The 121896-nt window shown below is 43.1% G+C and overlaps 1 protein-coding gene, 1 non-coding gene and 1 pseudogene across 4 annotated transcripts; 1 reads left to right on the top strand and 2 right to left on the bottom strand.

Annotated features, from left to right (window-relative positions):
- The first annotated feature begins 5385 nt into the window (after positions 1 to 5385).
- LOC118675521 lies at positions 5386 to 6027 on the top strand (annotated as a pseudogene).
- Positions 6028 to 9873: 3846 nt separating this feature from the next.
- LOC118677787 lies at positions 9874 to 9980 on the bottom strand. Its single transcript, XR_004974513.1, has one exon. It is a non-coding gene; the product is annotated as a U6 spliceosomal RNA (small nuclear RNA).
- An 8684-nt stretch (positions 9981 to 18664) lies between these two features.
- Positions 18665 to 76731, bottom strand: AK4 (adenylate kinase 4). Of its 3 annotated transcripts, none has more exons than XM_036349407.1 (6): positions 76638 to 76731; positions 75802 to 76074; positions 45926 to 46045; positions 23754 to 23926; positions 21180 to 21298; positions 18665 to 20108 (listed from the first exon to the last, which is right to left on the bottom strand). In XM_036349407.1, the coding sequence occupies exons 2-6, from the start codon at positions 75944 to 75946 to the stop codon at positions 19994 to 19996; spliced, it is 672 nt and encodes a 223-aa protein (XP_036205300.1). In that variant the 5' UTR covers positions 75947 to 76074; positions 76638 to 76731; the 3' UTR covers positions 18665 to 19993. The 3 variants fall into 3 exon arrangements, with proteins under 3 accessions (XP_036205300.1, XP_036205299.1, XP_036205298.1); XM_036349406.1 differs by lacking the exon at positions 76638 to 76731 and adding an exon at positions 76550 to 76567; XM_036349405.1 differs by lacking the exon at positions 76638 to 76731 and adding an exon at positions 76267 to 76385.
- Positions 76732 to 121896: the final 45165 nt, after the last annotated feature.

Below are 121896 nucleotides of genomic sequence, written 5' to 3'. Positions count from 1 at the left end.
ATGGAGTGTGAAGGGAAGATGAAAAGAAGAGGTAGAAAGTCCAGTATGGCATTTGTGTGCCTACTGCATGCATTATAATGTTATTATAATGTGCCTTGTTATAGTACTAATTCAGACCTTCAAAAATGTTGATTCATTTTTAAATTGACCTGAAAATATTAAAAAAAATGTTTAGTGAGAAAGGCAGTATGGCATAGCTATTAAAAGCACAAACCCTGGTGCCACACTGTTCCTGACTAAAGTCTACTGGCACGGGGACATTAGAGAGTTGCAATAACATCTCTGTGCCGAATTTCTCATCTGTAAATCAGAATAATAAGCGCCCACTTCCTACGACTGTTGTGAAAACTTAATGAGTTGTGTGTAAACACTGAGAACAGCACCTGGCAATGAATAAGTGTGAGCTGGGGTTTTTATAATACCTGATGCTATGCACTGTGCTAAGAACGTTACAGACATGACCTAATTTTTAAATGTTATTTCTTGATTTTAGAGAGAAAGATAAAGGGAGGGAGGTAGAGAGGGAGAGAGAGAGATGGATTTGTTGTTCCACTTATGCAGTCATTGGTTGATTCTCATATGTGCCCTGATCGAGGATCAAACCTGAAACCTTGGTGTATTGGGACAACACTCTAACCAACTGAGATATCAGGGCTCAGACATGACTTATTTATTGACAACAACCTATGAGCATCAACTAAGTACCTACTGTGTGTCAGGCACTATTGTAGACTCTTTTGATCCATGAGGAATGAATCAGATACGGATTCCTGTTCTATGGAGCCACATTCCTCTAGGGCGCAGGGGGTGCAGACAGTGAACAATAGGTAAAGTAAGTAGGCTGTGAAGTTTGACAGAAGATATAAGTGCTATGAATAAAAGAAAAAGTAGAGCAGGGCGAGGGAATGGTAACAAAATCCTGGATTGAGCCTAGTTTCCTTGCCATTTTAATGTCCTTATACGAAGGTACCTAATTAGCTGAGCTTCCCTTTCCTCATCTGTAAATTGGGTATAATAATATTTGCCTTCTTGTTCACAACAAGATGCTTCCATGTCACTGAAGCATCCAAGGCTGGTGGGGAGGCCCTGGGGCCGGTTGAAGTTATAAATAGGGTGGTCATGTTTGACCTGGTGGAGAGGAAAAATTTGAGCAAAGTCTTGTAGGAAGAGAAATAAACCAGCAAGTCAGCTCTGCAGGGAAGAGGGTTTCAGGCAGAAGGACCCCTTGCATTAAAGGCCCACCTTGGTAGCTCGGGAGCAAGCCTGGTAGGGTTAAGGAACAGCTGGGGGACAGGAGGGGGTAGAATAGAGGGAGCGAGGAGGTCTGCTGCAGAAGAGGTTGGGTGTTGCCATGGCGAGGGATTGAGGAGAGCTTGGTAGGCTACTGCTGGGCTGTTCCCTCTGAGGGAAATGGGAGCCAATGGTAAATGATGGCAGCCATTACTGATCCATTTACTAATGGATAAACAGGGGCTGAGAGAGGCTAAGTAACTACACAAAGTTATACAGAGTAAATGAACAATTGGGATTATTATCCTACAGATTCTTATCCTTTTTATGGGGCAGAGAGGGATGATGCAAACAGGGGTGGGGAAAGTCAGCCTTGAGGTATTGAATCCATGCTCTCAAAGTCCAGACACGATGATTTATCATTCACTGGCCTCCAGAGGACAGATGGAAGATATAGGAGACGGCCATTGCTCTTGCTTGGCCAATGGACTTTGATCTTGTGCTCCTACAAAATCTTACACATAGCTCTGTCATAGCTCTTTTCATATTGTATCGAAAATATGTGCTTAAACATCTGTCTTTCCTTCACAGACTAAGGCTCCCCATTTTTGCATCTGACACTTGGCTTAAATCACAGGATTCCCTGCAGTCAGCAGCAGATTTGGCGAAGAGGGGGTTCTCAAGAAATATATATGTGCTCTGTCTTCAATTTAATCAGAACAAAGAGACTTTATTGCAGGGAAGTGGTGATCATGAGTTAGTCCGGAGAATAACAACAGTAGAAAGTCAGTCACTAACGCTCTGAGCTAGAAGGGCAAAAGGAGGAGTTACAACAATCCAGGGGTTGGGGTCACCAGACAGAAGCTGTAACCAAAGTGATACCCGGGAGAAGAAACGGTCTCTGCCTCAAAATGTTTTCTGACCCGGAACTTCATGTGCAGCCTAACACGGTCCAGGCATCCCCCTCGAAGGAACCTTTTCAGAATCTGCCTCCCCTGTCTTCCCTGTAATATCTAGAGCTTAGGAACAGTGGAGAAGACTGATTAAAGGCTCAGACTTGCTCACTTCTGGGCAAGTTACTGGCCTTCTGTGACTTAGTTTTCTCCCCTGTAAAACTGGGAAATTAATATCTGTCTCAGAGGGAGAGTTTAAAGATGAAAAGTGAGATTACATTTATAAAATTACACACACACACTTTTTTTTCCCATAAATGGTATGTATCATAGGCTGCATATTGTGCATATTTTTCATTAACAACAAATCTGGAAATACTTCCAAAGCTGAGTACAGTGACATGATATGATGCCTCCATTAATCTAAACACAATACTACATTTCTATTATAGGAGCTAAGATTATATTAGTTGCCATTTTTTTTGTTGTTGTTTTGGAGGGGGGTGATGGAGGATTTTTTAACATTAGGTTGGACTAGTATAGTGTCATCTACAATCTCAGAGTGTTTTTCATAATACTTGTTATAAGCCATGTTCCTCCTATGCTATACTTCTGAAACTGAATTTTTTAAACCTAAATGTAAGACTTGGCATTCATTTCCATTAAGTTACATTTTGTTGTTTTGACCTAGACTCAAGGTCTTTTGAAATTTTGAGTCTTTTATCAAGACAGTGATCCCTCCCAGCCGTGAACATAGTCACTATGATTTTATTTCCATGTCATTGAAGCATCCAAGGCTAAGAACAGAGGTCTGTATATCATGAAACAAATGTGACCTTGCTCCAGATACATAGATCTGCTTTGCTTGCACTGTCTTGTCAGGAAAGTTGTTCTGGGACTACATGTTCTACTGGGTCCTGACCCTTTGCTTTCCCCCCTCCTTCACCTCCCTGTTTAGACCAAAATCAAAAGATGGTCAAGAATGGTGAAGGAGAGAATATATGAGTTTACTTTACTACTCCTCATAGCTTTGGTGACAAAAACAAAATTCAACACAGGAGGTGTTTGAAACAATGGAGATAAAATATGGTTTTTTTCTTTGGCAGGGGGAGAGAGAGGGCATGCACTGAAGATTCCAATTAGAAATTAAATATAGATCAGAAACTCATTTGATGAATTCATTACTTATTAATTATATCCCCAGTCAGGAGAAGGTGAAAGACAGGAGATACCCACTCTCCTTGTAAATAATCAACAAGCAGTCTGGCCGGTGTGACTCAGTGGTTGAGCATCAACCTATGAACCAGGAGGTCTCGGTTTGATTTCCGGTCAGGGCACATGTCCAGGTTGTGGGCTGGATCCCCAGTGGGGGGGGGCATGCAGGAGGCCGCCAATGGATGACTCTCTCTCATCACTGATGTTTCTATCCCTCTCTCTTCCTCTCTCTCTAAAAATCAATAAAAACATGTGTATATATTTTAACAAAACATATCAATAAGCACAGAGTGGAAAGAGGAATACCTCTTGTGCATGCCGCTTTTTCAGAGCCTCTGGTTTGGAGTATGTGGAATCATCAGTGGGGTTCACAGATGTCAAGTTCTGTCTCCCTCCAGGCATATGGCAAGTTTCAGCTCCCCACTTTTCATGGCCTTCCCAAGAAGCAGTCACTATTAACTGTTTGATGTATACCTTTCCAGATCTTTCTTCTACATCAGTACAAATATGGGTAAAAAATATCACAAGAAAATATTTTGAAATATTAGGCAAATTCCTCCCTTGCTACAATTCTCTAGTTCACCCAGCTTGTCTCTTTTGTGCTCATTGCCACAGTGAGAGAAGGAAAATAAAAGACAAATATAGAGGGTTGTGAGAGTCTTCTCACTTTTGGTTTTCAAAAGTCTAAAACCTTTGGAATGAGAATGAATCCTGGTATATACAAAGCCTTTGAAGAAACATAATAAATAAGAAAAGTAGAGCATTTTCAGACAGAGGGATTGCCCACTTGTCATTTTCCCTACCCTTGGACACTACCATGGGAGATGGGGAGCAGAGAGACTGAGATAAAGTGGTGAGGACACAGGTTTGGGAAGGTCCTGGAGTGAGGGGCTCAGAGGCCTGTCTCTGAACTAGCATCCTGGGAAGTTGCCCGTAGACAGTCTCTCAGACATTCCAGTGTGTTGGTGGGAAGCAGGAGCAGCAAAATGAGTCCTGGGATTGAAGAAGAAGCAGGGAAAACCTCTGGGTTAACGGGAAGGGAAGACCCAGAATCAGACATGATAATATGAAAATAATAATACTTCACAAATGTATCCACAGATTAAACACAATCCCTATCAAAATCCCACCTATCTTTTTTGCACAAATTGACAAGGAGACACTGATCCTAAAATTCTTCTAGGAATGTAAGGGGCCCAGAAGAGCCAAAACATTCTTATTTTTCATCGTCATGCAAGGATATTTTTTCCATTGTTTTTTGTTTGTTTGTTTGTTTTTAGAGAGAGTGGAGGAGAGGCAGGAGGAGAGGAGAGAGAGAGATTTTGATGTGAGAGAAACACATCAATTGGTTGCCTCCTGCACATGCCCCATGGGCCAGGGATCAAGCCTACAACCAAGGTATAGGTCCTTGACCGGGAATCAAAACCCTGACCCTTCCATCAATTGAGCAACAGGCCAGAGAAAGCCAAAACATTATTGAAAGAGAAGAATAAGGTTGAAGAACCCACATTTTCTATTTCAAAATGTATAGCAAAGCTACTGGCATAAGGCTGGACATATAGATCAATGAGGTAGACTTGAGACTCCAGAAATAAAACCATATATCTATGGTTAGTTGATTTTCAACAAATCAAGACAATTCCAACACATGGTGCTGAGAAGACTATATTGCCACATGCAAAAGAATTGTTAGACCCCCTGCCAAGCTATCTCACATCATATATAAAAATTAACTCAAAATAGACCAAAGCCTTAAATGTGAGAACTATAACCTTCTTAGAAGAAAATATACAGACAAATCTGTGCGACTATGACTTATGTAATTGTTTCTTAAATATGACACAAAAAACACAATAAATAAAAAAATAGGTAAATTGGACTTCATCACAATTAAAACTTTTGTGCTTCCAAGAACACTATCAAAAAAACATGAAAAACAACCCACATAATGGGAGAAAATATTGAAAATCTTATATCTGATAAGAGTATATATATAAAGAACGCTTCTCTGTTTTGTGGCACCTCAGAGGCAGTTGGCTGCTTCAGGATGAAGCTGAACCTCTCTTTCCTAGCCACTTGCTGCCAGAAACTCATTGAAGTGGTCAATGAATACAAACTTAGTATCTTTTATGAGAAGCGTAGGGCCATAGAAGTTGCTGCTGATGCTCTGGGAGAAGAATGGAGGCTTGTGTGGTTCAAATTAGTGGTGGGAACGACAAATGAGGTTCCCTCATGAAGCAGGGTGTCTTGACCCATGGCCATGTCCATCTGCTACTGAGTAAGGGGCAATCCTATTATAGACCAAGGAGGGCTGGAGAAAGAAAGCACAAATCTGTTTGAGGTTTGCATTGTGCATGCCAATCTCTGTTCTCAGCTTGGTCATAGTAAAAAAAAAAAAAAAAAAAAGAGAGAGAGAGAGGGGATATTCCTGGTCTCACTGATACTACTATGCCTTTTTGCCTGGGGCCAAAGAGCTTGCAGAATTTGCAAACTTTTCAATCTCTCTAAAGAAGATGAGGTCTGCCAATATGTTTTGAGAAAGGCCCTAAACAAAGAAGGTAAGAAACCTAGGATGAAAGCACACAAGATTCAGCGTCTTGTGACTCCATGTGTTGTGCAACACAAAACCCAGCATATTGTGCTGAAGAAACAAGGTACTAAGAAAGGAAGATATACAAATAGCCAATAATGAAATATTAAAATATGTTCAATATCATTAGGGAAATGTAAATCAAAATGAGATGCCACTTCACACAGAGAAAGATGGCTAGAATCAAAAGGACACAAAAGCAAGTATTGTCAAGGATGTGAAGAAATTGAAACCCACATTCATTGCTTGTAGGTATGGAAAATGGTGCAGTCACTTTTGGAAACAGTTTGGATGTTCCTAAAAAAGTTAAACAGTTGCCATATGATCTAGTCATTTGACTTTTATATAGATATCCCAACGAATTAAAAACATATGTCCACATAAAAGTGTGTACACAAATATTCATAGCAGCATTATTCATGATAGCCAAAAAGTGGAAATAACCCATGTCCATTGATGAATGGACAAAATGTGGTACATCCATACAACAGAATATTATTTGGCCATAAAAAGGAAGAAAGTACTGATCCATGCTAAAACATGGATACACCTAAAAATATGGTGCTAAGTGAAAAAGCCAGTCACAAAAGGCCACTTGTATGATTTGATTTATAAAAGAAATTTCTATACTGAAAAAGTCCAGAATAGACAAACCTATAGGCATAAAGTAAATTAGTTGTTGTCAGGGGCTGGGGAGAGGGAGGAAATAAGAGATCTGTAAATAGCCAATACTTGTTTAAATTTAAAAAAATTTCCCCAATGTAGTATTTAGAAATTTTTCCCATCTACAGGAAAGCTACAGGAATACTGCCTCTGGTGCCCTTCTCCCAGAGTCAGCAACTATAAACATTTTTTTAAATTAAATCTTTATTGTTCAGATTATTACAGTATGTTTCCCCCATAGCTCTCCTCGACCCAGTTCCCACCCCATCCTCTGCCCTTACCCCTCCCACTGTCCTCATCCATAGGTGTACGATTTTTGTCCAGTCTCTTCCTGCACCCCCACACCCCTTTCCCCCCAAGAATTGTTAGTCTACTCCCTTTCCATGCCCCTGGTTCTATTATATTCACCAGTTTACTCTGTTCATCAGATTTTTTATTTACTTGATTTTTAGATTCACTTGTTAATAGATATGTATTTGCTGTTCATAAATTTTATCTTCACCTTTTTCTTCTTTCTCTTCTTAAAGAATACCTTTCAGCATTTCATATAATGCTGGTTTGGTGGTGAGGAACTCCTTTAGCTTTTCCTTATCTGTGAAGCTCTTTATCTCACCTTCAATTCTGAATGATAGCTTTTCTGGATAAAGTAATCTTGGTTGTAGGTTCTTGCTATTCATCACTTTGAATATTTCTTGCCACTCTCTTCTGGCCTGCATAGTTTCTGTTGAGAAATCAGCTGACAGTTGTATGGGTACTCCTTGTAGGTAACTGACTTTTTTTCTCTTGCTGCTTTTAAGATTCTCTCTTTGTCTTTTGCTCTTGGCATTTTAATTATGATGTGTCTTGGTGTGGTCCTCTTTGGGTTCCTTTTGTTTGGGGTTCTCTGAGCTTCCTGGACTTGTAAGTCTATTTCTTTCACCAGGTGGGGGAAGTTTTCTGTCATTATTTCTTCAAATAGGTTTTCAATATCTTGCCCTCTCTCTTCTTCTGGTACCCCAGATGGATGTTGGATGTTGGTTCAGTTGAAGTTGTCTCAGAGGCTCCTTACACTATCTTCATATTTTTGGATTCTTTTTTCTTTTTGCTTTTCCAGTTGGGTATTTTTTGTTTCTTCATATTTCAAATCTTTGACTTGATTCTTGGGATCCTTTTGTCTGCTGTTGGATCTCTGTATATTATTCTTTATTTCAGTCAGTGTATGCTTAATTTCTAGTTGGTCTTTTTTCATATCCTCCAGGGTCTCACTAAATTTATCGGCGGTTTCCAGAAAATTCTTGAAAAACCTTATAACCATGGTTTTGAGCTCTATATCCAGTCGTTTGCTTTCCTCCATTTCTGTCATTTGTGACCTGTTTCTTTGTCTCTGCATTTTTTATGCTTCCCTGTGTTGGTAGAGTGGCTTTCTGTGCTAGGTGTCCTGTAGGGCCCAGTGGCTCAGCCTCCCCAATTACCTGAGGTGGACACTCTTGGTGCACCCCTTTGTAGGCTTTGTGCACAGTCTTGTTGTAGTCTTGTTGTCCTTAAGCCTTGGTTGTTGTAGGATCACTGGGAGGAATTGACCTCCAGGCCAATTGGCAGTGAGAATCAGCTGTGTCTGCAGTGGGAGAACTTCTGTGCTGAAGACACCCTTCTGGGGCAAGACTTGCTTCAGTGGGGCTTTGGTGCTCACTGAGTCTGCCCCCTGAGTGTGTCCCTTATGGATCTGAGGAGTTGTAATCTGGATGGTCTCACTCTGACCACTGGGTACACTGGCTCTTGGATCTAAGGAGGTGCTAATTTAGCCTTTTCCTGAGGCTACCCAGCAGGAGCTACGAAGAGATCTGCAGATTCCCCTTCCTTTTTTGGGGTTTGGAGGTGCCCAGATGAGGCCCAGCTGTGAAGCAATGCAAGCTGCTGTGGGGCCTTGGGCCTTCTCTTGGAAGTTCTGGTTCTGTCTGGCCCAGCTGCAGTTTGTTAGGTAATTTTAGATTGCAAAGGGCCAGGGCATTCATATGCAAAAGCCTCTGCCACAGCCTGGGTGGGACGGGATCTCAGGGAATCAACAGAGCGGAGCAAGCAGCTATGGCAGATCCTCAGCCCTGCCCTAAGAGGCCCTGTGCCTCAGTGTCCCATGGTAATCGCTGCAAGCACCTCTGAGGGAAAACCGCCCTCAAGTTCTGAGTTCTGCCTGCTGCCAGACAGTCCAGTTTCTCTCTCTATGAGTCCTAGGTCCCGAGAGACTTCCCGGAACTGGAGTTCAGAGCAGTCGGGAGCTTGTGGCTCCCTCCCAATTCAAAAAGACAGCTGCATTCTCAGGTGCACTCGAGCCTCTGTACCTCTGCACTTTACTTCCGCAGCTCCCTTGAGTCTCAGTGTGCTTTTCTCTTTCCTTCTAGTTGTAGAATTTCCACTCAGCCAGCCTTCCTGTCGTTCTGGATGATGTCCGTTTTGTCTTTTCGTTGTATTTTTGAGATTGTTGTGGGAGGTAGCAATTTCCAGTGTTTACCTATGCCGCCATCTTGGTTTCTCTCTATAAACATTTTTTTTTTTGCCACATTTGTTTGATAATTGAAGGTCAGCTTGGCTGGATATAAAATTCTTGATTCAGAATTTCCTTCCATGATGAAAACGTTGCTTCACTTTTTGATTCATATATCGAATTCCTTGGTGTTTTTGGCAGCAGGTTTACAGGAATTTTCTTGGACATAGTAGAATGTCCTAAAGTTGACTTTACTGAGTCAATTTCATAATTCCACTGTGTATTCTTCCAATATGTAGATTCAGAATTTATTTATTTTTTGTACGTTTTTAGTGGATTATAGCTTTTAATCTTGGTTTTGATGTATTATTTTGTTTTTCTTCTTTAGAGAATTCAGTTATAAGTGTGTTAGATCTTCTTTGCCTTCTATAGCTATTATTTTCTTTCTGAGCTTTTTGATTTTTCCAATTTTGTTTTAGTCTCTTGGAAATTTTCATTTCACTTTTCCATGTTTATATTGTATATTTTTAAAAACTTTTACCTTTTTGTGCATCTTTTAATTTAGTCCTAATTTTGAGATCATTGTCTTTTCCTTCACTTTCTTTTCTTTTCTTTTCTTTTCTTTTTATTATTGCTTAAAGTATTACAAAGAGTATTACATATGTCTCCTTTTTATCCCCCCACCCTTGACAATCCCCTGGCCTCCCCTACCCCCTAGTGTCTTATGTCCATTGGTTATGCTTATATGCATGCATACAAGTCCTTTGGTTGATCTCTTACCCACCCCCCTCATGCCCTCCCACCTTCCCACCCTCCCCAGCCTTAAAAATATGGAACGCTTCACGAATTTGCGTGTCATCCTTGCGCAGGGGCCATGCTAATCTTCTCTGTATCGTTCCAATTTTAGTATATGTGCTGCCAAAGCGATCACCACTTTCTTTTCTATGTTCAATCAATTCTTATTTCATGTATTTTTGTCTTGTGCCCACTTCTCTTCTGAATTTGTGAATTTATGATTTGTGGTGCTTTTTCATATCTGTTATTGCTTGTCTAACAACATTTGTTTGTGCTGGAGTGTTGTGCTATAGTATCTTCCGCTTTAAGACTGGGTCTTGAGTGTTTTCATTAGCTGAAGAATTTTGATTCTCAATTGATTTCCTTTTTAGAGTAACTCTATGTGGAGTTTACTTCCTTTTTCTGTTTATTTCCAAGACTTGGATTTTCCTGGACCAGGTGTTTCTACTGATGTGGTTCAAGAATTTGGGTGTCTTACTATTTTCTTAGTTCAAGACTGCTCTCTTCAGTTGGTACAGTGAAATGCAATTTTTTTTGATGAATAGCATCTTTGATGGGTGAGAAGGGTTAGGGAGAGTTTGGTATGTCTTAGATTTCATGAAAGTAATTTCTGCAGGAACCTTAATTTCCACCAACTTCTTTATTTTTTCCTCTTCATCACCAAGTCTCCAAAAAAGATGTCGCTCCTACCTAGTTCCCTTGCTCACTTACAAAAGCTATGTGCTCTCAATACTTACACATTTAAACTCATGTATTTTCAAGCCCCCCTTTTCCAATTCCCCATTAACCAGTGCTCTGATCCAGCATAACTGTTCTCAGTATTTCTCTATTTAGTGTGGACTCTCTGGGACACCATTGCACTTTCCTTTTGCCAAAACATTCCTTCTTAACTCTCTACTTCCACATGGGTGTGATAGCTGGTGCTACTGATTTCAGCTGTTCACTACCCCACTCAAATGAAATGGGAGTGTGCAGCATTCTATTTCCTGGTTATATGGTAGATAAAATTGTGTTGTGTGTTGAGTTCATTGTGATTTTATTTGTTGCCCTTGACATGTATGGTTTTTGGAAGATGTGTAGAAAAATTCAGTTTATGGTAGGCATCTGTCATTATCTTCCAAGAGCTCTCACTCTCTAGCCTCAATTGATAAATGCTGATACATAAATTGTTAGATAAGATTTTCATATGAGCACTAGATAATTGGGCTGTTTTATTGGCTGCATATGAAAAAAAACACAGCGAAGATTTTTATACGGATAAAATATAGAAGATGATTCATTCAGGTCTCCAAGCAATTTTAGCCTGCAGCCCATTCTCCCTGACCTTATTGCACTGATAGAATTCCTCATTGTGGTAGGTGCATATGATCAATGTGTCCAGGGTAGAATATCCTGATGGTCAATATGTCCAGAGTAGTCTGAGATGGTCAGTGTACCCAGGATGATTGATGCATGTGACATAGTCAGTGGATCTAGAGTGTTCCCTTCTATGTGAAGACCATGATTGTGAGGAGAGTGAGTGGCTGGTTTCCTCCCTGACGTATCCAAATATGGGCAATTCATTTTTCTTCCCCTGATTCTTCCTTGTCAGGAAATATTACCTTTTTCCAGATGCATGGCCCTAGACTGGGGAAGTGCAAGTTGTCAACTCCTGATGGAATATGAGATCTAGTCTTTCATGAAGGCCTACTAGGCTTGTTAAAGAAACTGACCTAGGATCCTGGCTAGGAGGAAAGCTGGCCACAGGGGAGTCTCAGTACTGCTCATGTCCTAGTCACCTCCAAGTGGCAGGACTCTCCACCCCCATTCCTGTAAGTTCTGCCCAAGGTCAAAGGTGCCTTGATTTCAGGGCCCTTAATTGTGGTCCCTCTAAGTCAGTGATGGCGAACCTATGACACGCGTGTCAGAGGTGACATGCGAACTCATTTTTTTGGTTGATTTTTCTTTGTTAAATAGCATTTCAATATATAAAATAAATATCAAAAATTTGTCTTTGTTTTACTATGGTTGCAAATATCAAAAAATTTCTATATGTGGCATGGCACCAGAGTTAAGTTAGGGTTTTTCAAAATACTGACACGCCAAGCTCAAAAGGCCATCACTGCTCTAAGTCTTTGGGTAGGGAGAGTCAGAATGAGGCAGAACAGCTGACTAATCATAAGTAAGCATTGGAGTTGAAGTCTTCATTCTACCACTTACTGGGTAAACTAATAACTTAATTTCACTGAGCCTGAGGTTCATCATCTGTAGCTGTTGTGCAATGCTGGCCTATTGCCTGGCACTAAGGTAAACCCTCAATAAATTTTAACTGTTATCTTCTATTACACATGCACATGTGCATATATGCACACATAATTCTATTTGTACATTCATATACATATATACAGGGGGTGGCAAAAGTAGATTTTTAGTTATATATACACACAAAAGTTTATTCTTATTTATTAGTTATTGTATTTTCTATACAAATAACTGTAAACCTATGTTTGCCCATCCCTGTATACACACATATGTATATAAAACACTCACACATACACATATAGTTTACATAAGTTTCTCCAGGTACAGGTATGGTTTTTATTTAGTATTGGATGTTTATGTACTAACTGGCTGAAATAAATATGGAAAAACCCCACTCAGTTGAACTCTGGAGTAAAAAACACAGGTGATTTCTTTGAATAGGTGGTATTCTCTGATAAAGCAGAGAATATAACTATGCATTTTGTCATTGTTGTTGTCAAAGCTAAAAAATCATCCCCTTCAGACTCTTTGCCCTTACAACGCCGACCTCTTTACTTCATAGTTACCTACCTAGCCACGGAACCCCTCATCCCTACCTCCTATGTCTCTAATGCAGAAGCCCCAAAATGGATATGCTGTTTGGCCAGTGCCATTTTATCGAAATTTAAATTGCAAACATTTAAACAGAAGATTTCACCGAGAAAACATATCTAGTTTCTGTTCACAAATTGAATGATTGGGCAACATTCCTGAGGTGCTAACAATCATCCAGAGCTGAGCAGTGACTCCCAGGTTAGACATAGTTCTTCATAGCCCTTGCCCCTCCCTACTGCCTCACACTTGCCTCCATTTCAGTCATTTAGGTTCTTGACTTCTCCCCTGGAGGCATTTGACTCTTTTTCATTCCTGTTCCAACCATTCCCTTTTGTTGAACTTCCACATCCTAGTCCAGACTCTAGTACAATTACAATGTTATCGTGTGAACCTGATGAATCACTTTCTGGCATAGACTGGGCTGGACTGGGAGCAGTTAAGACCGGGTCCACACAACTTCCCAATACAACTCAATCTTATCTTCAACTCCCAGGCCTGCCTCACCCAACACACATACCTTTCCCTCCTCTTGGGTTCCCTTTCCTGCATCACTAAGCTCAATGAGCTCTTCTTTGGTCTCTACCTGGTCAGCCAAGAGCGACTCCCTCTGTGTCCTCTCAGGCATAAGTCAGTGAATAACTCCAACGGTTATGTGTAGAGTTATGTAATCATATGTCCATCCCCTCCAGGAGACTGAGGAAGTAAGGGGTAAAAACTGGGTCTTACTCATCTTTGCATCCCTAGAGCTTAATAGTGCTTGATGAAGAATCAAAGCTATAACTGGATGACATACACTAGGCCCATTTCGATCAGTCAGCTTGGGCTACAGTATGCTGTGCTACCAAATCTCAGTGGCTTATAAAAACAAAGGTTGATTTTTGCATTGTGGACTGGCTGCATCCCAGACTCCATGCCTTCACTTTAGGATCCAGGTTGAAAGAAAAGTCCCATAAGACTGCCAGGATCATTGCAGAATAAGATTGGCGTCCACATTCTGGCTCCTGAAACTTCTAGGCTTCTGCTCCGAAGTGACACACTTCACTTCTTCTCACATTCCATTGGCTAAAGCAAATCATATGCACCAGCAAGAAGCCAATGGGGCAAAGATGCAAAATCCTCTTAAAATACAAATGGCTTGCCCTAGTTTGGCTAAGTGGATAGAGCATCAGCCCTCCGACTGAAGGGTCCTGGGTTTGATTCCAATCAAGGACACTTACTTCGGTTGCGGGCTCAATCCCTGGCCCTGGTTGGGGAGCATGGGGAAGGCAACCAATCGATGTGTCTCTCTCACATGGATGTTTCTTTCTCTCTCTCTTGGTCTCTCTCCCTCCCTTTCACTCCCTCTAAAAAGCAATGAAAAGCTATCCTCGGGAGAGGATTAACAACAACAAAGAGATGAATGGCTTGAACTTTAATTCAATTCACCACTTGCCATCATATCCAGTTCACCTTTCCAGGGGCGTGGAAACCTGTAGAACACGTTTCTCAGGCTTCTGTCAGCTGGCTTCTGCTAAGGGGAAGCCCGCACGCACCCACCCACCCATGGGAGAAAGGGGAGTGTGAGGTTGGGAGAAGCCAGAGCCTTTGCTCCCTCCCTATTGCAGGGGGCTCCTCCAGTGGAGGCTCGATTTCCTCCCTGGTGCCAACCCCGCCAGATGGGCCTGCTGAGGTTTCTTCTTCTGCTGAGTAGCCCCAAACACTGTGACCTGAAAGTCACATACTTTGATCCATCTCCTAATCTATAGGATGGGATCTGTGTAGGATGTGATGATGTGACCTGCTCACATCATCCAGTTGTTTCACAAATAAAATTTTCATGTCCATGAACATGTGAAAAATAAAGTGCTGGACAAACAAGGTACTGGAGGGTACACAAAATGAGGCAACATGGCGCAGCAGGAAAGAAAATGAGACTGGGGATCCTAACTCTCGGGTTCAGGATCTTGCCCTGCCTTATCCAGGCAACACCATGTTCTCTGTTTTCCCAATCTGTGATCTGGAGATAAAACTGTGGATAGTGGAGTGCTTGCAGCGGCACGAATGAGAATATCTGTGAAGATGCAGATGGTCAAGTGTAAAAAGCTATCCAAATGTTAAATGAATTCACTAGTTATAAGCAGAAAACTTTATTTCTATCAAATCAAAAAGTTTGAATAAGCTTCAAGCAAGATAGTAAAACTAATAATACAATGAACAGTTAAAACACTTACAGATTAGGTTTTTATAGTCTGCATTAAGCATATATACTCAAATCAAGAAGGCCGAGGGCTCTCCCTGAAGGAAAGCACTGACTCATCGTAAACACATGACTTCTGGGAAAGCGAGCTGAGGGTTCACAGGGCAGTAAACCAGAGACAAGTTGTCCTTGGGTTGGAGAACTGATTTGAGCGTGAGAGGGATCACAGTGAAATGCCATTGGAACTCAATTTCCCCCAGAGATCTGTTCATCTCAAAAACAAGAGTATATAAAAATCAGTAGTACAAATTCTCCTAAAACCAGAAAGGCCCTCTGACCCCTGACGCCTTGGCGCTGACATAAAGACTGAGTTTTTGTTTTTCTTCCCTTTTCTATAAATTAAATACAATTCAGTTTGTTTTTACTGAGTACATTTCTGACTGTATAGCCAAAGCTTTAAAATAAAGAAAAAGTTTTGATGAAATGGAGTTAGACACACACTAACCCCAGGGAGAATCATCTGGGTGCACTGATGCTCGAAGAGTTTTTAAGCAGGAAATCTTTTCTTTCAAAGATACAGAACTTCTTGGGATAGCCTAATTATCACTAAGGAAGGAAGGAATATCCATGCCATACAAGAGCTTTCTCCTTTTTGGAAATGTTTTACCATCTCTCTCTCTTTGTCATTCTGTCTCACACACACAGTAATTAGATAATGGCATTTATTTTGGCAAGAACTGTGCAATTTGCTAAAAGAAAGATAAGATATGGCACTTATAAACAACTGTAATTATAATACATCTCAACAGGTGCAGGAAGCAGATATTTCTTCACGGCTGAAATATGGCCTCATGGGTCCCCGACATCTGGGTCTTGCACACTTCTCCCCTGGAAACCAGACTGGGCCCGTTATGTACGGAAAAGGGGTGATAACTTAGGACCAGACCACATTCTTCTTTTGAGACACCAATCAGACACAAGGGAGTTACTCAAAATGGAGGGGAAGAGAGAAGCAATTCATACAGTGAACATGATCTGCCTTATGAATGGCCTCTCCGGCAAAATTAACTGCAGCAAGAAAATGTAACTGCTGTCTGTTCAGGGAAAGGTGATAAGCAAAATTCATCCGGTAGATACGGATGCCTCCCAGGATCCTGTAACACAGGCAGAGTACAGATGAGACATATGCCCTCTGTGTATACCAGGGGTGGGCAAACTTTTTGACTCGAGGGCCACAATGGGTTCTTAAACTGGACCGGAGGGCCGGAACAAAAGCATGGATGGAGTGTTTGTGTGAACTAATATAAATTCAAAGTAAACATCATTACATAAAAGGGTACGGTCTTTTTTTTCAATAGTTTTTATTCATTTCAAACGGGCCGGATCTGGCCCGCGGGCCGTAGTTTGCCCACGGCTGGTGTATACAGTGTGCAACTACCACTGGGACCCAGGGAGGGCCCATTTCCTGTCTCAGAACCAGAGCGCCAAAAGCAAAGGTGCCAGGCGGGAGCAAATATGTTGCTTTACCTACTAATGAGGATGGAGAGCTCAAACTAAAGAAAGGTACCAAAAAGGCCATTTTTCATTTCCTGATTAATCCCTATAGGTCCATGAAAACAGTTCACGTAAACCGGATTATTTCAGTTCCTAAATACAAGGAGGCAAGGTAATTGAAATATCTATCATTTAGGGTAATTGTTAAGGATTTAATTAGACAATGCATGTAAAGCGCTTAGCATGAAATAGCAATAACCAGCAACTGCTCAGAATGCCTATACCATAACACTTGGAAATTTGTGATGTTTATGATTTGAGCAAATACCCCCAGCATGCCGGTAAATTGTTTAGACAAACTGCTCAAGTCAAATACTGAACGTAGGTTCCAGTAAGTTAAATTTTGTAAAAGCCCTATGTATGGATTTGCACAGGTATCTTTCTAACATTATTGTCTCAACATTTTGAGTGGCAGAAAAAAACCACAGCAGTACCTCTCTCACCCATTGCTCCTTTCCTTTCCCTTCCCAATGGGGGTTGGGGGTCAGGTAGGGAAGGGGGGAAGAGGGGGGCACATCTGAGCGTGGCTTCTGGAGGGGGACGGGGAATGGCCTGGGGAAGGTGAGGAAGACAGGAAGCTAGTCTCCCGAGTTGGCCAGAACTGTGTATGATAAGCAGCGCCACCACATCAGATGGCAGGCTAAGGTGTGGATTTGGCATTCAGAATCCTGGTGATATAATATAAAGAGATGGTGTCAAGTCAGGGTTACCCTGTGTAGGTGCACATCACCATTGGTTCACCTACCAGCACTTTAGGAAGGACCAGTTTATCACAGGGCCTTGTCTGGGGTTGCAGCAAGCACTTTGTTCTAATCTCAGGAAAGAAGTGAGGCTCCCAGGAGCCCTGACCTACCTGTGAGCACCATGGGTGAGGGTGGCTAAAGGGTAATGGTCCCTTTAAGGGCTTAAAACCATGGACACGAAAGGGTTGGTGAGGGACATGAGATTCCCTTCTCCATAGATTAGCCAGGACTCAGGCCAGCCTATAGTGCATGAACAGCCTTTTATTTTGTCTATAAATGAGAATAGTTTCGGAGGAGTATCAAGGCTCAGACTTTCCTCTAGCAGCTTCCTTTGCGTAAGCAAAGGGAAAACTAAGAACAGTACCGTGTAAAGCGGAATGTCACGTAGGGGGACCATTTTTTATGTGAGGCCACTCTTAAATACAAGACAAAAACAAGCAAGCTCACTCAGGAAACAGGTGGTTGACATCCAGGAGCACACTCCGCTGCAGTCAGGAAAGCCTGAGCGTGAGTCCTGGCTACAGTTATTGGCAGCAGGGGCCTGGGCACATGTCTGACCTTGCCTTCCCTTATAAATGTAGGAGCGTGCCTATCTTACAGGATGCTTGAAAGACGAAGTACAGGGTGGGTCACAGTTGTGAGGGCATAAAAGTTTGTTCCTGTATTATTTATTATTGTATTATTTTCCATGAACAGCTGTAAACCTATTTTTGCCCCACCTTGTATTTATAAAGGCCCTGAAACTGCACATGTCAGTCGGTAGGCCTTTGATAAATGGTACCTCTTTTATGCTTGCATTAAAGTTAACGGGTATTAAACACAGCAATGTTTAAGTCCTGAACAATCGGGCCGCCTGTCAGGATGATGGAGAGAAAGTGAATTCAGAGCTGGTTAGAACCACCGCATATGAGGACAGGGGGGAATCTCAGACTATCCAAACGATTTCTGCGTAACAGCAAAGGAGCTGTGTGTGTGGCAGTAGAATGAAAACCAAGAAAAGCTGTCCCTTGGATTTTACTTTTCCCAAAATATTTTCCAAAACAATTTTTAAAAAATTTTTTACAAAATCATTGAAGGAATGTGTTGAAGAAAACCAGAAATAATATATATTTAGACCACTGAGCATGAAATAAGCATCATCTTCCAAAGACCATGGAAAAGGTGTGTGACTTTTTTTGGTCTCACCTAGCAAAGGGCCACCCCGGTTGGTGGGCAGTCTCAGAAACAGCCAACACTGTGAGACACAGTGTCACAGGCTGTGGTTGTTATTTTGCTGGAAGGGAGATGGGAGTGAAGGATGGAGGAATATGGAATCAGTGAGCAGGTCGTTTCCTATCCCTTCCCCAAAGAGGCCAAAGGCAATAAGTCCACTGAAGTCCCTCCCAGGAATAGTAAAGGACCCTCACTGGGAGTAATCACAATGCATGAAGAGGGATATTTTTTAAGGCAACAGGAATAAACTTCATCATTCTTCCCAGAGGAGAGCAAGAATTATACAAGGTGGCCACCAAGTCTGGAAACCAAGCAAAGCGTTAACAAGTGATTTATTGATATTACATTACAGTGAGTGACAAAATAGTGTTATCCGTCTTTTTAGACTTTATGGCCACCCTATAGAATCTTTGGAATAAAAAAAAAAAAATTAAAATTTTGTTTTCTCGTCATTGTAAAGCTGTCATCCTGAGTCTAGGCACAGCTAGTGCAACATGTTTCCGCAACCCCACAGGCTCCATTCCCTTCGCCAACACTTTACTCACAGGAGAAAAACACTGTCGGCATCAAAATTTAGCAGCATTTTCAAAATACATTTTTTTTTATCTTGAATAAAAAGTAAACAATTCTTTTAGTCCAGTAACTCCCTATGGTCTTAATTACATCTAGTACATAAGATATGACCTTTTAACATTTATGTAGGTGAATATTTCTTACTTTGGGGATTTACAACGACGATTTTTTTTTCCAACAACAACAAAAAAAAAAGGAACAGTATCCACCCATGAGAGTCAGATCAGCAGTGTAAAGTAGACCCTCAAAGAGCTCAGTTCTGGTGCATCGAGTGATCTGACATGATCCCCTAGCTCTCAGCTCTTACAGAGGAATCTCAGCGGGCTCAAAGCAGTAAGTATCTGTAGGGAGAAAGGGAGGGGAGGCAACAGATGTTTAAAAAACAACAACAACAAAAACACCATCTAATAAAAATAGCAGAAGCCAAATCCTTTCATTCCAGGATGTCTGAAGGGCAGAGCTTCTATGGAGCATGGATGCAAGGGAGATGCCTCTCCTAACAAAAAAGAAAAAATAAGTTGTGGGTACAGTCACTCAAAGTCAGAGAAGCGACCACTGCGAGCAACTGGCTTCAACCTCCTTGTCTCCAGGGGAGGACATACCAGAGACCGTGGACAAAGCCCAGGCTACAGCCCTGGGCATCCTCAGGCCACTGGTGCTGTGGTTCAACAGCCTTTAGGGGGTGGGGAGAACCAAGAGACAACCACCACCATATGCAAAAAGGCTGCCACTATGGCAACATGAAGGTCAAAAATCAGCTAGAGCTTGGGTTATGCGGCGTTTGAAATCCAGCCTGTCCTCGTTTTCTGGCGGAGGGCTTGACGGGCATGTGCAGAGGCATCTTCAAACATGTGCGGGTGACCCTTCTTTCCGGAGGGCAGAGAACAGCCTCTTCATTGCCTCCTTTACTCATTAGTTTTCATATCAGTTCATCATTGAAACTAGAAAAGATACTGCAAGCTATCTCAGCTGGCTTCTACTGGGGACCATACTACACATACAATTGAAACATCTGGAGGGAGAAGCACATCTTTCTGGTTCTTCCCCGGGCCGGGCTCAGCATGCTTCTCTGGACTGAATCGGCGTGATCTTGTTCGAGAAAACCGCGTAAACGCAGGGCCAGATTTTGTCAGTGTCCGTCCCAGAAAACTGGTGGAGCACTCCTCGGGACCTGAAACACAAAGCCCAGCACACACAGGCATTGCAGGTAAAATGCAAGCACAATCTCAGAGTCTCCATCACACGCTGCAAAGCGTCCAAAGGGCCCCTTCAATGTTATCAGCACCCACCTCTGTGGTTTCTAAATAAGGCCATAGCTTTCGCAATTCTGGCAAGCTTGCCACCATGCCACCTTTTCTTCTCCCCTTTAAAACATATCGAAGAGCATGACTCTTTGGGGGACAATCCCAAGTCTGCCTCATGACACATTTCTGAAAAGGGAACCACGGACAAGATTTTGTACTCTAAAACCCAAATTACGACCATGATCGTGAAATATGGAATGAGTCACAGTAATCTGATCAGGAACCTCAGACCTAAACGACAGCTAAATTCTTTGGAGGCTACAAGATCAGAAATGGATCATAGCAGGAGCTGTACCCTGCTGTCCTGAATGCAGGTCCGCACACAGGTGTCACTGTTGCTAATGTAAAAAGACACCCCAGAGCCAGATGTCTGCTTCTCTTGAAAAACAGGAATCATTGGTCACATGGAGCCTGGGGGGACCCCTGTGGTGATAACTGACTGGAGCTGCATAGAAGCCATACAGTTCAACTGCCACTCAACTGCCCCTGCACCCCCCACTCCCACCTCCCCCACCCCTCTGTTGACATTCATTTCCAGGACCTGCCATTTGAATTTGCAATCCACAACTTATAGTTTTAGCTTTTCTTTGTAAAACTCCTTCCAGACACATCTAGGCCAAAAGTCCCATCTAACCTTGTATCCAAATAAGATATATATGTGTGGCATTTTCATTTTTCTTTTTTAAGTGGCTGAAATAATGCTTTACATTTTGACACTAAGTCTAGATGCAATTTCCAACTGGACAGGGATGATCAGGTGTCAGAGCTGGGCGTTGTCTCCCACCAACAACTCCAGCATTTCATCCTGGGAATGTGCTAGGCTTTTAGGGCTTATCTAGCTGAAAGAAACATCCCCCACCTCTACCCAAGGCCCTTCCCATGAGACTCCACACCTCTCTAATGGGCCAACTGCCACAAAAACACTGAAGCGCACTCACTTGTAGAGTTTAACCACCGGCTTGGCCACCTCCTTGTACTGTCTTAGCCTGACGTTGACTGCTTCCGGCTTATCATCCTCCTGCTGGACCAGCCGTTCACCTGTGACGTCATCAACCCCCTACAAATGCCAGAGAAACCAGTTAATATGGGCATCGGTCAGGCCATTCCATAGTAAAACACTTTCCTGTGACAACCATGTCTTCACCTTTGATTCCCACCACATAATGGGTTAGGCCTGGGCACAGTGGTAACAGGGAAGGCACTTGAAAAGAAACGGCACTCTTAACAGCATGTAAGCCCTACTTCATGAGAGCTGACATTAAATCTTTATTAACTTCTCAGAGCTTTCCAAGCAGGTTCCTGTGCTGTTGATAAATGATACCTTCAATTCAGTTTATATTTCCACGCAGCCTCCCTCTGCCAACAAGCAACCTTTCAACAAAATGGAGATGCTCTCTAAAGCCTGAGTTCTTAATATAGAAAATGAAATGTTTCAAGGAGCCAACTGGTTTACTTAGGGGAAGCACTAACTGAGAAGATCATTTCAGTCCTGCCTCCGCTAACTTTCAAATTCTATCATGTAGCTTTTCTAAGAGTAATCTACTCGTGTTATTTTACTAAATCAAATAATGATTTATCTAAAGGTAAGTTAGCCCTGGCCGATTTGGCTCAGTGGTTAAGCCATCGGCCCGTGGACCAGAGGGCCATGGGTTGGATTCCCAGTCAAGAGTACCTGCCTAGGTTGCAGGCTCAATCCCAGCCCCCGTTGGGGTGTATGTGGGGAATGGCAGATCGATGTGCCTCTATCATCATCGATGTTTATCTCCCCTTCCATTCTGTCTAGAAATCAATGCAAAAAATATCCTTGGGAGAGGATTAAAAAAAGAATTTTAATAAAGGTAAATTAAAATAGGCATGAATCATACACTCATGATAATCAGGAACAAACATTCTGAGAACTGAAAAATGGCAATTAAAAAAAAATCACCTGATTTTTAAATGTATTTTAACCTCCTCAGATACCCTATATAGAAATAGCAAATTGGACAGATCAGAATTTTGCCTCCCAAGTCCATGGCCATTCTGCACCCGGGGAGATAGTCAAAAGAAATAAATCTGTCAGAAGGCAGGCTAGAGCAGAACCAAAGTGCTCAGGCAACTCAACTGGATAATCAGAAACTGGCTATAAATTTAAAACTCGCTACAACTCCATTAAATTCCATTACAGCTCAGGGTCCTGGGTACATAATTTACACTGATGACTTACTGGTGAGTCACATGTGTATTCCATCGCTGCTACCCTGACATAATAGGAGCGAGCAATAGGGAAGGGAGAGGCTATACATCACCTATATCCCACTCTCTTTTTTCATACGTTTGGCTGCAAAGCTCAGAAGTCATTTCCAGCACTTGAGAGCCCCAGCAAATACAGCTGCTTCTGGAAAGAGCAGGAGGATGCTAGGGCAACAGCACTGGCCTTCTGGGGGAGCTCTCGGACCCCAGGGCTGGTCAAGCTGGCCCAGACAAGCACTTTTACTGCTGTCTTTGGAAGCAGCATTATAACTGCCGGTATTCTTGTTGGGAAACCCAGTCTTTGGAAAGTGTTAAATCATCTCAAATTTTATGAGAATCTTTGCAAAAGCAGATCTAGGCAGAGCCAAAATGTGAAGCATCTGTGCTAGACTTCAGTGCATATTCAGAATGTTCTCCCCACCCATTTTTTCCCCTGCTAGCAGCTTCTTGGGATGGAAAAGAGAAAGAGATCTAATAAAGAAATTCCAGAACTACTTACATTTAAAAAGGAGATGAGGCCCTAGCCAGTTTGGTTCAGTGGATAGAGCATCGGCCTGGAGACTAAAGAGTTCCAGGTTCGCTGAAACCGGTTTGGCTCAGTGGATAGAGCGTCGGCCTGCGGACTGAAGGGTCCCAGGTTCGATTCCGGTCAGGGGCATGTAACTGGGTTGCGGGCACATCCCCAGTAGGAGATGTGCAGGAGGCAGCTGATCGATGTTTCTCCCTCATCGATGTTTCTAACTCTCTATCTCTCTCCCTTCCTCTCTGTAAGAAATCAATAAAATATATTTTTAAAAAAAAAGAGTTCCAGGTTCAATTCCAGCCAAGGGCACATGCCCAGGTTGTGGGCTCGATCCCCCCCAGTAGGGGATGTGCAGGAGGCAGCCAATCAATGATTCTCTCTCATCATTGATGTTTCTATCTCCCTTCCTTCCTTTCTGAAATCAATTAAAAATTTTTTTTTTTTTTAAAGAATAGTGTTAAAAAAAATATTGAAACTAGTGGTCAGCCCAAATCAGCCAGACTCATTGGAACTTCACTGAACCTCTAGCTAGGAAGGCATCCTTACGGTTCTAATTTTCCAAAATCCCATCCAGCAATCAATGTTATAAACTTTAATTTACATTCCTTAACTACTAGTAAATGAGCCTTTTAAATATTGGTTGGCTATATATATTTGCTCATTTTTCAACAGTCCCTTCCTATCTCTTACCCACTTCTCAACTAAAATGTCTTGGTTCTTTCTTGTTAGTTTGTGAGTGCACTTTGTATATTCTTACATGTACAAGAGGTGGATTGAAGTCCAGGTTATACACCCTCCCGCTAGGAGGGTGAATCCAGCGTCGGCTGAGACGATCTCTGAGTGTTTCAAATGGAATGTTCAGAGTGATCACGAGGTCCAGGTCACAGATTCTGTCTAGGGCTTCAGCCTGAACTAATGTCATGGGAAAACCTAAACGCCAAACAAAACACAACAAATGCAAGACATTTCTCAATTCCAATTAGTCGCTGAAATATAACCTACTCCCAAAATTAATGAGAAGAAAACAGGCTACTTTCCAATGTGGTTCCAGCTTTTGGAGTGCTTGAGGACTAAGGAGTCACATGATAAAAGTAGAAAGTTCACTAAACTGAAAGTCACTAGACAAGTCCCAGCTCCAGTCCCGGCTCTGCTCCTAACTACCTGTGTGACCTTGGACAAGTTACATCACCCCCATTTCCTCTTCTGTTAAAGAAGTGAAGGGTCAAAGCAATATTTGTGCCCTCTTAGCTCTAAAAGTTTGAGTATAGTATTCCTAAGTTACCATAAAAGTGTGTGTGTGTGTGTGTGTGTGTGTGTGTGTGTGTGTGTGTGTGTGTGAGAGAGAGAGAGAGAGAGAGAGAGAGAGAGAGAGAGAGAGAGAGAGAGAGAGAGAGAGATTAAAGTAGGCTCTTTCACCCAGGCTTCATTGGGGCCTGTACCTTAACAAGGTGGCCAAAAGTCCATTCTCAAAAAGAACTGGTGGTCTTAAAACTATCTGGATACGGCAAAATTTATGAACCCAGCCTGGTTTTCCACAGGTGGGAAAACAAACAGCAAAATTGAATTTGGGCTCAAGCACATCTCTTCCCTTTTTTCTTAAAGGCAACCTCGGAGTTAGGTAACTGCAAATTATGTTCTCTCCCCGTCCCCTACCCCTGCCCCTGCCCCCAGGAATTAACCTGCATTAAATGTTACTCCAAGTTTGGCTGGGGTGGGACTACACAGTGGTATATTTCTTCCCAAAAAGAATCATTTCAGGCTGTTTGCTCCGTTAAAAACCTTTCTGTATCTGATATCAGTTGTGTTTTTTGTTGTTGTTGTTGTTGTTGTTGTTTTAATGTCCTTTAAATTTTAGGAAAGGCAGGAGGATGGAAAGCTGAATGGGAATTATAACAGGAAGTGCAATATCCAGAAGATAAACTTTTTAAATCACTTCAGGTAAGGACACCAGCCTATCTCCACCTTTCCATCAGTGGAAATAACAAGATGACAATGTAAAGAAAGGTCTTTATGGCCCTGAAACACCCACTGTTCAAAGAACTCCTTTTCCTACTGCAGGAAGTCAGTTGTTCAATCATGAATGTCTTACGTTCTGTGTTGAAATTCTAAAGTGGTATGAATGTCAAGATTTTCAGAGTGCTTTATTAGCTAATGTGATCAAATCCACCCAGCTTCAGGTACCAACCACTGCTGCAAACTCCAGTACTCCCCTCAAAGCCTTCCTTATCGGCTGTCCATGAGGCCAGGCTCCTCTCTCCAAATCCCTCCCAGGCTGCTCATCAATCATCTTTCCCATAAAGAAACAGGCCCTTCTTGCCTCCTCTCCACCTAGCAGGACTACAGGCTAAGCCATGGGTGAAATTCCTGCTTTTCTTCGGCTCTACATGTTTCCCAGTTGCAATCTAGCTCACCTGTCCCCACAATTTCACTTTCAGGCTGCCCATGATACCAGTTGCCTTATCTACCCTTCCCTCATTTATTCTTCATTTGCCCATTATCAAATGACATTAAGCCCAAAGATGCCTTGGGCCACATCAAGGCATCACTTTTGGTATCACTCTCTGCAGGCCTCATTAGCTCTTTTTCTATCGTTGAAGGTGCCAAGGGTACCTCTGCCGTATCAAGGATACCTAGGCCTTTGCACTTGCTGTTCTATGCCCCAAATGTTCTTCCAGCAGATCTGACTCCTCAACATATGGGACATATGTGCATCTCTCTCAGGGAGGCTTCTTGAACTAGTAAATTTAAAGTAGCCCCATTCTTGCTCTGGCTGGTTTGGCTTAGTGGATAGAACCTCGGCCTAAGGACTGAAGGGTCCCGGGTTCGATTCCAGTCAAGGGTATATGCCTAGGTTGTGGGCTCAATCCCCAGTGGGAGGCGTGTGGGAGGCAGCCAATCAATGATTCTCTCTCATCATTGATGTTTCTATCTCCTTCTTCTCCCTTCCTCTCTGACATCAATAAAAACACATTTTAAAACATAGCCCCATTCTCCTCCCATTTTCTATCTCATTGCTCTTTTTATTTTCTATTATTTATTACTATAAATAATTTTTTAGTATTATTTTCTATCCCTACATCACTTCCTGAGAAAAGGGACTTTTGATCATTGCTATGCCCTCCTCAAAATAATCAACACAGATGGGCAAATTAGTATATGGCCATATTTCCAAAGTTTGTGCCCTGTTAAACTGCTTATATTTATAGGGTTGCAGTTACATATTGGGTTTACAGAGCTCAAAAGAGTCATATAATTTCATGGAATTAAATTAGGATTTTACAATGAGTTGGACTGGTCAAATGCGTATGGTCACTGAATGGAAAATTGGAAGACAGCTAACATTCAAATATTGGCAAATCTGAGTCACAATAAGTACAGAAACAAGAAAAAAAAACAGTCAGGAATTTCATAGCAATTCTAAGGTCAGTTCAAGTTATTAGGACTTGAATTTTTTCTTCTTCTCCTTTTTTCTAGCAGTTTGTTTTTATTATATTTGACCAAAGGGTTGTTTTACAATGGATTGGGGGAAAATAAAACTGAACTTTCACTACAGATAGCTTGTTCCAGATTTCCCTTGGAACTTCCTTTCTAATTTCTCCAAGGAGGGAAACTATCCAATGGCACTAGCATATAACTTTTGATGGTGTTTATTACAGAAGGGATATAAATTAAGTTGCATCTCTTCCCCCAAAAAAGACACAACAACAGAGTGAACCAAGCGTGCAGTACGTTCCAACACCATTCTTATGACAAGGAAAGATAGAATAAGTTCACACAGAGGTGGGGAAAGGCTTATCTTGCAGGTAACATCTCAGTTCACTGGTTTTCATGTGCCTGACCCAAGGTATACACGTGTTCCCTCTACGCAAAACGGCTGTTCCAGCCTTGCAGATAGCATCAGAAGAAACTGCTTTCATGTCCTCATAGCTATCCTCTTCTGACCCAGCTTGCATTCAGGCTGGTTTCTACACAGAAATTCAACAGCGACCTTGTGTGTCTCATCTTGTAGCACCCAGTCACACTGCCTCTGGCTAAGTATCCCCCTCATATGAAGGCACCCACACATTGGGAAATTGTGCTGGAAAGTGTGTTCATGGTGGCTTTCCTTTGCCATGAAAAGATGGGTGATTCCTTTCTGCTCTTCTACACTTTTTTTTTTCTAATTGTGAATATAGTGTTTTCAGAATGGGGGGAAAAATAGTATCTTTCTTTCTTTCTTTCTTTCTTTCTTTCTTTCTTTCTTTATTTATTTATTTTTAAAAACGGTTTCTTTAAATAAAGAATTGTTGACTATGCCTGGCTGGCATGGCTCAGTGGTTGAGTGTTGACTTATGAACCAGGAAGTCACGGTTCAATTTCCAGTCAGGGCACATGCCCGGGTTGCAGGCTTGACCCCAGTGTGGGGTTCTTTAGAGTGGGGAGTGTAGGAGGCAGCCGATCAATGATTCTCTCTCATCATTGATGTTTCTATCTCTCCCTTCCTCTCTGAAATTAATGAAAATGTTTTTTTAAATTTTTTCTTAAAATAAGAATAGCTAACTTTTAGATTTTTAAAAATCTCAACATAATTTCTATTAGATCCAGTTATAACTAGCTGGCATTGAGGGAAGTGAAAGGTCAAATCGTATTTGCCCAAATCAAGTACACCATTGGCCTTAGGTAGCAATGCCTGGCACACAGTGGGTCAACATTTGAATGTAACCCTAGGGAAGTTGTCTTCCAGTTTTCCATTCAGTGACCATACTTATTTGACCAGTCCAACTCATTTTAAAACCCTAATTTAACCCCATGAAATTATATGACTCTTTTGAGCTCTGTAAACTCAATATATAACATTCTTTCTAATATGGAATGGTTAATTGATTTAAATGTCAATTTATTAAACAACTTCTCTGATTATTAAGTTTAAAAACAAACTGAATTTTATAATTGGGGCTTTATAGCGCCTGGGTGTGTTCTTGAGCCCCAGACATATAATAACTACCAGGAAGATAGCAATGTGATTCTGTCTGAGTTACCACGAGATGATTTGGACCCACGTGGACCCTCAGGGCTCAATTCAATCTATGGTTACATAGACTGGAGAGTGGGGAAAGAGTCTCATAAAAAGAGTCTCAGAAAAAGCCATGCCTCCTTTATCTTTCCCTGAAAATACCTTTACAATATTATACACACACCCTCAACCAGATCATTTCAACTACTCCTTCCCCCAACAGCTCGCTAGATCCGGGACTGGGGATGCCAGAGAGAGAACATTGCGAGCAGGTGTGGGCACTATGCTGTCTATTAGTCTAGTCCAGTGGTCGGCAAACTGCAGCTCGGCAAACCACGGCTCGCGAGCCACATGTGGCTCTTTGGCCCCTTCAGTGTGGCTCTTCCACAAAATACCACGTGGGGGTGCGCACGTACAGTGCGATTGAAACTTTGTGGCCCATGCGCAGAAGTCGGTATTTTGTGTTAAGAGCCACACTCAAGGGGCCAAAGAGCTGCATGTGGCTTGCGAGCCACAGTTTGCCAAGCCGCGGTTTGCCTACCAGGTTCTCAACCTTGGCTGCACATTAGAATCACCTGGGAATCTTTTTAAAATCCTGATTTCTGGGCCTCATCCTTTGGAAATTGTTTCTTTGTTACTATTGTTGTGGCCCCACCCCATAACAAAGAAACAGAATTTCTGGAGGATGAGGCCCAGAAATCAGGATTTTAAAAAGATTCCCAGGTAATTCTAATGTGTGGCCAAGGTTGAGAACCACTGGTCTAGACTCACTCCCCCTACACTGCATCCTACGCTGGCCTAGAGATGAGTTTTCTCATAAAAGCACTCTCTCACTGATTGCCAGCCCCTGCCTTTCCCTGTATCACCAACTCTTCACTAAATCTTCAAGATGACAGCTGGAATTAAAAAGGTTTCTGCAGCCCTAGCTGGTTTGGCTCAGTGGGTAGAACATTGACCTGCAGACTGAAGGGTCCCAGGTTCAATTCCGGTCAAGGGCACATGCTCAGGTTGCGGGCTCAATCCCCAATGGGGGTTGTGCAGGAGGCAGCCAATCAATGATTCTCTCTCATTATTGATATTTCTACCTCTCTCCTTCTCCCTTCCTCTCTGAAATCAATAAGAATATATTTTTTAAAAATGTTTCTGCAGCCAAAATCAATCTATGTTCCTTCCTCAAATCCTTTTTTTAAAAGGCCATTTTGTAAAGCAGTAGCTCCCAGTGGCCCTGACTAGAGCACAGAAGGAAGATAATAGAGCTTCTATTGTGGGTTTTTTTTTTTTCCCCTCATGCTTTTAAAGCTTCTATTTTGGAGGATACAATTTATAAGGTATATAATCAAATTGTATGAACACATAATTTATACATAAATCTCTATATATTGAAGTTGTACACACTCAACATTTTTACTGATAAGTCTGAGCAAAGAATTTTAGAGATCATGCTACTAAAGGCCTGATTTCTCAGCCACGGGCACCCGTCTTGTGTTCTAGCATCACAAGCCACTACCCTGACAAGAAAACATGGTTTGCTATCCTTTGGATAGAGGCTGACAGCTGAAAAAAGGAGTAGGAAAGAATAGGAGTTCTTCCAATAAATGAAAGCTCAAATCTTATTACTGGCTAATGTTTCTTCTCTAACGAGATTGCAAGCCAATTTGCTCAGCTTCCCAGCTGTTTCTGAAGTCTGGGGCCCTCTGGAGGAATGGGTGGAAAATGCAAATGCATACAAAGTAAACTGAACTCAGAATGAAGATTTCAAAATTATTTGGGGTAATCCCTATCTATTGGGGACTCACATTCAGAACTGCTAAGGACAGCAGAAAAGAGTTAATTCTGGAGGCTTAGAGGTCTTCTGATAGGGCAGTGGCTGTTATGTCCTTCCAACCTCAAAATAGGTTTAAGTTAAAAGAACCATGGAAAATACAAAAATCTAAGGAAAGTTAAAATTATTATTGGAATGCAACCATTTCAATAGTTTAGAATAGCAATTTTCAACCAATGTGCCACCAAGACGTTTTACAATATGGAATATTTGACCATTGAGTCAGGAGCACTGACCTCTTTTCCCTTTGTCAAATAAAAAAACAACAACGGTCAACACAACAATAGCCATCCAGTGTGAATGAGTCAAAATTATACCAATTTTTCTGTCATGTTGGCAAAAATGTATTTTTTGGTGTGCGACAGAATTTTAATAGTTTATGTGTGCAATGAGATGAAAAGGGTCAAAAATCACTGGTTATTAAGTACCAACAACAGAAATCAATCATTCCACAACTTCAAGGGTTCCCAACTGATGGAGCACATAAAAATTGTCAGGGAAGATTTAAAGGAGAACGTAAAATATGGGTGTCCACATTCCATCCCAGGCTTCCTAGAATGCAGCATCCAGGCACAGGATCAAGACTTGGGTATTTTAAAAGTATCCAGGTCAAGCTAATATTTCCCCTGATTGATAAAGAACCACCAAACTTCTCAGTGACAAGAATAGTGGAAGTGCAGTGGTAAGTTCTTTTATTGGCCCCATTTTGCGGGTTAAGCTTCACACCACTTCTAAGCAGATACAAACCATTTCATGAGAGGAGAACAAAGAAGGGAGGTCCCAAATGGAGGCCAATCTTTCCAGATTCAGTAATACCAGTCCCTTGTTTATCCCATTCCTGTCCAGGGTCTTACCTCTAAAGAAAGTGTGGCCAGAGACAAAAGAGGCAGTAGGGAGACAGAATATCCCCAACACCGTCACTCAACATGATGCTTTCAGGGGGAGAATGAGTCTTAACAGAAGAGACAGAAAGTCACATCCTAAGGGGAAACCAGGTTTCCTTTGAGGCAGAAAAAGAGCATTCTGCAGACAGCTAAGGGGCATGTGGAGAAAACTATAAGGAAAGAGGATTCCAGAGGGGACAGTGAAAGAGTCAAAAATCAGGAGGAAGGAGGAGAAGGAGAGTCAGTAATGGGAAGAGGATTCAAAAAAGACATTGAGGGATGGTTTATATTAATAACCAAGTATCACAGGGATGAAAGGCACATTTGAAAGTGACTAGCCTCAAACAGCATAATTTTCAGGGCAGATGTGGTGTCTTAATCTCTGGAGTTGTCACCAAGGCCCTGAGGATGGGCTGGGGCTCTCACTCAAGTTTGGGGTGAAATGTCACTGGTCTAGAGACAGGCTTTCTGTCACTTGGTTTAGCAAAGGCTCCATGCAGTGAAGAGCAGTATTTGTTTGAGATTCGGAGAGAAACTCAAACTCATGGAGATTCGGAGAGAAACTAAGATGGCGGCATAGGGAAACACCGAAATTGCTGCCTCCTACAACAAAACACAATAAAAAGACAAAACGGACATCATCCAGAACTTACAGGAAGGCTGGCGGAGTGGAAATTCTACAACTAGAAGGAAAGAGAAAAGCACATTGAGGGTCAGGAGCTGCGGAAGTAAAGTGCAGAGGCACGGAGGCTCGAGAGTGCGCGGAGGGAGGCTGGCACCTGAGGACGCGGCTGTCTTTTTGAATCGGGAGGGAGTCACAAGCTCCCGACTGCTCTGAACTCCGGTTCCGGGAAGTCTCTGGGGACCCAGGACTCATACGGGGAGAAACTGGACTGTCTGGCAGCGGGCAGAACTCGGAACTCGAGGGCGGCTTTCCCTCAGAGGTGCTTGCAGCAATTAAATTATCAGGACACTGAGACACGGGCACAGCCCCTTAGAGCAGGGCTGAGAATCCGCCATAGTCCCTTGATCCGCCCTTTGATTCCCTGAGACCCCGCCCCACCCAGGCTGGGGCAGAGGCTTTTGCATATGAATGCCCTGGCCCTTTGCAACCTGAAAATTACCTAACAAACTGCAGCTGGGCCACAGACCCAGCACTTCCAAGAGAAGGCCCAAGGCCCCACAGCAGCTTGCATTGCTTCACAGCTGGGCCTCATCAGGGCACCTCCAAACTCCAAAAAAGGAAGGGGAATCTGCAGTTCTCCTCATAGCTCCTGCTGGGTAACCTCCAAGGGCCAGTGTACCCAGTGGTCAGAGGGGGACCATCCAGATTACAACTCCTCAGATCCATAAGGGACACACCCAGGGAGCAGACTCAGTGAGCACCAAAGCCCCACTGAAGCAAATCTTGCCCCAGAAGGGTGTCTTCAGCACAGAAGTTCTCCCACTGCAGACACAGCTGATTCTCACAGCCAATTGGCCTGGAGGTCAATTCCTCCCAGTGATCCTACAACAATCAAGGCATAACTACAACAAGACTGTGCACAAAGCCCACAAGGGGGTGCACCAAGAGTGTCCACCTAAGGTAACCGGGGAGGCTGAGCCACTGGGCCCTACAGGACACCTAGCACACAAAACCACTCTACCAACACAGGGAAGCATAAAAAATGCGGAGACAAAGAAGCAGGCCACAAATGACAGAAATGGAGGAAAGCAAACGACTGGATATAGAGTTCAAAACCACGTTTATAAGGTTTTTCAAGAATTTTATGGAAACCGCTGATAAATTTAGTGAGACCCTCAAGAAATCTAGTGAGACCCTCGAGGATATGAAAAAGGACCAACTAGAAATTAAGCATACACTGACTGAAATAAAGAATAATATACAGAGATCCAACAGCAGACAAGAGGATCCCAAGAATCAAGTCAAAGATTTGAAATACAAAGAAACAAAAAATACCCAAACGAAAAAGAAAAAAGATTCCAAAAATATGAAGATAGTGTAAGGAGCCTCTGGGACAACTCCAAGTGTACCAACATCAGAATTATAGAGATTCCAGAAGAGAGAGGGCAAGATATTGAAAACCTTTTTGAAGAAATAATGACAGAAAACTTCCCCTACCTGGTGAAAGAAATGGACTTACAAGTCCAGGAAGCGCAGAGAACCCCAAACAAAAGGAATCCAAAGAGGACCACACCAAGACACATCATAATTAAAATGCCAAGAGCAAAAGACAAAGAGAGAATCTTAAAATCATCAAGAGAAAGAAAGTCAGTTACCTAAAAGGCAGTACCCATACGACTGTCAGCTGATTTCTCAACAGAAACCATGCAGGCCAGAAGAGAGTGGCAAGAAATATTCAAAGTGATGAATAGCAAGAACCTACAACCAAGATTACTTTATCCAGCAAAGCTATCATTCAGAATAAAAGGTCAGATAAAGAGCTTCACAGATAAGAAAACGCTAAAGGAGTTCCTCACCACCAAACCAGCATTATATGAAATGCTGAAAGGTATTCTTTAAGAAGAGGAAGAAGAAAAAGGAACTCTTACCATTTGCCACAGCATGGATGGAACTGGAGAGCGGATAAATACCACATGATCTCACTCATTTGTGGAATATAATGAACAACATAAACTGATGAACAAGGACTGATCCAGAGACGGAGAGGCATTGATTGGACTGTTGGGCCTTGGAGGGAAGGTAGGGGAGGGTGGGGGTAAGGGGGAAAGATCAACCGAAGGACTTATATGCAAGCATATAGGCCTAACCAATGGACACGGACAACGGGGGGTGGGGTGGGGGGGGGTGAGGGCAAGAACGGGGGGGGGGGGGTAGGGGGTAACGTGGGGATAAGGACACATATGTAATATCTTAATCAATAAAAAATATATTTAAAAAAAACAAACAAACAAAAAACATGGAGATTCTTCAGCCTATAGAGCAGTGATGGCGAACCTTTTGAGCTCAGTGTGTCAGCATTTTGAAAAACCCTCACTTAACTCTGGTGCTATGTCACATATAGAAATTTTTTAATATTTGCAACCATAGTAAAACAAAGACTTACATTTTTGATATTTATTTTATATATTTAAATGCCATTTAACAAAGAAAAATCAACCAAAAAAATGAGTTCGCGTGTCATAGGTTCGCCATCACTGCTATAGAGCCTAACTCAAAGGCTTCAGGGCACCCTGTATGAAACTGCAGGCATGGCAGCTCAAGCACCCCTGCAGCTCCAGTGTCTCAAGTTTGGCTGAGCAAATTATGATGGTACAGGTGTAATTGTCACCTCGATCAGCTGCCAAGAATGAAGGTCCAATAAGGGGCAATCTGACCATCACGTTTTAAACCATCTTTAGCGCTGTCATTATCTGTCCACATTTTGAAAAGTGAAAATGTCACAGGAGCACAATATCAAGACGAGGGGGAACCTGTCAAGCAAGAATGTTCCTGCATCAGGACATGAGATGGTCATATTCACTTGAAAGAGGTACGATTACTTTGCTCTTGAATACATTTAGTTAACAATTGCTATCCACTGATCCAGGTTCTCTTCTAGAGAACCACTCCTGGTATGAGATGGAATTCCTTAGTACTTTGAATTGCTAGGATATTAGGATTTGTAAGGAAACAGTAGATATAACAAATCTATATATATAAAAGGCTAATATGCTGTGTCCAACTGTCTGACCAGTTGCTATGACATGCACTGACCACCAGGGGTCAGACGCTCAACACAGGAGCTGCCAAGCTGCAGTGACTTGGCAGTGGCAGTTCTCAGGTTATGCACCCCGAAATCAGAGAGGAGGGAGCCCAATTCCTCACCGGGCCGCACGATTCCACCTTCGGCCATGGGTTATGTTGTTGCTGGGGCACTGTCAGCCCCGAATCTAGTTTAGTGCACACCCAGTAAGATGGCAATTTTGCAGAGAACCCTCTCACACTCTGGGATGTCGGAGAGCTGGCCCGATTCCCCCAGACCAAGCCAAGGGAACCCACTGTCGGAGAGACACCCCCCCCCCCAACTCCCGCGGAGGGACCACAGAAGGTTGCTTCCAGGGCATGTCCAGCCTTCTGGCCCAGTCCTGCCCCACCAGCCACCTTCTAATTAATTTCCTTTCAATGTGCACGAATCCATGCACTGGGTCACTAATGTTATAATAAAGCATGATCTGTGGAAATCTTGTAACAGAATGGCCATTCTGAACATGAAAGTATTTCGATGCATGTGTAAAAATATTTAAGAGATTATCTCTCAAGTGATTTAGACTAGGCAGGCTTTGATTACATTGGTAAGACCAAGGAGAGTTTGCTGTTCTGGAGGGTGTGTATTCTTCTTTAAATGTGGTTGCTGTAGCCTCTGTTAAAAAATAGAAGCTCCTTGAAGGCTGGGGCTGTATTTATTCCTGAAGTTGTATTCCTGGTGGGCAGGATTACGGATCCAGTGGACTAGATGCACACTCAAATTCTGTCAACAGGTGGCAGCATTAATAATGTTTCCTTTTAGAAAGAACTGCAACCAAGTCTGATATGGTTTTATGTTTACTAAAAGTAATCCTCAAAAGACATGCTTTCTAAATGACTGGCATATTCCAGCTTCCTTCGATAACCTATTCCAAGTACACACAGTCTATTAATTGTTGAGGAAGCCAGAAAACCCAATAGGCACCGTAAAATAGTGATCACATTTTAAACACAGAGAGCCTGTTTTCCTTCCCATAAACTACACATGACACTGTTCCATCTCTTGATTTCTCACCAGGAGTATGAAAAACTGACTTCATGGTTCTGTACTAGGCTAGGCTATCCCTCATCTCACAACCCAGACTAGAAAAGTTGGTCTGCCCTGATTGATCAAACAGCCAATCCGCACTGAAAGCTAAAATTTTTTTTTTAAATATATTTTATTGATTTTTTACAGAGAGGAAGGGAGAGAGATAGAGAGTTAGGAACATCGATGAGAGAGAAACATCGATCAGGCGCCTCCTGCACATCTCCTACTGGGGATGTGTCTGCAACCCAGGTACATGCCCTTGACCGGAATCGAACCTGGGACCTTTCAGTCAGCAGGCCTACGCTCTATCCACTGAGCCAAACCGGTTTTGGCTGAAAGCTAAAATTTTATGTGGCTAAATTTCTCCCCAAATCTGGCATGCTCTCAGGAATTATGGTTCTTACAGGTTGCATTTTTAGACACCACCACCATCACCACCACCCCCAAAAAAAACTCACTCAGTGCAGGGAGATGTCACTAAGCTCCTGACTGGCGTTGCGTTCCCAGAAGTGCTGGCCACTGGGCCTTGGCACCTGCTCCTCTCAGCCATACCAAGAGCCTGAGGAGGGCAGCTGGTGCCACAGCAACAAGCTGTAGCGATGGACGGGAACAGAGAACTAGGACGCGTCTGTTTTTCTAATTTGGAGTGCATTCATTCCAGAGGAAGGGCGCTGGGCCAGAGTTCACTGCCACATTCCCTCCACTTGATGAAAACAAAACGGCAATTCTGAAGGGCAACATCCGCCTATGTCTGGCAGCTTGTGAAAAGGCCACGCAACAGGCCCCGTTCCTACCTCCATTAAGAACAAAAATCTTACCGTTTGCTACAGCATTAATGGACCTAGAGGGGGGTTATGCTACGTGAAATAAGTTAGCCGGAGAAAGGCAAACACCGCTATGATTTCCAGAGATGAGGAATCTAAAGAACAAAAGAAATGAACAAATAAAACAGAAACAGATTCAGAGATACAAAGAAGAGACTGATGGATGCTAGAGGAGAGGAGGTTTGGGGAACATGGTGAAAAAGGAGAAGGGATTGAGAAGTACAGATTGGTAGTTACAAGATAGTCATGGGGATGTAAAGTATAGCATAGGAAATATAGTCAATAATATTGTAATAAGTATGTATGGTCCCAAGTGGGTACTGGAAATATCAGAGGGAACACTTTGTAAAGTATATGAATGTCTAACCACTATGCTATACACATGAAACTAATAAAAAAAATAATACTAATTGTAAACTGTAATTGAAAAAATAAAGATCTGGGGCCAACAAGGAAGAGGCCACCTATCTATTCCCAGTTGGTTGGGAAAGCAAGAACCAAATTGCAAATGCAAGCCATGGTTCATCCCAATTAATAACCGAGTGATCAGCTGAAGTTGAAAGCAGGCAATTCAGTTATTCTCCCACAGCCTTCCGTTGGGTTAGGGAAGATTGCTTTCAACCAGAAGCCTCGATAGCAAGTTGAAAGTAATCCACCATTGGCCAGACCAGTGTGGCCAATTCCTGACCAGGGCCTATCCCCGGGTCATGCAATGGGCAGCCAATGGATGTTGATGTTGTTCCCTCACTGATGTTTCTCACTCTCCTTCTCCCTTCTTCTCTACTCAATAAAAACATACATATTTCTTAAAAGTAATCACCATCAAAACCTGTTTTATGAAGGCCTTGTCTCTCTCATTTTATAATTACTTTATCTGTTTATAGAATATCTAAGACCTCCATATTCCACTTCATCCAGTTTGAGGGAATAAAATAAGAAGCAGCTGTGCTCCAGATGTTGGCAAACAGAGCTCAGACTATACCATATCACTTTGTGAGTTCCACATTTCCACTGTACAGAGAGCCCTGGGACCCACTTCCGGCCCACTGAAACCTCCCTGAGACACTTGGCACTCCTCTCTACATACTCTAGAGTTTAGGGGATCTGTAATAAATGGGTCCTGCTCTAAAGGAACTTGTAGGTTATGGTAAACAATTTTAAAACCTAAATAAGCTATAATCACTACTTACTGATCCACTGACAAAGAGAAGGTAGATATTCCAGAACATTTGTTTTTAAACCAAATGTCTGCCTCTTCAAAGTGGCTTGGTAAAATAAATAATGAATTCCTATGAGTTAGGCATTCCTGGGGAAATTTCTAAATGGCATTGAGATCCTCTGACGTCAGCATGGTTTTTCCTGTTTAAGGATGTAGGTAAATACTAGCTTATAACCTTTGCTTTTTAAAGGCAGTATACTAAAATCATCTAACCCTTTTCCCAGTAAGGGAGAGGCACACTGCATTAAGGAAGGATCTGTCGTCTGCAAATTCCTTCCTTAAAGGCTCTTCTGTTGAAGAATTCTGCTTGCTTGTTCTTCAAACATAAGTTTCTATAAACAAATGAGGAAAAGACTGGTCCCATTGTATCTAAGTTAACACAATAGGAATTTTAAATAATTTCACCATAGGCCCACATTTTTGCTCCAAGGAAAACACAGAGGCTGAGTACACCCTACATGGGTTCAGTGACAGGCTGCAGGTGTGACCTCTCTATCTTCAGACACATATTTATCAGCCTTTCTATGTATCAAACACTGTTGTAGCTTTAGCCGGTTAGACTCAGTGGATAGAACATCAGCCTGCAGACTGAAGAGTCCCGGGTTTGATTCCGGTCAAGGGCACATGCAGAGTTTCGGGCTCAATCCCAGTAGGGGGCATGCAGGAGGCAGCTTCTCTCTCATCACTGATGTTTCTATCTCTCTCTCCCTCTCCCTTCCTCTCTGAAATCAATAAAAATAAAAAAAAAAAGCATTAAAAAACAGAAAAAGCAAACACTGTTGTAGATACTGGCAATATGGCCATGCCAAAACAGACATAATCTGCTTTCTGAGGCCTACACTGGGGGTGAGGGTATAAGGGAGGTGGCCAACACCAAATATACATATAAATGTGTAATGTCATGTGATTGTAAGGTAAGAATAGAGGCAGCATGAGTAGATAGGATGGTACAGGAAGGACTCTCGGAGCTGCCATACTTGAGTAGAGATCTGAACACAGCAATCCACATGGATATTTGCACGCAGAGCACTGCAGGTAGAGGGCAGAGGACCTGCAAAGGCTCTGCAGCTTGAGCATGCATGGCACAGACAGGTAGAAAAATTACGAAGTAGCCACAGAATATGAACAAAGCTTTGCTCAACCCTGGCCTCAAGTAAAAGATCTGAACATGGTTGAAGGCAGAAGGAAACACAGAACAAAAATTTAAACAAGCCGAAACCGGTTTGGCTCAGTGGATAGAGCGTCGGCCTGCGGACTGAAGGGTCCCGGGTTCGATTCCGGTCAAGGGCATGTACCTGGGTTGCGGGCATATCCCCAGTGGGAGATGTGCAGGAGGCAGCTGATCGATGTTTCTCTCTCATCGATGTTTCTAACTCTCTATCTCTCTCCCTTCCTCTCTGTAAAAAATCAATAAAATATATTTAAAAAAAAAATTTAAACAAAATATAATAAAAAAAAGAATATGCAAAGATATCCAAGATGGATTTAAAAAAAGATACAACAGAGGAGAACTTCCCTAAAGGGAATGAGCTGAATCGCAGATCAAAAGGACACACTGTGTAAAGGAGGAGGGGAAACACTGGGGCATGCTGTAAGAAGAAACGATTCTTCAGGAAGTCTGTATAGAAAAAAATATGCTATTCAAAATGGGGGGAGGCAAGGGTTAGACTGGCCCAAGGCTTCTACAGAGCAATAATTCGGGCCAGGAGCAGATGGGCCAATGGCTATAAAGTTCTGAAGGACACAAGGACTGCTGAACAACAAAAAGACATTTTCAAACATGCAAACTCGTGACCACAGCCCCTCATAAGCAAGGAGGGAAGGAAAGAGAAAAGGAAGAAAAAACTATCTTTAAAAATCCTGTCAATTAAGTAATGAAAAGTTTTGTCAAAAAGAAGTGCAGCTTCATTCACACAGAATTCCACACAATTCCTTCATTTAAAGTGCACAATGCAATGATTTCTAGTAGTCATAGGTATATCACCAAGAGATTAATCAAAACAAAATGAACAGAGAAATGGTGGTGTGGGGGAGGGTTTGAGGGGGAGCAGAGAATACGACAGAAAATTCATTTAAATTTTTTAAATGTAAGACCAAATAATGGGAAATTAAAAATACAGAAGAAAAATAATAACAACAAAGCCAACAAAAGTTGGAAGAGAAGGTAGAAGGAAGTATATTAAGTACATGAGGTTACTGTTAACTGTAAAGAGACAATATCTCCTGTCTAAATTTGAAATGTAAAAATAAAAATATATGGCTATCTCCTAACATTGATAATAATTATAACACATACACATATCTACCATTTGACCACCTACTACATTCCAGACTTGCAGCTGTTTGTGCAGCATTTGGTCCTCCTGGACTATGAGGTCAGGACAAGTGCTTTTCTCTCCTCAGATGGACCAGTGCCAAGCACATCAGGACACACAGAATGTGCACTCAATTCACTTTTGATCTAAGAACCAAGTTTTTCTAGGGTATGCTCAAATATCTGGACACACATGTTTTCCATATGTCCCTTAATGCTTAGATAGTCATTCTCTCTGAAAAAACAGACCAAATAAATAAAGTCAGGATTGTCTACATATTAAGATTGTTCCTCATCCCAAGGCAGCAATCAGATCAATCAAAAGAAATACATCAGAAATGGACATGGGATTAGAGTCTCAGGGGGGAACCCAACCAAATGAAGAAAAGACCTTGTTTTTCATTTAGACACTCTTGATCTCACATTGACAAAATTGGTAAAATCCAAGTTCATATAGTTTGGATTTATATCAAAGAAATAAAAGATGACCCTCACTGCCTAGGGTAGCTCAAAGGCTGAATCACCACTAGATTCTAATTCCCAGAGGGACAGGTCTTGCCCATCCTTCTGCTGTCCTGTGATGTCTGGGCACTTAGACTAATTATACACACATCCACTTTGTCATTTTCACCAAGAAGACTATGTCTTTCTTGAAAAAATATTTCCACTTATCTCTCAGAACAGATGCCATCTGCGGCATGATTGGCTGCACACATCATCAGGAGCTCCTGATGAGCCTACGCTACCTCTAGTGTCTCTGCAATAATTTTCCCTCTTTTTTTCTTCACTGACTCCATCCCACTGCAAAGTCAGACATGGTTATATTCGATTCGCTTTAGCAATACCCAGGATGTAACAGGTATTTCACCCATTTAGGTGTGTATAAAAAATGTCTGATGAACGAACAGAACTACAAGGAGGGGCGAGTCATGAGTGTGTCAGAAGGACAAGCCTGGTGAGGAACCAACGATTTTGATTGTTCACTCTGCTTGGCAGAGACATAACTGCCACAGTAGCCTAGCAGAGTCCCATCAATTCTATGGCCACTCTCCTTTCTCCAGGAACCATTCCAATTTCTCCCAATCTTCCATTCAGAGTATCAGAGAATACATCATTGCCTTAACAATGACCTTGGATACAAAGGTTGGGGGGTGGTGGAAGTAGAAGAGGGTATAGGGAGGATAAATGGTGATGGGGGAAAAAGATACAAAGGTTATCTGATATTATTTTTCAGGACTACACATTTGAAGGAAAATGAGTAACATAATGTATTACCCTCACACACACGCGTGCACGCACACAAACACACACAGAGTGAGAGAGAGAGCCTGATGCTTTCTGTTGTTGTTCAGTGACCTTCCAAATAAACCTATTATAGTTTCTTCTTGAAAGATACCCTACATTCACATTCACAAAGGCAACAGTAAAACAATTGCCCTTGGCATTTCTTCAAAGATGTGATTCAGGAGTTATGTGATTATTGGCTTTTTTCTGTAGGCATATGTTGCCCAGTGGGATCTGACACTCTTCAGACTTATCTGACTCAGAAAGAAAAATATGGAGAGGATAAGGTCAGAGCAGTATGGAAAGCATAGTAAAACACATTTGCAAAGTTAGAACAAAATACTCCAGGTCCAGCATCCGTAGTCTGGTCTCCCAGTGCCAGCCTTTATTTAGATACCTAGGACTCGGATTGAGTATGTACCCTGGAATAGCTTAGGTCTGAGGTCATCTAACCTCAGGGAAAACAAATACACAGAAAACACTGCACACATTCAAGCAGCTCAGACGTCTTCTTTAGAGAAAAAAAAAAATTAAAAATCCCAGAATTCCTATGGAAAGCAGCAGAAAGCAACACTGCTCAGCACAAAAAAAACATATGGAGCAGGCAGCCATGGATCAAATGAGGACTCTCATTCTAAAGGTATCTTTTTCTCCATTGAAAAGGCTTTAAGTTATATTCCACTTATAATTCCTAACTTTAAGTCTGTTTTCTGTGACACCAAACTTTGACAACAAATTTAAAATATTTCATCACTACACCTAAAATTATCTGGCAGACAATTCTGGTACATCTTGCTAACTAGAGATCAATTAGGACTACTGTTTATATTTTTAATTTTTTAAAAAATATATTTTATTGATTTTTTACAGAGAGGAAGGGAGAGGGATAGAGAGTCAGAAACATCGATGAGAGAGAAAAATCGATCAGCTGCCTCCTGCACACCCCCTACTGGGGATGTGCCCACAACCAAGGTACATGCCCTTGACTGGAATCGAACCTGAGACCCTTCAGTCCGCAGGCTGTCGCTCTATCCACTGAGCCAAACCGGTTAGGGCAGGGCTATTGTTTAAATGCATAGGATGGCATTCAAGTTTAGAAATGAAAAGTGCCTAATACCAACAAACCTCACTACTGGCCCACCTTATTGCCAGCCCTCTTTTAAAAAGTAAAGAATTTGTATTTGTTTTAAGGAGAAGGTTATTATGCCCTAGTTACTATTTCACCTTAGTAAGCAGGAAATACTTTTTCTATGAAACTAAAAAACACTTGGTTTTATAACAAATTTAGAAATCTTGTGCATTACATTCCTCTGGTAGAATATTTTTCTTAAAAATTAAAGAAAAATATTTTTTAAATACTGCTCTCACACTTTTACCTTCCAGGGAAATTATAGGAAAAAAGCAGGGGGGAAACCCACACATACATACACCTATTAATGCATAAAAGAATGTTTCTTACCCAACTGGAAAGTACACTGTGAAGGCGAGGTGGTGCTGAGCTTTTTTTAGCAAGGACACAGCTGACCAAACCACAGAGCATTCACCAACCACATCATCCAACCAACCCCCTTGCTGTTCCCCTGGCTTGCATCCACTGGGCTCATTTCCACCCACCATTTGCAGGATGCCTCTCTACAGCCATATGGACCAAGATGATGAGTCATCTATCATCCAGAATTTTTCTCTTGACCTTTCCACACCCAATCACCTTTCGCGCACTCGACAGGCACATCCTCCTCAGAGCACGTGCCTTGCACCCTGGAGTTTAAGGCTGAACACAGGAACTCGGCATTCCTGACACTCCTCACTTTGCCAAATGGATTTATTCCAGAACTTTACAGAAAAATCACAACTGAAAAAGTGACCAGATGGGGTGTTCAAGGAGAAATATACAAACGAAGTCAGTTAGGAGACTGACGTACTTGATTAAAAACAGACCTAGGATGTAAAAGAACTTCAGTTTTTCACCCTGAGAGGAAGTTATGGCAAAAGCAAAGCACTGAAACACTAAAACACTCCATAGCTGAACTGACTTTTTGACTTCACATAGCTAAATGTTTTTAAGTCCACATTTGAACGTAATACTTCATGAAGTCACCACACACACAAAAAATCTGCATATCAGGAATAAATAATAACAGCAGAATCTCATACTTATATAGCACTTATTATATGCAAACATTCTTCTAAGCACGTTGCATATATTCATTCACTTCATCCTTACAAACCCTTTTCTAACCCATTTTCCATGCAGAATAGGATGCAGAGGTCAGGTATCTTGCCCAAGGTCACACACACTGCCAATAAGTGAAAAGAGCCGAGATTTGAAATGAGCAGTCTGCTACAACCTGGGGTTAATTATTATTACACTGACCACCTTCCCAAAAATCTGTAACACAGATGATACCCTTTTAAAACAGATTTTTTAAAGTTTACTAAAAAAGTTCACTTTATAAGTTGAGAAGCCTTACATTAAAGAATTTAAACTCGGGAAATTACTGTTAGGTGGTGGTGAAGGCAAAGTTTATCAGTCATGGCAAATACCTACCCAAGAAGTATTGGAGGGCTAACTCTTGTGAGTTAAATGTATAGCGTCTGGAGAAATTAACCTGGCTGAAGGCGTGATGATAGCCAACAAACTAAAAAAGCTTGGAAGACAATAAAAGAAAACCCAGGGTTGTGGTACCTAACATCAGTCACAATGCTGTCGATTCTTCCTGCTCAATCTCTTCTCCCAAATGATGTCTTCTTTCCATCACATTGCTACTGCTTAAATTCAGACCTTCAACATCCCTTGGTCCGACTATTCTACCAATCTCTTCTTTGGCTTCTAGTCATCACCGCCTCCCTGTCCAAGCACCTAATCCCTCCTTTGCTGCTAAGCAAACAGTCTTTCTGAGACACAAATCTAATGTCATATGTGCAGGGGGCAGCTGATCAATGATTCTCTCTCATCATTGATGTTTCTATCTCTTCCTTCCTTTCTGAAATATATATATATATATATATATATATATATATATATATATATATATATATATATAAAGAATGCTCCACAGAACAAATCCTATGGGTGTTGGGAATGAGGCAGGAGATTCTAGGGTCAAATAAATTAAAAAAATACCTCATGTCTCCTCTATGAAGCATTAAATCACATGATCATATTAAAAGTTTGGCAAGCCCTAGGCAGTTTGGCTCAGTGGATAGAGGGTCGGCCTGTGGACTGAAGGGTCCCAGGTTAGATTCCAATCAAGGGCAGGCTCCTCCCCCGCCTGGGTCCTGGACGTGGCATGTGCAGGAGGAAACCAATCGATGTGTTTCTCTCACATCGATATTTCTCTCTGTCTTTTCCTTTCTTCCACTCTCTCTAAAAATCAATGGAAAAAATATACTCCAGTGAAGAATGAAAAAGAAAATAAGTTTGACAAAATCCTGAAGTAAAGGAAACTGGTTAACTTTGACACTAACTGGGCAGGTAATAGAACCCTATTAAGTGTTCAGAATAATTCTTGACACACAGTGTTAGCAATTAATGTTTAAACTGACATTTTCTAAATATATTTGAACACAAAGTCCATTTTCTGGTCTAGCCATTAAAAGCATTGCATGCCATATACTTTGAGAAACAATGTCATAGAATAAATACTCCACCATATCAGTCATTTTGGAGGTTTGTGGGCTCTAGACTTTAGCTGAAATACAGGCAACCTAATAGTTTGAATATGGGACAATTCCTCTGGTTTCTCTGTAGCTGGCAAACAAGGTTTCAACTGTCAGCTTCCCGAGGCTTCAGTTTCACCAAATTAAGACAGAAATGTGTGCACTGTGTGAACTAGACGAAAACAGCTCTGCAGTAGAAAGAGGTTTGCTAGAGCTAAATTTCCCAATCCATTTTTTGTTCATAGAAAGCAGTATGTTCATCAGCAAACTTAAAGTAGAAGATTCTGAATTCCAGCTAAAGTACAAAATTGTGCAGCATTTTGTGTGTGAGCATCTGTATGTATTTTCTTGGGTGAAATATTACAGTTGTCATCAAGGGATCCATAACGCCTAAAAAGGTTAGGAACCACTCAGTTTTCAGATCAGGTCCATGAATTGTTTAAATACATGTTAAAAAATCAAACAGTACCAGGGCGTATGTATACATGGTGAAAAGTAAGTCTCCCAATCCTAATGCTTATCCAAGGTCAACCACTGTTGGCAGTTTTTTATATTCCAAAGATAGTTTATGCATGCGTTTCTAAGTATATACAGTAATATTATGCCACCCCTCTATTTTTGCATAAATAATAGGCAATATACACTATACTACAACTAGCTTTGTTCACTTGGCAGTTTATGTTGAGATCTATTCATATTATAACATAGGTGCATACCAAATTTAAGACATCGCTATGATAGATACTTAGATGGTTACCAATGTCTTGCTCTTTATAAATAATGCTGAAAATAAACATCCTTGAAGCTATATCTTTAGGCAAGAAATCCAGCAAAGAACTGCTGAAACAAAAAGTATAAAGACTGTTAAACTGTCCTCCAAAGGTTGCGCACTGTATACTCAACACTTATTTCCCACATATGCAATAAAAGATTTTCAAATTTTCTATCTTTGTTAATCTGACAGGTGAAAAATGGTAATTCCCGGCTTAAATTTTTGTGGCCTATTATGAATGAAAGAACCTCTAGTTTCAGATATACTTATGACAACTTCATCATGGAAAGAAAAGGCGTCATCAAACTGGAACAATAACGGAATTCTATTAGGAACAAGCTACTCCCAGAAACCCAGCTTACCCACGGGTCCCACTCACCGTCTAGCAGCCAGTGCTGATCCTGTCGGTTCTCCAGCTCTGACAGCATCATGCGTGTGATCACGTGGTCTGGAACCAAACGGCCTTTCTCTATGTACTGCTTTGCCACATCACCAACTTCTGTTAAAAAGGCAGGAGAAAAGAGATTCTCAGAAAAAGCTTCAATAATAAAAACCTTACAAACGCTTTTTGGACAATTTTGCCTTCTCTCCCATTCCTCCTGGTTCATATGGGGGAGGGGGGGTTAAGTTTTAAATATTGCTTCAGTAATGGTGGCACTGTCTCCCTCTTGTCTCCCAAAGAATTATAAAAGCACCTCTTGATGAAATAAAAATAAAAATATATGTTAGACATAACATGAAAATAAGAGTAGGAAACAAAGTTGGAGCCTGGAAAGAGGGTGGTACACAAAAGGCCAGAAAGGAGCCCTGGCGACTCCCTGAAGGTGAGCCAGAAACTGGATCCTGAGCCTCCCAACAAGTTATGGTAACAAGGAAACGTGATCAACCACACGGCACACAGTGTACAGAAGACTGAAGGAAGCTGCGAAGCACAACCATTCCTTAGAGACCAAAAAAAAACAAAACAAAAAAAACATTTTCACTGTTCTTCTAGAAAGAATGCTGGGTAGTACACACAACAGGTCTATATCTTCTCCGGAGCCCCCGTATAAGCAAATAGCACATTGCTGACATAACTGTGAAAGAAACTAACTCAGTGTTATCAGTGGAATGCCAAGTTCATAAAAGAATGAAAATTTTTTATTTTTCAAGAAAAAATGCTTCTATCTTAATTTAAAATAACAATTCCTTACTTGTAGAAGTTGTGAGTTGGATTCAGCAGAACAATTGATCAGTTTAAATTGTTTAAATGTCTACGCACTGAGTTTTTATTTAACCAAGATGAAGTCATCTGCTCTCCAGGGAACTGTTAGTGAACCATGAGGAGTCACATCCTCCACAAGCCAATGAAGTTCTTATAGAAACATAAAGCAGCTTTATATTGGGGGGGGGGGGGGGGATGGGAGCTCAAGAATCATTTTCCCCCACCTTCACCTTGAATTTAAGGTAGAGCATTTCCTTCTCAAGGCTGAGTCTACTCCTAACTCCAACTTCCACACTGAAACATGAGCTGTGAAGAGCTCCGTATCACTCCATCACTCCTACTGGACCAAAGTAGCTCAGTTAGGCCCCGGGAGACGCGTATTCAATAACTCCCTGAAGAAGTAGAACGCTAAAGACAAGCACATTCCTGAATGTGGCTGAACATGAATGGGAAAATATTGATTGCGTACTACGTAACAGGTAATATTCTAGAGAGGTGGCAGTAAAGAAAAGTACTGATATTTAAGCAGTATTAATTTCCTTAAGAGCAACACTAGCGATCATTAACTTAATACATCCTATGCTCCTTTAACTGAATACATACTATGTTCCTTTAAGTATTGTATGTGTCATTTCATTTCATCCTCCTATATCCTCACCTTCACCTAGGAGGTAACAGCCGTTTTTTTGTGACAGCTTTTTGAGACATACCACACCACAAAATTCACCATTTTATAACGTACAACTCAGTGGTGTTTAATACATTCTCAGTGTTGTGCAATCATCACCACTACCTAATTCCAGAACATTGTATCAACCCCAGAAAGAACCCCTGCACCCATCAGCAGTCACTCCCCATCTCCTCCTCCCACTAGCATGTGGCAACTACTAACCGGCATTCTGTCTGTAAAGATTGGCCTATTCTGCAACATCTCATAAACAGAATCACACAACATGTGGTACTTTGTGTCTGGTTTCTTTCACTTAGCAGAATGATTTCAAGGTTCACTCATGGTGTAGCACAGGGGTCCTCAAACTACGGCCCGCGGGACACATGCAAATACAAATATTGTATTTGTTCCCGTTTTGTTTTTTTACTTCAAAATAAGATATGTGCAGTGTGCATAGGAATTTGTTCATAGTTTTTTTTTAAAACTATAGTCCGGCCCTCCAACGGTCTGAGGGACAGTGAACTGGCCCCCTGTTTAAAAAGTTTGAGGACCCCTGGTGTAGCATATATCAGTACTTTGTTCATTTTTATGGCCGAATACTATTCTTCCGTTGTACTGATAGAACATATTTTGTTTAGCTACTTGTTCATTGAGGAACATTGGGTTGTTTGTTTCCACTTCAGGGCTATGGTGAATAATGCGGCAATGAACATTCGTGCACAAGTCTTGGTCTGAACATATGGTTTCAGTTCTCTTGAATAATACCTATAGGGTATGTATGTTCTGTATCTGAAAAATCACTTTCATAGTAGGCTTGGAGTAGCTGACAAGTTTGGTGCTGTCCTACTCTGCAATAGGCAGGCCAACCAGCCCCAGAGCCTTATTCTTAGGCCCATTTAACAAACCTTAAGGTAGATATAAACAAGTACACAGCTTCCAAGGTGAGAGACCAAGATGTGAAATGGCGCCAGACATCCCATGAGGAAAGAGTAGGTAGCAGCTTCTTTGGAAAAGAGAAGACCCAGAGAAGGACATGATAACAATTTACCCATGGCCTGATACTCGATACATGGGAAAGGCTTTATTTTATTCAAAGCCTAGGATTTAGAATTAGGATTAGTAGTGGGAATTTCAAGTGGTTCCAAAAAGTTGCCTAAGGAAATGTCTGAATGGAGACTCAAACACTGCCTAGGAATGGCTACTGTAGAGGGATTATGACAACTGGACTCGGGATTGGGCAACATGGTTTTCCAACTATTTTTGGCAGCCTTGGCTCTTCTCAGGCAGGATAGGTATGTTCTCAATCTGATTCCAAAATCAAACTTCCACCACACCTCTCAATCCCTACCATGAAAACCTGGAAAGGTCAACAGCCAGAGCAAAATGGATTTAATAATATATCTACATCTGAATGAAGACCTTCTCAACAGCAAACAGTAATACAATGTGGGTCAGGAGATAGAGGCCCATTCTGGGAACCTGCCCGGGTCAGTTTGCTTGGAAGAAAAGCAATATTATTAAGTGCTAATGCTAGCACATTTGGATACAACACATGGCTGCTCCAATCTTTCAAGTAGAATTCCAAAGAAAGGCTGCAGACAAGCACACAGGGTCTTTTTGTTCTGATTCCCTATAAATTAAGGGCAAACTGGACAGAGCTGGACAAGTGTTCACAAAGCAGCAAATTCCCCAAGATGACTAGCCAAATCACCAGAAACAGATAACAACTCAATGTCCTTTTACTTTTTTAAGTATTTTTATTGATTTCAAAGGAAGGGAGAGAGACAGAAACATCAAGGATGAAAGATAATCACTGAATTATTGATCAGCTCCTCCTGTAAGCCCCACACCGGGGATCAAACCCACAACCCGGGCATGTGTCCTGTTGACGCTCAACCACTGAGCCATGCCGGCTGGGCTCAATGTCCTTTTAATTGTTCATGCAGAAAACACTGAGAATAAAAGAACCCTGTAAAAAACAGCTTGATTCCCTCATAAGGCTGCCTAGAATCAGGAGAAACCATTGCCACTCCCAGGATCAGCCCTTCTTCAAAAGGTCATTGAAATGCCAAAGCACACACACGCACCATCTGAGGAGTGGTCAAAATGAACTATCGCTTTGTGGTTCTGCCAGCTACAAGTTCCTTATCCCCCCACTCTTAAGAATATTTTGACACTGAAGTAGTTACTTGAAAAAGATTAATAAAACAAAGAAAAATTTCATTCTATAAACTATTTATCCTTGAAATCACTTTGATGAATCTCTTTGGATTAAAAAAAATAATAATAAGCTTTTAAAAAAATCTTGGTTAAGAGATGGATACCAAGGACCTTTAGAGGTGAGAATTATGGAAGAAACTCCTAATTTTAGCGGGCACTTAACTCAATGACTCATTTCAGATGTCCAGTATCCACCCTCCAGTTGGCCTAGCTTAAAAGCAGGCTTTCTTTTCCTTCACAACAAAAAGACATGGTCTTAAATCATTCTGTGACACTTGCTATTGGTAGGTATGAAGAACATTCTGAGTCATACTTCCTGGGTTCAAATTCTGACACTGCCATGGACAGGCTTTTAAGACTTTGGTCACACTGTGTGTTTTGGCCTCACTTTCTTCATCTATAAATAGGGAATACCCACCACCTACAATTGTTTTAAAAGTTGTATGTGATTCATATGTGGTAAAGGACTTGGAATAATACCCCTTTGCAAATTTCTCTCAAGGATAAGGAGATCGTATTTTACTCATATATGGCAGGTGTTGTTCTCAGTAGTTTATATACATGAACCCATTTAATGCTAACATCTAGGAAGTCGATGTTATTATTTTCCCCATTTCATAAATCAACTGAAGCACAGAGGTCAAGTAATTTGCCCAAAGTAATTCAGCTACTAGATGGTGGCGCCAGAACTCAAACTCAAGCAGGCTGGTACCAGCGTTCCTTTTCTTTACCACTCGTCACACTACATTATCTCTGAATGTTTGTGAGCATTTCCTTGTACACAAGCACTTTGAATGTTAGAGTACGTGTGTAATTTGTGATTTATAAGAAATATATATGGTCCAAAAGTAAGGCTCAGAGCTCCCCAGTGCCTTGGGATTTCCTGAGTGGTAAGAGCAATGGGAGCATCTTTCATTATAATATTTGGTCTCTTGTCCTTAGTTCCTGAAAATGTTCCGGAGCCCTAAAAGTGAAATGGTGTCTTGTTATTCATAAAAAGCCTCTTCCCACAACTGGGTTTATAATAATGGGATAACTGTTGGAAAGCACCTAAGGGTGGGCACTGGTTGCCAGAGGAACAACCATGAAGAGAGGGGTATATTTTCACTCCCACCCCCTGACTTCCTGGAAGGGGAGAGGGGCTGGAAGTTGGCTCAGTCATCAGAGGCCAATGAGTCAATGAGTCGTACCTATATAATCTGCCTTCATAAAAACCCAAAAAGCGGGGGTTCAGAGAGCTTCCAGGCTGGGGAACCATAACACTTCAACGTGCCAAACCCCAAACTCCATGAGGACAAAAGCTCCTTTGTTCAGCACCTTACTCTCTGTATCTTTTCATCTGGCTGCTGATTTGTATTCGTTAATATATTTTGTAATAAACTGATAACCTAGTAGATAGATGGGTTTCCTTAATTCTGTGACCTGGTCTAGCAGCAAAACCCAAGGCAGAAGTCGTGGGAACCTCTGATTTAGTCAGGTCAGAAGCACAGGTGACCAACTGGCCTGACAATCTGAACTAGAGGGTGGACTTACAGGACTGAACCCTTTAACTTATGGGATCTGACCCTGGCTCCAGACAGACAATGTCAGAATTGAGTTGAAATGTAAGACACCCAGCTGGTACTGGAGAATTATTTGGTGGTGTGCAAACTCCCTCTACACACACACACACACACACACACACACACACACACACACACACACACACACCACTGCTGGATGTTGGGTGCAGAACTTTTTAACCTTCTGGAATAGTGAGGTCCCTGTCTAAAGGGACAAGAGCATAATGAGAAGTGAGTTTCTTTGTGAACTCTGGCAAAACTTACCTACTCAGTGATAGTCTGCCCTGTCGGGAAATACCTGGTCCTGCTCTGTGCAACCACTTTGCTCTCAGTAGGCACTATATCTTCAACTAAATAAACAAATAAATTTACAGCATGTATTTATTTGCAGCTACTTCCTACCAAACTCTAAGTACCCTGCAATCCTATACCTACTAATTAGTCAACCCCCTCCTCTCTCCAGGGCCCTCTCTCTCATCTAATCCATCCCCCACACAACTTCCAGAGGAATTTTCCCAACCCACAAGTCAGCACAGGTCACTTCCTCCTCCAACACCAACAAGGCATTCCCTGTCTTACAGGATGGCATGGGAACTCCTTAGGCTAGCATTCAGAATCACTCCCATCTGGCCTGGAAGCACTACTCCTCAAACCTCACCTCCCACCACAGAGTTCCTTTATCCCCGACCCTTTCGCTATGCCAGGCACAAGCTGAGAAAAACTGTTCTCCCTTCCCTCAAGCAGTGTACAGTCTCATGGAGGAAAGGCAGGTCAGGAGGGAGGCAGTGCTCTGATGTGATGTGCCCAGGACAGGGACACAAAGGTGGACACCTCGATCCACGCTCAGACCCAAGGAAAGCTTCCCATCCTAGAGCTGGAATTTGAAGGGCTAGCAAAAGTTGGCTGAAAGAGGTACCCTTCAAGTACTACATGCACCAACTACCTCAGAGCCATGAATTTTCTACTTCCTTCAGAGTAGTAATCCCCTCTTCTATAGTCCATCAGAACCTAGGCTGAAGCTAGTCTATACGTGAATCTGTACAGATTAGAAAAAGGTGCCCCCTTGGGAAGATGCCCACTTCCCCAGGCTAACTCAACTGTGTGCCAGGAAACAGCTTGGTGTACAGAACCAAACTGGACTACAGGCTCCAAAATACCCCTTAGCCAGGTGCCCTGCCACGTCCCTGTACAACCATATGTGGTTGTACCTGTACCTACATCTCACTCTTCTTGTTAAGGGAGATTGTTGACATATCCTCCATACCAGATCACAATCCCCTTGAGGGCAGAGTCAATTTTAAGGATCAATAAGGGCCATTCTACTTGAGATACTACTTGAAGATACTATCATATCTTCAGGCTCTGTTTTCCTGTACCCAAGGTCCTACAAATTCTTAAACTCCTTTCACTACATCCCTGTCATATCTTCAGTCTACTGTGTTGTTCAACAGTCATGATAATCATAGTTGTGACTTTTAAGGCAATAAAAACTCAGAAAAACCGACTCAACCACATAGTGAGGATTATGAACAGCAATGTTTCCTTTAAATGTTATCTTATGGTCTTAATTTTTGCCAGGCAGGCCTTAAACAACTGAGTAGAATAAATTTATTGAATTAAGCAACATTCTGTTATCTGATCAGTCCGCATACATGAACATTTAGTTCTCACAACTATTGCTTCAGCCTATTCAAGCTGGTGCAGAAAGATCATTACCACAGGTTGCATTTGGATCCCAAGCCTGACCGCCTAACAAAAAAGATCTGTTCATACAAGAGATGCTTGCTCCTCCTGAAGCTACCTGACATTTTTAAACGCCCACAAATGTGTATGAGTCAACTTTTAAAGATGTCTGAGCTTATGACTCCAAAATATTCTCTAACTAAGGAAGCAGAAAGTTTATCACCCCAAGTGAGGGTTTATACTAGACTAGACCACCCCAAAACACATGCTGCCTATCTTTGGAGCCATCTCTCCTACTGGGTGTCTGGGTGATACAGACAATCTTTACCCTAAAGGTTTTCTGATAAATCACAAGACATTAGGGATTGTAAACTATTTCTAAAGAAGGTAAGGATAGGTTTATAATTTATTTAATACAAAATAATACTATAAAGTAAACTATAAAGCAAGACTTTAATCCTATTCATTCTTTGTTCCTTTGCACATCAGGCTAAGATCCCTAAGTCAGTGATCATATGTCACTCCCGAGGAACAGTGACTCCACACAGAGTACACCTGTCTTCAACACCTTTCTTTTGCTATTAACCTTAGAGTACAATATTTAGCTCATCATAAGGTATATTAACCAAAGGAAATTGTAGCTAAAGTTATTTGAATCTATGACCTATATAATTAATCATTTCCTAAGTCAAAAGAAGGTCAATAGAAAAAAAATTTAACCTAGATTGGAACCCAAATTCATGTAAAGTACAAATGTGTATCTCTTTACCACTAATTGTGAGATTAAAAACATAATTATGATGTGATTTTTTTATAAAGGTGCAATTGACATAATATTAAATTAGTTTCAGGAATACAACATAATGATTTTATATTTGTATATTAAATACAGAATAATCAACACAATAGGTATAGTTAACATCTGTCATCATAAATTATTTTTCTTGTGATGAGAACTCTCAAGATCTACTCTTAGCAACTTTCAAATGTACAATACAGTATTATTAACTATAGTCACCATGCTGTATATTGCATCCCCATAATTTATTTACTTTATAACTGGAAGGTGGTACCTTTAACCCCCTTCACTCATTTTGCCCACCCTCATTATTACACACCTCTGGCAACCATCAATCTGTTCTCTGTATTTATGAGCTTGGTTTTTTTGTTTTGTTTTGTTTTTAATATATATTTTTATTGATTTCAGAGAGGAAGGGAAAGGGAGAGAGAGATAGAAACATCAATGATGAGAGAGAATCAGTGATTGGCTGCCTCCTGCACGCCTCCTACTGGGAATTGAGCCCAAACCCAGGCATGTGCCCTTGACCAGAATGGAACCCAGGACCCTTCAGTCTGCAGGCCAATGCTCTATCCACTGGGCAAACCAGCTAAGGCTTTTGTTTTGTTTTTTAAATACCACATATAAGAGACCATTCTACTTGATTTATTCTTGTTATCTGCCTTTTGATCATGGGAAGATGCACTTTTAAAAACACTGAAATGGCTTCATCATGAGGCAAAGAGTCAGCATGATATAAGGAATTACCATCAGACTGGGAATCGAAATCTTGGCTCTCAGTTCTGCTTCCGCATGACTGCACACATCAATGTGCTTCATTTATTGTGCTCTCAAGCTTCCTCCTCTGCATGAGAGAGCTGGACCCCTCTACCTCTCTTCATCAGAGGTGAATTCCAATTTCCAGTACCTGGCTTTGTGGGCAGGTGGGAAGGTAAGTGGACTAGCTTTCCCAGTATGCCTCAAACTACACGAGTGTCCTTTTATTTGTTTATTTTTGTTGCTAATCCCTCACCCGAGGATATCTTTCCCATTGATTTTTAGAGAGAGTAGAAGGTGGCGGGGAGGAGGGAGAGAGAGAGAAACATCAATGTGAGAGAGACACATTGATTGGTTGCTTCCCCAACTTCCCCAACGAGCAGGACCAGTGATTGAACCTGCAACCCAGGTACATGCCCTTGACTTGGAATCAATGGGCTGATGCAACCCTTCCATCCTTGGGCTGACACTCTAACCGCTGAGCACACCGGTCAGGGTACACACTCATGTCCTCTTAATCATGAGATTCCACCTCTGCAGTGATAAGGGACCTCAGAGGTTAAGAAAAATCGCCTTGCTTTCACGGGCAGCCAAGGCATGGATCATTAAACCCATTCTAGATGTGAGGAGTGGAGTTTGGACCAGAACTCCAACCTGAATTATCTGTCAGGGTTCTATCATTCCTTGCCTGGAAGACTTCTGGAATAAGGGCCGATGCTTTGTGACGCCTCTTTGCTCTTTTCTCTCTAGCCAGACTGGATATTTACACTCTGTCTAATTTTGTAACTTTAGGTCCAGAAATGTGTTGGCAGTGGGTGTGTTTCTATAATAGCCAAGATAAAAATATGCATGGCCAAAAGCCATGACGACTTTGGGTAAGGAAGCGGCTAGCATTACTGAGAACGACGGTGACACAATATCAAAGCACAAAGGATATCCAGCAGATTCTTCTTCCATAAGCTTTCTCATTCCACCAGCAGGTTCATTACTATTTGACCCTCCACACTGATTCAAAGACTAAAACAGTGCAGTAATCCTGTTTTAAGATGTTAAATAAATCATGAAAGAGTTGGGGTTACATAAGCTAAAAAATATTGGATGTCCTACATCAGGAGTATTTTCTTGGCCCAGAATAGGAACACATGCACTCATAAGCACACCATGAACATCTGGTGTAGGACCATGTGCCGCCTTATATAAGCAGCAAAGGAGAAAAAGCAGATTGGGATGGAGGCAACAGACGCCGGGCAAGGGAACAAGTGGGAAAAGGCAAGTCATCTGAAAGATCTGCCAAAATTATAGATGAGTTTTAGACCCAAAATGCTTAAGCATCTCCTCAAGCCCGCGTCCTGTGAGTCTGCTTTGATGTCCACCAGGCACTTTCAGTCCTGAGGAGCAGGGCCACACTTCAAATCTCTTGAGCTCTCTAGATTTTCTCTGCCTCCCCTATAACCTTATCACAAACCCATTACCATCCCATTCAGAGGGCAGGGAGGAATTTCACTTTTAAAGCAACATAAAAAGAAATTCCTTCCCATTGCAGAAGGCCTGGGGTGTGGGTCTGGCTGTGCCAGACACCTTTTCAGCTGCCTCTCAGTGCAGGTTCTTGGCTGCAGATCAGCTCCAGGGAAGCTGCTGTTTCCTCCAGTGCCATCTGCTCAGACGATGGGCTGCTACTGCTGCCATGAGGGACTGTCCTCCATCCCTCCCTCCGTCCCTCAGTCATAGCTCCCTGGCAATGCTCTGGTGGAGAACTACAAGGACACCAAAGATGTGCCATGCTCACCAGCCTCCCAAAGCTGGCAGCAGACCTTCCGGCAAACAAAGGGAAAGAGAAGGAGACATAAAGCTGACGCTAACATTCTTTTCTGATGGGGCTCCCAGTGGGGGCATAAGGTCCACTGGGTAGGGTGACATGTAACCATCCTTTAACACCCAGCAAGAATAATAATAATGTCAAAGGGCAGCCACTATGAAAATCAGTATGGAGGTTCCCCCCCAAAATTAAAAAACAGAAGTACTTCTGGGTATTTATCCAAAGAAAATGAAAACATTAAGTCAAAAAGATATGTGCACCCCCATGTTCCTTGCAGCCAAGATATTGACAATAGCCAAAGTATCAAGCAGAGTATTGACAGGATATGAAAGTTACCTAAGTCTCAGTGTGGTGATGTGGTTCCATCTTGGGGCGAGAGAAAAATTTATTTCAACATTATAGGTCATTTTTTTAAAAGTTAAAACAAACACACCAAAAACAAAACAAACAAAAACACTGGGCCAAGCCTTACTCTGATCCCTTGTATGCATTATCTCATTTAATTCTTAGAACACTAAGAGGGTAGTGCCATTATTAGTCCTGGTTGTAGTGGAAGAAATGGAGATATGTAGTGCTTGCACAACTTGCTGGCCGGCTGCCCAGACAATGCGATCCCACAGGCTGCACTCTTAACACATGCCCTACAGTGGGGCAAGTCTTCCAGGCCCAGCCTCCAAAGCATTCCTCCATTTCCTCAAGCAATTACTTAGTCTCCTCCTCCAAATTACTCCCACACTGGAATCCTCTGTTCAACCAACCGCCTTCTCCCCTTCTGGACACCTTAGAGTATGTCTTGTTCACCTGAGTGACTTAAACTAAGCCTCAGGGAGCTAAGGATACCTTCAATCATTTTTAAGTTGAATAAGTGAATAAAGATGGATTGTTTTTTTGTTTTTGTTTTTTAAAAGAAAAGCAAAATAAAATGTTGCAAGAAAAAAGTAATAAACATTAAGCATGAGGATCTATCCTAGGCAAAGGGAAACAGTCTTTTTTTGTTGTTAATCCTCATCCAAGGTTATTTTTCCATTGAATTTTAGAGAGTGGACAGGATAGGGAGAGAGAGAGAGAGAGAGAGAGAGAGAGAGAGAGAGAGAGAGAGAGAGAGAGAGAGAAGTATCGATATGTGAGACACATCGATTGGTTGCCTCCCATACCCTACCCTCCCCCCTCCAACCAGGGCTGGGGATGGAGCCTGCAACCGAGGGGTTAGCAGTGAAGAGGTAAACTGTTCTGGATAAGAAAGTATTGGAGGATTGAAATCTGGGAGACAGAAAAAGAACACATTCTCCAGAAAGGAAAAGAGCAAGAAGTTAACAAATTGAACTCTAAGTTAGGGGAGGGAAGGGCAGAGAGCTAGAGGAATGTATAGGGAATGACTGACAGGTCATAGGGCAGAGGTATTTAATATGCCATGTCAAGAGGTTGCCTATGCCAGACTCTAATCCCTATCACCCACACACCCTCCATACAAGCACTTTATATTGGGGGTCCTTTAGGAGAGGAAAATAAAGGTAGTCTCCAACACAGGTGAAGGAGTGCAGAAAAGGGCAGCCCTTACAAGAAAAGACTTGCAAGCAGAAGTGAAGAATTCCAGAAGCATGAAAGCTGAGAAAGAGGTGATTAGGGAGAGGTGCATAGTCAGTGGAGTGGAGTAGAATACTATGTGCCTTCCAAGCAGGTGATGGGGACCCAAGCCTTTCTAATGCAAGAGATAATGCTGGAGCCACATGACACAACTGTTAGCCAGTGTCACCAGTCACTCCCACTGTAAGAGCACATCTGCTCCCACCCAGTGCAATCAATCCCTTGCTACACCTCATAATGACGCAAAACGAACAACCAGGATTTTGGTTTGCAAATCTCTAACTCAGTCCAAGCTGGCCCCAGGACAGAAGTAGTGAGAAGGAAGAGGAAGCATTGGATTTCATTTTGCAACTCAGGAAGTCCTACTTCACTAACTAATCTAAAGATGAGCTGCTAAATTACCTAATAGGAAACATTAAACCCTGCCCATTAAACCAAGGATCACTTTCAGGGTAAGACAATCTATTTGCACAGTGGCTTCTATTCCATGAGTTCCTAGATATCTGAGAATATTTCCTTCATGAATCAAACTGCACTGGCCCCTGGATTTCAACCCCTAAGCTTCTTCTATACTCACATCTCTATATCTTCTTCTGCTACATATTGCTATTCCAAATAGCACTTACAGGAAATTGAATGCTGCACCAGATATACTAATTTTAGACTCACTTTAAAACTTTCACTCTTTCTCCACCTGCCAAATGACAAGAGGAAAACAAAGCAGGCATATGTAGTTCAGCTGCCACAGCTGTGCTCAAAAAATTGGTACAAAGAAGGTAACATACATTCTTTTTGAGACAATAATTTCCCATCCCTGTTTTGTTGTTAACAAATTGAACTGGAGTCTCTAAAAATAATCAAACTCACTCTGACCAGTGTGGCTATGCCAAGATTTCGGGTTGGATCTCAGGTAGGGGGAGTGCAGGAAGCAGCAGATGGATGTTCTGCTCTCACATCAATGTTTCTTTCTTTCTTTCTTTCTCTCTCTCTCTCTCTCTCCCCCTCTCCCTTCCCCTCTCTCTAAAAATCAATAAAAAGATTTTGAAGGAAAATAATCAAACTCATGCAGTTGAGTCAGCTCGCCACAGCAAGGCAGTAATGTCTGGCAGTAAACAACAAAATAAAGTTGTGTTTTAAACTCATTCTAGTTCTCAAGTACATTCTTTGCAATCTAAAAAAAAGAAAAGGACAGCCCTGGCTGGTTTGGCTCAGTAGATAGAACATCAGCCTGTGGACTGAAGGGTCCCAAGTTGGATTCGGGTCAAGGGCACATGCCCGGGTTGCGGACTCAGTCCCTAGTAGAAGGTGTGCAGGAGGCAACCGATCAATGATTCTCTCGCATCATTGATGTTTCTAGCTCTCTCTCCCTCTCCCTTCCTCTCTGAAATTAATAAAAATATATTTTTTAAAAATTAAACAAAAAATAAAAATAAAGGAGAAAATTCAGATAAATTTAAATCAAAGCCAATGATAGCAGCTATAATAATTATTAGTTTATTCACCTCCACCTACTTTATACAAAGCATCAACAACATCCAGTTCTCGTAAGAGCAACTATTTCTACTACTTTGTGCAGAAAGTATCATTGAATAAATCTGTGTCAAAAAGGAAAAAAAAGATCAAAGAGAGAATTGGTGGGAAGGAGGGAAGGAGGGAAGGAGGGAAGGAGGAAGAGACACCACAGCAATGGGGATGATGCCCCAACAGATAACAGCTGCCTTGTCTTGTGTAACACTTGGACTGCCAAGAATAAAGCTTTAAAAAATTGTTTCTGCAACATTTTTCCTGCCTTTCAAGGGCCACTAATTATAAAACAGATTTCTAAGACATGTTTATAATCAGGTCTACATAACTGAAAGCAAATTGGAATAGATGCAGATTTACAGAAAGATTCTATCATCATAATTTAACTTCTAGAAACACCACTTCCCACCAACCTCCCGCAGCCCTAGTGGGTGGATTCCTGGCTCCTATCACTTAGAGCATCTCGAACAGACTAACAGTAGTTCCAGCTACGGCTCAGCCACCATCTGTGGCTGTCTTTCACAACCCTGGCCATCAAGTACAAGCAATATTTCAGTGCTGTTTGGCTTGGCTAGGTTCCTCCAGACATAAGCTAAGTGTTCCCATTTTTTATTCTCTGGGATTTGAGCTCCAGCAGAGTTTGAAACCTGACATTCAGAACCTAAAACTGACCTTGATTACAAGATTTTGACTGGCACTGAGACAACTAATAGAAATATCTATGTTGGGAGAAAATTAATCCTTCCACTAGGCTCTTAGAATTCATTTCCTCTACAGAATATCATAGCAATTAACGTAAAACAAAATCTGCCACCCCAAAATATACCTTTTGAGATATTGATCATTGTAAGCTGGTTATTTTCAAGAAACGAACTCAGGAAAAACCATTGACCTTCCCCGTCTAAAAGGAATTTAGACAGAGGACCTGCTCCAAGAAGGAACTATTATCAGAGATAACTATAGTTTAACACGAACAAAGTGTGATAGGGAGGAATCTAACAAGTCCTCCCAGTTCCCATGGTCAAGATGATCCAGCAAATACTTATTTACCAAATATGTGCTTTTCAATCTCCATGTGAATTGCCTTCCGGCCCTTTGAAGTCCCAAATCACAACTCCTTCCCCACTCTCCTTTGCTCACAATGGCATATAAGCCTTTAACTGCCCCATCTGTTCTTGGGTCTCATATTCTTAGGGAACCCCCCATATGTACATATGCAATAAATCTGGTCTTTCTCTTGTTAATCTGTCTCATGTTAGTCTGATTTAGTCCAGCCAGAAGAACACAGAAGGGCAGCTGGAAACCCACTACCAACAACAAACACCAACACACTGGCCTGCTAGTTGGGTGAGATGAGTGAGGCACTCAACTTGGGGGGTGGGAACTGAAGGGGGGGAACACATCCAGTAATCAAGACAAATAACATTTTGTTGCAATATTTTAAAATATCAAAATACAAAATAACCGCGATGAAAGGCTATGAAAATTTTTAAATAAAGACAGGATCCAACCCTGCACTTGTACAACTCACTGACTATATCCTAATCTCAGTCCTACTGAATCTAGTATTTACTTAAAATATTGATATTAAAAATTGAGATACATGTACACAATAGAATACTACTTGGCCATAAAAGGGAAGGAAATCTCACCCTCTGTGACACCATGGATGGACCTGGATAATATTATGCTAAGTGAAATAAGCCAGTCAGCAGAAGATAAGTACCATATGACTTCTCTTATATGTGGAATCTAATACTCAAAATAAAACAGAAACAGATTCAGGTACAGAGAACAGACTGAAAGCTGTCGGGGTGGGGGGGGGGCTGGATGAAAAAGATAAAGAGATTTAGCAAAAATAAAACAAAAGGGGTTGTTGGAGATAGAAGAGGGTAAGAGGGGAATAAATGGTTATGGAAGGAGACTTGACTTGGGGTGGGGAACACACAATACAATATACAGATCATGTATTATAGAATTGTACACTTGAAACCTATGTAATTTTATTAACCAATGTCTCCCAAATAAATTCAATAAAAATTAAATTTAAATTTAAAAACAATAAATAAAAAATAAGTAAAATACTGGTATTTTCATTTTATTGCATTAAACTATTACTTATTGAATTTTGGTACCCCCTTAAATTTTTCACTCAAGAAGACTGCCCACGCCCTGCCTCAGCCCTGCCACCACATATTAACTTAATACTCAGAGGAAACCCTATGAGGTAGCTCTACAGTTACTCTCATTTGTGAATAAACAAAAGCAGCCACTTTGCCTAAGATCACAGAGCTAGGGTAGCCAAGTCAGATTCCAAACTCAGCTATGTGGCTCAGAGCCCATGCTCTAAAGACACCATACTACCTCTCAGAGCCTTGCATCACTAAGGCATTCAACATAAATCTATATAGGCCTTAATTTTAAGAAATATGTGGAAAACAATTCAAATAAACTATACTTAATGACAATTTGGGCAAATTTAGTCTTGACTTATTCATCTCTAATCAATGTTCTATGATGTTTACACTGTGTTAATTCCACCAAACTCCTGGAATTTTTCTAATTTAATCTTTAAATCTTTAGCCACCTTAACTCTTGGAATGAGCCAAGGAGAGAGGGGATGTCTGGACCCTCACTTAAAAGGCCAAGATTACACAGCCCAGCCGTTGTGTCTATGGTTGAGCATCAGCCTATGTACAAGGAGGTTCATAGGTTTGAATCCTGGTCAGGGCACATGCCCAGGTTATGGGCTTGATCTCCTGTAGGGGGTGTGCAGGAGGCAGCCCATCAATGATTCTCTCTCATCATTGATGTTTCCCTCTCTTTCATTCCCTCTCCCTTCTTCTCTGAAATCAATAAAAATATTTTTTAAAAATAAATAAAGTGATAGTTTAAAAAAAGAGAAAGGACAGATTTTGAGTGGCCTGAAGTAGCTGGTGCCAGTAATTAGGTTCTGAGATGAACCTGGTACATACCCTCAAATACTGTCAGTGTTAGGAGGCTAATTGAACTACAGTGTACATTGCAGGACAATGTTCACAAATACTCCCAAATAATGTGTTATTTACAAAGAGTAAATAAATCCACTTTATTTAGAAATTTAGAAATAAATCCACTTCAGCTACAATGGTCTCACCACATTTAGGCAGATGTTAGTGGACATTGCCGTCAAAAAGGGTCAGTGAAACAGGCTGAAAAAGAATCTGGAAATGATATCATGGGAAGAATGGTTGAGGGAACTAGGACTATTTTGCTTGTGGGAGGGAGGACGGGGGAAGAACTTAAAAGTCAGGCAAGTGGTGCCTAGCAACTATTTTCAATTTTCTAAAGAATTAATGGATTTAATTTATGTGGCTCCAAGAGACTTAAGTTGGACAAGTAGATGACAATTTATGGGTAGCAGTTTGAAGAAGTTGGCTTTCATCTCAGTATAAGGCGAAAATCTCCCAACAATTAGACCTGTCCAGCAATGAAAGAGCCTGATCCAGAGGAGGCAAGTTGGCTGTCAGCTGCTATAGAAAGGGCCCAAAGGATCCAGCACAGAATGGCCACTTGGACAGAAGGACTTAAAATCCCTTCCAACTCTAAGACATTAAGCAATGGAACAAATAATTAAACTTAACACATTCATTGTTATGCATAGTGTTTAGTTCCTAAAAACCCTAGAAAACTGAAACAAAGCCATGAGCTTACTGGAAAGGAGGTCTTACACTTTTATTTTATTCCAAACTGAGATTCTTGATTTTTTTTTTAAATTACTAAGCCACTGAAGTAATGAGAGTTAAAAATCTTCTACCATCTCCTCCCTCGGTGCTCCAGACACCTGCTTCCTCTTCTCTCCACTGATGGAAAGCTCACTCCTACATCAGGCTCTTTCCACATGCTGTTCCCTCCGTCCCCAAATCTTCACACATCCGGCCCCTACCCTCATTCGGTGCGCAGCTTCAATGTCACCTCAGGGAGACCTTCTCCAACTCCACAATCTAAAGCGGTCTTCCCCAGTCACTATCCGGCACTGCACTGTTGTGTTTTCTTCGTAGTGCTTACACAAGATATAAGGTATAAGACATAAGGAATTCAAGGTTACCTTGATTATTTTTCCCTTGTATATAGCACATCTTCCCTCCTGCCAAAAACATTTGTTGAACTGAGCTGACACTAATGGATTTACTATTCAGATGGCAACAGACTATAACTAAAGTTATGAAACAGATCATCTTACAGGGAGGTGATAATGAATACCATATTATAAGTGCAGATTAGCAATAAAAGAAATGTCAGAGAAGAAAATGACATGTAGCTGCAACAGCTGTGGAAAAAGCTTCACGGAGGCGATGAACGGAAGATAGACTTTGAGAGATTAGTAAGTGTGAAAGGCATTACTGGAGAAAGGTACATCTGAACAATGCCCTCCCCTTCTGGTCCATGATGTTAACATTTCGCCCCCACACATATACTCTACCATGCCTCATGAGAACATAATACAGAACCTAGAACCCTAGATTGTAAGTGTCTTGTGGGTAGAAACCATGTTTTATTTTTCAATGGCTCCCTATACCTAATGTGGGCACAGAAAGGTCTATCACTTGACTAATGAAATATCAAATTCAGGTATTATTCCAGAACTCTTACCATTATGATAAAAAGCAACTTCTACCTCCCCACAATAACATATGGTTTCTGTGTTAGACCTCTTAGTCCTTTTTGGAGGAGGGAGAAGGAAGTCAATGTTTCCTTTTTTAGATGTTTAATGTTTTAGGGACACAAACCACGGACCTCTAGCCTACCCTTAAAGAACCAGCTGAATCTCTGTGCACCTGCGGATAACTAAGCTGTAGTAATTCCTTGCCGTCCACGGTCCCCATGTGGCATTTATGAGACATGAATGGACATTTCACTAGTTACTGGAGTACCTGAATGGCAGCATGGGAAGTTTTATCCCTAGCTACGGAGTCCCAAGTTGGAATGCAAGCTTCTCTACCAACTGGCTGTTGGACCTACGGCAAGTAACTCAACCTCTGAGGCCATTTCTTTATTTTCAAAGTGACCTAGTAACAACAGCTCTGTAGATTTGTGTGTGGACTAAAAGATAATATGCACACAACAGCCAGTACCGGGCCTAGCACAGGCTTGACTCAATGCAAATGTTAGTTATAATGACCAAGTCACAAGAATTCAAAAAGTGCCAGCATCACCGGTTGCTGATCAAGAAGAAAGTGCTGAAGAACAGAAAAACGGTTGATTTCTAGATTCTTGGCAATTTGATGAGCAGGGGTAACTGCATTATTTCAATACTGTCACTCTCACTGGCTAAGTAAGGGCTGCTTGACCTGTCATTTAACCAGTATAAGAATTCTTGAAATTTAGAAGTGAGGCTGTTAAAATATAAAATCAGCATCTACTTGGACTTTGTGAAGCTCTATAAATGAGACCTTCTGTCCCATAAAGGCCAACCTGGGAACCAAACTGCAAGTGTTGGAGAAAGGCACAGAGTAATCCAAAGCCTCTACTACAGAGATTCTCAACCTTGGCTGCACATTAGAATCACCTGGGAATCTTTTTAAAATCCTGATTTCTGGGCCTCATCCTCCAGAAATTCTGTTTCTTTGTTATGGGGTGGGGCCACAACATTAGTAACAAAGAAACAGAATTTCTGGAGGATGAAGCCCAGAAATCAGGATTTTAAAAAGATTCCCAGGTGATTCTAATGTGCAGCCAAGGTTGAGAACCACTGCTCTACTACCTCCTCACGCGTTGAAAAACCAATGTAGTCTGCTGAAAGACAATAATACATGGTTGTCATATCTGACTCGCTGTGAAAGCATACTGTCTAAAACTGTACGAGACAAACATAATTTCCAAGTCCTTAAATCTCACAACATGGACCGCACAGAGTGCTGAAGAGTAGATGGTATATTGTAATGCCCTTGAACAATATACTTGGTAGATTTGAAAGGAAACCGGCAATTCAATATGTCATGTATTTGGGTGGATTTATAGCTAATAGCCTAGTACTCGATTTACTAGTTTCATGATCAACTGCCACCACTTGAGTTCCAGAAAGTTTGAAGCAGAAATGTGAAAGTTTCATAAACTACGGCGGCACAGTGTTTGTGCGAACCTTAAAGACGAAGCACAAACAATGAAAGCTGGAGGTGATATGGAGCAGATACAACCCTTTCCTTGGACACCACTCTAGCTCACCTGCAGTCACTTCACACAGCATCCCACCAAAGGTAAGATTTTTCGGTCAAGCCAAAAGTCACTGTCCTATTAAAAACCCCTTCAATAGCTTTCCAGTGCCATGAAATAAAATCCAATCCTTTCCAGGACCCTTGCGGCTCATATTTGTTCATCGCTCTCACCTGACCTCTTTCCACATTCCCGCTGCTCGTAAGGATCCAAAAATACTGCCTTCTTTCTGCTCCTCAAACAAGCTGTGCTTGCTTTCACCTCAGGCCCTTGGCCCTTGCTTCTCCCAAAAACACTTGTGATCCTAGGCCAGTGATGGCGAACCTATGACACGCATGTCAGAGGTGACACGCGAACTCATTTTTTTTTGGTTGATTTTTCTTTGTTAAATGGCATTTAAATATATAAAATAAATATCAAAAATATAAGTCTTTGTTTTACTATGGTTGCAAATATCAAAAAATTTCTATATGTGACACGGCACCAGAGTTAAGTTAGGGTTTTTCAAAATGCCGACACGCTGAGCTCAAAAGGTTTGCCATCACTGTCCTAGATCATTGCATGTTCATCCCTATGGCTATTCATCTCTCAGAGAGAACTTTCCTAATCACACCACCTAGGATATAGCCACCTTAGCCCTCATTACTAACTCCTCACCATTTCATTTCCTTCATAACATATTCTTCTATCTAATACTATCCTGTTTTCTCCATATGGACTCATCTGTCCTCTCAACCTCCTCATCCTCTCACCTCTCTGGGGACTCACATTTCTAAAAACAAATAGATATGAGTACGGAGTCAAAAAAATATCTGCTGAATAAATGGAATAACAGAAATTAAAAATGCTTTTGAAGAGCCCTGGCCAGGTAGCTCAATTGGTTAGAATATCATCCTGTACACCAAAAGGTTGCAGGGTGATTTCTGGTCAGGGCACATACCTAGTTGCAGGTTCAATCCTCCATCAGAATGTGTATGGGAAGCAACAACTGATCAATGTTTCTCATCTCTCTCTCTCTCTCTCTCTCTCTCTCTCTCTCTCTCTCTCTCTCTCTCTCTCCTTGCCTTCCTCCCTTCCTCTCTCCCTCTAAAGTCAATAAAAACATATCCTCGGGTGAGGATTTTTAAAAAATGCTTGAAGAAGCTTTAAAAACACAGAAAAGCCCTGGCCAGTGTGGCTCAGTTGGTTGAGCATCATTCCATGCACCAAGAGGTCACCAGATCGATTCCCAGTCAGGGTACATGCCTGGGTTGCAGGCTTGATCCCCAGGGAGGGAGAGGAGGGGTGCAGGAAGCAACCAATCAATGTTTCTCATTGATGCTTCTCTCTCCCTCTCCCTTACTCAAAAAAATCCATTAAAAATTTTTTTTAAAAAAGCAGAAAAAAAATTACCACCATACATACATCTATCTAAGTGGGAGGGCAAAAGTTATCAATTAATATAACCCCAAGTTAGTTTGTTGGGGGTAGTGGGACAAAGACACAGGAAAGAAAAAAATAAAATAACAAATTTCAGGTGTCAGGGTAGTATTATGGGTAATTTTTATTGTCTCTTCAATTATTTCCATTTTCACATTTACTAATTCTTTTAAAAGGCATGATCAGAAAAAGCTACTTTAAAAAAATGACAGCACTGAAAGAATGCTCACATTCAGCAGCTCCTGTGGCTGAGACCTACTGTCATGGAATGTGGAGAGTGCTTACAGTGTTTGGACAGGTTCAAGCCTAGGACTAATGAGAGGGCACGGTCCTCTCGTGGCCACGTGCAAGTCCCAGCGTGGAGGACAGAGCCCTCCCAGCACAATTATAGCCAACAGCTATAGTTGTAAGCTTGAACCTATGGTCCGAACATGTGGCCCCACGTGTCTGAGTGATGTGGGCTTGATAGAGTTCAGGTGCATGTATTTGAGTAGGATTGAAACCCACGAGAATGTTGTAAACATCTTGACCACGCCCTTACTTGGCCTCGTGGAATCTGGCTAGAAAATAAAGACAAGGCTTGTGGTCCATGGCGCGCTCTCTCTCTCCATCAAAGAGGGCGGTGTCCTGCCGAGACTCAGCTTTCTTCTCTTGTCTGTCTTTTCTCAATCCTTCACCGCCCCCACTCGGGCTCACTGAACCTGGCTGAGCTGGCGTGGCACATAAGGCGCCCAATGTGGGGCTGAGTATGCCATGGTCGTGCCAGCCTGCCACAATGGAACACTTGGTTCCAGTCACAAATAGCTCTCTACAATATATAAAAACCCTCAAAGGAACCAGAAGGTAAGGGGGTGTGGAGTGGACCTGCAGACTGAGGAGATGCTTCAAAATTGGTCAGACTCCTTGGCCTGGGTTATGCCCCCGCTCTCACCAAGCTAGAGAAAAAATGGAATATAACACATTCTATAAATCCTGTAATAAGCCAAGAACCCTGTAGGATCTACACAAAGGCTAACTATATAATATTTTAGGTACATTGTTAAAATCTGTCTCTCAAGTCTCTCTAACACAGCTTCTCTATCATCCAATATCTCTGTTTAATGTAAGTTTTCACTTACACAGAAAGATACACTTATCTTTAATGAGTACCCCTCAAAAATGCCCCCAAACCCTGAACCCTCTGAACTAGGTCATCTTTTCAGAGAAGAGAGACTCAGACCATAGTCTAATTTGAAATGCTAGTCCCATCTGCAAACCCCAGCAAGAGCTGCAGTTAGTAATTAAGAGCAGAAACAGGCTTGTCCTTGAGCATCTTTTCTCTCAGTCAAGTCCAGGATGCTTTCAAATAAAAATCTGCTAACTCTCCTGAACTTAAGATAGACCCAGTCCAGAATAATGTGATTTTCAAAACACCACTACTTGTCCAAACCTTAACACAGGATTCTCACATCTTCAGAGGAAGGTTTCAGTCACCCAGCACTCAACAAAGGAAGCTCTCACTACACATAAAAAGTGTGAATGGGCTCGTGCGCACACAGACACAGTGATGACTGAGGGCCCAGCCTCTGTCAATCTAAGAGAACTCTCTCTTCTATTTACCTACGCAGTGAGCCAAAAATTTGGGGTGAGTCTTCAAATAAGGTACTTGATAAGTCTCAGCCTGCATGGCTCCAGGCAGACAAGGCAAAGCTAATGTGTGACAGCTAACAAGGCTAATCTCAAATCTACAGTGAAGGGAAGCAGAGTCTGTCACACCAAAATATGCCTCTTTGGGATATTATTTTAGGCTGGTTAATTTTAAGAACAGCAGACATGAGCCTGGCCAGCATGTGTGCTCAGTGGTTGAGTGTCGACCTATGAATCAGGAGGTCACAGTTTGGTTACCAGTCAAGGCACTTGCCCGGGTTTTGGGTTCAATCCCCAGTTTGGGGCCTGCAGGAGGCAGCCGATCAATTATTCTCTCTCATCATTGGTGTTTCTATCTATCTCTCTCTCCCTTCCTCTCTGAAATCAATAAAAAAATATATTTTTTACGTTTTCCAGAACACATGATGACGTCAGAGACATTTCAACCTGCAGCAGAAGCTTTGAGCCTGACATCTTGAAATCTTCGATGGCTGTCCCCTTGGCTCAGAAACTGATTTACAATTTGCTCCAATTATTAACCGTTGTTCTTTTGTTTTCTAGAGATGCCTCTTATTAATTACCTCATTGCTTGCTCAATATAGACCTAATGTCAGGAGCTCACCTGCCAGACCACATTTTGAAATGAGAGACAACTGCTTAACTGACCTGACCTAGTCTCACGATTAAGGAACCTTTAATAAGATATTGAACAATCTACCAGCATTGCTCCTGGAATGTGAAACTTCTTATTTGAAGTTTCAAAGAAGGGACTGGAGGGGAACAGCACTTGCCACTCCAAAATCTGCCTCTTTGGGATAGTGATTATTTTAGACGGGTTAATTTTAAGAAACAGCAGCAGACAGGGGAGAAGCTCTGAGAACTAAGTAGAAGTTACCCTTTGTAAAGAACACTTACATTTACAGTGGGGCCTTGACTTACGAGTGTCCCGACTAACGAGTTTTTCGAGATATGAGCCGTCTCTCGGCCAATTTTTGCTTTGAGTTGCGAGCTAAAATTCGGGTTACGAGCCAGCTTCAGATACCCCACCGCTAGTTGGCTCAGCGAACGTCACAGTGAACGCCACATCAGCCCAGCATCATGTGTCTCACTCGTTCACAATTGATTTGACATACGAATAATTTGAGTTACGAGCTCCGTCACGGAACAAATTAAACTCGAAAGTCAAGGCCCCACTGTATAAAGGAAATCTCCATTTGTGAGGTACTTCCCTCACTTTACCAGGCAGGCCTGCCTTCACTGTCAATGCATAACAATATTATACTTGTTTATTGTGCTTTTCCTGGTGACCTCTCATAACTGAATCTCCACCTCCAACATCCTTTGTCCTTAGCTGAAGATGGTATTTAAGGTGATAGCTTCTGCCATTTTGGCAAGTTACTGTTTTCCTGGGTCTTCCCTATATATACAGATGTAAAGATACATGTTATTAAACATTTGTTTCTCTCCTGCTAATCTGCCTCATGTCATTTGATTATTAGACCAGCCAGAAGAACCATGAAGGTATTAAAGAGAAAAACCACAAGCCCCCAAAATGGCCTCACTGGTGCTAAAAACCCATGATACCAAACCTAGATTTAATACCTGGTCTAATTACATTTTTAACCTCACCGGAAACAATCCTAATCAACCAATCTAGACTTTTCTGGTCAACACCAATGAGGTAATCTGTTACTTGGGCACTCTATATCCCCCAGAGAAAGAAGCATCTCAGTTATAAAAAGTCATGGAGATATAAAGTACAGCATAGGCAATATAGTCAATAACCTTGTAATAACTGTGTATGGTGTTAGATGGGTACTAGACTTATGGGGGTGATCAGTTCATAAGGTATATGAATGTCTAATCACTATGTTGTACACCTGAAACTAATATAATTTTGCATGTCAACTGTAATTGGAAGATAAATTAAATTATTCATTTAAATAAAGACATATATATATATATATATATATATATATATATACATACCTAATATGCAAAGTGTCCCCTCGGAAGTTCGACAGACTGGGAGTTGACAGACTGGGAGTTCAATTGCTCGCTATGATGTAAGCTGATATCAGGAGGCGAAACAAAGGAAGGCCCTGGCCAGCAGCTGGGGAAGGAAGGCCTTGGCCAGCAGCTGGCAGCTGCTAGGAACCCTACACATGCACAAATTTCGTGCACTGGGCCTCTAGTATAGGAATTTTTTAAAAATGTGCATGATGAAAAACCTTTTCATGGTCCCCACCCCCAACCCCTTCCAAAGAAAAGATAATCTGTTTTCTTTTGTTAATGGCTCCCTTCACCAACCCTTCTGAATGCCCTTCTCGTTGCTAGATGGGAAGCTGCCCCTTCATGAACACTTAATAAAGCCAATTCCATGTTCTAACAAAGGGTAGAAAAAAATTTTTCCTCCCTCAAAATAGTAAGTATAAACTTTTACCAAAAATCAGAGCTAATTGCCAAAACTGGTTTAGCTCAGTGGATAGAGCGTCGGCCTGCGGACTGAAAGGTCCCAAGTTCGATTCTGGTCAAGGGCATGTACCTGGGTTGCAGGCACATCCCCAGTAGGAGATGTGCAGGAGGCAGCTGATCGATGTTTCTCTCTCATCGATGTTTCTAACTCTCTATCTCTCTCCCTTCCTCTCTGTAAAAAATCATTAAAATATATATTTTTTAAAAAATCAGAGCTAATTAAACAGAATGGATTTGATAGCTGGAGGCTGTTTGACTCCTTCTGGGGAAGGTGTCCATAGAATTCCTGACCCATTGTTGAACTCCTTTTATGTTTGTTTGTTTGTTTGTTTGCCAAATCCCTCTACCAGGAGAAACTGAGACAAGTAGAAGGGACAGGGGCACAAGATCATCTCAATATTGCTATAGCCCCCAGCACCTGGTGCTATAGAATAGTAAGAAGCTAGTAAAATTCCAGGACAAGTGGAATAGGAAAACTAAGAAATATAGTTAAAGAGCAGTTTGCAGCCACCTAATAATTCCTATCTTCAGTAAACCAAGGATACTTAAGGGGCCTAGCTGGTTTGGCTCAATGGACAGAGCTTCAGCCTGTGGACTTAAAGGTCCTGGGTTCGATTCTGGTCAGGGGCACATGTCCAGATTGCAGGCTCGATCCCCAGCAGGGGGAGTGGAGGAGGTAGCTGATCAAAGATTCTCTCTCATCATTGATGTTTCTATCTCTCTCTCCCTCTCCCTTCCTCTCTGAAATCAATAAAAATATTTTTTACAAAAAAAGAGTAAATGGTTTGCACTTCTCCCCAACCAGAGGGTAAATAGCTTAAATCACTCTACTGAGAGAGAGAGAGAGAGAGAGAGAGAGAGAGAGAGAGAGAGAGAGAGAGAGACAACAGAAATCCAATTAAGTGCCATTTGCCAACCACACCTAAGGGCAGACAAATTAAGAGACTGGCCCAGCCAGTGTGGCTTAATGGTTGAACATCTACCAATGAAACAAGAGGTCACAGTTCAATTCCTGGTCAGGGCATGTGCTGGGGGCTGCGGGCTCAATCCCCAGTATGGGGTGTGCAGGAGGCAGCTAATTAGTGATTCTTTCTCATTACTAATGTTCTTATCTCTCTCCCTCTCCCTTCCTCTCTGAAATCTTTAAAATATATATATTTTAAAAAGACAATCTCATTTTCATTTTGGTACATCAGCAAATGAATATTCTATTAACCTGCCCTAAGACTTCCCCTAAATTCCCGGCTTTTAAAACCCCTGAAAATGAAAACATATCCCCTAATTGGCAGCTCTTCCTGGGCTAACCCCCTGAACCTTGTCCCCAAGGCCCCCTATTCTCTGACTTCCCAGTGAGCTAAGGCAGCCCAACCTAGGCTCTCCTGTTGCTTCTCCTATGCTCTTCTTGTTTCATTCTCCTAAGTATGTTTTTGCTGTGGTCAACAAATTTTTGCTTACTTTTCTACACTTTGTCTCTTGATTGAAATCTCTCCTTCAAGAAGACAAGAACGGAGGTCTCCTTGTTAGGGACAGAAATAGAATATTGGGGACTAGCTACAGACATAAGAAATCTTAATCATGCTGTTAACCTTCATTGTTCTGATTAAGGAAAGCACATTCTACCCTGGGGCTGTATGCCCCTGGGACCTGGGAGTCAACCTTGGAATGAAGTCCATTCTCCTATTATCATAGATTAACAACCTTGTAGTCCAATCAAGGCCCGCCCCAGCCCACATTGCCTGTAATACCCATTTTGCATAACCATTCTTATTTCTTTTGCCTACTTCACCATGGAGGGGTGCAGAGTAGATTTTTGGAGATGACCTGCTGCTCTCCCATACTGCCAGCATTACGGGAATAAATGCTCATTTGTGATTCAACTCTGTCTCAGCTTAATTGGCTCAAGTAGTGACAGGCAGCCGGACCCATTGGTTGTCCCATTTCATCCTTATCTTCTCCTCTCCCCGGGTAACACTAGAACACTGCTTGACACAAAGCAGGTACTCAGTAAGTACCTATAGGATGAGTCACTGACATAGGTTGCACTTTGTTATAACTGTATGTGGCCTCAACAATCGAACCAAGCCATGTACAGAAAAGAGACCAAGTCTGCCAAGGTAGGTGGAGGAAGGAAGATTTCCCAGAAGCAAAGAGCAGCTCTTCCCTGAAGGAGCAGCTTTTCACCAAGCAGAGGCTGCCAGAAAGCCATGTGGACAGGGGTATGCCCTAATGGAAGCTGCAGCAGATGGCCGAGCTACTTTCCAATTCAAATTCCTCCCAAGGTTTTATTTCCTGGGGTTTTGTTGTTTCATCATCTCCTTCAAACATTCAGCTATAAAGGGGGTACATACTCAGGGGTTGTTGTGCTTCTCTACCAGGGAATTAGCCGAAAGAAAACAGCAGGTAACAAAAAATAAATACTATGGAATGTTTTATTTACTGGGCAGTAAGACTCTTAGACTTTCTGAGAAATATAATCCGAAAACAGTCTCCAAGTCCACTAGAAATAAACCACTTTAAAAACAAATTGCTATCCTTTATTTTTCTTCTCTAAACGGGTTCATGCAAAAACTACTTGATTCCCAACAGAAAAAAAAGAAAAAGGTAATCTAAACATTTCATAGTCACTTCTTCTTACTCCAAGGAGAAATCTGGGAGGGAGGAAGAGGAGATGGAAGTATTTGAAAGAGAATAAAAACTGAAATTCAAAATGCAGAACAAAGGAAAGTTAAATAAAAAAAACTAATGAGAATAAGGGAAAAGAGCAAGTGGAAATTTTTCAAAACCTCTAAGAGCAGAAAAACACCCCTTCCCGTCACATTCTCTTTAAAAATGGAAGAGCCCTGGCTGGTGTGTCTCAGTTGGCTGAGCACTATCCCGTGCACCAACAGGTCACCGGTTTGATTCCTGGTGTGGGGGGAGAGGGAGGCAGCCAACTGATGTCTCTCTCACCCTCTCCCTTCCTCCCTAAAAATCACTGATAACATTTTATAAATAAATAAATAAACAACAAACTAGGAAAGGGCCAATAAGCCAGCCCCGAGGAGGAAAGGTGTAAAGCCCTTCATGCCAGAAGGAAACAAGTCAGGGATAGAGAATGCTAAGAAATGGGCTCAATCCCACTCTAGCATTTCCCCCCCTCACTATGCCTCCATCTCCCTACCATGCACAAGGGACCGCATCACAAAACCCTTAGGTTGAGAGCCAGCCTTCCCTCTCACACTGCTCTCCCCCAAAACAGAAAGAACCACCCCAAACTCTGAAATAAAATGCATTAGAGTGTGGTATTAAAATTAAAATAGACCTAATTTAAGTAACTAAACCTCCCAGAGAAAATTCCAGGTGTAACCAGTGCTCTTCCTTCTAAGAGATGGATGGGGGGGGGGGGGGGGGCGGGGGCGGGGGATGCGGGAGTGTTCTTGAAAATCAAAGTAAAAACTTGCTTTTACTACCAGCTTGACATAATAAACTCTGCCTTTGAGATACTTAATTCCTAACTTTTCAAATTAATATGTGCTTCTGTAATCAAGATCCCTGGATAATGCCCTGGCTGGTTTTGCTCAATGGGTAGAGCGTCCGCCTTCGGACTGGAGGGTCCCTGGTTGGATTTCAGTCAAGGGCACGTGCCCGGTTTCGGGCTCATCCCCAGTAGGGGGCGTGCAGAAGGCAGCCGATCAGTGGTTCTCTCTTGTCATTGATGTTTCTATCTCTCTCTCCCTTCCTCTCTGAAATAAATAAATAAATGTTTTAAAAGATCCCTGGATAATAACCACTTTGGACACTGGAAACAGAAGCGATGGTCAAGAACCCCGTTTGCAATAACTTTTCATAAAGAAGTTGATAATTATAAGCATCTGCATCCCAGGAGGGTTATGTACCTCGCTCGCAGCACAACAGCTGCCTCTCGCCTTTTAATGCCAGTTAATGAGCTGGTGTGAAGGTGGGGTGGAAGGAGAGGGAAGAGGGCTGTCCTGAAAGCCTGGGAGATCAGGCGATCTTTATCCCCAAAATCATCACGCAAGCCAAGGGAGGCATTCTCAAAAGGCCAGCTCTGTGCAATCTGGATTCAATATGCAATTTATCAGATCTAGTCTTCTACTAGTCTTCTCACGGCCAGGCCCGGGCTTGGAGACGGGGAGTTCCTGGTGAAAATTTACCTTAGCAAATGGCCACGGAACAGATAGGCCTTTCAGAGCCACCCAGGGCTCTGCCCGGAGACCTGAGGCGACACCGAGGGGCTGGAACAGCGCGCGGCTCCGAGCACCGCGGCGCTACAGGTTCCCCAGCGCGCACCCGGCGGACTCCCACAGGTGGGCGGCGCTCGGCGGGGGGCAGGGGGGCTGGGCCAGAGGAGTGGGCTCCGGGATGGACGCGAGGCGCTGGGGAGTGGAGTTGGCTTTGCCTTAAGGAAACAGGGCCGGAGAGGAGCTTGGCGTTGTCAGCTCCGTGGTTACCGGCTTTTGCCCAAGGCAGGAGGAGCCCCGGCGGAGAGGAGGGCGCGCACCGCCCACCCTCCTCCCCGCGGGCGTCGGCCTTCTCCCCCGGCGCACAGCCGCGGGCCACCGGCTGCATGCGGCCCGGCACGTAGGAGGCTGCCCGACCACACGCGGGAGGGGGAAGGGCGCCCCGGGCCCGAGGAGCCCCAGCCCCTCTCCGGCCGTTAGCCTCCCCGGCCTAAGCCTAACCCGCTTCGGCTCACCCCCGCCCCTCGCCCCGAACCTCCCTCACCGGTGTTGGCTTTGATGTTCTCGCGCAAGAAGTGGCCGCTGGAGAGATGCTGGAGGCCGAAGTTCTGGGCGATCCTCTGGCACACGGTGCCCTTGCCCGAGCCGGGCGGCCCGAGGATGACCGCGCGCAGGAGTTTGGAAGCCATCGCCTTCGCGTGGAGTGGGGCAGCCACGCGCGCTAGCCGGACAGCGGCCTCGGAGACGCACCGGGAACTTTGATTCTCCTGCGCCGGCTCCTGACACTCGCCGCTCGCGCGGGGACTTGGCGGCCGCCCTGCAGGGAAAGAGAGAGTTATAAGGCAGCCCCTCCCTTCAGCCCGCGGCGGGGCGGCTGGAAGGCGGAGTGAGGCGCCACGCTGCACCTCCCCTCCCTCCGCGCCCCAAGCCGGGAGCTGGGAGAAGTCCCCCGTCCCCGCCCCAGGCACGATCAGCCTTGGGGCTCAGAGGTGGGCCGGAGCAGACCTACTTCGATCCCTCCATCTCGCTCCCCACACCGCATCAGAGTTAGGGGTTGGGCAGCCCGGCATCCTCCAGCCAGTCCCACACAGGAACCCGGGTCGGCGGTGACTCCAGGCGCACCCCTCCCCCGTCGCCCCTCGCACCGGGAGGCCTGGGCGCTGAGCCCCGGCGGGGTCCTCGCACGTGGGCAGCGTTTAATCCGCGCCTCGGCCCTTCCCTGCGGCTGTCACATCCCCGAGAGTCGCAGCGGCCGCTGCGCCCGCTGCCCGCACTGACAGCGCAGCGCCCACCTCCGCCGCGGGTTGACGGATGCGCTCCCCGCCGCGAGGAGCCGGAGTCCGGCGCCTCTCCACCCAAAGCAGCCGCAAAAGCACACACCTCGGCCGGGACGCAGCGCTCCCACAGCTTGCAGCCCAGATCCCGCTGGGCGGTGCCGCCTCCGCCCGCCCCCACTCCGGTCCCGGCCGTCCACGCGGGGCTAGCGCCTTACGTAAGCCGAGGAGCCCGCGTCCGTTCCCCTGCCCACCGCGCTGCCACCCCGCCTTCCGGGCCCACGTGCTCCCCAAGACCCAGTAGGGGCTGTAGGGGCGAAGGGAGGTGGGAAGACACAAGAGACAGAAGGCCCTTTCTTGTGGTCGCCTAGGCGCGCGACCTACTGTTCAGGGGAAATAACACAACTTGTTGAGCGCCGACTGTGCGTCAAGTTGGGCCAGGTGATTTCCTTAGGCAAGGACCACTCCTGGTCCAGTATGCACAGGTGAGGAAAGGAGCCTTGGAGTGTGGCCATTCATTTCATTCGTTGGTTCATTCAACAAACGTTTATTGAGTGCCTACTGTGTGCCAGACACAGGCGCTTAGCCTATAGCTGAAAACCAGAGACGGAATGTGGCTCTCCTGGAAGCCACATTCCAGCGGGTGTTTTGGACCCTCATCTGCCTGATTCCAAAACCTAGGCTTTGGGGCAGAAGGAAGGAGGTGCGGTCATCACTCACCTGCCCTCAGGATCCTATTGCCAACTGATTCCAGGACTTCAGGGCCCAGCTGTTGACACTACACTTACAACTAATCAAGTCCAAATGGGTGCTAGCTTCTCCCTCCCCTCCCCTCCCCTGCATATCCAAATTCATATCATCTTAAATCAGCTCTCACCCCACACAGCCTTCATTTCCCGCTGGGACTAGTGTGCTAACTGCCTGCCCATACATCTCTGGCTTCTGTCAATCCATCCTCACAGCTACCAGAGATATTGCTAAAGTGCAAATGAATTTCTATTATTTCCCCACCTCTGATATTATGGTCCCTTCAGGATAAAGTAAAAATACCCAGCAGAGAAAAACAGGTGCCTTCCATATACATTTGCATTCCACCAACTGCCCTTCTCTTCCCTCCTTCCACAGGCTTCCAGCCTTTGAGAATCCATTGCAAGGTTCTGAGCCACCAACCATTGCGCACAGATGGGGAGGGACAGTGTGGAGAGGCGCCTCCTCTAGGTTCCTGGCTGGCTGGCTGTTGGGAGGCTGGGGTGAGGGAGGAGCCTAGCACCTATCCTGTCTGGCCCCTGGCAGCCCTTGTTCTCCACACACACCTACAGCCAGGCAGCACCTAGTGTCTGGCTACCTGGGAGCACACAAGAACCACCAATCCAGGGCAGCATTCATTTTCTCTAATATATCAGAGCTGCTGTAGACCTCAGAAGGTTGTTAGCTGAGCCCCTTCAGCCCTTCACCTAGAACAAAGAAGAGCTGAGGCAGGGAGTAGGATGGGTTACAGCTCCCCTCTTCTTCCTGCCACATGCCTTATAATCTATAGTAGATTCTATGTGCTGGTTTGCAAACCTGAGCCTGTCTCAACCACTCCGTGGGCTTATTAAAACAGACTGTCGAGTGCTATCCCAGTTTCTGATTCTGTGGGTCTAAGGTAATACTAAAAGCGTAATATGCTAATTAGACTGGATGTACTTCCAGATGACCTTCTGGACTAAGATGAGGCTGCAAGGGAAGCCCGGGTCCCGGGTGCTAGAGGGAAGCCAGTGCTGGCAGCCAGGGGAAGGAAGGCTTACTCTTGCACAAATTTCGTGCATCAGGCCTCTAGTTTCTAATAAGTTCCCAGGTAATGCTGCAGCTGGTGATCCGGAGATCACACTTTAAAAACCACTGCTCTAGTGAAATAAGCATTGAGAAACATGGGAGATGTGTGGTCTCTTGATTACTCTGCCTGCTGTGGGATGTTAGGACCTTTGTATCTATCAAAAATTAATTCTGTAAGTTCCTACAGAAAATACAGCTTCTAGCCTCCACAAAAACCCTGACCTATCATCACCCAGTTCTTTTGCCTACTTTTAAAATGTCTTACCAACATCACCTTATAGTGGAGCAGTGTTGGCCACTCACATGGTCCTTGGACTTTGTGTTTTAGGAGCTTATATTGTGAAACAGAAAGAGGAGTTGTGACATAGGTAAACTCAATACAGAAACTCAGCCTGGAATGGAACCTAGCAGTTAACAACAGAGCACTCAAAGAACCTTCCTATGTAGAGTCACATCAGGGCCCCAAAGCTCAGCTGCTGATTGGAAGCAGTATAATCAGACGAAATGGGTTTTGGAGTGAAACACCCCTGGGATTAGACTACAACAGCACCATTTACTGAATATGCAAGCTTCTTGAGCTCTGGGATCCTTAGTTTGTTTATCTGTAAAAGGGAGACAGACTTATCTCATTGACTGGTGGTGAGGCTGAAATGAGATAATGCACATAAAGGACTTACCACAGTGCTGGGCATATGATAAGTATTTCATCATAAATATTATCACCATTATTAAAATGGGACAATTATTTAGTCTCTCCGATCTCAATTCCCAAATTGTTAGGAGTAAATGAGCTAATGTGACAAAGAACCTAGCAGGCTCCCTGGCCTTAGGAAATGGCAGCTATTCTTATCAAATATCCCATGTAATCAACTTCCTATTTCCTTGGCCTATAGTTTTATACCCATTTATAATTTATCATAGTCTTCAAAATAATGTACATCTATGTGTTTGTCTCCCCTGTAGAAAAACTAAACTCTAAAGGTGGCGGCCAAGTTTTATTCATCATTCTCTCCTGCACTTTGCCTGTAATAAGTATTCTGCTAATGTTGGCAAGTCTCCCTCCTCCTCCCAACACCCTTGACATTAAGTGGTATAGCCTCTCTACAATGTCACTACATTTACATGTTCCTTCATCAGTTCTCACAAGCTTGCAAAGAAGGTAATGTTCTTGCTCCTATTGTACAGATGAGAAAGCTAAGATTGTAAGAGATTAGGTGAACTGCCCCAGGTCACAGCTAGTAGGTGGTGGAGCAGGGACTCAATCTCAGATTATCTCATTTCAAGCATAGCACTCTTGTTTGTTAAACTGCAGTCATTTCTATACTACTTTCATAATCTTGCCATCACCTTGCCTCATCTTGTCTCTTATCTGCTTATCCTGTTCCTTTATATTGACTCAATTTGTTTAAATAATTTATTTGAAAAAGAAACTATATATAACTCACAAGCCATAAATATAAGGATAAACTAAAATGGATACAAGAAAAATAAAATAGGAGACCATATTCCAACTGGACTCGTTTGACTGACTACCTGTTGAGTTTCTGAGTTTAAAATTTATTTAAAACATAAAGTAAGGGGGTTGTTTACCAAGTGTTAGAGAGGTGTTTAAGACATATAGCATCTAAATGAGACTTTGTTTATCTGTAATTAGTATAGCTCAAAATGAAATTAGAAATGGAGTACTTTTTAAGTATTCAGTTTAATATTATCTAAAGCCAGATCCAAGTGTTGTAGGTGTGGGAACAGCACCAGGTGTCTGACCAGTGGGGTCAGAAAAAACCTGGGTTCAGCCAAGTTGGTACTTGGGTTCTGACTAGGAAAGAATTCAGAGCCAAGACCCAAACTGTATCAGAACATGTATTTGGTAAATCACAGAGGTAGAAGAAATGGGCCTTTGGAGCTTGGGAGTGAGGAAGGCAATGGTAAGGTGAAGGTGCTGGGGCCACAGAAGGAGGAGTGAGGGGTGGGGGAGGAGAGTAGAAAAGGGGAGGAGGGGCATACTCCTAGGAAGAGCACACTGGGTCCTCCAGCCTCAGGGTTTTTAGGGTGGAGGTTTTAGGGGAGGGCCCAGGAGAAGGTCTCAATAAAATATTCAGCAGTTTTCCAGGTGTGTCCTTCCAGGGTTGTGGTCTCCACTGATTGGCCAGCACCAGGGCAGGGGTTATTATTCAATGCAGCTGATCCTGAGGTCAGCCAAGGCTGATTTTATTGCTTATCTGGGCCTGGAGCTGAAATACAACTGAGGCATAGATGTTATCTCTAGGGAGGAAAGGTCAGGGGTCCAAAGGCATGACCAGCGATATGCTAGGGTAGGGAAAGTCACCCTGTGATTGATTGTCCATTGCTAGGCACCTGGAGCTTTCCACCCTGGTGACTTCTGTACCTGTCCCATCGTCCTTGTTCTTCTCATGTCCGTCTAACTACCTACAACAACTGTACCACCTAGAACAGGGGTGGGCAAACTTTTTGACTCGAGGGCCACAATGGGTTCTTAAACTGGACCGGAGGGCCAGAACAAAAGCATGGATGGAGTGTTTGTGTGAACTAATATAAATTCAAAGTAAACATCATTACATAAAAGGGTACAGTCTTTTTTTTTTTTTAGTTTTATTCATTTCAAACGGGGCCAGATCCGGCCCGCGGGCTGTAGTTTGCCCACAGCTGACCTAGAACCATCTCTAACACTATATCAAATTATCTCTTACATCACCAGGGATATACGTCACATACTCTACTGTACCTCAAAGTGTACCTTTTGTGGATGAAAGGGGCCACATGCTAACCTGACAAGTTCAGGGGAGGCCTGCATGGCAGTCTTGCAAACTCAGAGACCTAAAGTAACCACAAAGAATGGTCTGAAATTAAACTTTAACTAAAAGCAGTTATGGTGGGTAGTTACATCCTAGGCCAGTATCTTCACTGACAAGGTCAACATTTACCTTAACTAAGCCTATCTGTCTTTTTGCATCTATAATAACATACCCTTTGAAATGTCTGGGTAACTTGTAACTTCCCTTTTTCTGGACCCCTGGAGGCACAACCTAATATGCTAGGCACTAGGACAGATACCACAAATTCCTTCATTATCATGTTAATTGTTCCTGTACCCACCTAAGTACGTGTCTATCATTTTACTTTTTATCCAATCCCAGGGGTTTCCCAGCTTTGCTTTCTCCCGCCTCTCTAGTCTATCACCAATGGATTTCATGAACCCACCTACATCCCTTTCCTTTGATTGCAATGTGAATACAGATGTAACCCGCCATTCTCCCGAGCATTATCTCAATTCACTGAGGTTTTGCTTCACGCCATATGTTGACAGTTTGGCTCAAATAAGCTCACAAAAATTCTTTACAGGATTCAATGGTTTTTTACGTTAACACTTTGAAATGTAGTTTAATATAACTCACCAGCATTTTTTAAATGATGGGACCTCAGTTCAGATATGACACTGATCCCACTTCAAAAGTTAAACCTAATTCCTCTTGGTCACTTTCCGTAATAATTTTAGGCATATTTCTGTTGTATTTGGCAGGAACAGTAGAATGTTTGAATATAGTGGCTTCATCTTTTCATCATGGCCTCTACATAGCTAGGTATGGAGTCCAGACATGGAGATCAAATATTATTGAATGACTGACTCTATGCTGAATGAGTGAGTGGATAGTTATTTCTCTCTTTGTCTCTGTGAAGCTTCTCTGGATATACAGAAGAAAGGCTAGTGACTTGGATCTGCCAAGATTCAAAAAGAAAGCTGAAAATAATAGAAAAAAGAAACAAGACTCAGTCCTGAGTATACCTAGCTCCTTTCTCCCTGTAGGCCATTATTAAATACTCAAGAAGCCAAATGGTTGAGAGAATAAATGGTGGATAAAGGAATAATATGGCATTATTTGTGACCATAGTGTGTTCTTACAAGTGAAAGAATCATTTTATCTCCAAATTTTACTAGCCCACATGGTTATTAACCTATAAATTCTTAACGGTTATTGAAAAGAGGCAGCAGCATTTATTTTACAAGTCTGCTCTCTCAAACAAACAAAAAAGTTCCCGAGGAGTTAAACAAAGAACTGGAGGAAAGAAATCAACATTCTTTTTTTTTTTTTTTAAATATATTTTATTGATTTTTTACAGAGAGGAAGGGAGAGAGATAGAGAGCTAGAAACATCGATGAGAGAGAAACATCGATCGGTGCCTTCTGCACATCTCCTACCGGGGATGTGCCCGCAACCGAGGTACATGCCCTTGACCGGAATCGAACCTGGGACCCTTCAGTCCGCAGGCCGACGCTCTATCCACTGAGCCAAACCGGTTTTGGCATGAAATCAACATTCTTTGTGTTTACCTGTCATGCCTCCTTATGCTTCATAAGCAACAGACTATTTACAAATTGCTCCTGTATAAGAGTTTATGACAGAGTGTGATGGGCATGCACGCTTAGCGTCATACAGTGAAATGGGTATAGATATGTAACCTTTAACTGACGTAAAGAAAATTTTGTAACTTCTTTGTACTCTATGTATCTTGATGTCAATCTGTACTTCGGGGACTCGGACACGCTCCAGCCAAGTGTTACACCTGTTTCTACTAAACTTTCAAAGAGTAGGTAGTTTCCACTGGATTGTTCAAAGAATGGGTTGTGGTTAAAAGCTCCAGCCAGGTGTGATACCGCACTGGCGCTGTGGAGCTTGTGACACCCTTTAAAAAGGCTATTAGAGAAAGGCTCGGGGCTGCAGCAGGGTGGGGCTCCCTGTGTGGAGGACCTGCTGCAGTCGCAGGCCAGCTTTCAATAAATCCTCGCTTGCTGCTAAGACCTGATTGGAGTCGGTGGTCTCATTCTCGCGAACAGTGGCCCACAACAAGATGTGCTCTCTAAGTAACAATCCATTATGTTCTACCCTCCAAATATAATGATAGAATGATGGTATCTTGCTCAGAACTTTGTTCTGATTTGTACATCACGTAGAGGGATGAATAGGGCTGTGTCATTCCCTCTCTTCATCTCACCTTTCTAACCACAACCATTAGCAGCAGAATTCCTTCTAGACCTTGCCTGGGGTTAGTAGGCATGTCTAGAGATCAGATGCCTTTGGGTGTGTCTTTCCTCTGCGCAAAGTTAACTGCCAGGAAAAGTGCAACGTTCTTTCTGCTCCAATTGAATAAAGGGACCAGAACCGAATACTGAGTTTATCCTGCTCAAGTCTAGCTCATCAAGGCTAGGTGGGTAAAGAAGATCCCCCTTGTAGAAGTCTTCTAAATTTGGTCTTCTAATAAGGGCAGTAAAGATTATAATTAACATTTATTGAGTGTTTTCTATGTCCAGGCCAGCCAGTTCTCTCTCTCTCTCTCTCTCTCTCTCTCTCTCTCTCTCTCTCTCTCTCTCTCTCTCTCTATATATATATATATATATATATATGTTATTATATGGTATTATACCATAGGTAGCCTATAATTGTGTGAGCACTTTATAGATCTTAAACTGAAGCAAGACATCTGGTAACTTGCCTGAATCCCATAGACGTAAGTGGAAGATTAAGGACATAAATGAAGCATCCTGACTCCAAAACCCATGCTCTTTATTCACTGTGCTATGTTGATTAAGAAACCTCTGGAGTAACACTGTTATTTCTGTATTTCATAGGTAGAGAAACTAAACCACTAAGAGGTTAGGTAATTTATCCACCAGTGTCATTGAGCCAGTTAGTAGCAGAGCTGGGATTTGACCCTAGGCATCAGGGTCAAGGCATATAACCACTCCACCCTACCCAATCTCCTTAGTACTTGAGTAAAGAGGGTTCTAAGACTGTCAGGAGATTTCTACACCAGATTATATAGAGAAATGCTAACAGGAAGGAGAAAGTCACTCATGTCATCAACTAGGTTCTTCCCACTAGTCCCTCTCTTTCAGGAATCTCCACAGGTTTTAACTTACATCTCTCCTCCTGAACTTGCCAGTTCATCTGTCAGCCTTCTCCTACCAAATTATTTCTGTGTCCCAGGTTTTGGTCTTGCTGCCAGACCCCTTTGACGTGATGCTTGGCTCACTGTTGATCTGGCTGTCAACTGGTATTCCCACTTTGTCTTTTACCCCATGACTACAAACCAACCTACCAACTCCAGGGTCAAGTTCCAGCTGTCTTCCTCCACTGCCATTACCACCTGTCTACCAAACCAGTCCCAAACTTGGTTCCAGATTCCCAGCCCAGGTTATAGACTCCACTTACCTGAGGGCTTACTATGGGCAAGTCATCTGGGAGACAAATCAAAAGAGTAGAAAGGGCCCGACTGGTGTGGCTCAGTGCTTGATCATTGACCTATGAACTAAAAGGTCACCAGTTGGATTCCCCATCAGGCACATGCCCAGGTTGCAGGCTTGACACCCAGTGGGGGGGTGGGGAGAGCGGTGCAGGAGGTAGCCAATCGATGTTTCTCTCTCATGGATGTTTCTGTTTCTCCCTTTCTCTCTCTCTAAAATAAAAACATTTTTTAAAAGAGTAGAAAGGGAATATAATAATTTTAATTGATTTTTTTAGAGAGAAAGGAAGGGAGAGGGAAAGGGAAATAGAACATCGATGAAATAGAAACATTTTAAAGTAGAGCAAAAGGAAGCACAGATAAGTCAATGTATACCTACCTGTACTTTCCTAAATTGCTGATCACAACCAACCAAAGGGAAGGTCTCCAGTGGCATGCCACAGTGATCTGTCTCTGCCCTTAGTTTTTATTTATTGTTTTAAAAAATATATTTTCATTGATTTCAGAGAGGAAGTGAGAGGGAGAGAAAGATAGACACATCCTATATAATAAAAGGCTAATATGCAAATTGACCAAACAGTGGAACGACCAGTCTCTATGACACGCACTGACCACCAGGGGGCATATGCTCAACACAGGAGCTGGTGGTCAGTGTGCTCCCACAGCAGCAGCGCCGCTCAGCCAGAAGCCGGGCTCACAGCTGGTGAGTGCAGTGGCAGCGGCGGGAGCCTCTCCCACCTCCGCAGAAGCACTAAGGAGCAGTGAGCATGCAGGCAGTAAGAAGCAAGGGGTCCTGGACTGCCAGAGGGTGCAGGCCGGGCTGAGGGAACCCCCCACCCCTGAGTGCATGAATTCTGTACACCGGGCCTCTAGTCAATGATAAGAGAGAATCATTGATCAGCTGCTTCCTGCACATCCCCCCAGGCATGTGCCCAGACTAGGAACCAAACCTGTGACCTCTCAGTGCATGGGACAATGCTCAACCAGCTGAGCCACACCAACTAGGCAGGGAGTATAATATAATAGGTATATCTTGTTGGAGAGTCCAGTACCAGGACTGTCTTCTGAGGGTGCTCATGTTATTTGTTTGTACAATTTGTCTTTCACATACTTTCATATTTTTGAAAACAGACATCTTGTCCCACGTAGAACTACTCTTCTTTGTGCTAAATATTCTGAAATACTCAGCCATTCCTTAAGTAATATGGTATCCTGCTGGAGACTAGCACAATTGTGTGTATTTTGCTGCATGAATAAGAAAGACCATAAAGTTATCCTGTTCATCCTCAGAAGATTTATATATAGGTAACATACAGAAAGATGTTTTTCTTCTTAATGAAATATAATAATAACTAGAGGCCTTCTGCACTAATTCATGCATGGGTGGGGTCCAGCCGGCCCCAACCCTGATCAAGTGATTGGGGGCAGGGCCAGCTGGGGGGAGGGACCTCGGGTTATTGGCCAGCTGGTCCCACCCCCTGGTTGAACTCCTGGTTGAGGGGACAATTTGCATATTAGCCTTTTATTATATAGGATAAAAGCTAATATTTATTAAATATTATTATTTTTTTATTGCTTAAAGTATTACAAAGGGTATTACATCTGTGTCCTTTTTCCCCCCCATTATTAAATATTATTATGCTATATACTAGACTTCATTTTGAACTACACAAATCCCTAGGAGTTCTTAGATGATCCATCAAGGATCCCCAAAGAGGATGATACAGAACTTTCTACATAGTAGATTCTACTTCCATCCATGAAATATTCTGATTTTCCTCATGAAATAGTCTTCTCCATTCTGTTATCTCAGGAGTAGCCATGTGACTTACTTTAGCAAATGAAAGTAGAAGCTTAAAGAGCCAGAGTTCCCTAGGTCCCTTTTCTCTTTGCCACCATGGTCAGCAAATGACTTGAGTCCCAAAGAAAGGTGACTCCACCTACATAGAAAAAACTGAACTATGATGGACATGTAACATGAGCAAGATATCTTAAACTCTTCTCTTTTAATAAGTCAATTCTACAATAGCAACAAAAAAATCATTAAAAATGGGCAGATGATCTGAACAGACATTTTTCCAAATATACAGATGACCAACAGGTACATAAAAAGGAGCTCAAGGGAGAGGTCAATGGGCGGAAAAGGAGACATAGGTAATACTTTCAACAATAAAGAATTTAAATTTTTTTAGAAAGGACCTCAACATCGCTAATTATCATGGAAATACAAATCAAAACCACAATGAGATATATCACCTCACACCTGTTTACATAGTTCAAAAAGAACTCAATTCTAGGAATTGAATTATCATTATAATTATTAGTCATATACTACTGATGAAAATAATGACTATTATTATCAAAAGTATTAAATAAAAATAATATTTTATTATAAATTCTTCTCTTACTAAGTAAGATAAATTATAAATCTAACAATTGGCTCATGTGAATGTTATTGCTATATTGAGATAGTGTTCAACATTTATTCCACTCTGTTTTCCCTTTCTATAAATATATGTTGAGAAAACTTGTTCACATAAATTAGAGGTTGGGAATAAGAGTTTTGTTGCAGCAATATCATTCAATTCTTTGAACACCTTCCAAGTTATATTCCAAAAATCATGGAGTGATCTATCATTAATGTGCATTTTTTAGTCAACTACTAACTGAAACTTGATTCTTCCTTTAATTCTGTTGCAAAAAAATTACAAGCACCTGACTTGCAAAAGGGTTTGTTACCCAGTCATGAAAAAGGGTTTTTTATCCAGTCATTCACCTTTTTGGATTTCTGGGAAGTTCATCAAAAAGGCTTTCTCAAGAATTTTCAAATGGTTATTAAATCATACTTGTTATTTTTCCACATACAGTCATTTTAATTAACCGGATATGTTTAGAAAGGATTAGCAAATGAAAAACATTATTAATTTCAAAATACCTTCATTAATAAAAATTTTGGCAAGGAATTTTTCTCTCTTAAGTCATGTGATTTAAATATAATTTACTCAAAAATCTTGGCGCTGTATTTTCAGCTCATTTGATTTATGGAAAATATTCACCTACCACCTAACTGCCAAAAATCAGCCCTCACTGTCAAACCAGCCGGCCAAATCAGATATTTTTCTGTGTCAGAAAAGATCTGACTACATTTTTCTATTCAAATAAACATGTTAAGACACATCCCCATGACAACCATCTCACTTCTGAATTCAAAGAGAAAGAGAGAGAGGGAGTGAAGAGAACCTGCAGAGAATTTGTTCCCGGATGAAATGGAATATATAAAATGTAATTCTATTTAGTATTTTCTAATCAGCATCCCCCTTTTGTTTAGGGGTTTTTGTTTGTGTGTGTTTCTGCTATCGCAAGACTCTATGTCAGAAGTGACAGATTCTTTGACAAAAGTCAGGGGATGGAAAGGCTGAGGTACTTCAATAAAAATTGTGTAACTGGATTCAAAACATCCCAATGGGGGAAAAAATAGTCCCTTCCAGATGCTGCCTTCCATTCTTCACAGCATGTGGATAAGCCAGGAAAAAAGCACAAGCCCTGCTTGGGGTGCATGCTGCCTGGACCAGAAAAGGGCTAGGCTTGCCCAGTGTTTTGAATGGTCTCTTTGGATCTCTCTGGGGCTCTGTGCAAGGTACATAATAAGATGGGGACACGTAAACCTTTTTATTTTATCAAGTGGGATATGGCTGGTTCTGAAAGTGGAATTGAGAAAGAAAACTGGCATAACACCTCAACACACAGCGTCTTTCGGAGAAATCCTTTCTAGAAAAATTACATTTGGAAAACAAAATCCAGGAACTGATTCCCCTAAAATGCTCTCTGCTGTCCTACCTCTTGGAAAGTCTTTGTGTCTGTCTTTGAAAACTATTTGATTCATTCTATTTGCACTATTTGATCTTCACAACTGCTCTGTGAATTCTGCACATAAAGCGGCTATTCACATGACTCTCATTTAAGAGGTAAGGAAACTGAGGTGCACAGGCATTACCCAATTAATAACAGCCAGTTGACCCCAGTTGAATCGACATCCTGGGTTCTTTCAGCAGAGCACCCTGCTTCTGCGGCAGCCAAGCAGAATGACACACAAGCCCAGCACTACTTGCCTTTCCAATGGAAGGCTTCTGCTGCTCCTCTCTGCCTCTTCAAAGAAGGCTGAACTAAAACGGTTTCTCTCCATTTCTCAGTGTAACTCAATTCATGTTTTATCTCTGGCTCAAGCTATTTTTTCTCCAACATTTAAAAATACATCTAAATTTAAAAAAAAAAAGTTATATACCCACCTGTAAACCCATCACCTAGATGCTACCATTAATATTTCACCGTACCGGCCAGGCTTATTTAAAATCCCACTATACTTTCATCTGAGGTATTTCCAAAGATTTATCTTTCTGACCCACAGAAAACTACAAATATACATTTTCTTATCTCCACTGGTTGAGCCCATTCATTCAGTCCAATTGTACCAAGCCTGGAAGTATATTAAAATCACCTGGAGAGTTTTTAAACCACACCAGTACCCTGGCCTTACCCCAGATCAACTGAGTCAGAATCTCTGGGAGTAGATACAGTATTTTAGCTTTCCATTAACCAACAAGTAATGAATGAGTACCAACTCTGTGTCAGGCACCATTTTAGACATCAGGACAAGTAAGGGAAGTCCCTTCTCTCATGGAGCACCACCCTCTTGCCTGGCCACAGAATTTTTTCCTAAATGGTATGTTCCAGCCCCTTCCATCTAATTCTCCTTTCCTCCCAGACTTCGGGATTTTTGTTCAGGACCAGAATATTCTTCCCTTTCTCCGACGAGAGCGTGCCTACTCATGCCTCAAAGTCAGTTCACACATCTCCTCCTCTGGAGTCTCACCCCTATAGCTCAGTTAAGTACGTCCTCCTCAGAAGTCCTAGTGCTGGTTTTTCATATCAGACTTATCATAGGATATAACACATTGTGCCAGGGTTTCTGATTTCATGAGTGGGACTCCACTCACTGTGAAGAGTCAGGGACTATTGTGTTTGACCTGATAACCTCACAATGTAGGAAAGTGCCTAGAACATGGCACAGTTTCAAAATTTCAAACAAACAAACAAAAGGCCAGTTGATATTATAGTGAATCAGTGGCAATCCCCACCTCCAAGCATGGCATGTTTCCTGAGACTCGTTCTGAGTTCCTTCTAGATCACTTGTTTGATGGTTTGAGGGACGCGCTCTTACCCAAAGGGAAGGAGGCTAGACCTTGCAGTGGACAGACCCAAGATATGAAGGGTTCTGGAGGCTTACAAATTGTTTTCTTGGGTTTTTCTAAGTCCTCCATTGCAAACTCTTCATTGAAAACAAAACCAGTGGAATTCATAGTAGGGGATGCCCTAGAGAAGACACCCATGAAAGAGTCCGCAGGGCTTGACAGAGATAGTGTAGGCTTTGAAGTCTCACCTCCACCCCTACTATTTGACTTAGGCAGTTTACTTATAGCCTCTCTGAACCCCATGGTTTTTTACATGTAAAATCAGACAGATATTCTTGCCCTCTTCTCTCCACATTAGACTGCAAAGCTTCATGAAGAAATACTTTTTTTTAAAAAAAATATACTTTATTGATTTTTTACAGAGAGGAAGGGAGAGAGATAGAGAGTTAGAAACATCGATGAGAGAGAAACATCGATCAGCCACCTCCTGCACATCCCCCACCAGGGAAGTGCCCGCAACCCAGGTACATGCCCTTGACCGGAATCGAACCCGGGACCCTTCAGTCCGCAGGCTGACGCTCTATCCGCTGAGCCAAACCAGCTTTGGCCATGAAGAAATACTTTAATAGCTAACATTTACTTTAATAGCTTACCATGTGCCAGGCACATTGCTAACTCCTTTACAATTTAACACTCAGACCCTTCAAGGTGCTATTATCATCCCTGTTTTACTGGGCTTGAAACCGAGGCACATTAAGTGAGTTGTCAATGATTGTACAGCTAGCAAAGAACAGATTCAAATCTAGACGATCTGGCTCCAAGAGCTTACTCTTCTCTATGTCCTAGTGACCTTGTTTGCTTTATTCAGCCTGTATTTCCAGGTGCTAGAATAGCAACTGGATGCTAAAAATTGCTGTTGATTGAATCAATCAATAACTTCTTGCAGCATTGTTGTAAGGAGAAAGGAAGTACTATTTAGCATTTACCATATTTCAGGCTCTTTTATGTGTCTTATCTTGCTTAATCCTCCCTATGAAGTGTGTGCTATTATTAAATCCATTTTAATGATGGCATGCACAGAGGAGGAAATGTAACTGAGAGAGGTCAAGCGACTTGCTCAAAGACACACGACTGACAAACAGCCTCTAAGCCTCCTTACTCCAAAGCTGCACTCTTTCCTCAAGCCGCTCATATCTTGAGCCCTCTCTTCTTCCCTGGCTGTTTCTCTTTACCTTTCAGAAAGAAGTTTTCTCTCCATAACTCCTCTTCCTTATCTGCCGTTTATGCCTTAGCCTATGTCAGTCTGACTTCTGTCTCAAACACCTCACTGAAATTCCTCTTATCAAGATGACCCGTCAGTCACTTCTCTCTCAACCATTATTTACTGAAGGCCTACTCTAGGCCTGGCACTGGGAACACAGCCACAAACAAAACAAAATCCCTGTACTTACGTATTTCCCATTCTAGTAGGGATAACAAACAATTAACTAATAAATATTCTAATGTCAAGTAGAGCTAAGTGCTATTCTTGAGAAACTCATCTGGATAAGGGGCTGGAGTGAGACAGGGATGCTAGATTAGACAAAGTGGTCAGAGAAATCCTCTTTGAAAAGGTAACACGTGAGGCAGAGATCTGACCAAAATTAGGATGTAAAACATGCAAATATCTGGGGGATAAAAGGAGTTTAAGAAAGGAGAATAGCAAGTACAAAGATCCCATGGCCGAGACAAGTGAGACAGGAAGAGGGACTCCTACTTCTTAAATCCAGTCCAATAACATTTCTCAATATTAACCTTACTTGACTCTCTGCAACATGCACCAACTATTGACTTTTCCCTCCATCTTGAAAATTCTTTTTCTGTTGGCATCTACCATGTCATTTCCCTCTAGTTTTTCTGCCTTTTATCTGTCTATCCCACTTCACTTTTGTTCTTGAGCACCTCATCTTCTACCTAATTTTTAACTTTATTGAGAAATAATTGGCAAATATGATTGCATATATTTAAAATGTACAACCTGATGATTTGATATATGCTGTGGAATGATTACCAAGACCAAGATAATTAACACATCCATCATCTCACATAGTTAACCCTTCCTTTGTGTGTGGTAAGAATGCTTAAGATCTACTCTCAGCAACTTTCAAGTATACTATACTATATTATTAACTGTAGCCACCACACTGCATATCAGACCCTCAGAACTTATTATTTTGATATCTGGAAATGTGTACCCCTTTGTAACCAGACAATCAATGGATCTGTGCTGCCAATTAAGCAGAGACAGGGTCAAATCATATATGAGCATTAATTCCAGTTCTGCCAGCAGTATGTGAGAGCAGCAGGTCATCCACAAAATCTGCTCTGCAGCCCCCCCATAAGCCAGCTGCTTATATAGGGTAGGGCAAAGATTATATGGGGAAGTAGGTGTTATAGGCATGGGGAAGTAGGCAATGCTTTCTGGGGTGTGACTCCATTGTTTGGGCAGCGGGGTTGTTAATCTTTCTATGATAATAGGAAGTTCTTGAATGAGAATGGACTACATTCCAAGGTTGACTCCCAAGTCCAAGGTTGACTCCCAGGTTCCAGGCCATACAACTCCAACCAGGTTAGAATGTCCTTTCTTTAACCAGCACATAGCAATCATGGTTAATAGAGCATGATTTACATTTCCTATAAGCATAGCTAGTCCCCAATATTCTATTTTTGCCCCTAACACTTTGACCTGCATCATCCCACTGTCCCCTCCCCACAGCTTCAAGCAACCACCATTCTATTATTTGTTTCTATGAAATTGGCTTTTTTTTTTTTTTTTTTTTTTAAGATTTCACATATAAGTGATACCATACATTTTTTGTCTGTTTCTGTCTGGCTTATTTCACTTAGCGTAATGCCCTCCAGGTTCATTCATGTGGTCAAAATGGCACCTAATTCTTATATATGAAATGTATTTTCCTATGGCTTCATCTCTGACCTGCCTTTCTTTCACTCTGTAGTCTCTCACTGAGTGATCTCAGCCACAGTTTTGGCTTCAACTACTGAAAGGGCGAGGACTACGCCCTCCACCTTGCCCCAGGATAAGGGCTACGCCCTCCACCTTGCCCCAGGGTAAGGGCTATGCCCTCCATCTTAACTTGGCCATGTGCTCAGCAAGCTTCTTCCCGGAAGATAGTCAAGGGAAGTGCACGCCATCACTATGACCACATCCTGTGTAATGAGACACCGACTCGCGCCTGGCCAATCGGCAGGGCCCACAGTCTTTTCTCCTCCCCTTACCCCAACCCCCTATAAAAGCTCTCTCCACACAGAGTTCTCTCTCTCTCGGCCACTGGAGCTTACCGTTGCATCGGTGAGTGTGGCAGGGGAGCCAAACCTAGGTTTGAAATGAATGACTCTTTGCTTTTGCATCGGACTCGCTGGCTCCCTGTGGGTTCTTGGGAATCATGAAATCTGGGCACAACATTTGGGGGCTCGTCCGGGATTCCCAAGACCATCGAGGGACCCCCGATCCGAAGAGTCTGACTGACCGCGGTATGTGTGTGTCGTTGTATGTTCTGTTCAGTGTGAGCTCCTTTCTGGAACCTGTAATTGCCTGAGGGGTCTAGGCGGACGCGCCGTGAACGACCACAGGCAGGGGAGAGTTGGAAGACGTTCCGCTCCCCAGGAGGGATGGATATGCCCCTCACCCCAGGAGGGATGGATATGCCCCTCACGAGGGATGGATATGCCCCTCGCGGATTTGAGACGAGGCAGGTCGCTCCTGCCGGTTTGGCGTAAGGCCAACGTCTAGTTGCTTCCATGGAGTTGGAAGCCTGTATTTTCGGGCCCTGTTTAGTGTTCTGTGTTTGTACTGGACGGATGTTATGGGATGGACTCAGACTGCACCTTTGGGTATTGTGATTGATCATTTCAAGGAGATTGGGGGAGGCTTTAGAGCTCCCTCAGGAGTTGGGAAGTTGTTAGGAATTGAATGGATTGTTTAAAGTCTGAATGAATGTCTGGTGAAAGTGTGGGAGTGTGGAGGGAGGGGGATTGCCCTCCCCCCTCCTTTGTGTGGTGGTCGGGCGGCCGCCTGAGTGAGGGTCTGTGGAAACAGGTCACCCCCTCCCCAAGTAAATGCGTCTGGGATTTCTGTGCACGTGTTAGGAGAAAAGCTGGCTTAAAACTAATGTGCGCACCGTCCATTTTCGGATAGGGTTTTGGGCTAGCATATTTAATTTGTTACCTAAGATTTTAAAAAGTTCTGCAATATAATGTTGGCCATCTCTCTTTTAGGGGTTTTGGTTTGCTTTTCCCTTGTTTATTGTGAGAATGAGGAAATCATCTTTTCTCTCAGAGAACAGTTTAGACCGCCACAATGTTGAGCTGCCTGACTTGGCAGCCGCCATGTTGGCCACATGGCATGCCGTGCCCCTGGGGGCCGCCATCTTGGAACAGCAGGCCCCTCCCTCTGACTTAGTCAATCACAAAAGGAATGTCTGCTCACTGAGGCAGGATGGGATTTCAGGGGTGGAGTTTTAAGGCGGAGTTTTACTAAGGAAATGCAGATGGGGCAGAAAGTGTGCCTGCCTCCCAGATTTATTTAATACTAAATTAGCAATCACGGTCTTAATATAATTTTAGTGGTATGATAGACCAATGTTTTGAGCAGTTGGCTTTATAAGGGCCGACAATAGAGCTTGTATTTCTTAAAGGGCTTGTAGATAGAGAATTGAAAAGCTTTTACAAATTCATAAATGCATCCAGGATTTCTGTGCACATGTAAAGGAAAAGGCCAGTTTAAAAACGAGTGCGCATAGTTTTGAGCTGAACTTGACCTTTTGCTGTGTACAGAATAAAAACCCAAGACTGTTTTGGCCTTAATAGTTATGGGTTTGCTTCTTGAATTCCCCAGCAGGAAAATTGTGACCATTTTGAAATTTAGCAGCTATGCCAGGATAGCAGTAACCCAATTTCTAAAGTAAAGTACAATTATTTCAGGTAGAAACTGTGGTTTAAAAGTTCTAGCTACCTGGAAAGCATGGCCTTGGTATGATAGGAGGAAAAAGAAATGTTAAATGGATGGTAGACCAGTGAGCTGGGACTGGTCACTGATGGTGGATTATGAAAAGGGCTGGACGTGGCCTAACTTCTCCTTCCTTGGTACCCCTGAAACGTCTGAGGGTACTTCTGGCCTTGGTTTTCCAATGTGTTAAATCTGTCGATTTTGTTGTTTCGCCGAAATCCTCTTGAAGGACATTGAATGGTTCTTTCCTTCCTCTTTAACTTTTGGGGGATTGTGTGAATGGATTACTGATGTAGATTATCAAGAATCTCTAAGGTACTTGTCCTGTATCTGGAGGAATGGCTTCTAGATGGTATTCACCGTCTCTGGGACTTCCGGAGGGAAGTCAAAGCTTGGACTGGCTAAGGGTTCGAATCTGGCCTATCTTTTAAAAAGGTAGAAAAGAAGCATTCCTAAGCAGTTTTCTACTGCCTCTGTTTAGGGACTTGTTCTGTATCTCGACACAACTGAAACTGATTTGTTGGTATTTTGTGGTATAAATGTGGCATGTACCTCGAAGTTCTTAATGGGGAATGTATCTAGTTATCGTGCCTATTTAGTCTTGATTTCCTTGTTCAATATGAGTACCGTTTCTATCTGGATGAGACATAGGTCAAGAATCCTGTCCTGGGATGTGGGAAAGGGAGGCCTCCACATCTGTTCCTGTCAGGCCCCCATCAGGGGACTTGGGTGGTGTTCCTGTTATCTGCTCAAGATCCCAAGACTGTAAAGGTACTTGTTCACTGAAAGGGTGTATGTTTGTATGTCTACTTGGGTATAATTATTTGTTCATGTAAGTGTGGAAGTCTGTGGGAAAAAAAGGCACACGCTTGCCCCAAGAGCGCTTGCTCTCTGTCAGAGGTGGATTAGGCCCGCCTAACTAGTAAACATCTCTGTCTGTTTGTTTGCTGGGAACTTTGATTTGCTATGTGATATTCAGTGCTGGGTTGGGATTTTGGAATTCTGGGGTAGATTTAAAAGGTATTTGTGGCTTTTCTAGTCTGATTGGGACATTTAAGGGTGGGGCTCACAGTTCCTCAGGGCAAAGATTCCATGGGCCCTTCCCCCTGCCTGTGCTGAATTAAATAATACAGGCCAGTGTCATTTAGCTTGCTGGTTAAAGGAAAACAATGGGCCTTAGAATCTGTAAAGGTGGGCAGGAATGAAGCTGGTCAAATGTACTGCAAGGGTTTGGTACCTGTTGCTGCTAGCAAAGAAGGGGCTGATACCCACTTCTAACGCACTCCCTTGAAAGAGGCCTGGTTGCTGCTCTGCCACAAAGGGAACTGATAGAAAGGCCAAAAAAAAAAAAAGCAGAGCGCTGTAGCTGATAAACAGGGTTACCTAGAAGCCATCAGGACTTTGACTCGGAGACTGGCGAGGACTGGGTGGCTTTTCTTTAACAATCTCTGTCCTTGAGAGGGCTCCAGAGGGTGCACGAGGACATTTGGCCGCGTCTCCGCGACCAGCCCAACCCCAACTCCTCATCAGCACAGACCAGGAGATTGGGTCCACGTCAGAAGGCACCACCAGGAGATCCTAGAGCCACGTTGGAAGGGTCCCTACACTGTGGTGCTGACGACCCCCACCGCTCTCAAGGTAGACGGCGTCGCGACCTGGGTCCATCCGGAAAGACTTCATCACCAAATGGAGCATCGATCGAGATCAACGCAACCCGCTCAAGCTCAAGCTACGGCGTGCTCGACCTCCCTGATGCCGGTAACATGACTTGGGATCACTCCTGTCACCAGGAGCCCCCACAATACTGTGTAATAATGCCTGCATCTTCATGGACATGGATCCAAAGAGACAAGGACAATTTATAGGATCACATGTTTAGTAGCAGAAGATTTGGCTGCCTGAAGCGGCCATGATGCCAATATTATGTTTCATTGTATTGATATGTTATATTAACCTTTGATTCTTTTGCAGGTTTGAATGTATGTTGGCTGTCCTGGAAGGGAGCTGTGTGGGGTGACCCCCAAAAGTAAAGGGTGCCTAGCTGCCAAGAGGGCAGGTGCCCAGCTGGGCAGGGAAGGGTGCCCATCAGGTTTTGGTCTCTGTTGAGAGACAGCTAACAGTTGGCAGCCTGTAATACTATCTTGCAGACCTGAGTCACCATGCCCATGTCAGGGTTAGTAAAGCTGGAAAAAGCCTGTTTAGAATAGAAGGTCTGAGGCATAGTTATACATAGAAAGAAGGTTTTAAAAGGAATTAGCAAGGTAGAGCAGATCAGTATGTTTTTCTCCTTATGTAATTCCTCCGAAATCTGGCAATGCTAAATAAGTCATGGCAAATATCAGGCTTTGCATAGATACAATAAGACTGATTCCTAATAGTGGTTTTATTAACGGAAAACTTTGACTGGAGTATCATGTTTTAAAGAGCCCTGTCTGAACTCTAAAGACTTGAAGCCACTAAGAATGCCATGAAGAAAGCCTGGTATCCTGCTTGGGAGCCCTGAAGATGGCTGGCGCTGGAGCGTCAGGCCCATGCCCTACCATCACTGGCGGTTGGTAAGAGTAGAAGGGGAGCAGTAAAGATGCCTCTGCATCCCTGCGGAACCCCCACACACTCTGGGCCGCAACAAGTAGGAGGGCTACTGAGATGGGCCTTAAAGCCTGGAGCGTGGGCTCAGGTGGAGTTGCTACAGGTGAGGGATTCACCTAACTCAGCAGATACTGCAGGCAGGCCTGATGGCAGCTGGATGGCTTGGCTTCCTGGCCCTACGGGGCACATTAAGGTTCAACCATGAAATTCCAGCAAAGGTAGTCAGTTACCATTCTTGTTGTGTTTATGCAAACATCAGGAATCTTGATTTGGCTTTTTGATAGTCATGGAGGAATTTTAAGAAGAAAAATCCTGTTTCAATAGAAGTTGTTCTTTCCCTTCCACCGGGCCATTTGTTAAGCTTATAGGGATAGTTCAGTTGATAGTTCTGTGTGCCCAGTATGGGCCTCTAGCAACGGTGGAATAGAAATGCAGTCCGTCTCATGATTGAGCCGGAAGTTCCAAGACAAGGGGGGAATGAAAGGGCGAGGACTACGCCCTCCACCTTGCCCCAGGATAAGGGCTACGCCCTCCACCTTGCCCCAGGGTAAGGGCTATGCCCTCCATCTTAACTTGGCCATGTGCTCAGCAAGCTTCTTCCCGGAAGATAGTCAAGGGAAGTGCACGCCATCACTATGACCACATCCTGTGTAATGAGACACCGACTCGCGCCTGGCCAATCGGCAGGGCCCACAGTCTTTTCTCCTCCCCTTACCCCAACCCCCTATAAAAGCTCTCTCCACACAGAGTTCTCTCTCTCTCGGCCACTGGAGCTTACCGTTGCATCGGTGAGTGTGGCAGGGGAGCCAAACCTAGGTTTGAAATGAATGACTCTTTGCTTTTGCATCAGACTCGCTGGCTCCCTGTGGGTTCTTGGGAATCATGAAATCTGGGCACAACACTACCACTGACATGTTGAAACCAAGGTTTATAATTCTAACCCATACTTTTTTTCTGAACTCCAGACTCATATAGCTAATTGTTATGCCTAGCTCTCCTTGGATATAGCCCAGGAACTTTGAACTCATTCTGTCTAAAGATGCGCTCATTATCTTCCTTAAAGCAACTTCTTGTGTAGTATTCCCTATCCAAATTGGATGCAAAGCACCATCTACCCTAGTTGTCTAAACCAGAAACCTAAATGGCTCTGGGATTCCTCCTATTAGGGGCAGAAATAGAATATTGGGGACTAGTTATAGCTATCCTATAATAAAGAGCTAATATGCAAATGGTTGTCACACCCTCATGCCCTTGCGCTCTCGGGCCCTCGCACCCTCACGCTGGGGCCAGGGGACCTGAGGCTGGGCGGGGGGACCTGAGGCTGCACCGGGGGACCTGAGGCTGTGCCCCCCGCCCTGCAGGGCTTGATGGGGGTGAGGCCAAACAGGTTTGGGTCTCGCGCAATTTCGAGGCATGTGTGGGTGGGCAGGGACTTGACTGTGGGTCCTGCAGCATGCCCCAGACTCTGACAGGAGGGAGATTTTCATATACATTTTACTAATTTTCTTTCATCTCTGACTGCCGAAGACTAATTTCAGCATGTACAGCAGGGCTGCATCTGAGAATGGCTAAAGGCATTTCCCCAAACCTGAATAGGATACATTAAATTGATAGTTGGCTGCCAGAGAGCTAAAAGGCATCTTAATCTACATGTTATTGCCTCCTACTGGCCAAACACCTGAACAGCCATAGGCTAATTCCCCCATTCTGACAATGACTCTGTACCAAACCCTGACCCTTTGAGGTGTATATCTCCACCTCGCCTCAGGACAAGTTGTGTTAATAAAAAGCATGGGGTCCTGGGGACAGAGAGAACCTAAGACCTTAGACTTAAGACCTTAGATCTTAGCTCCTTTAGGTAAGCTCCTCTGACCCCCAATGCCTTTCAAAATTATATTTCATCTCTGGACTCTTTATTAGTCTCTGGATTCCTATGTCATCTACACACAGCCCCTTCTCCAGATTCCTGAACCCTTCTTGATGCTGGGACAAGAACTCTGGCATCTGACACTTGTATTATAGAGAAAAGGCAAATAACAATATTAAAATATTACCTCTAATTAATTCCCTTTTAATGTGCACAAATTTTGTGCACTGGGCCACTAGTTCTATATAATAAAAGGGTAATATGCAAATGACACACACTAACTACCAGGGGGCAGATGCTCAAAGCAGGAACTGCCCCCCTGGTGGTCAGTGCGCTCCCACAGGGGGAGCACCGCTCAGCCAGAAGCCAGGCTCATAGCTGGTGAGCACAGCAGTGGTGGCAGGAGCCTCTCCCATCTCGGTGGCAGTGCTAAGGATGTCCGACTGCTGGCTTAGGGATGTCCAACTGCCAACTTAGGCAGTACTAAAGATGTCCTAAGACATCCCCCGAGGGCTCCTGGATTGCGAGAGGGTGCAGGCCGGGCTGAGGGGACGCCCCGCCTGAGTGTACAAATCTTGTGCACCGGGCCTCTAGTAAGAAATATTATCATGCTGTTAACCTTGTTTTTTTGTGTGGTTTTTTTTTTTACCATATTTTAGGGTTTATTTCCTGCGACCATCCCTATACCTAGCCTGTTAGCAGTTAGAATCTAGATTGGACACAAACCACACCAATAATTTGAATATAAAAATTTTACATAAACACATATTATGAACGACCTGCTAAGGAGAATAAAATAGCATTTTATAGACAAGCCTATAGGAAAGGGGCTCCCTTCCCAAGGCTGAGATTCGAGTCTTCCTGGAGGGCGTGTGGCACAGCCCACTGGTACTGGAGTGTTGGGGTCCAGCCCCAGGAGGTCCAGGGGTTCCCAAAGGTGTGGGCGGAGTCGGTGAAGAATGAAGGACTCAGAGACAGCGTTCAGTTGATCAGCATAGCGAGGTTCTCCAGCCAGGTTCTAGCCAGGTTCTACAGCCAGGTTCTCCAGCCAGGTTCTGTCACCTTGTTTTGTTCTAATTAAAGGAAGCACGTTCTAACCTGGCTGGGAGTTGTACACCTCTACGACCTGGGAGTCAACCTTGGACCTGGGGATCAACCTTGGAATGTGGTCCATTCTCATTCAAGAATTGTCTATTATCCTGGAAAGATTAACACCTTGTTGCCCAAAAAATGGAGTCCCAACCCCACCTGCATTGCCTACTTCCCCATGCCTGTACCCATTTTTCATATCCATTTTTATTCCTTTTGTCTACTTCCCCATATAATCTTTGTCCTACTCAATATAAGCTGCTAGCTTATGGGGGTAGGGAGTGCAGAGCAGATTTCCATGGGTGACCTGCTGCTCTCCCATACTGCCAGCATTATTGGAATAAACACTCATGAATGATTCAATCAGGTCTCTGCTTAATTGGCTCAAGTAGTGACAAGCAGCCCAGACCCACTGGTTGTCCAGTTCACTCCCACTTTCTTTCCCACCTTGTCTAAAGAGTCACAGGGCCAGTCTATTCTATCTACCCAATGCCTCTGCCTAAGGCAGATCCTTCCCCACCATTTCTTACTGACTTGCTGGCTTCCCTGCTGGTCTCCCTATCTAGTCTGTTACTCCTGATCTTTTTTGGTTTTTTTGTTCCATTGTATTAATTGTTAAGGTATTAATTCCTATGCCCCAAATCACCAAATTCCTCATGGACTCCTATCTATGAACCTCAGGTTTATATGTTCAATGTATATCCACAACTGAAATTCAGTGTAACTATATGAACCAGAACTGGAAGACTCATTCTGGATCTTTAATTCTTTAATTCTTTAATCCTTTATTAAAGCCTGCTCACAACCAACCATACATCCAACTTGCCTCCAGAGCTGCTCATTCCTCTCTTACCCAACTTCCCTTAAACCAGAAAACTCTTCTTTCATGTTCCCTGACCTTATTTTCTGCACTGACTCTGAAAGATCTTTATGAAATGTGTATCTAATCTTGTCACTTAACACTTAATATTTTCCCCATTTGCACTAGGATAAAACACAAACTCCTTATTGAGGAACATATGGTTTTTCAAGATCTGGCTCCTCCCTACCTCTCCAAGTTCATATTCCTTCACTCCACTCTAATTTAATTACTATCACAACTTTAATATATGGTATTCTCACTGATCTCCAGGCCTTTGTATATGCTCCAGGCTTTTGTATAGTCAGTACTTTGCCAGTACTGACTATACCTTCTGCATAGTCAGTGCTAGCAAAATTCTATTCAGTCTTAAAGTCACAGCTTAATCTCACTAGCCTCTTCTCACACTCCCGGGTGTCGCTAAGGTAGGTGCTTCTCCTCTGTGTTCTGTGTTTCCTGAGTACTCACATTTCTGTCCTCTTCTAATTTTAAGTCTACTGATTTTTCTCCCCCTTATTTGTAAGCTCTTTTAGGCCCAGGCCTGTGTCTTTCCTCTTTACTCCCAGAGTCCAGCTTGGGCTCTAATACACAGAAAGCTTTTCAATAAATGTTCTTTGTAAGGCATGGAGGGAAGAAAGAAATAACCAAACACACTTTGTTAAGGAGGAATGCAGAAAGTAGGAACAAGAGGCCAGACATACCGAACAGACCAGATGTCTTAAGACCGCTTCCAACCTTGCGCTGTGAGTCTCTGGGATGAGAAAACTAAAAAATCATAATGAGAGAGGACATTTGGTGTGATTCATCTCATTCATCTCACTCCCTTGTTCCTCTGGTCTGCAGAAAGAAAAATATATTCAGATCCTGAAAGTGGAATAAGCCAATGATTTCACAGGTCCCATTATTTAACTACCTATTAAAGCCCAGCAATGCACAATCTATCTTTATTTGACTTCTTTATTATCTGCCTTTTCATGAAGAAAAAAAAAAAAAGGAACAAAAGTCTTACTGAAGGAATACGTAGTTGTTTAATTTGGGTCTCTCTTGTATCCTCTAATGACCCAGCAAACTGGGGATTCTTAGTCCTTGCTGAATTACACAGGATATATTATCCTTGCCCATTCTACTGCAGGAGAATAATGGTGTAGGGAAGGAAGAGAACGGGACAGTATTTTTCCAGGCCTTCTTCCCAAAAAAGAGGAAAAAGCTATTGGCAAAGGACTATGTGTTATGCTAGGCACTGAATTTTTCTCTCGGGTAATATCTAAAATCCTCTGGTGAACCCAGAAATTAGACTTTGGGAAATCTCTTTACCAAACTAAAATTATGAATAAATAAGAACATAGATGCATGACTCTTTTATGCAGTATGATTTAAAGTGGCAAAAGACAAAATCACTAGAAACTACTTGGATATGTATTATAGGAGAATACATAAATAATGGTATATATAAACTATGGATATTATGCATAAAATAAGTTACATTTATATATATTTACCTGGGGGGGGGATTAAATGACCTTTTTGAAAAAGCAAGTTTTTTAATGAGTTGATAAGTCCCATTTAACAAGAGTATGACAAAAATCTTTAAATATGTGAATACATATACACACAGGTATATGGTAAATGTATATAGAGGTATGCATACACCATATATATGATATGTATATATAGATACACATGCATACATATAGATAAGGGTGTGGAGAGATATAGCCCAAAATATTTACATTTGCAAGGGGGGGGCAGATTAAGCAGAAGGGGGGGATATTGTTGACTGATTTGCACAATGGTATTTATTTGGGTTTTTTTGCCTCAAAAAACATTAGTTTTGTACTTCAAAATGAAAATCCAAATTTTAAAAGCACACACACACACACACACACACACACACACACACACCCCTAGGGAAAAAGGGGGAAACGGAGACTAAAGCCCTGTGGCTGGGCTCCATAAATCTTTTCTTAAATTGATGAGCCTGCTGAGTGAAAGCACTGAAAGTTGTAGAAGCCCAAGCTCTGGAATGGCCCTCCCGAACTCTGTTCTAAGGAAGGAGAAAAGTAGGAAAAGACACTTTGATTGACTCTTGGCTCTGAGCCAAAGGAGTTGCTAGTGGTGGGAGTGGAATTTTCCATGGCAAAGGAAGAGGAAAAATCAGGTCACATTTCCTACAGGCAGAGCCCTGTTTATTCAGGAAGATCTTGGGGGCCCTCACTGTTCATAACAGGAGCATGTTCATTGGGTCATCCTTGATTTTCACTATTATAAATATTTTCTTTCTCTCTTCTTTCTTTCTCTCTTTCTCTCTTTCTTCCTCCCTCCCTTTCTCTCTTTCTCTCTTTCTTTCTTTCTCTCTTTCTCTCTTTCTTTCTTTCTTTCTTTCTTTCTTTCTTTCTTTCTTTCTTTCTTTCTTTCTTTCTGCCTTCAAGTCTGAAGGTGTTTCTTCCCAAAACACAAACTAGAGAAGTGCCCTAGAGAAGAGCCCTGTGTGACCATTATTAGACTAAGTGCACAAGGAAGTCAGGGCAAAAAAATGGGAAGAACTGTTGGTTCAACAAGGATGGTTACATCCTCCAAAATAATCACACTTTTCTCTCTTTTACTTCATAAAACAAATTGCATCACCAGTTTTGGGGGACTGAGGGACCACAAGAGGGGGCTCCTCTCAACCTCCTCTCCCTCTCTCTCCCAACCAGGACACTGAACAGGAATTATGGACATTCAAAAGCCAGTTTTGTAAAATTTCTCTTGCAAGCAAATTCAATGGTAAGTGTGGAGCTATAGAATCGTGTACTTGGAAGGGACTTAACAGCCATCTACTCCCACCTCTACTGATCCTATATAATAAAAGCCTAATATGCTAAGTGTCCAGTCGTCTGGTTGTCCATTCAACCAATCAAAGGTAATATGCTAATGATATGCTAAGGCTGCTCAACTGCTCACTATGACATGCACTGACCACCAGGGGACAGATGCTCTGATCAGTAGGTTAGCTTGCTGCTGGTGTCCAGCCAATTGGAACTGAGCGAGATGAGCCGGACACACCTGGAGCCCTCCCGCAGTCCCTCCAACCCCTCACCCCTGGCTAATCAACCTCCCATGTCCCTCTCCAGCCCCATTTGTGCACCAGTGGGGTACCTCGGCCTGGCCTGTGCCCTCTCATAATCTGGGACCCTGCAGGTATGTCAGAGAGCTGGTTTTGGCCCAATCCTGCTCAATGCAGGAGCTGCCCCCTGGTGGTCAGTGCACTCCCACAGGGGGAGTGCAGCTCAGCCAGAAGCTGGACTCCGCCTCTGCAGCAGCACTAAGGATGAGTGTGCCTAAGCCGTCAGTCAGACATCCCCTGAGAGCTTACAGACTGTGAGAGGGCACAGGCCGGGCTGAAGGACACCCCCCCCCCTCACCCCACCTGAGTGCACGAATTTCATGCACTGGGCCTCTAGTATACTAATAATACTTGACACCATTTCCTGAAGGCTTACTATCAGCCATGTGCCCTGACACTTCATATGAACCCCACAGTATCCCTCAGATGCAGGGGCTTCATTTTCTTAGCTTAGATGAAGAAACAGGCTAAGTAACTTTCCAATGTCACACAGGCAGTAAACCGATCCCACCCTCTTTGCCCAGGTACACTGCTGCTCGTTATGTCACTGAAAAGTGATCACAACCTCTGCTTGAACCAGTAATTGGAGGCTCACTACGTTTAGAGGCAATTCATTGCTAATTATGAGAAAATTTTTCTTTTTTAATGCTGGCTGTTTTCAGTTCAGCCAGCTTTATACCTTCGAGTGCCACTCAGAATATATCTAATCTCTAGATCTCTGTTATCTGTCCTTAATTCTTTTAACTGTTTCTTTTTTTTTCTTCTCACCATTTTTGGTCCTACTTCTCTGTATACTCTCCTGTTTGTCAGCTTCCCGACTTAACTGCATGGCCAAAACTGCAAACAATACCCAATTGTAAGCTCCATGATGGAAGGGAATGTATCTGTCTTGTTCCCCAAATAGAGCCAGACTCTTGTCTCATTCTGGATGCTTGCAAAGTTAGCTAATGCAGTCTAGCTCTCTGCCACCTTTACTGGCAGTTCCTCCACCTCAACACTGACTACATACCCAGAGTTCGCTGTCACTCAAATCACTAAGGATCTCTAAAATACGGACACAGAGCCAGGCATGTCTTCCCCAAACTGTTTTTTGCAAAATAGGCTTGTTTTAATTTGTTGCCCCTAGAGACAGTGTGCTGTAGTGGAAAGAGCATAATCTTTGGCCACATACACCCATATCCGGGCTTTATTATTTACTGGCTGCATAAGCTTGGATCAATCACTTAGTCCCTTTGAGCCTCCATTTTCAGCATCTGTAAAATGGAGATAATAATGCCTCTTTCACAGAAGTTTCTTGAGGATTAAGTGAGATAATGGATACAAGGTACCTACCATAAAAATAATACTTCACAAATTGTTAACTTACTGAAAATAAATTTCTATCTTAAGTTTTTATACTATACAGGGTGGGACAAAAGTAGGTTTACAGTTGTGAGGACATGAGACACTATTTATTCTTGTATTATTTCTTTATTAATTCTTGTATTATTTTCCATAGAAACAACTGTAGACCTACTTTTGCCCCACTCTATGTGTGCTGCTAATCACTCAAGGACATTGCATTCAATCTGAAAAAGCAGAGAAAGAAGAACATAGGAACTCCTGGTGATTATATGAAGAAAATAAAATCTAGGAACTAAAACAACTAGAAAAACAAATCAAGGCTGTTCTGCAGAAAACCACTCGGTCAGATAACTCCCCGGCATAGTGACAGGCCCAGAACAAATGACATGCAGCCTGCAGTTATGAAATGTTGGGGGCACAGAGAGCCAGCATGTAGGACAGGTGACATTGCAATGCCTCTGGCCCAGGCTTCCATGGTGTCAGAAAGATAAATCCAAGACGACAACGCACCTGCAGGCAGGAAAGAATCAAGGTGGGTTTCGGGAGGAGAGGGGGTGGTTAATCCATGCACTTATTCAATAAACATTATAGAATGGCCCGTATAAGCCAGGTGCTGTGCTCAGCTGCTGCCTGTGCAGGAAGGAGAAAGATGCAGTTGCTGCTTCCCAGCAGCCTGAAGTCTAGTTGGGAAGATGGGAACACAAATATTCTCAAGGGGGAAAAAAAAGTAGTGAGCTGAGACTCAGGAGACGGGAATGCTAATCTCTTGCTGCTTCTCTTGGACTCTGCACAAATATTTTCACCTCTATGGGACTTAGTTTCCCAATTGAACTACATATTTCTTAAGGTTTGACCTAAGCTCTCTGTGTTGTAGGTATTGTGAAGTCAGACCAAATGTGGGTTCAGCAAGTTGGGTTCTGGCTAGGAAAGAATTCATAGCCAAGACCCAAACTGTAAGAGAACATTTATTGGGTAAATCACAGAGGTAGAGGAGTAATTCTAAAAGAAATGAGCCTTTGGAGCTTGGCAGTGAGGAAGCTAGTGGTAAAGTGCCCGGGGCCCCAGAAAGGGAGGAGGAGGGGGAAGAGCAGGAAAGGGAAAGGCAGGGGCGTCATTATTCAATGATGCTGGTCCTGAGGCTGGCTTTGTTGCTTATCTGGGCCTGGAGCTGAAATACAACTGAAGCCTAGATGGTATCTCTAGGGAGGAAAGGTCAGGGAGTCCAAACTGTAACACCAGGGACATGCTAGGGGAGGAAAAGTCACCCTGGGGCGAGGTGCCATCCTACAATTGATTGTCCATTGCTAGGCACCTGGGGCTTTCCACCCTGATGACCTTCTGTACCTGGCCCATCGTCCTGCTTTGCTCATGTCTTTCTAACTGCCTACCACATCTGTAAGGCTAAGTTTCCTTGCTGAAAAGTGGGGACAGCAATAATATCTACCTCATAGGATTCAATGGCTTAATATTTGTAAAAGTACTCAGAACAATGTCTGATTCACAATAAGCATTATATAAATGTTAAATAAAAATAAATATAACTATCCTAATAGTTTGTCACCAGGTCTGTTTCAAAATTTGAGTGAAAGGCATTAAATGACATATATATATATATATATATATATATATATATATATATATATTTCAAAGAGGAAGGGAGAAGGACAAAGAGATAGAAACATCAATGATGAGAGAGAATCATTGATTGGCTGCCTCCTGCATGTTCCCTACTGGGGATCGAGCCTGCAACTTGGGCATGTGCCCTTGACTGGAATCGAACCCGGGACCCTTCAGTCCGCAGGCCAACACTTTATCCACTGAGCCAAACCAGCTAGGGCTAAAGGACTTTTTAAGGGAGGACCCTGCAAACCCCAGCAGTGACTCTCATATCATCAGACCATGCTGCCCACCACGCTCCTTAATACAGTCATCCACCAACACTCCGGTGGCTGATTTAGCTCCGGGTTCGCTGTGACTCCCAACACTATTCCCGTCATAATTCTGTGAATTCTTTCCATGTCATGGCCTCGTCCTCCCCATTCTGCACCCCGTCAGCTTCCAGGCTGTCCTGCTGACCAGCAAGTGCCCCCTTGCCATGTCCACTGTTGTGCCCTGGGTGATCCTGTTAGTCCCAGGCTCTGTGGCTCCTGGGACTGTATAAGCAAAAATTATCATTAAAAAAATCTCTCTCATTCATTGGTAACAGTCAAAAGAGAGGAGGAAAAGGTTCAGAGGGGCCAAATAGTAAAGCATGAGCATGCTTTTGGTTTTACTGCCTCTCCACTTTCAAGTTCAGGGGCACATATGTCCTTCACTAGAGACTCTTTTTTTAAAATATATTTTTATTGATTTCAGAGAGGAAGGGAGAGGGAGAGAGAGGTAGAAATATCAATGATGAGAGAGAATCATTGATTGGCTGCCTCCTGTATGCCCCCCACTGGGGATGGACCCCACAACCTGGGCATGTGCCCTTGACCAGAATCGAACCCAGAACCCTTCAGTCCACAGGCTGACGCTCTACCCACTGAGCCAAACTGGCTAGGGCTCACTAGAGACTCTTATATGTGAGTTAGTTACAGCCCCTGTGTTACATTTCATCTGCATATAGCACTGAGGAGCAGGCCTTTTCTGCTCACCGCTGAGAAGGGAGCCTGAGTTCAGCTGGCTTGTTCTGCTTACATGAGCTGAAGTTATGAGAGCCTTAACTCCCATGCCCTTTAACCAATTCTATTGGGCCCTAGCCGGTTTGGCTCAGTGGCTAGAGCATTGGCCTATGGAAGGAAGGGTCCCAGGTTTGATTCCAATCTAGGGTATGAACCTTGGCTGCAAGGCTCCTCCCAACTGGGCCCTGGTCTGGGTGTGTGCAGGAGACAACCAACCAAAGTTTCCCTCCCATTGATATTTCTCTGTCTTTCCCTCTCTCTTCCATCCTCTCTAAAAATCAATGGGAAAATATCCTCGGGTGAGGATTAAAAAAAATTTGATTGGAATCATGAATTTTATTTTATTTTTTTAATGTATTTTTTTATTGATTTCAGAGAGAAAGGGAGAGGGAGAGAGATAGAAACATCAATGATGAGAGAATCACTGATCGGCTGCCTCCTACATGCCCCATACTGGGGATCGAGCCTGCAATCCAGGCATGTGCCTTTGACTGGAATCAAACCTGGGACCCTTCAGTCCTCAGTCCAACGCTCTAGCCATCAAGCCAAACCATCCAGGGCTGGAATCATGAATTTTAGAGTCAAACAGACATTTAAAAAATCTTCTAGCCCGGCCCACGTAGCTGGCACATAGTGTTTAATGGCATAGGCTCTTCACTTCTTTCCTCAATGCATCCCCATGCTCAAGAATCTACTATGGCTCCCTATTGTTTACTGCACCAAATTCAGTTTTTGTGCCTGAATTTCAAGACCTCAGTAACCAGGCCACTTTTGGTCCCTCTGTTCCACGCATTCTCAATAGGAGCAAGGTTCTTGGGATTGAAAAAAAAATCTTACTCTTCATGGCTATAGTACATAAACATATCCATAGTATATAACAGACATACAATATATCAGTGGTATTAAGATTTCATTGGAGGGGGTAATTGGAAAAAATGTCTAAAAAGATTCCTGGGCAATAATGAAAAAGAGTTTAAGAAATAATGACCGAGCCTTATTTCCCTGAAGAGAAAGAGCGCTCTCAGCATAAAGGGTCTTGGAAATCATGTTGTTTTTGCTTTTGGTCGTCAGTCTCCGCAGGAGTAAAATGAAGGAGATGCCCGTGATCTCTAAGGCCCTTTTCAGCTCTGACAGGTGATGCCCCCGATAACTGAGTGCTTCCCAGGATGACACATAGGTACTCACCCAGAGCCTTTGCTCTTTTCAAAGTGAATTTCCTTCCCACCCACTGGCCTTTATTGACTCTTGCCATTCACCTCCTCTACACTTCCAGAACTTCTGTCTTCTCTGTTGTGCCCAGATTTCAAGGTTCCCAGGACCCCCAGGGAGCCCATCAGTCCGATGCAAAAGCAAAGAGTCCTTCATTTCGAACTAGTTCGGCTCCCCGACCACACTCACTGATACAACAACGGTAAGCCCAGTGGCCGAAAGAGAGCAAGGCCTGATGGGATTGCGGGTTTTATAGTAAGGGCAGGGGAGGGGACTGTGGGCCCCACCGATTGGCCAGGCGCGAGTCGGGTCTTGTTACACAGGATGTGGTCATCTCTCTGGCGCGCACGTCCCTTGATTGTCATTGATTAGTTTAAAGAAATCCTGGGCGTGGCCAGCAGGGGCCTGGGCTTCCGGGAAGAAGGCACTCTCCTGAGCACATGGTGGCCGCCCCAAAAATGGAGGACCCAGGGCAAGATGGAGGGCGCAGTCCTCGCCCCCCCAAGGGCGAGCTGAGCCCGGGCTCCAGGGGCCAGTCCGGTTGCCGGAGGTCCAGCAGATCGACCAGTTCCAGCCCAGACAGGAAGTCCATGTCCTCCATCTCATTCCCGGGGGCGCCGGCGATCGCCTCCTCCTCCATCTCCTCGGGCGAGGGCACACGCCCTGCCCTGCCGCCGCTGCTGCCGCCGGGGGCGGCGGGCGGGTGGCAGCCTGCGCCGGGCTCCCGCCGTGGGCTGGGGAGTCGGTGCCCGAGGCCGCCAGCAGCGTGGTCAGGCCCCGCGACTAATCGCCCTTTCATTCTCCTCCCTTTTTTGTTTTATTTTTATATTTTTATTGATTTCAGAAAGGAAGGGAGAGGGAGAGAGAGATAGAAATATCAGTGATGAAAGAGAATCATTGGCTATCTGCATGCCCCACACTGGGGATCGAGCCCACAACCGGGGCATGTACCCCGACCCGGAATCAAACCGTGTTCATTGGTTGACGTCCAACCACAGAGCCACACCTGCTGGCCAGGCTTCTCTTTCCCTTTTAGAGACCCCCCTCCTTCACATTAAGCATCCTCTCATAACACTCTCTCCCTCCCACCTCCAATCCAGGTTGTCCTGGCTACCGGATGTGAGCTATGATTGAAGTGATGAATGGTTCCTCAGAGCCCTAGGACTCTAAGATTTCTAGCTGGTCCCCAGCATAGTCCTTGGCATAGACAGTATTTGCTGAGTGAATGAATTATATCTCTGTATCTCTCTCCTTTCTCCTCTCTGTGCCCTTTCACAATGTCCAAAGCAGTAAATAACTCTTTGGACAGGGAGTGTTGTCCTCATTTGGGATTCCCCAAAAGCAAAGTGTGAGTCAAGGACTGGAGTACAAGTTGTCTCCTTGGGAGGTGACCCCAGGGAACACTTAGGAGCGGAGAAGTGAGCTAAGGAAGTAACAGATACCAATAAAAGTTGTGCTATTAAGCAAGCCACCACGATGGACAACCATAGTGTTTGTCTTGCTTAATTCAACGGGAGAACTCTTAGGAGCCAATGTAGTTACTCCAAAGAGAAGAAGGAGCTGGGGCACTCATCCACCAAATCCCATTAGACTGTGGTTGAGAGCTGCTCCCTGGGAGCATTACCTACACGGGAGTTCCAGCCGTCAGCAAGTGAGGGCCTAGCGGTCACTGACATCTAGAGAACGCCCTCTGGCAAAGGGGCATAGGCCCTGGCAGTTGATATTCAGGTCAGAAACCAGGGATGCGGTTAAGGTCAATGAACATGGTAGGGCACCTAAGCATCTGCTACAGGGACACAGGAGAGGAGTGACGGAGAGAGGACTGCTGGAGACCTTTCCTTTCTCCCCATCCCCAGGTCCTAAATGCAACCCCTCTCAAGCAGATAAAAGGACTATCTTGCATTTGTAAAACACCTTGCATTTTTAAATTCTTCTTTCACTTTTCTTTTCTTTTAAAAAAAATATTTTTATTGATTTCAGAGAGGAAAGGAGAAATAGAAACATCAATGACGAGAATCATTGATCAGCTGCCTCCTGCGCGCCCCCTATTGGGAATGGAGCCTGCAACACCAGCATGTGCCCTGACCGGAGATCGAATCCTGGTTCATAGGTTGACGCTCAACCACTGAGCCATGCCAGCTGGGCTTCTTTCACTTTTCTGTCACATCAACCCTGAGGGGATACCCCTGCGAGGTTGCACATCCCCCTGGCGGGCCAGTGTCCATCCCCGGAGGGGGTTTCTGAGTTACAGAATGTCCTGCCTGAAAGGTGTTATGACTCCACTTGACAGATGAAGAGACTTCAAACACCTTTAATCAGGGACAGAACTGAATGAGAAGATAAGCAGAAGCCAGAGCTCTTCCCCCTCCCAGAGGTGTGTTTAGCATGTTGTGGTCTAGTTATCCCTCTGCTCTCAACCCTCTGGCTCCTTCCTGTCACCTGAACCACTCTGTCCTCGGGCTGCCCCTCATGTAGCTCCAGGAGCAAAGTCGGAGGCAAGGAAACAGCTGTGCTTGGCACAGGGCCCTCTGACACTCCCCCCCACTCGCAATGGGGAAGCAAAGGCCCTGAACTTTAGACGAGTCTGCCACTAACTTCCTTTAGGGACCTGGCCAAGCCAGTTAGCCTCTTGACCCTCATTTGCCTTGTGTGTGAAATGATTCAACTCTCCTGTGGACACTGAGAGATAAGCTGGGAGAAAGTGCTTGTCAGACTGGAAAGTGCTATAATAATAAGATATTATCATTGCTGTTGTTCATCATGTCTCCGTTCTCCGAACTAATGTGCTCGTGACAGAGCTACACAATAGCACTTCCATTTTCAATCACCCTTGAATTTCAAATGACTTGCCGGTCCCCGCAGGTGCTGCGTTCTTTCTTGTCTCCATGCTTATGTCTCTCTGCCTCTGCTCCTATTGGCTAACCTCCTACCAGTCCTTCAGGACTCTCCTCCAGGGACACTTTTCCAGGCATTCTTTCCTGACCACCACCCTCTGCAGTCTGCACAGATGTCCACCTCTGGATGCCCACGGTTCCCGGAGCTCCCCTCTGTTGCTTGCTGCCTTCTCTGTCTCACCCACCAAAAGAGAAACTCTAGCAGCTCGGGAGGACTGCATTCTTCTCTTAGGGCTGCTATCACAAAATACTGGGTGGCTTAAATGACAGACATTTATTTTTTCAAAATTCAGGAGGCTGGAATTTTGAGATCAAGATCAAGGCATCTTGAGCTGGTTTCTTCTGAGGCCTCTCTCCTTGGCTTGCAGATGGCCACCTTCTTGCATCCTCACATGGTCATCCCTCTGTTTATTGTGTCTGTGTCCTAATCTCGTCTTCATAAAATGCCACTAGTCATATTGGATTAGGGCAGCAGTTCTCAACCTGTGGGTCGCGACCCCTTTGGCGGTCGAACAACCCTTTCACAGGGGTCGCCTAAGACCATCCTGCATATCAGACATTTGCATTACGATTTATAGCAGTAGCAACATTACAGTTATGAAGTAGCAACAAAAATAATTTTATGGTTGGGTCACAACATGAGGAACTGTATTTAAAGGGCCAGAAGGTTGAGAACCACTGGATTAGGGCATATTATAAGGACTCCATTTTAAAGTAATTGCCTCTTTAAATACCCTATCTCCAAGTACAGCTACGTTCTGAGGTATTAAGGATTAGGGCTTCAACATATGATTTTTTAAAAAAATATATAATCCTCAACCAAGGATATTTTTTCCATTGATTTTTAGAGAGAGTGGAATGGAGGGAGGGGAAAGAGAGAGAAACATTGATGTGAGACACATCGATTGGTTGCCTCCTGCATGCACCCTGACCCAGGTCAGGATCAGGCCTACAACCCAGGTACATGCCCTTAACCAGGAATTGAACCTGGACCCTTCAGTACTCAGGCTGATGTTCTAACCACCAAGCCAAACTAGCTAGGGCATCATATGATCGTTGGGGAGAAACAATCCAACCCATAGCAGGGACTTTGCGTTTATGTCCCTACAACTTTGTGCTGACACAGAAAATGTGCAATAAGTGTAGTTGGTTTAATGTAATGAAGAAACGGACAGGTATGAATTATATATATTTTCTCAACCAGAGCATAAGCTACTTGAAGGTAACTAAACACACTAGATTTGGAATTGGGGGACCTGGCTTATTCTTTGCTTCATGTGAGTAGAAAAGGAGGTCCTTTTAGCAACAGCACCAAAAGATGCCCTTTAACCTGGATCTGACATGCCTGGTTCTCTCCTAAAGGCATTTGACTGCAAGCAATTCTTTTTCACAGTGCCCAGAGCACTTGCCAAATTCCAAGCTTCCACAAGTTCAACCTAAGAAAATGCATTTGCTGCTCAAAAATTTATTGTTGCCGAAACCGGTTTGGCTCAGTGGATAGAGCGTCGGCCTGCAGACTCAGGGGTCCCGGGTTCGATTCCGGTCAAGGGCATGTACCTGGGTTGCGGGCACATCCCCAGTGGGAGATGTGCAGGGGGCAGCTGATGGATGTTTCTCTCTCATCGATGTTTCTAACTCTCTATCTCTCTCCCTTCCTCTCTGTAAAAAATCAATAAAATATATTAAAAAAAAAATTTATTGTTGGCCTCCCTTTGTCTGCTCCATTTGGGCATGAAATCAAGACATCAGGAGTAATACAAGGAGTAATTCTTCCCCTGAAAAATCATGTTTCCCTGCAGGGTAAGTGGTTCTTCACAGCCTCTTACTAGTCACTAGAGAACCTATTGTCTTTACTACTGTAGCTTGATTAGTCCTTAGTGTTATTCAGCCGGAAAGCATTTTGGAATTGGAAGGAGCCTTAGAAATCCTGGAATTTGGAGCTTTAGACCCAAGTTTGAATCCCACATCCTTGGACAAACTGAGGTTTCCTGTCTGTCAAAATGAGGAGAGTATTAGTTCACAGACACATTCTAAGTAATAAATAGGATAACAAGGGCCTTGGACATAAGAGGACTGAAACACTATTAGTTTTCATGTCCCCGGGTGAGCAAATCAAGTCCCAGATGAGCAAACATTTGAAAAAGAAATACACCAGCTCTCTGAAAGCTCTAAGCAATATCAAATCACCAGTCTTTAAAACAAGCCAGAGTTTGAACACTGATGTCTTTAAAAACTGTTTTTTATTTTATTGTGATAACAACACTTAACAGGAGATCTAAGTGTACACTATATTATCGTTGACTCTAGGCACAGTGTTGTACAACAGATCTCTAGAACTCATTCATCTTGCACAACTGAAACTTTATGCCCATTGATTAGCAGTTCCCCGTGCCCCGCCCCCCCCCCACACACACTGGCCCCTGGCAACCACTAGTCCACCCTTTGATTCTATGAATTTGACTATTTTAGATATCCCATGTAAGTGGAAGCATGCAGTATTTGTCTTTCTCTCATGGACACCCTCATGGTTCATCCATGTTGCCACATGTTGCAGGATTTCCTTCTTTTTTAAGGCTGAACAGTATTTCTTCTTCTTTTTTAAAATATATTTTTATTGATTTCAGAGAGGGAGAGGAAGGGAGAGATAGAAACATCAATGATGAGAGAGAATCATTGATGAGCTGTGGGATTGAGCCCACAACACAGGCATGTGTCCTTGACCGGAATCAAACCCGGGACCCTTCAGTCTACAGGCCAACACTCTATCCACTGAGCCAAACCAACTAGGGCAAGGCTGAACAGTATTTCATTGTATGTATTACCCCTGATGTCTTATTTCAAATCCAAAACTATTTATTTTCCCCCCATGCTAGATTTATAAAATCTCTTAACTACCCACTAAGGAAGTAATTACTTTTTAAAAATGTATTTTTATTGATTTTAGAGAGAGGAAGGGAGAGGAAGAGAGAGAGAGAGAAACATCAATGATGAGAGAGAATCATTGATCTGCTGCCTCCTGCATGCCCCTTACTGGGGATTGAGCCTAAAACCTGGGCATGTGCTCTGATCAAGAATTGGACCACGACCTCCTGGTTCATGGGCAGACACTCAACCACTGAACCACACTTGTTGTTTATTTTTAAACAATAAGCAGATAGCTCAGTTGGCAATTCATGAAGTAGTGAACACTTGAAAAAGAAATACCCAGGCTTTCTGTAAGAGACTGGCATCTAACACTCAGGGACAGCCGTGGGCAAACTACGGCCCGCAAGCCGGATCCGGCCCGTTTGAAATGAATAAAACTAAAAAAAAAAAAAAAAAAAAAAAAAAAAAAAGACCATACCCTTTTATGTAATGATGTTTACTTTGAATTTATATTAGTTCACACAAACACTCCATCCATGCTTTTGTTCCGGCCCTCCGGTCCAGTTTAAGAACCCATTGTGGCCCTCGAGTCAAAAAGTTTGCCCACCCCTGCTCAGGGACCTGGAAGACAAGTGAAGACAGCTTCCCCTGGAATGCTTTGCCACCCAGGCTAGTCTAGCCGGTGATGGAAGTTTAAAATTCAGGCCTAAGGGTGAAATCAGGCAAAAGTGTGTTTCCCAATAGTAAACTCACTTATGCACTCTTGCCCTCGGCATTATTCTCCAGATGTTTCTGAAACTTTAGGCAGAGGATTAGTGCCTCTACTTGAGGACAGCAGATTCCTCATTGAATTTCCAGCCTCTATTCAATTCACCTGCCTGTTGGCATCAGAATTCTCTTTCTAAGACACAGATCTGATCTTGTCACTGCTCTGCTCAAAAATTCTACACAGTTGCCAGTTTCTACAGGATAAAGTACAGACTTCTTACTACGGGGAAAACAAGTGTATATTTTTAAATGCCTATATGCATCTGGCCAGATTGTATGTGTTTGAGTTTACAAGAGCTGCCATAATAAAAAAGTCATAGACTGGGTGATTTCAAAAACAAAAATTCACTTGCTCATAGGTCTGGAGCTGGAAGTTCAAGGTGTTGGCAGGGTTGGTTTCTCCTGAGGCTTCTCTTCCTGCCTTGCAGATGGCTGCCTTCTCACTGTGTCCTGACATGCTTCTTCCTTTGTGTACACATGTCCTTGGTGTCTCTTTGTGTATCCAATTTCCTCCCCTTATAAGGACACCAGTCAGATTGCAGTAGGGCCCACTCTAATGGCCTATTTTATCTTAATCACATTGTTAAAGGCTTTATCTCCAGTCACAATCTGAGGTCCTAGGGGTTAAGGTTTCAATATATAAATTTTGGGAGGGGACACAATTCCATCCATTACAATATGAGTGCACTAGATACGTTTTAAAACTATACATCTGGAAAGAGTTTGTTAAAGAGGTATTTTATTTTAATTCTATTTTTTAAAAATCTTTATTGTTCAGATTATTACAGTTGTTCCTCTTTTCTCCCCCCCGCCGCTCCCCATAGCTCCCCTCCACCCGGTTCCCACCCCACCCTCTGCCCTTACCCGCCCCCCACTGTCCTCATCCATAGGTATAGGATTTTTGTCCAATCTCTTCCCGCACCTCCCACACCCCTTTCCCCCTGAGAATAGTCAGTCCACTCCCTTTCTATGCCCCTGATTCTATTTTATTCACCAGTTTATTCTGTTCATCAGATTTTTTATTCACTTGATTTTTAGATTCACTTGATAGATATGTACTTGTTGTTCATAATTTTTATCTTTACCTTTTTCTTCTTCTTCCTCTTCTTTTTTTTTAATATATTTTTTATTGATTAAGATATTACATGTGTCCTTGTCCCCACGTTACCCTCTACCCCCCCACCGCCCCCCCCCGCTCATGCCCTCACCCCCCCCCCCCCCGTTGTCCATGTCCATTGATTAGGCCTATATGCCTGCATGTAAGTCCTTTGGTTGATCTTTCCCCCTTACCCACACCCTCCCCTACCTTCCCTCCAAGGCCCAAAAGTCCAATCAATGCCTCTCCGTCTCTGGATCAGTCCTTGTTCATCAGTTTATGTTGTTCATTATATTCCACAAATGAGTGAGATCATGTGGTATTTATCCGCTCTCCAGTTCCATCCATGCTGTGGCAAATGGTAAGAGTTCCTTTTTCTTCTTCCTCTTCTTAAAGAATACCTTTCAGCATTTCATATAATGCTGGTTTGGTGGTGATGAACTCCTTTAGCTTTTTCTTATCCGTGAAGCTCTTTCTCTGACCTTCTATTCTGAATGATAGCTTTGCTGGATAAAGTAATCTTGGTTGCAGGTTCTTGCTATTCATCACTTTGAATATTTCTTGCCACTCTCTTCTGGCCTGCATGGTTTCTGTTGAGAAATCAGCTGACAGTCGTATGGGTACTCCCTTGTAGGTAACTGACTGTCTTTCTCTTGCTGCTTTGAAGATTCTCTCTTTATCTTTTGCTCTTGGCATTTTAATTATGATGTGTCTTGGTGTGGTACTCTTTGGATTCCTTTTGTTTGGGGTTCTCTGCGCTCAGTGGACTTGTAAGTCCATTTCTTTCACCAGGTAGGGGAAGTTTTCTGTCATTATTTCTTCAAAAAGGTTTTCAATATCTTGCCCTCTCTCTCCTTCTGGTACCCCTATAATTCTGATGTTGGTACGCTTGAAGTTGTCCCAGAGGTTCCTTACACTATCTTCATATTTTTGGAATCTCTTTTCTTTTTTCTTTTTCGGTTGGGTATTTTTTGTTTCTTTGTATTTCAAATCTTTGACTTGATTCTTGGGATCCTCTTGTCTGCTGCTGGATCTCTGTAAATTATTCTTTATTTCAGTCAGTGTATGCTTAATTTCTAGTTGGTCCTTTTTCATGTCCTCCATGGTCTCACTATACTTATTGAGGGATTCATTAAATTTATTGGCGGTTTCCATAAAATTCTTGAAAAACCTTATAAACGTGGCCTTGAACTCTATATCCAATCGTTTGCTTTCCTCCATTTCTGCCATTTGTGACCTGTTTCTTTGTCTCCGCATTTTGGCAGCTTCCCTGTGTTGATAGAGTGGCCCTGCGCGCCAGGTGTCCTGTAGGGCCCAGTAGCTCAGCCTCCCCAGTTACCTGGGGTGGACACTCTTGGTGCACTCTTGGTGCCTTGGTTGTTGTAGGATCACTGGGAGGAATTGACCTCCAGGCCAATTGGCTGTGAGAATCAGCTGTGTCTAAAGTGGGAGAACTTCTGTGCTGAAGACACCCTTCTGGGGCAAGACTTGCTTCAGTGGGGCTTTGGTGCTCACTGAGTCTGCTCCCTGATTGTGTCCCTTATGGATCTGAGGAGTTGCAATCTGGATGGTCCCCCTCTGACCACTGGGTACAGTGGCTCCTGGATCTAAGGAGGTGCTAATTCAGCCTCTGCCTGAGGCCACACAGCAGGAGCCACGAAGAGGCTCAGCTGTGAAGCAATGCAAGCCGCTGTGGGGCCTTCGGCCTTCTCTTGGAAGTTCCGGGTCTGCCTGGCTAGGCTGCAGTTAGGTACATTCACATGCAAAAGCCTCTGCCGCAGCCTGGGTGGGGCGGGGTCTCAGGGAATCAAAGGGCGGATCAAGGAGCTATGGCTGATTCTCCGCCCGGAGTCGCGGGTCTCAGTGACCCGCTAATTGCTGCAAGCACCTCTGAGGGAAAGCCGCCTTCAAGTTCGCCCGCTGCCGGACAGACCAGCTTCTCCCCGTATGAGTCCTGGGTCCCCAGAGACTTCCCGGAACCGGAGTTCAGAGCAGTCGGGAGCTTGTGATTCAAAAAGACAGCTGCGTCCTCAGGTGCCACCCCCTTTACTCGCGCGTGCGCGCGAGCCGGCCGTACCTCTGCACTTGTACCTCTGCACTTCACCTCTGCAGCTCCTCTGGCTCTCAGCGTGCTTTTCTTTCCTTCTAGTTGTAGAATTTACACTCAGCCAGCCTTCCTGTTGTTCTGGATGATGTTTGCTCTGTCCTTTGCGGTAATTTTCAATTGTTGTGTGAGGCGGCAATTTCCCGGTGTTTACCTATGCCGCCATCTTAGTTTCTCCCTTCTTCCTCTTCTTAAAGAATACCTTTCAGCATTTCATATAATACTGGTTTGGTGGTGATGAACTCCTTTAGCTTTTTCTTATCTGTGAAGCTCTTTATCTGACCTTCAATTCTGAATGATAGCTTTGCTGGATAAAGTAATCTTGGTTGTAGGTTCTTGGCATTCATCACTTTGAATATTTCTTGCCACTCCCTTCTGGCCTGCATAGTTTCTGTTGAGAAATCAGCTGAAAATCATATGGGTACTCCCTTGTAGGTAACTGTTTTTCTCTTGCTGCTTTGAAGGTTCTCTCTTTGTCTTTTGCTCTTGGCATTTTAATTATGATATGTCTTGGTGTGGTCCTCTTTGGATTCCTTTTGTTTGGGGTTCTCTGCACTTCCTGGACTTGTAAGTCTATTTCTTTCACCAGGTAGGGGAAGTTTTCTGTCATTTCTTCAAATAGGTTTTCAATACCTTGCTCTCTCTCTTCTTCTGGCACCCCCATAATTCGGATGTTGGTTCGCTTGAAGTTGTCACAGAGGCTCATTACACTATCTTCATATTTTTGGATTCTTTTTTCTTTTTGCTTTTCCGGTTGGGTGTTTTTTACTTCTTCATATTTCAAATCTTTGACTTGACTCTTTCGATCCTCTAGTCTGCTGTTGGATCTCTGTATATTATTCTTTATTTCAGTCAGTGTATGCTTAATTTCTAGTTGGTCCTTTTTCATAACCTCGAGGTTCTCACTAGATTTCTTGAGGGTCTCACTAAATTTATCGGCATTTTCTAGAAAATTCTTGAAAAACCTTATAACTGTGGTTTTGAACTCTATATCCAGTAGTTTGTTTTCCTCCATTTCTGTCATTTGTGACCTGTTTCTTTGTCTCTGCATTTTTTATGCTTCCCTGTGTTGATAGAGTGGCTTTCTGTGCTAGGTGTCTTATAGGGCCCAGTGGCTCAGCCTCCCCAATTACCTGAGGTGGACACTCTTGGTGCACCCCTTTGTGGGCTGTGTGCACAGTCTTGTTGTAGTTAAGCCTTGATTGTGGTTGGTATCACTGGGAGGAATTGACCTCCAGGTCAATTGGCTATGAAAATCAGCTGTGTCTACAGTGGGAGAACTTCTGTGCTGGATACACTCTTATGGGGCAAGACTTGCTTCAGTGGGGCTTCGGTGCTCACTGAGTCTGCCCCCTGAGTGTGTCCCTTATGGGTCTGAGGAGTTGTAATCTGGATGGTCCCACTCTGACCACTGGGTACACTGGCCCTTGGATCTCTAAGGAGGTGCTAATTTAGCCTCTTCCTGAGGCTACCCAGCAGGAGCTATGGAGAGATCTACAGATTCCTCTTCTTTGTTTGGGGTTTGGAGGTGCCCAGATGAGGCCCAGCTGTGAAGCAATGCAAGCTGCTGTGGGGCCTTGGGCCTTCTTTTGGATGTTCTGGGTCTCTCTGACCCAGCTGCAGTTTGTTAGGTAATTTTAGATTGCAAAGGGCCAGGCCATTCATATGCAAAAGCCTCTGCGCACAGCTTGGGTGGGGTGGGGTCTCAGGGAATCAACAGGGCAGAGCAAACAGCTATAGCTGCTCCTCAGTCTTGCCCTAAGAGGTCCTGGGTCTCAGTGTCCCGCAGTAATCGCTGGAAGCACCTCTGAGAGAAAGCCGCCCTCGAGTTCCTCCCGCTGCCAGACAGTCCAGTTTCTCCCTGTATGAGTCTGGATCCCCAGAGACTCACCTGGAATTGGAGTTCAGGGCCTTCGTGAGCTTGTGTCTCCCTCCCAATTGAAAAAGACAACCGCGTCCTCAGTTGCCAGCCCTTTCCATGTGCGCCTCTGTACCTCTGCACTTTACTTCCGCACCTCCTCTGAGTCTCAGTGTGCTTTTCTCTTTCCTTCTAGTTGTGGAATTTCCACTCAGCCAGTCTTCCTGTAGTTCTGGATGATGTCTGTTTTGTCTTTTAGTTGTATTTTTGAAGTGGTTGTGCGAGGCAGTAATTTCAGGTGTTTACCTATGACGTCATCTTGGTTTCTCTCCCTATTTGGTTAATTCTTATATTTCAGATGTAAATTCTCTTTGATGGGAAGACTAAGAATTTGATATTACTAAAAGTGTCACTGGCTTGAGATGGACATTACGAACTGCCATAGTAGAACTCCCAGAATTACGGCTGCTACTAGTTCTCAGTGTTTCTAGGTTCATTCTTAACAAGATTGTGACCTAAAAATCCATCTTATTTAACTTTGTATCCACAGCTCAACATCTAACAAGCATTCAATTGTTGCTTTTATTTAATGCATTAAAATCAACCACCCCAAAGCCCTGTCCCTTCCATACCCTGTTTTCAGTCTCACTGAGAACTATTCTCTTCCCCAAGCATATCTCTTACTTTTTTATGTGTCTTTACACATGGTGTTGTCTCATCCTTGACTGTCCCTTCCCCCAAAGTCATTGAAACCTGATGTATATCACAGATAAACACTCCCCCCTTT

This window comes from Myotis myotis, unplaced genomic scaffold (assembly GCF_014108235.1).
Source record: "Myotis myotis isolate mMyoMyo1 unplaced genomic scaffold, mMyoMyo1.p scaffold_m19_p_2, whole genome shotgun sequence".
Lineage (NCBI taxonomy): Eukaryota > Metazoa > Chordata > Mammalia > Chiroptera > Vespertilionidae > Myotis > Myotis myotis.
Note: the sequence above shows the minus strand (reverse complement) of the source record. Positions and strands in the feature narration are given on the sequence as shown.

Coding starts and splice junctions, on each gene's coding strand:
- AK4 (XM_036349405.1), bottom strand. CDS start 76,327: ATGCCGGGCTGCCCAACCCCTAACTCTGATGCGGTGTGGGGAGCGAGA. Junction 46,046..75,801: donor GAACATCAAAGCCAACACCG/GTGAGGGAGGTT, acceptor CCTTTTTAACAG/AAGTTGGTGATGTGGCAAAG. Junction 23,927..45,925: donor TCAGCACTGGCTGCTAGACG/GTGAGTGGGACC, acceptor TTTGGCGTTTAG/GTTTTCCCATGACATTAGTT.